Source organism: Leopardus geoffroyi, chromosome C1 (assembly GCF_018350155.1).
Source record: "Leopardus geoffroyi isolate Oge1 chromosome C1, O.geoffroyi_Oge1_pat1.0, whole genome shotgun sequence".
Classification (NCBI taxonomy): Eukaryota; Metazoa; Chordata; class Mammalia; order Carnivora; family Felidae; genus Leopardus; species Leopardus geoffroyi.
Window position 1 is genome coordinate 11,968,597 of NC_059328.1, and position 137,185 is coordinate 12,105,781.

General features: G+C 52.7%; 6 protein-coding genes and 1 long non-coding RNA gene across 15 annotated transcripts in view; 4 read left to right on the forward strand and 3 right to left on the reverse strand.

The window, feature by feature from the left end:
* The first annotated feature begins 1,241 nt into the window (after window positions 1-1,241).
* Window positions 1,242-28,137, forward strand: SZRD1 (SUZ RNA binding domain containing 1). 2 transcript variants are annotated; one of them, XM_045475800.1, is made up of 4 exons: window positions 1,242-1,338; window positions 21,177-21,226; window positions 22,986-23,240; window positions 24,928-28,137. In XM_045475800.1, exons 1-4 carry the CDS (start codon window positions 1,288-1,290, stop codon window positions 25,028-25,030), a joined length of 459 nt encoding a protein of 152 aa, XP_045331756.1. In that variant the 5' UTR covers window positions 1,242-1,287; the 3' UTR covers window positions 25,031-28,137. The 2 variants fall into 2 exon arrangements, with proteins under 2 accessions (XP_045331756.1, XP_045331757.1); XM_045475801.1 differs by having other exon boundaries at window positions 1,254-1,338; window positions 22,989-23,240.
* Window positions 28,138-28,736: 599 nt separating this feature from the next.
* SPATA21 (spermatogenesis associated 21) lies at window positions 28,737-54,300 on the reverse strand. Its single transcript, XM_045475795.1, has 11 exons — window positions 54,194-54,300; window positions 51,322-51,617; window positions 50,892-50,940; window positions 49,804-50,255; window positions 49,297-49,385; window positions 47,305-47,442; window positions 45,104-45,175; window positions 44,871-44,988; window positions 30,519-30,694; window positions 29,463-29,640; window positions 28,737-28,916 (listed from the first exon to the last, which is right to left on the reverse strand). Exons 1-11 carry the CDS (start codon window positions 54,224-54,226, stop codon window positions 28,859-28,861), a joined length of 1,659 nt encoding a protein of 552 aa, XP_045331751.1. The 5' UTR covers window positions 54,227-54,300; the 3' UTR covers window positions 28,737-28,858.
* Window positions 45,107-52,228, forward strand: LOC123597256. The gene is made up of 2 exons (XR_006712050.1): window positions 45,107-45,190; window positions 51,885-52,228. It is a non-coding gene; the product is annotated as an uncharacterized LOC123597256 (long non-coding RNA).
* On the reverse strand, window positions 54,278-59,515 carry LOC123599874 (spermatogenesis-associated protein 21-like; the record flags this gene model as incomplete). The annotated part of the gene is made up of 4 exons (XM_045482330.1): window positions 59,414-59,515; window positions 58,155-58,405; window positions 56,390-56,541; window positions 54,278-54,413 (listed from the first exon to the last, which is right to left on the reverse strand). Coding segments are annotated over exons 2-4 (417 nt in total), but the record flags the coding sequence as incomplete, so codon positions are not given.
* Window positions 59,516-67,068: 7,553 nt separating this feature from the next.
* On the forward strand, window positions 67,069-80,250 carry NECAP2 (NECAP endocytosis associated 2). Of its 4 annotated transcripts, none has more exons than XM_045475796.1 (8): window positions 67,076-67,224; window positions 69,802-69,902; window positions 72,159-72,263; window positions 72,350-72,431; window positions 73,324-73,432; window positions 75,422-75,599; window positions 78,210-78,297; window positions 79,044-80,250. In XM_045475796.1, the coding sequence occupies exons 1-8, from the start codon at window positions 67,133-67,135 to the stop codon at window positions 79,090-79,092; spliced, it is 804 nt and encodes a 267-aa protein (XP_045331752.1). In that variant the 5' UTR covers window positions 67,076-67,132; the 3' UTR covers window positions 79,093-80,250. The 4 variants fall into 4 exon arrangements, with proteins under 4 accessions (XP_045331754.1, XP_045331755.1, XP_045331752.1 ...); XM_045475797.1 differs by having other exon boundaries at window positions 78,213-78,297; XM_045475798.1 differs by lacking the exon at window positions 69,802-69,902 and having other exon boundaries at window positions 67,069-67,224; window positions 72,159-72,431.
* A 9,752-nt stretch (window positions 80,251-90,002) lies between these two features.
* On the forward strand, window positions 90,003-135,601 carry CROCC (ciliary rootlet coiled-coil, rootletin). Of its 4 annotated transcripts, none has more exons than XM_045475803.1 (37): window positions 90,003-90,267; window positions 90,862-91,003; window positions 92,208-92,362; window positions 96,815-97,000; window positions 97,097-97,180; window positions 97,289-97,350; window positions 97,449-97,614; window positions 98,233-98,339; window positions 102,654-102,890; window positions 103,591-103,687; window positions 104,354-104,437; window positions 104,875-105,108; window positions 105,850-106,049; window positions 107,931-108,113; window positions 109,439-109,583; window positions 110,225-110,371; window positions 110,794-111,024; window positions 112,202-112,395; window positions 112,679-112,806; window positions 113,933-114,102; window positions 115,883-116,062; window positions 116,814-116,948; window positions 117,268-117,411; window positions 117,832-118,070; window positions 118,784-118,943; window positions 120,452-120,619; window positions 122,032-122,404; window positions 128,461-128,630; window positions 128,748-128,868; window positions 129,173-129,336; window positions 130,974-131,189; window positions 131,845-132,069; window positions 132,419-132,568; window positions 132,884-133,084; window positions 133,284-133,415; window positions 134,188-134,367; window positions 135,074-135,601. In XM_045475803.1, the coding sequence occupies exons 1-37, from the start codon at window positions 90,208-90,210 to the stop codon at window positions 135,158-135,160; spliced, it is 6,057 nt and encodes a 2,018-aa protein (XP_045331759.1). In that variant the 5' UTR covers window positions 90,003-90,207; the 3' UTR covers window positions 135,161-135,601. The 4 variants fall into 4 exon arrangements, with proteins under 4 accessions (XP_045331759.1, XP_045331761.1, XP_045331758.1 ...); XM_045475805.1 differs by having other exon boundaries at window positions 134,188-134,259; XM_045475802.1 differs by having other exon boundaries at window positions 134,188-135,601.
* A 1,143-nt stretch (window positions 135,602-136,744) lies between these two features.
* MFAP2 (microfibril associated protein 2) overlaps window positions 136,745-137,185 on the reverse strand; it is a 5,978-nt gene continuing 5,537 nt past the window's right edge. For both annotated transcript variants that reach the window (XM_045475806.1, XM_045475807.1), the window contains exon 9: window positions 136,745-137,185. This exon is cut by the window's right edge and continues 76 nt beyond it. In XM_045475806.1, coding sequence (XP_045331762.1) covers window positions 137,158-137,185 — 28 coding nt within the window. In that variant the 3' untranslated portion in view covers window positions 136,745-137,157.

Sequence of the window (137,185 nt, forward strand, 5' to 3'; positions counted from 1 at the left end):
GTTCAAGCCCCCCCCCCCCGCCCCTCCTCCATCCACACTGTCTCTGTCTTTCTCAAAATAAGTAAATAGACTTTAAAAAAAAAGAATAAAAAATTCTCAACAGGAAGCTGTTACTTTAGAAAGATTAATGACATGCTAAAAACATGAGAAGAAACACATTCCAAGTTAGGTAATTTGATTACAAATAGCTAAATGCACCACTACCAAATGACAGGTTTTTAAAACTGGGGAGCCCATGGGAATATGACAGTGAGAATAAAAATACATGGTGTTTGCTTTTCCCCTTTTTTGTGTTTTGGGAAAGAAAGGATGATTAGAGAATCGCAGGGTTTTTTTAGGGAGGCAAGACACCCTCACAATGATAATAGCTAACCCTTGGAACTCTTACTATGGGTCAAGCACTGTCCAATGCTTCTCAGCATAGTAACTAGTTTAATTCTTACAATCTACCTTTGAAGCAGCTACTATTATTATCTTTTTTTTTTTTACAGTTGAGGAAACTGAAGCACAGAACCCACAAGTAACTTGCATAAGATCACACAAACTTGTTCAAGTTGGAAGTGTCCAAAGTTGAACTTTAAAGTTCAAAGTTTCTACTTCTGTACTGTAGAAAAATAAAGCAGGAATACCGTTTAGGAAGATGCATAAATAAATGTTTAAGGAAATGCTAATGTTTGTATCTGTCATTGAAGACTCAGGAGAACTTTTGTGGTTCTGGTTGGCCAGCTCAGATGCAGTATTATCAACTAAAACTACCGTTTTAGTTAACAGATGCTTGGAATATGCTTTATGTGAAGGAAAAACTGTAAGGATTTTCACCTTATCACATAGAAATAATAAAATGTGTTATGCATCAGATGCTTTTCATCCTCTATTGAGGCATAAAAATATTTTAAGAACTTTAAAAAAAATACGCCATCTGCAGTTCATGAAGATTACCAGTCACTTTAAAAAAAAAAAAAAAGGTTCTCAGTAATTGCCTGCCCTTAGAAAAGATGGTTCCAAAGAACACACTTTCCCTACTCAGGACGATGACTTCACGTGGACTCTCTCATTGAGAAGAGCTAACACGTTGCCCTTAAGAAAAATGGCAACCTTCTGGTTCCTCTGCCCTTTTCCAAGATGGCTTTCTCGATGCTCATGGGCGCTGGCCAGGCGCTTCTTCCGGGCTTGGCAAGGGGCGGGGTCCATTGAGTAAAGCCTTGCGTGCCGGCGCCCGCGACGGAGGCGCGCTTCAGGGCGCAGGCGCGGGGAGGGGGTGGGGGAGGAGGGAGAGCGGCGAGTAAGATGGAAGATGAGGAGGTCGCTGAGAGCTGGGAGGAGGCGGCAGACAGCGGGGTAAGGAGGAGCCGCCGCCGCGGGGCAGGGCCGGGCGGGACCTGGCGTGAGGGAAGCCTCCGGGGAGCGGGCCTGGGGATGGTTCTCCCCAAGGAAGGGCCCCACACGCCGGGCCGGGCGTGGAGGAGAGGCCCCCGGTCCTTGAGCGCCGTGAAGGCCTCTTAAAGGGGCCGCGTTCCATTTCTCCCTCCACTTTCGCCCGGTGCGCTTCCCTACATCCCCCCCGACGTGTGCGTCACCCGGGGCGCCCCACCCGCCTTCCAGGGCCTCTTTGCGTGGCCCCCGCGCCCGCTAGCTATTCCCGGGACTCTCTGGCCCTTCCTCTCCTGTCGCCGCCCACCCCCCCCCCCCGAGTCACCATTTTAAAGTTCATGTGCTCTGATGAGGAGCGACACACCGGGGAGGGGGGGGGGGTGCTGCGCTGACCGGGGCGGCGTGCCCGGCTCCGGAGAAGAGCAGCGGAGGGCAGGAGGGGAAATTGAGTCGTCTCTGGTCCCCTCCACTCTGTGCTAAAATCCCCCATTGCTTTGAGCCTTCCGCCACGGTGGGCGAGTCTGGGTTTTTTTTTCTCTTTCAGTTTTACTCTGAGAGCCCGTTGCAGGCGGGTTTCCCGGGGACCCCGCCAGAACAACGGAAAGCCCGGTGGGCAGCCCCTCTCCCCGGGGACCCACCCAGCGATCTGAGCCCGGGGCGAAGGTCTTGGAGAGTACTTGCCCGGGTCCGGGGGCGGGGGGGGGGGGGGGGGAGGGGGGAGGGGTGCGATTTGTAAAGTAGCCGCATTCCTGGGAGAGGAGGGGGGAAATGGACCCTTCGACTTTGCTTTTGGAGTTTTTGTTTGACTCTAGAAGCTGTAGGGAAATAGTTTATCCTAAGCTGAAACAGCCGGAGCCAATCCTGTTAGGTTTGTGATTAATTTGGGTCTTTTCAGAGTTTGTGGTTCAGTGGTGACCCTTGTGAAGATGCGGAGATAGCCTTTTGGCCTCCCGGCGTTCGTGTCTGTTCAGTGTTGGCTCAAGTGACCTCCACCTTCAAGGTTTATGTGTTGGGAGTGGGGCGCGGAGAGCTGAGTGTACTAGGGTAGAACGGGAGTTTTGTTTTTATTTATTTATTTATTTTCCCCCAAGCGCCTTTGAGGGTGCTCATCAGAGCTGGAAGAGGCGGAGAAATTGACCCGGCTGCAGAGGGTATCTCTGCGGGAATGTTGAAACTTGGCTTCGCTCGTAGTCTTTTCCCGTGGTTCAGCATTTCTTTCATGGTGTTTATGTTTTTCCGCTTAGCATAATTAAGAATTTGAAGGATTAGTTCGTTCAGATGGTATTTGATACAGTTCTTATGTGCTGACCATCTTTCTTGGATTTTGACTTGAGTAAGGAGAGCGATTGAAAGATTTTATAGAGAGCAACAGTTGTCGTCTGAGTGTTTATTCAGCAAACATTTTTTGAGTGTCTCTATGTGCTGGACAGTGTGTGTAGCAGTGACTTTGTGCTATAGAATGCAAAATTTCCGGGTACAGGCATTTATTACCTACCACTAATATGAGTGCAGCATTCAGACATGCTTCATGTACACTCTTCTGCAAAAAAAAAAAAAAAAAAAAAAAAAAAAAGCCTGGCCTGTAATTTGAATGTGGCTCAAATGATAAGTTTCTTGAGCATCTTGACATTTCTTTGTTTTTTCTGACCTGTTTACAAGAGACATGAGTTTTTCATGTTAGGAAAATAAAAACAAAAATCAATGCAGAAATTCAGAAAATCAATTCAGAAATCTGTGGATTACTTGTGTTTTTCAGAACAGATAAGGATCAGCTAGCCCAGTCCCACATTTTACAGCTGAATGAACCCCAGGGATGTAGGATTTAACTTAGATCTTTCTGATGTTTGTCCACTACGCTTTTGACTATATGTTAGTAAAACCCTTTAGAAGTGCCCGGTACAGAGACGGAACCCAAACCTTGCCTTGTTGACATAGGAGCAAAATGCAGGTTCCTTCTGTATCTTTCATGTAACTGAGCCACTGAAATAATCTGTAGTTATTGCCCTTTTATAACCAAGGAAACTGAAGTTTAGAGAATAACCTGTCTTGCTCAAGGTCGCACGGATAGTAAGTAGGGAGCTGGGTTTTGACACCAAAGCCTATCTGACTCCAAGGCAGAGTCCATTCTGTACCATTTTGCTGTCTCCCTTCCTGGGACCTGTGGAAGACTTGGGAGTTGGGCATTACCTTTATTTTTTCAGATGTTTGCTTTCGGCTTATATTTGAAGGCTTTCTTGAATTTGATTCCCTCTTTGAATTTCACAAACGGTTTTGGAAATGTGCACCTTTGAAGGAAGGGTGCCAGAGATGGGATGACGTGCTGTGTCCACGTCACTGGGAAACCAACTGATTGTACATGTCTTTCAGATGTAGCCAGTTGCATATGTAAAAGTTATCCTTTCTAACATTCAAGTGATCCTTTCTAACAACTGAAACTTGGTAATGAGTGTTACGCACTCATCCTTCCAAAAAAACAATCTGGATGGTGAGAAGACTAGTAAATGGGGGTTGACAAATTTTTTAAGTGAACACACAATCTTTATATAATCTGGAGGTAGTTCTGATCCTTCAAAATAGAGGCTTTTGGGTGATCCCTGCCCTCGGCACCACGAAAAAATTTTGATGTCATACTGGAGGTTTTGTTTTGTTTTTTAATGTTTATTTATTTTGAGAGAGACCGCACCTGCCTGTGTTGGGGGTGGAGGACAGGCAGAGAGAGAGAGAGAATCCCAGGCAGGCTCCTGCTATCATCACAGAGCCCACTGCAGGGCTCAATCTCATCGTGAGGTCATGACCTGAGCCAAAATCAAGAGTCAGATGCTTAACCGACTGAACCACCTAGGTGCCCCTGGAATTTCTTACGTGTCAGTACATCTGAGATAGTTTTTTTCTTGCTTATTTTCAAAATACTCAATATTGAGTCCTATTGTGTCATTCTGGGGAAGACTCCAAATTGAGAAATACTCCAAATCTTCTGTAAATTGGCTGCCTTTTGCTGTTAGTTAATGTGGTGAACACCGACCTGATATAGAACTATTCCTTTCCTCTTTCCTCCCAAAGAGTCACATTGCCAATCAAAGGACAATTCAAGGAATATAACTTACATCCCACTAAGGAAATGCTTCTTTAAAAATATACTGCCTTTGGGAGAAATGAAAATGTAAATTGAGTTAATTTTGATTCAAACTCTAAATTCTGTCCTTTGTTTTAAGCACATTTCAAGGGACAAATAGAGCATTTTGTAATTGGAAGACATCTTTGTGCGCCAAAAAAAAAAAAAAAAAAATCAGATCAACAGTTTGCTCAGTTTCTGACAGTTTGAAGCTTTATATATTCACATGTTTAGGGGGAAAAAAAAACAAACAAAAAAAGGCATAACCTTGTCTATCTTGTTGGTAATGGGCTAACCTGATCCTAGGGGAAGACAGATGGTACATAAATGGAATTGGACTGGTAGCTATAATGCTTTGGCAGCCTCTCTGATTTCTTTGCATCTCAAAGTTGCCTTTTGTCCTTTGCCAAAGGCAAGTCATGTAACTAATTGGAAGAAAATGTATCTTAAGTTAAAGGACGACTAGTCCGTCTTCTGGACTAAGAATTCAAATTTATGTTTACTTTCTACCCTCACTGAACCTCTAAACATTACCCCATCAGCAATGCTGGTTGCCATATAAGTCTATAAGAAAGTGTCAGTAAACTCCAAATACCTACTGTGTATCAGGCACTGGGCACAGGCCAGTGGAGGAGTCAGATGGGTAAAGCAGCGCTTTTCTTTAGAAGAGGCATAGATGGGGTACGATAGCTGGGATCAGAGACAGTCTTGTAGAAAGAAGGTGATGTTTCAGACTACTTGAATTAAGCCGTAGAAAGTCTGGGAGGGGTGGGTAGAGTGTAGGGCCAATGTGGATGTGTATAAGCAGCAAGAGAAGAATGTGCCGCATTGGGAGAGCTACAAATACTTCCTTCTGGCTGTGGGGTAAGGGTTTGGCAGGGCTGAATGGAAAGAGACGAGGCCAGAGAGGTATGCAGGGGCCAGATGGGGAAGGGCCTCGTTGTATTTGGTTCTGGGGAGCTTGGACTTTGTCCTTGCAGCACAAGAGAGCTTTGAAGGCTTAATTTTTTTTTTTAAAGCAGAGTAGTGGCATATTTGTTTATTTACTTATTTTGAGACAGAGCTTGCGTGTGAGCACTCGCATGGGGGAGGGGTAAAGACAGAGGGGGAGAGAGAATCCCAATCAGGCCCCATGCAGTCAGCACAGAGGCTAACATGGGGCTTGATCCCACGAACCAGAAGATCATGACTTGAGCCCAAGTCAACAGTCGGATGTTTAACCAACTGAGCCATCCAGGCATCCCTGGCATAGATTTTAATTGAAGAGATAAGAACTTTGATTTACTTCTTGTGTGTGTGTGTGCACGCGTGCATGTGCACGCTAAAAGGTGATTTTATTAAAGCTTGGGGACAGGACCCATGGGCAGAAAGAGCTGCCTGATTTACTTTGTATTCTTTAGAGAAGAGGCCATTCTCCCTCCTGGAGCATGGCTTGCACCTTACTTTGGGGTCCTTAGCGCTTCCTGTAACTGCTGTCATTATGGAATATTTACCATAGCTGTGGGTAGTGGGCAGATAACAGTTATTTCAGGGCTACCTGGTGCTGATTTATTTGTCCTTAGAGTAAAGAAGCCATTTAAGATTTGTGGTATTAGAAAGTACAAATCCATGTGTCCCATGCCTGTGAAGGAGCCATTTCTTTCTTTTTTTTTTTTTTTAATTTTTTTTTTTTTTAACGTTTATTTATTTTTGAGACAGAGACAGACAGAGCATGAACGGGGGAGGGTCAGAGAGAGAGGGAGACACAGAATCTGAAACAGGCTACCGGCTCTGAGCGGTCAGCACAGAGCCTGACGTGGGGCTCAAACTCACGGACTGCAAGATCATGACCTGAGCCGAAGTCGGCCGCCCAACCGACTGAGCCACCCAGGCGCCCCTGAAAGAGCCATTTCTAAGCTGTTCCAGTTCTTTCTGGGAAGATTGGGTCTTAAGGATTGTGATATGCTCAGAGCAGCCTTCTATAAAGCATTTGGCCGGTTGAGACATGATCATGCTGAGCAGTCTGTCCTTGTGATTCTGGAAACAGGTCTGTTTCATTATGGTTTCAAAGAAACCGTCATGCGCTTTTTACTAGTAACCCCTGTGCTCCTTTCATTGAGGCTGCTTGGGGGGCCTGTTCCCAGCATGCTCTAGGTGTTTGAGACAGCTGCCATGGTTGCTGTGGGCTGGAGATGCAGTCACAGGCCTACTTGCTTTAACTTCTACAATAGGAGAGAACTTAGTGTATCTCTGTAAAGCTTTTGGTAAATCCCTGCAAGAGAAAAGGCACTGTTGTCTAGATCTGATGACTCAGATGTATTCTCGGGGCTACATCTTTCTTTCCAGTTTCCACCTTTATACTGCAGTGGCTTCCCCACAGGTAATGTCCATTTCTGGCTGTATCAGGTAGAAGCCTTCACCAAGGAGTGGGGTGTTCTTTCCTGCACACTTGCCCGACAGGAATAGAAATTATTTTCTGTCAGGACAGTTACTGACTTGGTTTCCTAGGAGAAGACTGAGTTTAGCTACTTGCGTGTGTGGCCAAAATACAGAATGAAGTGTGTGTGTGTGTGTGTGTGTGTGTGTGTGTGTGTGTGTGTGAAGTAGTAACCATAGAGATTTCTCTTGCTTAAGGGTTTTTAACTGGTAGCCTCTACCAAGCATCCTTCTCTGTAACGTTCAGCTCCATGCAGGATGTTTGATGGGAAGACAGAGGTGAAAACCCACCACCGCAGAAATTAGCAACAAATCCTGACCTCAGTCTTTATGTAGATAAAAAATCTTATCCTTGAGGTTAAAACATTTCAAGATGTCCCTCCCAGTAAGTCATCCCCTCCCTGCACCCAAAACCCTTTCCCTTATAAAATGAACACAGGAAATTACAGTCATTCCTTCCTAAAAGGAATAATATGTACGGTTGAAATTGCATTCTTCAGGGTTGTGATCCTTAGACTGTTCGAACTCGAGTCTGGAGAGGTCAAGGTTGTCCTCACTCTCCCTGGACCTTGAGAGCCAGATTCCCAGCCCTTATGCTCTGGCATTTGGCATATTCTTGGCCCAATACGAGCATTTGTGACCCTCCAGCTCTCAGTGCTGTTTTTGCCACCCCGTTGCACATCTCACTGGTGAGTGGGCTCTGCCCGTAAGCCCACACAGACTCCCAAATCCCGCTGGCCCCTTTTGGAAGGACTTCTTAGATAGCGTCTTAAGGGCTCACTACAAGCTTTGCGGAACGCATTTTCACATTCATTATTCCAGTCAGTCTCCGTGACCTGGTGATGCGTAGGTGTTTTTATTCCTAGTGTCCGGGAGAGGAAGTCACTTGGTCGGTCTCAGCTCAGCTACTGGCATCCTGAGCCCACACTCTTAGGGACCTTTTTGGACTGTTTGTTTACCTTTGCTTTTCAGCAGATAATTAACCAGTTAACTGCTTTAGGATGTTTAGTTGCTAGTTCCTTTGAAGTATTGTTATTTGTTTCACCTGGGATTGACCTTCTGCCTCTGTAGTCTGATGATGAGTTGATAAATTTCTTGTCTCTGAGAAACTTGAATTTGGTTCCCAAGAGCCAAAAGGACACAGTTGCTGTCAGTTGTTTTAAATTTAAAACAAAACAAAACAAAACTTTTTTAACTTTAATTTTATTTTTAAAGATTTATTTATTTTTGAGAGAGTGCAAGCGGGCAAGGGGCAGAAAGAAGGGGTGGGACAGGAGATCCAAAGCAGGCTGTGTGTCGACAGCATCGAGCCCAATGCGGGGCTTGAACCCACAAGCCACGACATCGTGACCTGAGCTGAAGTCAGACGCTCAGCCGACTGAGCCACCCAGGTGCCCCTAAAATTCTGAGTAGCCTCCACACCCAATGTGGGTCTCAAACTCCTGACCCCAAGATTAAGAGGCTCATGCTCCACTGACTGAGCCAGGCTGGCACCCCTGCTGTCGATGTAACACTAAAAACAGTGACTGCAAATGACATGCTTGTTGAAATCTTGATCATAATTGGGAAATAACATCTGGCCAAGTGAAAAGAGATGATATCAATATCTTTTGCTCAGATCTCTTGAGAAGATTTAACCACTCTGCTTGCTATCTTAAGGATCCCTGTATCTGTGGTTGCAGACTGGCGGCTCTTGGGTATTCAGCCTATGTACTTTTGCGGGGTGCACGCTTCGTTTATATATTGAATTTGAATGCTTTTCCCTGGGCCTTGGTTGTTCTCCTGTCCTCTGTAGTCCCCACCTTATGTATTGTGCGACCTGTTGTGATCCTTCCTGCTTACTTTATTGGCTCGACCTGGAGGCATTGTGTTTGCTGCCCCTGCTTAGTGCCATGATTCTAAGTAGCCTTTGATGACAGGGCCCTTGAGCCTTTGGATGAAACTTCCTGGTGGTGTAGGGAGGAGGTAAGAATGACTTTGTTCCATCCCCCAGTGTCCAAATGCATTGTATTTCCTCCTGGGAGAGGAGCCTTGCTGTCTTTATAAAAGGAGGAAAGAGCAGGTCACTTCTGCCAGTTAGTGACCCATTTCCTCCATCCATGGCAGTAACAGAAGTCTGAAGGCTAGGCTGACTCTTGAGGTGCCAGGTCTGGTTTTGGGCAGATCACTGCCTACCTTTCTCTCAACTTCCTTTTCCTCTTTTGTCACCTGGGGCTAATAAAATCCCCCTTGCCTGGCAGTGAGGGTTAAATGGAGCACACAGGCGGATGTTGGAGTAGCGAGTACGGTGGTCGTGAACGTGAGGGCATTCCCCAGCCACTCCAGTAGAGTCTCTGCCTGGTTAGAGTGGCAGGTTCCTAAGACTGGCTGAGAGGTCTCTTTCTTGCTCCCCCTGGGAACTAATACACAGTTTTCTTTGAATTGTAAGGGAAAGGCAATAACAAGCGTAGAGAAAGGGGAGCCCCGTTAGATTCTACCCATTATTTTATTCCAGGGACAGGGCTCGCCACCTACTCCCCCTCCTGCCCGTTCTGCGCTTTTAAGCTAAAGGGTTGTATGGATTCCCTCCCCCATGGAGACTCTTTGAAGAGGCACTGGAAGCAGAAGAAACAGTGTCTCAAGATTGCAGTTCTCAGTTTCTGAGGCCCTCCATCCTGGGATACGTCTATATCACCAGACTCCTTCTGTACTGAAGAATTGTTTCCTTTAGGGGACTTCTTCGCAGACTTAAGGTCTGGACTTTGTTGTGGTCTGCCACTGCTGTAGCCCTTCCTTAGAACCGAGCAGGCAGGGTGGTATTCCCTGTCTGCCTTTATCCTACCTTCGTAGTTCCTGTGGCCACCCGCTAGCCACTCCTGAACGTTTTTGCTTCCTCCTCTTGAGGTTTAGGATTCAGTTTTGTCACTTACAAGTCGAGTGGCCTTAGGCAAGTCATTTAACCACTGAGCATGCAGCACGGCTGTTGTATGTCCCATGGATTATGGTGAGGGTGAGGTGGTGAAGGGAGGGCCAGAGACTTCCTTACACACACCTGCAGCAGGTGCTTGGAGTGTGCAGCCACCACCACTGCTGCTGACAAATGCGTGTGACAGCCTCAGCTCTTACTGGGAACACAGGTAGTGTTGCTGTGTTCAGACCCAGATAGACCCAGTTCAGATTCTGGCTCCCCTCCGTACTGTTGTGGAACCATGGTCAAAGTACATAACCTCTCAGAATTGGTTTCTAAATCGTTTGTAAAATGCGGCTATCTTTCTCTCTCTTTTAATGTTTTTAAACAAATTTTTTTTAACATTTTACTTATTTTTGAGAGAGAACAAGTGGGGGAGGGGCAGAGAGAGAGGGAGACACAGGATCTGAAGCAGGCTCCAGTCTCTGAGCTGTCAGCACAGAGCCTGACGTGGGGCTCGAACTCACCGTGAGATCATGACCTGAAGTCGGACACTTAACCGACTGAGCCACCCAGGCACCCCTCTTTTAATGTTTACTTTTGAAAGAGGGGGTGCAAGCAAGGGAGGGGAAGAGAGAGGGGGACAGATGATCCAAAGCAGGCTCCAAGCTGAGACCACAGAGCCTGATGCGGGGCTCGAACTCACTAACCGCAAGATCATGACCTGAGCTGAAACCAGACGCTTAACTGACTACTGAGCCACCCAGGCATCCCAAAATGGGGCTGTATCTCTAGAATCCCTGCCTCACAGGATGGTTCATAATTCATGTGTTGGGTACTGTTTTAGGAGCTATGGACAACTGTAGTGAAAGAACTTTCTTCTCCTAAAACTTGCTTTCTAGTGGAGAAAAATGGACAGTAAACAATAATGTTTTATATACGCACCCAATGAAGAAAAACTAGAGAGAGAAAGAACGTAGAAAATGACTGGCAGAGGTGCCATTGTGTGTGGGGAGTGCAGGGGCAGGAAGGTCAAAGAAGGCCTCAGTAAAGATAGGCAGAGAGACCTGAAGGGAGTGAGAAAACAAGTGTGCAGAAGCTGGTGGAAATGCATTCCGGGTAGAGGGAACGGCAAGTGCAAAGGTCCTGAGGCTGGAGCATGCTTGTTTTATTTGGGGAACAGCGTGGCCCAGAGGTAGCAGGGAGCTGGATCCCGTAGAGGCTAGTAGGCTGTGGTGGGTATTACCTTGAAATAGGAAGTCATGTGAGGGTTTTGAGCAGAGGCTGACTTGGTTTTCAAAAGGATTATTCATTCTGGTTGTTACGTGTAAAATAAACTGTAAGGGCAAGAGTGGGAACACAGACTGAAGATGCCATTTCAGCTGTCCTTTCGAGGGCTGTGGTAATTTGGACCAGGGAGGTCACAGTAGCAAAAGCGTTGAGAAAATTTGGGATCTGTTTTGCAAGTAGAACCAACGTGGGGGATGGAAGAGACATCAGAGCTGCCAGAAGACTGGGATTTCTGAAGCGGGGTGAGGAGAGGGAGTGTGGGAGGAGCAGGCTTGGGCGAGCGAATGAAGTCAAGAGTTTGGTTTGGGGCCTGGGGAGTTTAGGTCCCTTCTGAAATCAGAGTGGGGGTGGTGAGTTGGCAGCCGTACACCCACTGATGTGTGGAAGGCCGTGGAACCAGATGACATCGCCAAATCAGCCAGCGGAGTCACAGGAGGGGAGGTGCAGACTCTCCAACCTCGGGGGCCTGGAGAGGAAGAGGAGCCTGTCCTGTACAGGGGACGTTAACTGTGGGCATGAGAGGAGCTACCAGGGAGCTGGGAGGGGACTGGCAGGCTGGGATGGACAGTACTTTGAGGAGGGAGCAACGAGCAGTGTTGGACGCTGCTGAGAGGCTGAGTGAAGTGAAGGTGTGGAATTGACCGTTGAGGTCATTGGTGACTCCGGCGGCAAGTTTCAGCGGGACGGGGGGCGTGTAGAGAGCAAAATTGATGAAGTTGTGAGTGTCACTTAGAGCAGGGCGTGGGCTGAACGTTGGGCACTGGGCGAGTGCTGGTTGCTGGCACACCAAAATGACAGGACCCGTCACAGTAGGATATGCACATGAGTAAACGGCATGCCCCTTGCCTCTTGGGTCCCTAAGGTGCTCATTTGCTAGTTGCTGAATTTTTTTTTTTAAACGTTTATTCATTTTTGAGAGACAGACAGAGCATGAGCAGGGAAGGGACAGAGAGGGAGACACAGAATCCGAAGCAGGCTCCAGGCTCTGAGCTGTCAGCACAGAGCGCGACGCGGGACTCGAACTCAAAAACTGCGAGATCCTGACCTGAGCTGAAGTCGGACGCTCAATGGACTGAGCCACCCAGGCGCCCCAGCTAGTTGCTGAAATATTAAATGTATAACAGATACATCTTATTGTAAGACTGTATCTCAAGCAGTGTTGTCTAAGCGAAGTACCATGTTAGCCACGCGTGTGATTTAAAACTTCCCCAAAGCCACATTTAAAAAGTATAAGGAAACAGGTGGAATGGATTTTAATATTTTTTTAAGTTTTATTTATTTAAGTAATCTCTATACACCCAGCATAGGTCTTGAACTCACAATCCTGAGATCCAGAGTCACATGCTCTACCAACTAAGTCAGCCAGGCACTCTGGCTCAAATTCAGTAATTTGAATATTTAAATTTAAAAAATTTTAATGTTTATTTTATTTCTGAGAGAGAGAGAGACCGAGCACGAGCAGGGGAGGGGCAGAGAGAGAGGGAGGCACAGAGCCCAACCTGGTGCTGCAAGTTCATGACCTGAAGTTGGACACTCAACCACCTGAGCCACCCAGGCGCCCCTGAATATTTTAAATGGAATGCAGCATACCCCAAATAGTATCACGGTCAGCACATAACCAATATTGAAAATATGTTAATTAGCTGTTTTACACTTTTTTTTTTTTTTTGTCATAAGTCTGGGACGTCTGCTGTGCATTCGGCATTTACAGCACATCTCAGTTGAGACTGACCACGTGGGAAGTGCTCACCAGCCACGTGTGGCAGTGGCCACTGGACCGGGTGGCGTGGCTGGAAAATGTGCCCAAAGGATTTCCTCTTCCTGGGCAGGTGCAGAGAGCTCCTGAAAGCCTTGAGAACTTGGGAAGGAAAGTGGGAAGTGGCTTCCCTTCCAAGCAAGTGAGAATTGTTTTGTCTCTGCAGCATATCCTCCCCACCCCCCCAAGCCCTTCATGGTTTTCTGGAGCCCCTGGTTTCTTCAAATTTGTACCTTGCTGGTCCTGGAAAGTGTAGCTGGCTTTCTGCAGCAGCTTTTCAAGTTGCATGGATACCACCTAATAAAGACCTTTGCTGAATGTAGCTCAAGTAATATCCAATGGATTTCAGTTGAAGTTATCTCTTATTTGGGGTCCCTTTTTTTCCCCATTTTCCTTTCCCTCTATTCATGTTTTCATCCTCCTTCTCCCCAGTGTTTCTATGCCTCTCTCTTTTTCTTGAAAGTCTGTTCTTTAGGTCTCTGCCATTTTCTCTGACTCCTAACAGGTTCACCACCTCCCCATTTCTCTTTCCACAATGCTGTCTTGTACAGCTACCACAGCGACTGTGGTTCCCTACCAGTCTTCTCCCTCCTGGCTGGGCTCTCCTCTTCAGCAGAGGTTGCCTTATCTCTGGGCATCCAGCATCTGGCACGTCTCCTACCTTACAGTCAATTTGCCACAAAATGCTTGCCTCCAACTTTTTTCTTTCTCTTTTTCTTTTCTTTTTCTTTTTTTTTTTGTCACAGTGAAGCAAAAGGACAATGGCTTTTGAGATACATTAACAAAGTGTAGACTTCCTTAGGGAGGGAATTTTAAAACTATCCTGTGCCCCCACAGTGACCCATTTAACGTGGAATGTTTTCCTTGCTGTGGGAGTAGCAGAGAAGGGAGGAGTGTTCTGTGTTCCTTCAAACAGACTAACCTGTCTGTATTAAAAAAGGGCAACTGAGGGGCGCCTGGGTGGTGCAGTCGGTTAAGCGTCCGACTTCAGCCAGGTCACGATCTCGCGGTCCGTGAGTTCGAGCCCCACGTCAGGCTCTAGGCTGATGGCTCAGAGCCTGGAGCCTGTTTCGGATTCTGTGTCTCCCTCTCTTTCTGCCCCTCCCCCGTTCATGCTCTGTCTCTCTCTGTCCCAAAAATAAATAAACGTTGAAAAAAAAAAAAAAGGGAGCAACTGATGAAGTCATGGCCCGGATGTCTTGTCTTTCAACTTCTGAACTCTGCCTTTTTCAAGATTTTACTTTCTTTTCTCAAGATTTTCCTTTTGAGTAATCTCTGCACCCAACTTGAGGCTCAAACCCACAACCCCAAGATAAGAGTCGCATGCCCCACTGGCTGAGCCAACCAGCAAAAAGCTTTTTTTTTTTTTTTTTTTTTTGACTTAATCAATCATGTTTGCCCAGGAGTTGAGTTAGTGTTTTGAACCTGACTATGTTCCTGAATGAAACATCACTGTAGAATCAAACCTGGAGTGGTAAGACATTGGGGGCTTCTCTCCCTGGGTTAGCCAGGGTCAGTAGATGCAGCACTGTCCACTGCCACAGCACTGACGTAGAGAAACAAGGCAGGGGCTGAAACAGAGAGTTAACAGAGTTGGTGTGAAGGTGGTTTGGAAAAGTGTGTGGATCGCACGCCTGGACTTGAAATGGCCAGCGGTGTGCTCCAAAAGTACACCCCGTTTTATCTGATAGTGTTAAACCAGATTTTGCTGTCTGTAACTGTGAATTCTTGTGCTTCCCTCCTAAGTGAAATTGAGGCTCTCCCAGGAATAGGCAGAATCCCATCCAGATGCATGATCTGGGAGACACAGGTGCCCTGCTGGGGACACAGAAGGCCCTGTAGCCAGGGGAGTGGGTGCTGAGGTCCTGCCCAAGACTTCCGGAGACCAGGCCCAGCCTGGCACTGTCGTCCGTGCTGGGAGTTCAGGGCCACACATGTTGGAACGAGGCCTGCCTTCTTCCCAGCATCTTCTCTGCGTTTTGCTGAAACGGTGTCATTATGTTCGTCAGGATCTGTCAGGCTCCAGTTCTGAGAGAAACCCTGTACCCAGGGCTCAGTCTCTTCTTAGATTTCCCCCAGTGTCTGTGGACGTGTGCTCCCCAATGTGGGATAGCGGGACACGACCAGACAAGCCTGTGGGACACAGTGGTTCCCAGAGAGCCTGAGGAGAAAATCAGAAAATGTCATCTTCTGAAATGGAAACTGACAAAGAGAAGCAAATCATCTGAGAAAAGTCACTTAAATAGTAACTTCGGGTGATAAAAAGAGGGTATGTCCTCACTCAGGGCCAGGAACCTCCATTTAATACAAGGTTTCTTGAATTCTTAGAAGTGGTGTTCGTCGCACTGGTGAGCAGGGATTCTGGTTATCAGAGGAGGGGTGCGGTAGAGGAGCAGGATAATCAGCGTCTTTGGCACTGAGTTGGGGGGAGGCTGGGAGTGGACAGCAGCAGGTCAGGCACCAGAAAGGGCGGGACACAGTGTAGCAGAGGATTTGGGTTTGTTTGCTGTCTATTGTGAGTTTGGCTAGTTTGTTTTCATTTATTTTGGGGAGAGTGTGCGCTCAAGCGGGGGAGGGGCAGAGAGGGGTGCAGAGGATCCAAAGCGGGCTCTGCACTGAAAGCAGTGAGCCTGATGTGGGGTTCAGACCCAAAAACCATGAGATCATGGCCTGAGCCAAAGTTGGATACTTAGCTGACTGAGCCATCCAGGTGCCTGGAGAGAGAGAGAATCTTAAGCACAGAGCCCGTTGTGGAGCTAGATCTCATGACCCTGGGATCATGACCTGAGCAAAAATCAACAGTCAGACGCTCAACCCACTGAGCCACCCAAGCACCTCAAGTTTGGCTAGTTTGAATCAGTCCCCCAGGGCTTCATCCATCACCCCTAGGTAAACTGATAAAGTCTGTTTCTTGAATATTCAGGTCTGAGAGTATGGCTGTGATGATGATGAACTTGAACTTGCTGTAATTTGCCCCAAGGCCCAGAGTAGCCTGTTTATTTCTCTCCTTTGCCTTTCTTCCACTTCGCTCCCCTTCTCACCTTTCTTTTTTTTCCTTTCTCATTCCCCTCTTAGTGCCACAGCAGTGAATCTGTCATTGTAACCTGCCTCCCCTTGCACATTCATCCCTATCCTCGTGTCTCCTTTGTTCCTTTTGAAAGAGGTGGCTGCGTAACAGATTAGGCTGAGGTGTCCCTTCTCTGCTCTTCCCTTCATATGCCTCTGTTCCCCAGCTTTCTGGGGGTGAGGGGGCTCACAAGTGTAAGCGTTCCAAGGTTAAGGGCATCAGCAGCCATTGAGGCTGTGCTTTTTCCCTCAGGTGAGTCGAATTTGCAGGTGTTGTGTCTGATTCATTCACCTGTGGCCGTGGCCTCTCCTTTGCCTCCCACAAAGGACCAGTGCTGTCCACAACTACCTTGCTCCCCACTGTGGTTCTTCACGACCTCCTGCCTCCACTCCTTTCCTTCTGGTTTTGCTTGTTCTCTCGGACCAAGAAGGGTTTACCTCATTTTTGTAGAGATGTAGCCCCACAGGGCAAGTGATACCTGTGTTTAGTAATAGCAAACCATTTTTGTTTTTTGTTTGTTTTTTTACATTTATTTATTTTGAGAGAGGGAGAGAGAATCCCAAGCAAGTTCCATGCTGCCAGCACAGAGTCCGGCGCAGGGCTCAATCCCACAAACCGTGAGATCGTGACCTCATGGTCATGAGCCGAGATCAAGAGTCAGGCACTTAACCGACTGAGCCATCCAGGTGCCCCTGCAACAGCAGACCTTTTGCTTAGGATTTTGACCCAAAGAGGAGACCCCTTACCACCCCCCCTCCACCCCCCGCCCCACAATCAGAACACAGCACATTGTCTTCTGGAGTCTACTCCGTGCTACTTGGCAAAAAATAGCCAGGAAAAGTCATGGGAAATCAAGCTTTTCTTAGCACCTTACCTCTGATATGCTTATGCTCTAACACTTGCCTTGTGTCCTGGTGACCCCTCATGGCTCCGAGAAGTCATAGAGTGATGAGCTTATGTATGGGTTTCTTTCACTACCTGTGGAGGTTGAGCCTCTAACACAGAAGCCTTGACTTTGGGCCAGAGTTCTGTTCATCCTCATGAAAAAAGAAGGTGCCCTTAGGTGATAAGGTTTCTTTTTTTTTTTTTTTTAATTTTTTTTTTCAACGTTTATTTATTTTTGGGACAGAGAGAGACAGAGCATGAACGGGGGAGGGGCAGAGAGAGAGGGAGACACAGAATCGGAAACAGGCTCCAGGCTCCGAGCCATCAGCCCAGAGCCTGACGCGGGGCTCGAACTCACGGACCGCGAGATCGTGACCTGGCTGAAGTCGGACGCTTAACCGACTGCGCCACCCAGGCGCCCCGGTGATAAGGTTTCTTGTTGGGTCCACATCCAGATGCTTCCTCACACAGCATCCTGGGGCCTTTGAATTCCACTGGGCTGTTGCATCTTTGGAGAAGACAAGCATTCTCCTTGCAGCGCACCCGGTAGGAAAGTTTTGGCTTGGTGCAGCTCTTCAGAGCACGAGACTGAGAGCAGATCCCTTGCAAGGCCTTGTCCAAAAAGAGAATGGACTGACTCATGATACCTGGATGGACTCCAGAGGGAGTCGCAGTGCCCTCTCCGTTTGCGGGCAGGGCACTCCCTCTTAGCGGGGCCAGCTCTGGGCACACTGGTGTCCAGCTGGCCATCTGGACGTAGTCAGGATCAGCTTTCTACCGAAGCTGTTGGAATTTATATCCCATTCTCTAATCCGATGGAAGAATTCGTCCTCAGCTCTGATAAGCCATCCTGCCTGATGTGATGGAGCTTGAAGGGAGTGTTAGTTATTGGAGTGCCGGAGAGCAGTGTGGAATTCAGGGGAGATGAGGAAGAGAAGACCAGCATCCAATGGCTTTGCCATCTCCAGGGATTCAAGCACTTGTGGGGTTGTAGCAGCATCAGGCAGGGCCCCAAAAGGCCTTAGGTGTTGGGCTGCCTCTACAATTTACTGCTTTGTGACGTTGAGTATGTTAACTTAACCTCCCTGAGCCACATCACCTTCATCTGACAGAACAGGATAAAAGCTCTTTTGTCCATCAAACCAGGGATGTGTGACCGGAAATGAGTGTTTAGGGGAAGTGTCTTGACAATCCTAAAGTATTATATTGACATAGGTCATTATTTCTAAATTTTTTTTAATGTTTTTATTTATTTTTGAGATAGAGACGGAGCACGAGCAGGGGAGGGGCAGAGAGAGAGGGAGACACAGACTCCGAAGCAGGCTCCAGGCTCCGAGCTGTCCGCACAGAGCCCCAGGCGGGGCTCGAACTCACAAATAGTGAGATCATGACCTGAGCCGAAGTCGGATGCCCAACCGACTGAGCCAACCAGGCGCCCCAGACGTAGGTCATTATTTGTAAAGCCAGTAGCTTATATTATATGCCAGGGATGCTGGTTACATTCTAATTTGGGGACAGAGGCCCATTTACTCATACATGGTCCATACATAATGCCCTCTTGAAGGGCTTTTCTCTACCCAGGCTCCATTTGCTGGGCATGGGCAGATTCTGTCTTCCCAGAGGCCGTACGGAAAAAAAGGAAGCAGTTTGTTTTCCTGAGAGTCTCCTGGATGGGACCTCTCAGATTCAACTAAAGTAATGTGTATTCATTTTACCACAGTTAAAAAAAAAAAAAAAAAAAAAAAAAAAAGACTCCTGTGTTAGGCTTCTTTGCCTATATGCCTTACTTGGCCCTCATCATAATATGAAAGTGAGAGTTCATGTAATAAAGTTTAAAAATGTAGAGCTTTCCCATGAAAATCTTGCGTTTGGTCTTGCTCTGGCCCTGTAAGCCAAGGCTCTGCTGCCTGGACTGTGGAGGCATTTGGTTCTGACCTTGTCTGAAGGCCTCTAAATCCCACAGATGTTAAACCTTGCATTTATGATGGAGACACTTGAGTAGGAAGTGTCATTTTCAGATTGGAGCAAAATGATAACACTGTGGAGTTTTAAAACTGTGAGTTACTTGAAGAAGGCCTTGAAAAGGCCTTAAATGGTAATAGACATCAGACTAATGTGAGACATAGTATCTACTCAGGTTATAACACTGGTATTCATTAAAAAAAAAAAAAAATTAGAACAATTAATTCTGACACAGACTATGCTGTGGGCATGGATTCTCTTTGCGTGTCTGTTAGTTCACAGGAAACATCCAGGCCGTTCTCCCAATCTCCGTGTCCCTTTTCCATTCAGTCATTAGAGTTGTTGAGTGCCAGCCTGGGTTCTAAGCTTGAGTGAGTTTTCCATCTAGTGGCTTCCTAGCCCCTCCAGGGAGTTGAGGGGATCCTCAGAATGCAGTCCGTTGTGCTTGCCTTAATACATTTGGGGTATGTCATAAAAACAAAACATATAAACACAGCTCAGCACCTATCAGAATGAACGTCAGTGTCAAACTGGATTGAAATCTGGCTTTGTATGGTTAGTCCAGCTTCACAGTGTTTATAAGAAGGAGACAAAAGTAAGCGTGGAAAGATGAGAAGGAAAATAGGGAAACGTTCCAGGGAATACTAACCAAAAGAAAACTTGGCATGGCTTTATTAATATTAAATAATGGATTTTTTTAAATTTATCTTTTAATTTTATTTTTAATTTTTTAAAATTTACATCCAAATTAGTTAGCATATAGTGCAACTATGATTTCAGGAGTAGATTGATTCCTTAGTGCCCCTTACCCATTTAGCCCATCCCCCCTCCCGTAACCCTCAGTTTGTTCTCCGTGTTTATGAGTTTAAATAATACATTTTAAAGCAAAGAAGATCATTTCATAATAACAAATGGGACAAGTTACTAGAAGATAATCTTTGATTTTTTTTTCTGGAGTCGATACATGTAGCAAATCAGCAAGAATTTAGAAGTTCTGAACATTATAGTTAACTAGCTTGAACCGTACCCATCAACTGTAGAATATAGCCCTTTTCAGGACATGGGGAACATTCCTGAAAACTGGCTACGCACTGGGCCCTGGGGTGGATCTCAGTGCATTTCAGAGACTTGACTGGCAGTTAAGGCATTGATTCTTAACATTTTGCAAGTTAACAACAACTTTGAAAATCCTGGATACCCTATAAGTCAAGATTCTCAACCTCAGCACTACTGACATTTGGGGCTAGGCAGTTTTTTGCTGTGGGAGCTGTTCTGTGCATTGTACCATTTTAGCAGCATAGCATCCTGGACTCTACCTACTGGGTGCCAGTAGCACGTCCCCTCTAGTATTGGGGGTGGGGGGGATGCGTCTCCAGACATTGCTAAATTGTCTTGTGGTGGGCAGAACCACCCCTGGTTGAGAACCACTCTGATAATAAGTCTTTTTTTCAGAGAGAGAACCTAATTGTTTCATACGGTTTTTTCCTTCTTCAGTAGCTGACTGGTGCTGTCCTCACTGAGGACAGCTGAGTGGGATGTTTGTAAGAAAAAGCAGTGGGACAGCCAAGGGGCCTGAAGGTTTGGTGCTTGCTCTGTGCACAGCTCCCCTGTCCAGTGTACAGACCCTTGTGCATGAAGGCGTGGAGGCATCAGAGTTCCTGGCCCTGAGGGCTCACTGCTGTCCAGTGTCCCAGATGTGAGACTTCTGTTTTGTTCTGGGCCTTTGGCTAGGTGCTAGTCACAGAGTTCAAGTCCATACGGGGGGGTGGGGGGTTGGGGGGGAAGGCTATACATTTGTGATACACGTGATTATGAAGGAATGTAGAAGAGGGAGAGCTTATGTCTGAGAAGCAGGTGATTAACTGTACGGGACCAGAGAAGACTTTACCAAGGAGAGGCAGACATCAGGCTGGGTGTCGCAGGAGAAATGGAAGTTGGCAAAGGGAAGGTAGATCAGCGTACGGGGTTCTGGGGGTTAGTAACAGCTCAGTTTCACAGTGATGTAAAACAGGAATAGAAGATAAAGGAAGGTGTGGGTGAGGCGTGCTTAGGAACTTGGACTTGATCTGACAAGCGGTCTAGGGGGTTTTAATGGGGAAACAACCAGATTTGTGTTTACAAAGTTGATTTGAGTGGCTCTGTGAAGGACAGATTGGAGGCTAGGAGACTAGTTGGAAGTTATACAAAGAACCCAGCTGCATGATGAGGTCTACAACTATCATCGTGGCCATGGGGATGGAGGGAGATGAACCCTCAGGGAGTCAGTTCCCGAGCCCCAGAATCTAGTAAAGGGAGGTCTGCATCCGTTACCTCAAAGGAAATAGTAATGTCCCTGGTCAGAGGACACCATCCTTAGCTCTGAAAATAAAGACATAAGTTTTTATCTAAGAGAGATTTTTTTCCACTTTTTATATACATTTTTTTCCTCTAGGAAATAGACAGACGGTTGGAAAAAAAACTGAAGATCACACAAAAGGAGAGGTAAGGCTGCTGTCTGGTCTGAGGGCTCATGCTCTGCCGTGTGAGAGCTGGGCAGTCAGTGGTATTGTCCAGGTGGCCATTAGGTTTAGCAGGGCAGGCTCCCGGGCAGGCTTCTGAGCGTGTCCCTCAAGGACATGGTGGTTTGAGGCTTTGAGAGTAAGGCTGGAGTGTCGCATCTGCCTTCTGACTTCGTGGGTACCCTGTGTGAGGTGGTCTGGTAGAAAGTGGGGAGGTGGTGAGTCAGAAAACTTAGGTTTTAGGCCTGGCTGTGTTTCAGTTGCTCTGAGGTTTGGGACAAGTTGTTTTGCCCTCTGGACACCAGTTTCTTTCTCTGTGACATAACGAGATTGGGCAGATGATTTCTCTGGGCCCTCTGTGACGTGGTGGCTAAGGGCATTGTGGGGGTATTCTGGAAGAAAAGATGCTCAGAAATTCTCGAAGACTTTTTAAGGATACCCCACCCCCACCCCCACCCCCCGACAGGGGAGAAGGTGGGTTTCAGAGCAGGTGAAATTGACCTCAGCAGTCTGACTTTGGGCTTAGGTAACCTGTTGGCTTCCCACAGGGACTAGCGACAGGGAGGAGGAGGAGAGGACCTCTCTGGACTTACCATTCCACAGGGGACGCCGGGGTGTCCTGCCTGCCTGCTAGTTTCCTGGCTTCTTGCCTCTTTGATCAGATTGCTGGCTCCTTGTCTGTCTGCTCGTCTCAGCAGCTGCACTGAAGTCTGGTTACAGTCCCCTTGCCACACTGTTCCTGTCCCCCCCGGGACCTCCCTTGGCGGCAGCTGAGTTCACCAGCCCCTTCCCCTCCTGACAACCGTGGCTCTGAAAACAGGCCCCCTGCAGGCTGTTTGGTTCTGAAGAGAAGCTAGTTGGCTGCTCTGGGGAGGGTCTTTGTGGCTACTGAGAGGTGGTCACTCCTGCCCGGATCCCTTTTTTCTCTTGTGGCTTTCGTTTCTTTCCCTCTCCTGTGTTGTTTTCCACCTCTCCTTGTGGACTCGTTGCCTGATGTGCACACCCAACAGCCTTGGACGGTGCTTCTCCTCTGAGCAATGTCAAGCACTGTCTCTGGGATCGTCCTTCACCCCAGCCCCGCCGCGTCCAGGATACCAGAGAGCCCGGGTGAGGGAGGTGTCTCTGCTCAGAACCTCTTCTGGAGAGATGACCCAGTTGTCTGGTGTAGCTGGTCTCTGGGAGGCACAGGTCACTTACCAGAAGGCTGAGGCAGTTCGGCAAATCCTATCCTGATGCCAGGCAGGGACGGTGGAGTGGGCTCCTTTGTAGTGTTTGACTGGTGTGGGCACATGTGGAAGGCTGTGGCTGGAGCAAACACTTTGCTGACCCCTAAGCTAAGGGCTCCTGCTACGCCAGCCTGTTACACTCTGCTCTGTGTGTAGGGAAGTCGGGATTTTAACTGACATCATTGGATTCTGGGCACGAAATGTTTTGCCACAGGGGCAAACAGTGGTTGGTGCGACTGTGAACCCGGGTGTAGAAGTCCCAGAATGAGATGGTGCTCCCGCCCCATTTGCCTGGGGTGAGGTCTGAGGAGCAGGCCTGAGGACGACGTGAGCTTGTGGCAAGGTTGCTCTTTTGAGACACCCAGGAGTGAGAGTTCTGCTGTCTGGTCTGAGGCCAGAGAACAACGGATAGAATTAGGAGGAGGGAGGGGAAGGTGATGGGGGTGGTTGAGGGACATGGATGGGGCCTCCGAAGTCAGGGGTAGGACTTGTGAAGCTCTGTTTGCTCTTTGTCAGCAGGAAATCCAAATCTCCTCCCAAAGTGCCCATTGTGATTCAGGACGATAGCCTTCCCACGGGGCCCCCTCCACAGATCCGCATCCTCAAGAGGCCCACCAGCAACGGTGTGGTCAGCAGCCCCAACTCCACCAGCAGGCCAGCCCTTCCTGTCAAGTCCCTAGCACAGCGGGAGGCAGAGTACGCCGAGGCCCGGAAGCGGATCCTGGGCAGTGCCAGCCCCGAGGAGGAACAGGAAAAACCCATCCTCGACAGGTGAGTGTAGCTGGCAGGGCTGACCATCGACCACTCTGCCCGACCACCTTACAGGGGAGAAGGGGGGGCGGCCTGGCTGCATGTGGAGGAATGAGAAGCAGGCAGAATCGGGGCTGGAACCAGGGCGGCTCCAGCTGCCGGCCCTGGCCTGGTGGGCAAGTTCAGTGTCTGCTGCGTTGGCTCAGGACCGCAAGCTTTGAGGCTGTGGTTTGCTGGCGGGCTGCCTCTGCAGGCACCGGGGGGCGGTGTGGCATGGAGGTTAAAGGCATGGACTTTGGGTCAGAATCTGCCATTTCCTTCCACTTAGGGCTGCCTGACCTCTCTGTCCCCTCATAGCCTAACGTATGGGGGAAATGGGATGACACAGTACCTGCCCCGTCAACTCGTTGTACAAGTAAATGAGCGTGGCATTCTGAGAACCTCACCTCGCACAGTGGATGGCGCCCCGTGAAGTGCTTAGATGTTATCTTCTGGGTCTCAGAATAGCTCTTTGTAATGTTTTATGGATTTTCTGAATCCTTTTTCGTCCCTGGCACTTTTTTCTTTGCAGTCCTAGAGGTTGCATTATGTAAACGTGTCACCTCTTGCTAAAGCTAAAGCAGTATTTGTTAAAATAGCCTCTTTCTTGGGGCGCCTGGGTGGCTCAGTCGTTTGGGCGTCCAACTTCGGCTCAGGTCACGATCTCGCGGTCCGTGAGTTCGAGCCCCACGTCGGGCTCTGTGCTGACTGCTCAGAGCCTGGAGCCTGTTTCAGATTCTGTGTCTCCCTCTCTCTCTGACCCTCCCCCGTTCACGCTCTGTCTCTCTCTGTCTCGAAAATAAATAAACGTTAAAAAAATTTTTTTTTAAATAGCCTCTTTCCGACTTTGGGAGGCCTCCTCGGGCTAGCTGTTCTGGGGCTTGCACCTTCTTCCCATCCCTCCATTAGTTTGATAGACTTTTCTTCTCTAAGCCTTCACTTGGCAGAGTAGAAAAAGTCTGTTCCCTTTTAGTCTTCTGTGTCAATAGGAGTCAACCATTAACCTCATAATTTGGAGAGAAGCAAGAGGGCAGCAGTGGCTGATGCTGGATCCCTCTGCTGAGCTCTTGCTTTGGGGGCTTCACCTTTGCTTGATACTCTGACAAGTCTGTGCCACACGATTCTGTGGGGGCTGAGCTGCCTGAGGTCACTGGCTCTGGACAAGATGGGCCCTTGAGCGCTCCCCTTGCCCTCTAGATTCGGGGAAGAAGCGCTGTTAGCACTCAGGGTGAATGGAGACCACCTGCCCCACCTACCCACGGGGGCTTCCCAGCTTGGAACAAGGCCCCCTGAGTCCACATGTCAGAGACGCGAGGTCAGGGAGCCAGAGTTGGCTGATAGCCACTTTGGCCTCTGCCCCAGCTGCAGTTTTAAGATTTGGTTTTAAGATTTGGGGACGTCTTTGGAGCGCCTGGGTGGCTCAGCCGGTTAAGCGTCCGACTTCAGCTCAAGTCATGATCTCGCAGTTCGTGGGTTCGAACCCCACGTCGGGCTCTGTGCTGACTGCTCAGAGCCTGGGGTCTGCTTTGGATTCTGTGTCTCCCTCTCTCTCTGCCCCTCCCCGTTCATGCTCTGTCTCAATAATAAACGTTAAAGTTAAAAAGAAAAAAGATTTGGGGACCTCTTCGATGTCCTTTTTCAGGCCTCCCTCTGATCTTCTTCCCTCCAGGCCAACCAGGATCTCCCAACCCGAGGACAGCAGGCAGCCCAATAATGTGATCAGACAGCCTTTGGGTCCAGATGGGTCACAAGGCTTCAAACAACGCAGATAAATGCGTGCAGGAAAGGATGCTGCCGCTGCCGCCGTCACCGCCTCTTGGGTCGTCCGCCACGGGTCGCACTGCCGTGGCAGACAGCTGGACTTGAGCAGAGGGAACGACCTGACTTACTTGCACTGTGATCCCCTTTGCTCCGCCCACTGTGACCTTGAACCCCATGCACTGTGACCTCCCTCCTTCCTCCCCCTTCCCACTGTGATTGGCACGTCTATAAGGGCTGTCCCAAGTCAATGGAAAGGGAAAGGGTGGGGGTTAGGGGAGGGTTGGGGGGACCCGCAAAGGACTCAGTAGAGAGTCAGACAGTGCCACTTGGCCGCTTGGGGTAAAGCCAGTGCCAGCAATAACAGTTTATCATGCTCATTAATTTTGGGATTTCAAAACACAGATGAGAACTCCCGCCACCCACCCCCAAGTGCATGTCTATCATCACTTAAAAGCAAGTTCCATTTGAAAATATCCTTTCTTTTTTTTTTTTTTTTTCTCCTTCCTATTTTTTGTTTGTTTATACAAATCTCTGATTTGCAAGAAAAAGTGCATGGGAGGGGTTTTAGCAGTTTAATGAATTTTTAATTGAGAAAGGGTAGTTTGGTAGTCTACTTAAAAATGTTTCTGGGAAATTCACTAGAAACATTAACCAATAGGTTTTTGGTGAGCTTAGCTTCTGTATTCCTACTGCCGCCCAGAAAAGGGGCAGGGCTCTGCAGCCCCCAGGACAGATGAGCACCCCATGCCTATACCTCCCTCCCCCAGCTGAGTCCCAGGGGCATCTTGGCCCTATCTGAGACTGGGCTAGCTCTACAGGCTCAGAGAGCCTGGGGGAGGGTGCTAACCCCACCTCTAGTATTCTGGGAGTTAGGGAAAGTGAACAGACTTCCCCTTCCCATACCCCTCAGGGCGGTTCCCTGCCAGCCAGGCTTGCTCCTTCTAGAAGGGAGCAGGGACTGAGATGCACTCCGAGCTCAGAAGTAAGGGGTGTGAGACTTGCTCAGTGTTTGGCTGTTAGCACAAGGAGAGCCAGGAGAGAGTGGCTCCAGGACTTTGCGCCTCCTGCCTAGTGTGCTCGGAAGGTGGAGAGATCTTCCCACTCCGGAGGGTCTGTGAGCACCGTCTCTGCGGATGGCACCAGCTCAGTAACCGTTCCTGGTACATTTCCTTTGTGAAATCGCTACCTTGGGAGCAGACCATTCTGAATACATTTGGGAAAGGGCAAGCTGTGCATTGCAAAGATTGGTGATGACAGACTGGTTTCCCATAAACCCAGGCGACCCTTCACCCATTTTTCCGGAGCGGGGGCTTGGAATGAAGTCAGTTTCCCCCTCTGTCCCTGGAGCCTAGAGATTTGCTTTGGCCCTTTAAGGTGGAAGAGGCTAAGAGGGCACTGCCCAGAGCAGCTGTGTGTGTGTACAATCTGGGTCCTCTCAGGCTTTCTGGTCTCTTCCGTTGCACTGCGCCTTATCCCTCAGCCAGCCGGGTGGCCTCCCTGCTCAGTGGATGACTTTCGGAGTGGGCGGTATGACGTTTTGTGATTAGGGCAGCTTGTGGTGGCCGAGGTGGCAAGCACGGTTTTGCAGGCTCACTCCGCCTTTGGTTCACCTGGCTCTCAGCCCTGCCCTGTGGGAATGTAGGCCGGGCCCAGCAAGCCCACTGCACCTCCCCCTTAGGAAGGGCCGGCTGCCAGTCGAAGCAGCAGCTAGTCCATAGCACAGCCTTATAACCGTGAGAAGCCAGGAAATTGTCCGCGAGCAGAGCTGGAACAGAACTTCAGTCATGGAGAACCCACAGGGCGTTGGGTTGTGCCCACGGGCCGTTCTGAGGAGGGATTCCCTCCGGGAGTGGGCAAGGGAGAAAGTTGGCTGCTGTCTTTGTAGTTCCCCTGCCCTGACCGAGTTTCCTCGTTCTAGATGTATAGTGCCCGTCCCTCATGTAATAGTGGTTTCTGGCCCAAGATGAGACCGTCCTTTCAGTTGGAGACGGGCACAGAGGTAGGCCAGGTGGCACGGCCAGGAGTGTCGATGCGCAGCCGTCGGGACCACCTGTTCTTGCCCACCCCTCCCCTAGTGGGAGCCAATGGGAAGGCTGGCTGATGGGCGTCTGTGGATTGACGATGGAGTAGGGACGGGTGTTCCCACCTCCCTCTGGCCAAAGATGCGGCTCTGCCCGCTGTGTGCCTGCCACCAGCCACCAGCGGTTGTACCCTTGGCTTCCCAGATGGAGAGGTGGCAGGCAAGATTTTAAAAAGAAAGAAAAAAGTGAAAATGAACTGTATTGTGTTGGGGGGAGGCGGGAGGGGAGATGGGAGAATGGTTTGGATTTTGTGTGTGGGTTGTTTTTGTTTTTTTTGTTTTGTTTTTTTTGTTTTTGTTTTTTTGGTAGTCGTCTGTAACTTTCCTTAAGTGCTTTTTTTTTTTTAATTTTTTTTTTTTTTTTTTTTTTTTTTCTTTTTTAAAGTAAGCTGCAGGCTTTGGCTTGGAAAACCCCAGGGGGATGGGGGGCAGAAACCTGAGGCTGCTGCCCCTTTATCTGCCTTCATGGTACTGTCCCCTTCCCCCAGCTCCTCCCTGACCCCGTGAGCCAGGCCTCAGACCTTCCAGCTAACCGCTTCCCATGAGCCACTATTCTGACGTCAGCCTATAACCAAAGGAGCTGGGGGTCCGGGCCTGGTGACCAACCCTTCTCAGCCCACTCAATCAGGGTGCTCCCCACCTGCAGGCAGGAGGCAACACCCTATCTGCTACCATCAGCCCCTTCCAGAGCCCACTGCCCCGCCCTGCCCTGTCCAGCCCAGCCATACCCTGCTCTGCCCCATGTGGGGATGCTCTGCTCAGGGATGGGCCGGCAGGGCTGCCCCAGCCTCCCTGGTAAGCAGAGACTCTGGAAACCTCTGGGGTCCTGTTTTCTGGCCGTGTGATCCCAGGGGTGCACATGGGCCCCTTGGGTGTCTGAACAGAAGGGCATGGGAGGAAGGGCCGCACCCCTGCAGTCCTGCTCTGCTGGTCTAGCGGGCAGCTGCCTACCCCACCCCACCCCGCACCGCGGGCTCCTGAGTCGGCAGATTAAGCATTTTATAAATTGTATTTTAAATACATGTTTTAAACTTGTCAGAGCCTTGTCCTCATTTCAGTCCCTGGCCTCCTAACCTCTTGCTGTGCCTGCCTGTTTAACTGCTGGGGGAGCTGCCCCTGCTCAGTCCCAGGGAGGAGCTCACTCTTGGTTAGAGAAGTAGGCCTGGGGTGGCATGGGGGTTGGGGGGCAAAGACCCACACACCCTTAGGTTTCAAGAGAAGGGCCCCCATGGGTCCTGGGGCTCCGTTGGTGAGAGCATGGCTGAGACCCCCTCCTGCCCTTCTGCAGGGTCTGGCTGCCCCTTTCAGGGTCCAGAATCTTTCCCAGGTACTTCCCTTAGATTTACCGCTCCCCTCGAGCAAGAGGGGAGAGATGCTTCCTGTCCTCATGGGGATCCTAGTCCAAAAGGGGAGACACTCCTCTGCGGAGAGTCCCAGCTCTGTGCTTTGAGAGTGCGTAGGAGGTCAAGACTTTGCACCCTGGGCCCCTCTAGCAGGCGCCCTAACCCTGGGCAGGGTCGTGAGGTGTGTCTCGTTTCAGGGTGTCCCAAGCCTGGGGGAAGCCAGGGCCCTGCAGGCCAAGAGCCGAGTGGAGGGGTGAAAGCCTGGGGGCCTTCCCTGGCGCCAGACGCAGAGGCCGAGGTTCTCGGTGTTTATTGGCTTACCAGGCCACAAAAGCAAAACTCAGCAGCAGTACCTGCCTGACGACCTGTCCATCTGCAGGCCTTGGACAGCAGCTGCCCCGAGTAGACTCCGTAGGTCAGTGGGTTCGAGCTGGCACAGAGCTGAGCCACTTGCGGCTCTCTGAGTTGTGTTCCCTAGGGAGAGAGGCGAGAAGGGTGGGAGGAAACGAGCCATCCCCACGTGTCCCAGGGGAGAGGAGGCCTTCCCTGGGAAGCGATGGAGCCAAGCAGTCAGGCTCGGGGGCCTGATTGCAAGTCCAGACTTCTTTTACCCCCAAAGTGCCTGGAAGGGGACTGGTGGGGGAAGCTTCCCTCCACCCAGCAGTCCCTGTTGCCTACTGCTCTTAACACGGGAGTCGGACGCAGGCAAAGGACTTGAGAGCTAAACCCCCTGTGTGGGGAAGGCAGGCGGTGCCAGCCTAAGAGAAGGACAGCATGTGCCGCTGAGTCTGGGCACAGGAAGGCGTAAGTGCTGTGACAGGCACGATCGCCGTGGCACACAGTGTCCAAACAAAGGTTCGTTTCTTACTGCTTCCGTCCTTTCCCCCTTTTCCTCCCTAGAGCAGCAGTGTCCCAGGTATCCTCTCTTGGAAGGCTGGATTCCCCTCGGGTTAGGCCAGCGCCTCGTAAAGAAGGAGGTGGATGGGCCTGGGCTGGAGCCCCTGCCTTCTGGACACCCACCTGCTTCCTTGAGATCCTGACTGGAAGAAAAGGCTACGGATGTCGGGGCCCAGGCTGGTGGGGGTACACTGATCTAGCACGTAGTGGCTGCCCTGCTTCCGTCGGGCCATCTTCTTGTCCAGCCGCGGATAGAGCGGGATGCAGGGCACCTGGGCGTAGGGGCTCTGCAGATTGGCAGCTGGCAAGGGAGGAGGAGTCAGAAGAGGGGAACGCTCCAGAGCGCGCCCAACCTCGGGAGGCTGGCCCACCCAGCTGAAATCCCACCTTTGCCACATAATGAGCTGGGTGGGTTTGGGCAAATCGCTTAACCTCTCTGAGCCTCTGTGTAAGCTGGAGGTGACAGTGGTGCCCACCTCTCAGAGCTGATTAAAGGGGCAACACGCGCGGAGCACTCGGCTAAATCCTGAGCACGGTGTAAGGGCTAATAACGGCTTGCACAGGAGGACACGTCTTTGTGATGGGTCCCGGCGGTCCAGTCAGTACCCCGGAGAGACTCTGGAAAGCTCCTAGCCCATCACTTGGCACACAGTAGGGATCTAATCGGTGGCACCTGCGATTATGGGGAGGCAGCCTTGCCCAGTGAAAAGGGCACAGGTTTTGGAATCAGACCTGGGTACACACTGCCCTTTCTGACACACGCTAGTTGTGGGGCCTTGGGCAAGTTGCTTAAACTTCCGTCTCACTGTTCTCTTCTGTAAAACGGGGTGAACGTGATGGCGAGGGCTAAATTCTAGCCCGTGTGCGAAGTCCCAGCATGGGGAGTGACCCCAGTGGGTGTTCAGTAAATGGTGAGCTGGGATGGCCAGTCACCCTCCGTTCTGAGTTGAGGCTCTTGGGACCAACATGTGCTCAGGGTTAAGGCCTGGGGGAAGAGCGCAGGGGGCCCCTGTCAGAGAGCTAGAGGTGGAGGAGCGATTTGCAGCCCCTTGACTGCCGCCCACAGGTAGGCCCAACGTGGGCAACCGTGTCGCGCAGCAACGAGGTGTGGCCGCGGGGGCCCGGGGAGAGGCCAGGCGGGCAGGAATGCGGAGAACTCACCATGCCCAAGGCCCTCACCGTAGTTCTGCTGCTTCAGCCGGCTCAGGATCCTGAGGACCCTTCGTTCCGGGACTTCCAAGGTGTCTGCTTGCTGGGGGTTGCAGGGAAGCTTCTTCCGGGACCGCAGCCGGCCTATGGCCGACTGCATCTCTCGGGCCTTACAGGTGCCTTCCTTCAGCTTCTTCTGGTAATAGCTGGGGAGGCAGTGTCCGCCCCGCTCAGCCTGGCTGCGTTTAGTTCCCCCTCCTCCCCACTCATTCTTTCTGAGCCCCTGGTCTGTCTGGCCAGCTCTGGGACAGGGACACAAGCCCAGGAGTTGGCAGACCTGGGTTTTAGTCCCAGCTCTGCCATTGACTTCTCATGACTGTGGGCAAGTCACTGCCTTGCTGTGGGTTCCAGTCACCCCTCAAGGGAAGTGGTTACCTCTACCCTGTCACTGCAAGTCACTTGACTTCTCTGGGCTTCAGGTTTCCCCTGGGTAAAACGGGTCAGTTTTCATGTTATAGGATTAAATAACCAGACCCATCAAGTATTCAAGAAAATTGGCCCATGGAAAGAGCTTTGGTAAATGTTACTATGATGTCTGTCGCTGGTATTTTTGCTTCGATGTACACGTGCTCTGCAAGGCAGCTGTGCGGTTAACCTGCTCATCTTCCGGATCTGAGTTTTATTTGAGTTTTATTTTCTTGACTCATTGCTACTTGCCTACCCTCTAGACCGCAGCACCTTTCATCCATTCAGTAAATATTCAGTGGGTGTTTACCGCATGCCGGCTGCTCATCTAAGTGCTTGGGGAAAGCAGCAAGAGATCTCCATACAGGCCCCTGCCTCCTAGTCTCTCTCAGCCCCTCTCTCACTCCAGCCACTGCTGCAGTGACCATTTCCACGTGGATTTTCAGCAGCTTTGCCCAGGGACAGTCTGACATGGCCTCACCTCAGAAGCCTCTTACCTGGAGCTTCTCTGACACATAAGCAACCCAGAAGTCCAGGGGAATTAAACCACTGTGGGGTCTACCCTTGACCAAAGGAGCTAGCAGCTGAGGGATACAGGTTTCTTTTTGTTCTCCTGACAGAATTCTGAGCCACCATTCAGTCTCCTCAGAAGATCCTGGGGGTGGTTGACTCACTAACACACGCTTGCATCGTTCTGTTCACATTCCTTCTGTCACTCCTCCCTGGATTCACTTTCTAAAATCAACCACCTAGGCACACACCTAGTGGGAGAGTCGGACCGTGAACAAATCAATACGATACCATGTCAGTAGTGGTGGGTGTTCTGAGAGCGAGTAAAGCTGGGTAGTAGGGTAGTGATGAGGGTCTATTTTTGCTTGCAGTGCTCGGTGCAAGTCTCAGAGGCAGTGGTGTTTGAGCAGAATGAGGGGAGGGAGAAAGTCAGATGGATATCTCTGGAGAAACAGTCTTTCAGGCAGACAGAATGGCATGTGGGAAGGCCATGAGGTGAGAAAGAGCACAGTGGGCTCTAGGAATGGCAGGGAAGCCAGAGGGGCTAGAGCCTGCTGTGTGAAAAAGAGGGGGCGACGTGTGCAGCAAGATGGCAGGGCCAGTCCACCCAGGGCTTTGAGGCAGTGGTGAGGGGTGGGCATGCTACTTGGTGTTGGGAAACCCTAAGGCTTAAGCTGCTGGTGCTGCTAGGGCCTCTGCTGATCTCTGGAGCCTGGAATTTGGGGTTTTAATGAGCTTCACACACAGAACATAGAAATTGAATACCAGAGCCCTCACGTGAAAGTTGGATCTGGACCCCTCTGTAAAACGAGGATCTGAAAAGGCAACGTGTTGAGTGAAAAGATGAACCAGAAAATAACCTCACCCCACAGAGGCCAAAAGGACATGATCAAAGTGTGTGCAACTTTCTCGGTCACAATTTTAAAGGAAATTGCTTGCTCTCCACTTCCTGTCTCCCTTTTCCAAGGACTTGAATTAAGATGTGTTGCTGGTAAATTGGCTTAGGATTGACCTAGGGAATGGTGGAACAATAAGTTAGAAAGGAGCTATATGTTGTGCCCTGGGCAGCCTTGTCTTCCTGCCTGCTTCTCCTGGACTGTCAATATAAGAGAGAAATAAACTATCTTGTTTGAACTATAGTGCATTGGGGTCTATTCCTGAACTAATATGCCAATCTACAATCCTATACCCAGCTAAACTGCTCAGTATGTGTGATTATAAACCCTTTTGCAGACACATAAAATCTTAAAAATTCTGCATCCCATGCATTCTTTTTCAAGAAGCTACTGGAGGACATACCCTTCCAAAATGAGGGCATAAACCAAAAACAGAAAAAGAATATATACATACAGAAAACAGGCAATCCAACACAGAAGAGAAGCAAAGGTAAAGGAAGATGGTGAAGGGAGATCCCACATTCGTACTGCAACTGCCATAAAGGACAAGTGTAGATTAGATCACTATAGCTTAAAAGAATAGGACCATTTCGAGGGCTGGCATTACTGCACCAGTTATTGAATCACTGCCTTTTTTTTTTTTTTTTTTTTATTAAAAAAAAAATTTTTTTTTTCAACGTTTATTTATTTTTGGGACAGAGAGAGACAGAGCATGAACGGGGGAGGGGCAGAGAGAGAGGGAGACACAGAATCCGAAACAGGCTCCAGGCTCTGAGCCATCAGCCCAGAGCCTGACGCGGGGCTCGAACTCACGGACCATGAGATCGTGACCTGGCTGAAGTCGGACGCTTAACCGACTGCGCCACCCAGGCGCCCCGAATCACTGCCTTTCTAACCCAAAAAAGTTACTAGGGAAACATCTCCCATTATTATTATTTTTTTAAGTTCATTTATTTTGAGAAATAGTGCAAGAGAGTGCACGTGGGAGAGGGGCAGAGAAAGAGGGAGAGAGAGACAGACAGAATCCCAACACAGTGTTCGAACCCATGAACTATGAGATGATGATGTGAGCCAAAATCAGAAGCTTAACCGACGGAGCCACCCAGATGCCCCTCCTATTATTTTTTAATCAAACCAAACAAACCAAGAAAGATTAAGCAAACCGAGAAAAAGTAAGACAATGTAATCTAACAAACAGAATCCTAATCAGAGGAAAGGAAGAATACCTAGGATGACAACAGACTCCCGGGATGACAACTCTGCAACAGGCCTGAAAAGAATCCAAAAATAAGAAGAATGGAATTATTTAGAACATGCCTCCAAGAAAATGAAACCCTAAGAAGGCACAGAAATTATTAATGAGTACAAAACAAACATCAAGGCAATTGTCAACTTCAGGAGCTAAAAAGATAAGGAAGTGAAATCATAGTATAATAAAAAAAAAACTCAGCTATTAAAAAATTGCATAACCATAATAATAGAACCCTCCCCCCAAATGATTGACTCAAAAATTATATTAGAATGGGTAGAGGAGGGGCGCCTGGGTGGCGCAGTCGGTTGAGCGTCCGACTTCAGCCAGGTCACGATCTCGCGGTCCGTGAGTTCGAGCCCCGCGTCGGGCTCTGGGCTGATGGCTCGGAGCCTGGAGCCTGTTTCTGATTCTGTGTCTCCCTCTCTCTCTGCCCCTCCCCCGTTCATGCTCTGTCTCTCTCTGTCCCAAAAATAAATAAACATTGAAAAAAAAAATTTTAAAAAAAGAATGGGTAGAGGAGAGTTTAGGGGATAGTCGTATCAGACAGCTAAATCCATACATTAATAGGAAATCAATTGATACGAGTCTAAAAATCACTAACTAAAATATTGTAGTACAAGCATATTATTTAGAAGTAAGGAGTCAAAAAGTATTTGCCTTGATAAGGGAGACTTCAGGGAGTGGGAAGCATGGTGAAGAGTGGTGTGGGGAAATACAAGTGTTTATTATGAAGCTTTTTGGACTGTTTGGCTTTTTAAACAATGTACACATTAGTTTTTAAGAATTAACTCAAAGGATAAAGAAAGTTCTGTCAGTTGAATACTAACCAAAGGAAGTTGCTATAGCCATATTAATATTTAAAAAACTAGGCCTTAAGATTAAAAAAAAAATCACTAGAGACACAAATGATTACCATAGAATATGATAAAATGTTCAGTTCATCAGGAAATACAAAATTCCAAACATGAAATATAAAGTAAAACCGGATAGAACTACAAGGAGAAGTAGACAATCTCGTATCACAGGAGTGATAATAGATACTCAGCTCTGCCAGTGTGTCACATCAAGGAATCCATAGACTATCTGTAGATGAATGGATGTGGCTGTGTTCTGATAAAAGTTTAACTATAAAAACAGCGAGCTGTATGTGACCTGCGGACAATAGTCTGACGATCTCTGTCAGCTGTAGACTTTCCCTAAAACTAAAATCCACAGGCAGAAGAGTTTGGAAGTTGAGTCTACCAAGTCAGAAGGTTTAGGTAACACCTAGGCTTTTCACAAATATGCCATAACAAAGAAAAAAAAAAAAACAAAACCCAAGGCTACATAAATTCAGAGTGATCAGCCAGTAATTGAACTGCCTACAAAAACAAAAAATTAACACTCATCAAGGGAAGAGGTTGGTCTCTAAACACAACAGAATCCAGTCTCTAAATCATATCATCTAAAATGTCCAGGACACAGAACAAAATTATCAGACATGCAAAGAAACAGGAAAATGTGGTCCATAGTAAGGGCCATAAAAATAAACTCATGGGAAGCAACCTTGAGGTAGCCCAGATGTTGGATTTAGTAGACGGTGGCTTTAAAGGAGCTATTAAATGGGAATGTAAGCTGGTGCAGCCACTCTGGAAAACAGTATGGAGGTTCCTCAAAAAACTAAAAATAGAACTGCCCTACGACCCAGCAATGGCACTAGTAGGCATTTATCCATGGGATACAGATGTGCTGTTTTGAAGGGACACATGCACCCCCATGTTTATAGCAGCACTATCGACAATAGCCAAAGTATGGAAGGAGCCCAAATGTCCATCGATGGATGAATGGGTAAAGAAGGTGTGGTATATATGTATATATATATATATACACACACACACACACACACACACACACACACACACACAATGAGTATTACTTGGCAATCAGAAAGAATGAAATCTTGCCATTTACAACTATGTGGATGGAACTGGAGGGTATTATGCTAAGTGACATTAGTCAGAGAAAGACAGATATCCTATGACCACTCAGATGAGGACTTTAAGAGACAAAACAGATTAACATAGGGAAGGGAAACAAAAATAATATAAAAACAGGGCAGGTGGGCGCCTGGGTGGCTCCGTCGGTTAAGTGTCCGACTTCAGCTCAGGTCATGATCTTACAGTTCGTGAGTTCGAGCCCCACATCCGGCTCTGTGCTGACAGCTCAGAGCCTGGAGCCCGCTTCAGATTCTGTGTCTCCCTCTCTCTCTGCCCCTCCCCTGCTCATGCTCTGTCTCTCTCTGTCTCAAAAGTAAATAAAAACATTTTTAAAAATTAAAAAAAAAACAGGGAGGGGGACAAAGCATGGGAGACTCATAAATATGGAGAACAAATAGAGGGTTACTGGAGGGGGTGTGGGAGGGGGGATAGGCTGAATGGGTAAGGGGCATTAAGGAATCTACTCTGGAAATGATTGTTGCACTATATGCTAACTAATTTGGATGTAAATTTTAAAAACATTATATTAAAAAAATAACAAAATAGGGCGCCTGGGTCACGTAGTCGGTTAAGCGTCCGACTTCAGCCAGGTCACGATCTCGCGGTCCGTGAGTTCGAGCCCCGCGTCAGGCTCTGGGCTGATGGCTCAGAGCCTGGAGCCTATTTCCGATTCTGTGTCTCCCTCTCTCTCTGCCCCTCCCCCGTTCATGCTCTGTCTCTCTCTGTCCCAAAAATAAATAAACGTTGAAAAAAAAAAATTAAAAAAAAAATAACAAAATAACAAAATAAAGGAGCTATTAAAAATATATTGAAATAATTGAAGGAAAATGTGATCTTAATGAATAGAGAAACAGAAACTACAGACCTGAAACAAACGGAAATTCTAGAACTGAAAGGTATAATAACTGAAGTGAAAAAGTCACTGAATGGGCTTCACAGGAGATTGGAGATAGCAGAAAAACAGAAAAAAGAATTCGTAAGCTTGAAGACAGATCAATAGAAATCATCCAATCTGAAAAACAGGAAAAAAAATTGAAAACAAATGAACAGAATTATGTTTCTGGCCATAATGAAACAACTCGTACTGAACTTGTCCTTCAAGTAAATTACTAGATACGTGAACCAACTACGTGAAATTCTTGTCAGATATTGAACAGGCAGCACAAGACTATAATCCCTGAGAGAAGAGAAACCGATGAGGTGATCTCTCTAGAACTTTGCCTGGAGGTATTTCCTGGACTGCAGTGAGGGAAGGGTATCCCAAGCAGAACAGTAGATTCACTGAGGTAAGAGGACAGACATCGTAGCTGGGGAAGATGGGAGGCCCCTGGGATTAGTGTATCAGAACATCATAGAGGGGAGCCAGGCAAAGAAAGAGTTGCCGAAATATGCATGGGGTACTCTTAAGTCTTTGGTTGCGTCCTGAGCAGTACACACGTAGCGTGAACTTTTACGAAGCCAGACAAAGAACAAAAAACAGGGAGGAGAGTTTACCTAGGACTGAAAGACACACGAGTTTCAAACGGCCAGAGCAGAAAGACTTTGGTGAACACCTGTGGAATTAGCGGACGTCTTAGATGGCTCCTTTTAAGTAATTGGGACTAAATCAACCCTAGAGTAGAGACTATTCTGGATCTTCCCTTACAAAGTTTTAAAACCTTAAAAGAGGCGCGCCTGGCTGGCTCAGTCAGTACAGCCTGTGACTCTTGATCTCAGGTTGTGAGTCTACACTGGGGGTAGAGTTTACTAAAATAAAATAAAATAAGATAAAATAAAATAAATAAAATAAGATAAAATAAAATAAGATAAGATAAAATAAATAAATAAAATAAAATAAAATAAAAAATAAGATAAGATAAAATAAATAAAATAAAATAAGATAAAATAAAATAAAATAAAATAAGATTAAATTAAATTAAAATAAGATAAGATAAAATAAGATAAAATAAAATAAAATAAAATAAGATAAAATTAAATTAAATTAATAAAATAAAATAAAATTAAAATTAAATATAAAATAAAACAATACCTTGAAAGAAAGAAGACTATCCTCAATAACTTAACCACCTGCCCCCCAGTTCAACACTTTAAAGAACAAAATCCAGGGGTACCTGGGTGGCTCTGCGTTGACAGTGAGAAGCCTACTTGGGATCCTCCCTCTCTCTTTCTGTCCCTCCCCTGTGCTTTCTCTCGCTCTCTCTCAAAATAAATAAATAAACTTTAAAACAAAAAGATGAAAATCCAGACATTCAATAAAGGAAATGCCCCAATATCCAGCATCTCATTAAAAATAGCAGACATGAGGGGCGCCTGGGTGGCTCAGTCAGTTAAGCGGCCGACTTCAGCTCAGGTCACGATTTCGCGGTCCGTGAGTTCTAGCCCTGCGTCGGGCTCTGTGCTGACGGCTCAGAGCCTGGAGCCTGTTTCAGATTCTGTGTCTCCCTCTCTCTGACCCTCCTCTGTTCATGCTCTGTCTCTCTCTGTCTCAAAAATAAATAAACATTAAAAAAAATTAAAAAATAAATAAATAAATTAATTAATTAAAATAGCAGACATGAGAAGAAGCAGGAAAACGACCAGTAAAAAAGGAAAAAGAAGTTTATATAAACAGACCCAGAAAGGAGAAAGATGATGGAATTAGCAGAAGAGGACCTTAAATGAGCTATCATAAATATGGTCAAGGATTTAAAGGAAATATGAACATGAGAGAAATAAAACCATGGAATAGAACTAAATGAAATATGTAAACATGAAACTGCAAAAGCCGAAATGAAAAATTCACCAGATGTGCTTAAGAGCAGATGAGACTCAGCAAAAGAAAATATCAGCAAATGAGCATTTAGCAGTAGAAACTATTCAAAGTGAAGCACACAGAGAAAATTATCAAAATGATCAGAGCCTCAGTGACCTAGGAAACAATTTTTCTTAATGCTTTTTTATTTACTTGAGAGAGAGAGAGAGAGAGAGAGGATCGTAAGCAGGCTCTATGCTCAGTGTAGATCCCAATGTTGGGCTCAATCCCACAACCCTGAGATTGTGACCTGAGCCCAAATCAAGAGTTGGACACTCAACCAACTGAGCCACCCAGGCACCCAGGAAACAATTTTAAGTGCTATGGAATTGGAATCCCAGAAGGAGTAGACAGGGGGGCATATAAAAATAATATTTAAAGAAAAATGTACATTTTACATCTAACATATTACATTTAACAAATAAATTTGATAAAAACTAGAAACTATAAATCCAGGAAGCTCAACGAACCCAAAGTAGGATGAATACCAACAACTGACCTATAGTCTCAGGACTGATAGAATGAGCCAGTGAAATATGGGGACGGCGTGCTTAGATTTCTTCTTTCCTGTTTGTTACAATCTGGTTTTCTCCCCCTTTTACAGATATCTTACTTCACAACTTCTAACTTGAATTCCTCCCCCTAGCCACTAACTAAGATTAAAAAAAAAAAAAATTTTTTTTTAATCTTTATTTTATTTTTGAGAGAGAGACAGTGTGAGCAGGGGAGGAGCAGAGAGAGATGGAGATACAGAATCCGAAGCAGGCTCCAGGCCCTGAGCCTGTCAGCACAGAGCCCGACGCGGTGCTCGAACCCACAAACCGTGAGATCATGACCTGAGCCGAAGTCGGACGCTCAACCGACTGAGCCACCCAGGTGCCCCTAAGATTTTAATATATGAAGTTTACAGGGGGAGAAAAAAAAAAGGAAGCTTACAGGAAAGTTTCTGGTTGGGGGGAATGAAGGAGTTGAGGGCACATGCCATTGCAAAACAGGCCAGTTCGGCATATGGTTATTTTAGTTCAAAGCACTTGAAAAACAGCAGATACAAGAAGAACATTCAGATCTTTTTTTTCTCTCTCTCTCTTTCTAAAAGCAGGTGATAAAATTCCCACGTGACAGGTGCCCTCTCTGTACCAGGAGGAAGAAACATTCTTATCACAAGAGATGAGGGGCCTTGACTAAGAGGACTCCATAACAGAGCTTGTTAAAATAATTCTTCTCTTTCTTCGGTCGCCTCTATCGTTGCTTTGCTTCCGCACAATCACTAGTCCCTGTTCAACCTAGGATGTAAACACTCGGGGCCGAGTCTTTCCTTTGGTTCTCCATTTTTCTCATGAGGGCACCCATGTACATATAAAGAAGAGTCGTATGCTTTTCTCTTGTTCATCTATCTTTTTTTTTAAGTTTTATTTATTTAAGTACTCTCTATACCCAACGTGGGGCTCAAACTCACGACCCCGAGATCAGGAGTCACATGCTCTTCCGACTGAGCCAGCTCTAGGCTCCCACTCCTGTTCATCTATCTTCTGTCAGTCCCAGTTGGAAACTCTTAAGACAGTAAGGGAAGGGGCTCCTGGGCAGCTCAATCGGTCGAGCGTCTGACTTCAGCTCAGGTCACCATCTCACAGTTCTGCATCAGGCTTTGCACTGTTGATGCAGGGCCTGCTTGGGGGTCTCCTCTCTCTCTCTCTCTCTCTCTTCTGATCCTTCCCCGCTCATGCTCCCTCTCTCTCTCTCAAAAAAAAAAAAAAAAAAAAAAAAAAAGACAGTAATGAAAAACTTTTCCTCCCATAGGCATTAAATGCCATTTTTACTTGAAAGAAAGACAAACTATGGTTATTGAGCCTTTGGTATTGGGCAGACATTTCTCTAAAAGTGGATGAAGTTACCCCATCGCTTCAAGGAAAACTGACAGCATTTGTTGCCTGTGATAGAATTAAAGCTTTCAAGAAAAAAGTTAGAATTTGGGGAAACTTAAATCCATTAATATGGGCATATGCATGTTCTTATACAAAATAGTTTATTTATAGCAGTGAAAATGAAATCAACTATAGCCACACACAACACTTCTAATACTTAAAGACTTTTCTGATGTTAGTGATAATAGTGTATATTATATATGTACTGATTATATTTGTACTATATATATTAGTGTCTATTATATATGTACTGAATATAATATCAACATTTGGAAGATACATAGTATTTCCAAATAACCAGTGCATGTCAGGAAAACATTCATGGGAGAAGAGCCATTCGAACTATAAGACAGACCAGTAGACTTTTATTTAAAGAGTACAGGGGTGCCTGGCTGGCTCAGTTGGTAGAGTGAGTGGCTCTTGATCTCAGGATCATGAGTTCAAGCCCCATGTTGCATGTAGAGATTGCTTAAATAATTAAACTCAAATAATATCAAATAAAATAGTAAAGTTCATTGATAGGGTTTCAGATTTCACATTGCAATCGCAGAAGCGTCTACCACTTGTCAAGTCTGGTGTCATATCAAAAAAAATATCCACATGATATGTAGATATGAAATGAAAAGGCTATTAACATCCTCCCTCTTACAGTTACATATCTGAGTTCTTCATATACTTCAACTAAAGCAAATTGCAGGGGCACCTGGGTGGTTCAGTCGATGAAGCGTCAGACTTTGGCTCAGGTCATGATCTGATGTTCATGAGTTCGAGCTGCGCATCGGGCCCACTTTGGATCCTTGGTCCCCCCCACCCACCCCCGCCTTTCTGCCCCTGTCCTGCTTGCTCTTTCTTTCTTAAAAGCAAATAAACATGTTTTAAAAAGTAATATATTACAATAGATTGAATGCAGAGCAGATAGGAGAATCCAGCTGTCTTCTATGCCAGACTCTGAAGAGATTTGCAATATTGTATAACAATGCTATTCTTGGGGCGCCTGGGTGGCGCAGTCGGTTAAGCGTCCGACTTCAGCCAGGTCACGATCTCGCGGTCCGGGAGTTCGAGCCCCGCGTCGGGCTCTGGGCTGATGGCTCAGAGCCTGGAGCCTGTTTCCGATTCTGTGTCTCCCTCTCTCTCTGCCCCTCCCCCGTTCATGCTCTGTTTCTCTCTGTCCCCAAAAAAATAAATAAACGTTGAAAAAAAAATTAAAAAAAAAAAAAAAAAACAATGCTATTCTTCTCATTAACTTTTTTTTTTTTGGAAAATATAGTTATTTTTTATTAATTTTTTTAAATTTTAGGTAGGTTCCACACCCAACATGGGGCTTGAACTCCCAACCCTGAGATAAAGAGTCAAATACTCTACCGACTGAGCAACGAGGTGCCCCTAAAATGTTTTCTGATGTTAACATGTAATGGGGTTATTAGTGTTAAATAAGTTAATAAGTATTGAAGTTTTTTCCCTCAGTTTTAAGTTCAAATGTAGAAAATATTGATGGAGGGGTTCCTTGGGGTCCCCAATAATTTTTAAGAGTGTAAAGGGAGGTTGACTAAAAAGTTTGAAAACCTCTGCTCGGGAAAAACTCTTGCCCATGTGTCCCAGGAGACATATACAAGAATATTCACACTGTTTCTATCATAGCTGGAAACCGAACATAGTCCTAATGCCTATCAGCAGGACGAATAAATATATTGTGATATAGTCATACATAATAGTATGTAGCAGTGAAAATAATAAACAATCAGGCGCCTGGGTGGCTCATTTGGTTGAGCGTCTGACTTCAGCTCAGGTCATGATCTCATGGTTCGTGAGTTCAAGTCCTGCATTGAGCTGGCTGCTATCAGCATAAAGCCGTCTTCAGATCCTCTGTCCCCCCTCCTTGCCCCTCTCTCGCTCAAGCTCCCTCAAATATAAATATAAACATTAAAAAAAGAAAGAAAGAAAATGATCAATGATCAATAGTTATACACAAGAACATGGATGCATCACAAGAAGATAACGTAGAGGAGAAAAAACAAGTAACAACTTACTACAGTATGAGTCTACTCATATAAAGTTCAAAAATATGAAAAGCCAAACAATAAAGTATTCAGGAACACAAACAAGCGTGAGTAAAGATCAGAAAGCACCACTGCATACCTACCAGAAAGAAGACCGACTACCAAATTTATACAAGGTGTGGGGCAACTGGAACCCTCATATTGTCGGTTGGATTGTAAAATGGTACCGCCACTTGGAAAAAAGTGTGGTGATTTCTCAGAAGTAACGTACAAACCCCTACAATTCCCTTCTGCATGTTCCCCCAAGAGAAACCAAAAATACGTGTCCACAAAAAGACTTGTACAAAAATGTTAATGGCAGCTTTATTCATTATAACCCCATGCTGGAAACAGCTCAGAAATCCATCCATACGGGGCGCCTGGGTGGCTCAGTCGGTTAAGCGTCCAGCTTCAGCTCAGGTCATGATCTGGAAGTTTGCGGGTTCGAGCCCCACATCAGGCTCTGGGCTGACTGACAGCTCAGAGCCTGGAGTCTGCTTCGAATTCTGTGTCTCCCTCTCTCTCGCTGCCCCTCCCCACTCATTCTTTCTCTCTCTCTCTCTCTCTCTCTCTCTCTCTCTCTCAAAAATAAATAAAAACATTTTAAAAATTAAAAAAAGAAAAGGGTTGGGGGGCACCTGGGTGGCTCAGCATCCTGATTTCACATCTTGTGAGTTTGAGCCTCGGGTTGGGCTCTGTGCTGACAGCCTGGAGCCTACTTTGGATTCTGTGTCTCCGTGTCTCTCTGCCCCTCCCCTGCTCACGCTCTGCCTCTCTCTCTCTCTCTCTCAAAAATAAACATTTAAAAATAAATCAATAAATAAAATTAAAATAAAATAAAATAAAATAAAATAAAATAAAATAAAATAAAATAACAAAACAAAGAAATCCATCCGTAAAAGAATGGATGAACCAACTATGGTAGACTCGTGAATGGGACACACTCAGCATTAAAAAGGGGTGAACACTGACACCCACAACGACATGGACAAATCGCAAAAGCGCTGTGCTGAGTTCAAGAAGCCACACTACGACTGCAAACCGTATGTCTCCACTGATGCAAAGTTGCCTACAGGCAAAACCAATCTGTGATGGAAAACAAACCAGAAGAGCGATGGCCTGCGCAGGGGTGGGTTCAGAGGGCGACTGGGAGGGGTCAGGAGGGCCCTTTCCGGAATGATGGTAAAGTTCTGTATAACTTGAGAGGGGTTCAGGTTGCCCGGATGTGGGCGTTTGCCAAGACCCAGATCCTGACGATCTGTGTGCTTCACTGAATGTAAATTATACCGCAAGAAGGGATTTAAAAAAAAAAAAAAACAACAACAAACCTCTAGAGAAATATTGATCTTCAGTTATTGATATGTTTGCCGAAGTATTTAGAGGAAAATGACCCTAATTTATTTTGAAATGAATAAAAAAACCCAATGTGGATGGGTGACTAGAGGGCTGAGTCGACAGCAGATAAAACGAGTATGGCGGACGGGCAGTGTTGGGATCTAGGTGGTGGGTATGTAAACATTCGTGTGAAATTCTCTCCAATTGCTGCATATTTGAAATTTTCGATAAACAAAGGGAAAAAAAACCAAGCAGTGAGAACTTAAGAACAGAAAGCAAGGGAGTAAGGATTCGTTCTTGTTTGGGGAGAGAGTGCTTTGTGATTAGGGCAGGGCCCACAGGGCTCTGAGGTTATTGGACAGGATCTATTTTTAAACTGGGGACATGGACACATGGGAATTTGTTTCATTGGTTTTAAAATTATACATGTATGTTCTTCAGAGTTATATATATTTAGAGTACTTTACAGGGGCTGGGGGGATAAAGACCTTTTTTATCTTTGGGGTTGCTAAGCTGGAACAGCCTGCTATCATTCCCCCTCCTCTGGCCCCATGTGGACAAGACCTGGTCTCAGCGACAGGGACAAGCCCCTGTGGGGAGACAGAGAGACCAGCTGGGGCATTCTGCTGTCACGTTTAGCTTTTAGCCCTTGAGTGTCGATGTTGCGTTTGTATGTAGCCATACCTTCCTGAGACGAACCACTAACCACCCACCAGCCCGCTCTGGAAACGAACCACTAACCACCCACCAGCCCACTCTGGAAACGTGGGGAGGCCTCCATCTCTAGGGTTCTCTGGCCCCAGGCAGCCTCCATTACATTCCTTTTCTGAGATCGCGACGCTGATAGAGCAAGAAAGAATTTTGCTGCTTGCTGCTGAGGTTGTTAAACTAGGAGGGTGTGAGTATGGGACTGCCAGTTGCCATCCTTCCCACTGTGAGAAGAGCCTAGCTGAGCTTGGAGCCAGTGTACAGAGATGAGTAGGAGGGACCGAGCCTTAATGGTATCATCCGGTCTCCTGGATCCAGCCATTCCTGAGACATGATCAGTTATGTGAGCCAACATATTCCCCTTTTGCTTCAACCAGTCTTATTTGGGTGTCTTTCACTTGCGACCAGGAACCCTAACTATCAGCTGTCAAAATACGAGGTGCCATTTCTGGGTCTGCGACCCTCCACCCCCAGCCACCAGCCCCACTCACTCGGTGATCTCCTCTAAGGCTGCCTCGGGTAGGGCCAGCATCTCCACCATCAGGGACAGGATCTCAAAGAGCAGAGTGTGGGGGTTGGGGGGAGCCGTGTCCGTCAGGGCGCTCTGTTCTGGGGACATGGGATGATGTCTGTCGTTACCATCTGGCAGCTCCGGAGACCCACCCTCCACCGGCCTCCAGGCCCCTCCCCGAACTCTCGCTGCTCTGGGCTCATCCCTGCTCACCCACGGAGGAGAAGAAACGCCCGCTGTCTGTCATCACAGCCAAGAAGTCCTTGAAGCCTACACGGCCATCTCCTGTGGAGGCCAGAGGTACAACAGTGGGCGGGTCCCAGGCATTGCAGCCCAGGCATGCTTACTGGCATTTACTCAATGGGTCTGATGATAAAACACGTATACGGCACATACTGAACACATATATCACATGTATTCAATGCACATATCTGTGGAGCAGACAGGAAAGTGGAAGGCGAAAATTAAAATCTCCTGCGTGGGAAGCTCCCAGAACTTGGGTCCTAGAGATAGCAGCCTGGATTCACATCCCCAGTCCACCACTTGCTATCTGTGCAGCCTTCGCAAAGTCTCTCAACCCCCCCAAGCCTTAGTTTTCTCATCTGTAGTCATCCCTGTATCATGGATGATCACGCGAGGCAAAGTGTTTAGAACAGGGCCATGCATCTCTTACGAGCTCAGTAAATGTCAGTGACTGTTATTATTACCACGTGCCAGTCACTGCATGAAAATTATGCACCCACAAGAGTCCCACCTCGGCCTTCAAGGCCCAGTTACCTGTCTCCGGCCTCACCTGGTGCCAAGAGCCTCCGGCACGAGCCTGTTCTCCCACGGGGGGCCACGTTCCCTGTTCTGGGCCTTTGCACATGCTGCTTCCTCTTCCCGAATCATCTCTACCGTCCTCCAACTCTCTCACTTAGTAAGCATCCTACGTGTGCTTCTGCCTGACTAAAACCTGACCGAGTCAGCTGCCCCATTAACCACTCTCATAAATTTAGTGGAGGTTCTGGAAGGCAGGGACTGGGTCTGTGTTGTTCTGCGCTGTATGCCCAGGACTTAAGACAGGTAGGTCTTGGGGGTGCCTGGCTGGCTCAAGTTGGAGGAACGTGAGGCTTAGTCTTAAGGTTGTGAGTTCAAGCCCCACGTTGGGTGTAGAGATTACATAAATGAATAAAACTTAAAAAAAAAAAAAAAAAAGAAAAAAGACAGGTAGGTCTTAGCAGATGTTCTCTGAACTACTAGATGAATGAATGGTCTCTAATCCTGAAAACCACCCTCTGGAGGTGCTTAATACTCTTATCCCCATGTCACAGATAAAGCCTGAGGCACGGAGAGTAGAAAGCAGTTGCCAGAGGGTCACATAGGGGCCGAGCTGGGGTCAATTCCTGGCTTATGTGTGTGGATTTGCCCTTGTACAGTGATGGTGGAAACACAGGAGGCCAGGTAGTGGCCAGGACCCCAGGACGCTTACAGCTTCACTGCTCCCCATGTCGTGCATCTAGCCAATCAAACCACGTGCGATTCCCCTGACCCCCCCCCCCCCCCGCCCATTCCTCTTCCCTTTGTCTACGTTATTTCCACCACCAGGAATGCCCTTCTTCCTTTTCTCCCCACCTAACCCCTGTCGAATCTTTCACAATTTGCCTCAGGCATCACCTCCTCCAGGAAGCCTTCCTCCCTGATCCCTTCCTCCAAGCCACCTTAAGTACTTCTTCCTTTGATGACTCCTACTTCTGTGTCCCTGTCTAGGTGAGCACCTCAAGGGCAGGTCTCATGGGTCTTACACATCCCTTTATTCTCAGTGCCCAGCACGGGAATGGGCACACAGTGAGCATTTAATAAATATTTGGTGGACGAATAGTACCAGCAGGCTAACGTCTCCTGGACGCGTCCTGTGCACCAGGCCTTGTGCTCAATGCTGTGCCTGGATCGTCTCATTTGCTTTTCAGTAGCCTGGTGAGATGGGTACTGCTATCAGACCCATTTTACAGAAACAGGCGTGGTGAGCTTGTTCAAGGTCACACAGCTGGTCAAAGGAGCCACCAAGTCACAGGAGAATGTCCTGTGAAGCACACGTGAGGGCCTAAAAGGGAGGAGTCTGAGGAATCACCTACGTCCTGGGGTCAGAAGGTAGGTCGCGGTCATCTCTGGGTCCCCAGGGCCTCGCACTGAGTGGGTGCTCAGAGAGCAGTAACCGTGGGGGCCGGGACCAGCTACATAACTTGTGGGCCCCAGTGCAAAATGAAAACGCAGGGTGGGGCCCCTCACTCAAAAATTACGAAGAGTTTCCAGACCGTGACAGCAGACCATTAAACTGCGCGCAGGGCCCTTTGAGCGCGGGGCCCTGTGCGACCATGAAGGTCCCACGTGGCTGGTCCTGCCTGGGACTGAGAATGACGCCTCCCCCCACTCACCATCGACATCAGCACTCATCAGGGCGTCCTCTACCTGGGCCGGTGTCAGGGAGATGCCCACAAGCAACAGGATGTTCTCCAGGCTCTGGGCGTCCACCTCGCCATGGCCATTGAAGACCTCAAAGTAGCTGCGGAAGGCTGGTGCGGGGGGGGGGGGGGGGGGGGGACGCCGCGGGGTCACGTGAGGCAGGGACATTGCTTGTTGCTACCATTCATCCCACCCCATCCAACCACCCTCCTGCCCCGGCATCCTTTAACACCATGGCTGGGAGGAGGGGCAAAGGTCACTAAAAGGACGACAGTGGAAGGCATAGTCCCACTCACGCACTCTACTCACTCTACTCTCTATTACAAGGTCAGGCCAAGGGTTCAGCTGGAGCACCAAATGCTAACCTCCTTAGCGATCTTCATTTTGTACCAGGAGGGCACACGCCCTATTGAGGGCACCCCTGCTATGTGCCAGGCACTGTGCTGGGCTCTTTACGGCCATGTTCTCATATTAAATTCTGACGACCACCTCTAAGAGTCGAATGCGTGTTCCTTTTGTAAAGATAGGGAAACTGAGGCTTAGAGATTAGCCGGGCAGGTCTTTCTGACTCTTTGGCTTTGGTGCTGTGTGGTCAATTATCTGCACGGATGTGGCTTCTAGGATAGCTTGTCTGGACCGGAGCAGAGGGCTGGAAGCACACTGAGAAAATTCCAGAGCAGTACCAACTGATACCAAAGCCACGGCCTGGTCATAACGTGAGAGTGCCTGGCTTCTCAGCCCTCGCGTTACAGCAAAATGCAGGGAGAGTCAACAGACCTAGAGAGACAGCTGGTTCCACCAGTTGACAATTAGCCGCGTTGCCCTCATGGGCTGAATTGCATCCCACCCAGATTCTTCTGTTGCAGCCCTAGTCCCCACTACCTTAGCATGTGACTGCATTAGAGACAGGGCCTTTAAAGAGGTGGTTAAGTTAAATTAAAAAAAATTTTTTTTTACTTTAATGTTTGTTTATTTTTGAGGGAGAGAGAGACAGAGTGTGAACAGGGGAGGGGCAGAGAGAGAGGGAGACACAGAATTAAGAGCAGGCTCCAGGTTCTGAGCTGTCAGCACGGAGCCCGACGCGGGGCTCGAACCCACGAACTGTGAGATCATGACCTGAGCCGAAGTCAGACGCCCAACGACTGAGCCACCGAGGTGCCCCTTTAAATTTTTTGTTTGTTCGTTTTGTTTTAGATAGAGCGCGCGCCAGCAGGGGAGAGGGGTAGAAGGAGAGAGAGAGAGAATATCTTAAGCAGACTTTGAAGTTGTCAGCACAGAGCCCGACGTGGGGCTTGAACTCCCAAGAGTGAGTTCACATGACCTGAGTCAAAGTCAGACGCTTAACCGACTGAGCCACTCAGGTGCCCCTGGAGGCGGTTAAGTTAAAATGTGACAGTCGCATGGGTCCTGATCCAATCTGACGAGTGTCCTTACAAGGAAAGGAAATGTGGGAAGAGACACCAGGGATGCGTGTGCACGGAGGGAGGACCACACGAGGACACAAGGAGAGGCGGCCGCCTGCAAGCCAAGGAGAGAGGCCTCAGAACACCTTGATCTTGGACTTCTAACCTTGAGAGCTGTGAGAAAATAAATGCTCAGCCACACAGTTTGGGATACTCTGTTGTGGCGGCCCAAGCAAACTATACAATTGCCGTGGGTGAGTCGTTGTACTTCTCTGAGCCTCGATGTTCCTATCTGTGAGATGGACAGAACAGTGCCTCTTCTGAGAGCAGTTGTGTTAACTCAGTGCCTGGCACATGATAGACTCTGAAGTCTGGCGCATAGAACAGACCCCAGGAAGGGGTCACGGGGAGCCAGAGAGCACTTTCAGGGAAGCTAGAAGGGGCCACGGCCGGCCACGGCTGATGGAGAGGGTCACAGACTTGGGAGACGAGAGAGGGTGGAAGGAGGACAGCCGCGTGCCCTCCTGGGGCTGGGGTGGGGTGCGACGGGGCTGCCCTCACCTTCCTCCTGCTTCAGGGTGAGGTGCTCCTCCGACCTCTCCTCCCGGGTCTGAGACAGCCTGAGGAGGCCGCGCTCCTCCAGCTCCTGCCTGCAGAGGACGGACCGGGGCAGGGGCACATGTCCAGCCACCCACCCTGGCCCGGAGCCTCCCCCAGGAAGCTAGGGGAGGGTGAGGGGAAGGGGGGACAAGGGAGGGCACCGGGAAGATGCTTGGGAAGTCAAGAGAGTCTCTCAGAGTGACCCCCGGTGAGGAGGAGGCAGGGGTGAGGGGCCATGAGGGGAAGGGACACACTGTGGGAGGGTTAGGAAGGGAAAAGCTGTCAGAGATGGGGGGGACAAAAGACCTAGGTGTGGGGGAGGGAGGGGACCAGAAGTGAGGAGAAACGGAGAGAGGACACCCGAGCAGGAACAGGTGCAGTGACAGGGACGAGAGTCTGGAAGGGAGGTGCCGGGGACACCGGGACACGGGCTGTGACCTTGGGCGCCCTTTGCGGGGTGGCTCCTACCGTGCCTTGGAGCTGCTCAGGCTCCTGTCTCCGCTCGGGTGCAGGAGTTCTGTCCTTCTCCAGCCCGCGTCCAGGGTGGGGGGCAGCAGGGCCACCACGGGCCCTGGGACTGGGGTGCCCCCAGGGGCGGGGATTGACCCGGGGGCTGGCAACCGGGCCCAGGATGGGGCCATCACAGGGGCCGGCGCGGGGGTCTGAGGCAGGGTCAGAAGCAGGCTGGGGGCTGAGCTGGGCACAGGGGTCAGGGTCCTGGGGGACTTCCGGTTTGGCAGGGCCCGGGCCTTGGCCGTCGCCCTCCGATGTGTGGCCTCCACCTCTTCCACCTCCAGCAAGCACTTCATGAAGCCTTGCCGAAGGTTCCCGAGGTTCTGGGCCCCTGCGGCCACCGTGGGCGCCTGAGGCTGCTTCTGCGCGGGATCCAGGTCCCTCCTGTCTCCAGTGTCCCTCATCTCCTGGGGACAGGACACGGGAAGGGACCCGGGAGGCCTCCCGCCAGCCAGACTGTCCCACCCGAGCTTCTCCTGCCACTCGCGCTCCGGGGCCTGGTCTGCCTCTTTCATCCAGAACTGCCCGGGACGACGCATGCGAGGCGCCTAATAAATGCCCACTCATTCGTCCGGCAAATCCAGCCACCTCCTGCGTCTGTCCCTCCCAATACAGGGATGGGCCGTCCCCAGTCCACCTCCAGCCCCCAGGCCATGCCGCACAGACTCCTGGGCCCTTTCTCCCAGATGAGACACAGGGCTTGCCTCACACCCTGTCCCTGAGGGTGTGGGCTCTGCTTCTTCCGTCATTATCTTCCTAAAAAAAAATCTCCCCCCTGATCAACCCCTCCAGCTACCAGCCTGGGGCTCTGCTCCTCTTTCCAAGCTCCAGAGTACAACGGCATCCTCTGACCCTCCCCGCCCCCCCCCCCCCCCCGCCAAAGACGCACACACATGCCTACGTGCAAACACACGCGCATGCGTGTGCCTCCACGTACACACTCACACTCACGCCTTCCCCAGCTGGACTCCAAATACCACAGCCCCTCCTTCCTCTTCCTGCCCACCTGTGCCCTCCCCACCCCCCACTCTGGGTCTACTTACTGGTGGAGGAACAGGCCCTGGTGTTGGCTGGGTCTCCACCCCCTCGACCCTAAACAAGGGAGAGACCCCGGGATGGCAGAGGGGCTCCGCTCAAGACTTGTCCTTTGCGCCGACCGTCCCTCCACCCCCAGGACACTCAGATGATCCCTGCATCCCTCCGGCCTTCTAATCTCAGAGGGGCCCCTCATTCCCTCACCTCCCCACGTGAGGACAAGGCCCTTAAAACACAGGTTTGCAGCACAAAGAATTCTGGTGTCAGAGCTATCATACAGATGGGGAAACTGAGGCCCAGAGGGGCGTGACTTGCCCGAGGTCCTACATCAGGTCAGCAGGAGTCAGGACTAGAATTCACCTCACCGGTAACTTCCCAGAAGCATGTCCTTGTTGGGCCAGGGAGTGGGGTAGGGGATGGCATCAGGGGATGGCTTACCCTCCTTTTGGGGGGTCAGGTCCTGGCGTGGATGGTGGGAAGGAGTTGGCCGTCTTTTCCTCCAGAGTTGCCAGGGGCATTCGGGGCCCTGCCCCCTGAGAACTGTCCTCATGTCCCCCTGGGCCAGGCTCTGGCAGAGCCCCCTGTGGCCTGATACATGGGGTGTCCACCTCCTCGGCGGGCTTGTCTCCCAGTTGCTGCCCACGGCTGTCCGAGGTGCAGGAAGCCTTCACCGGCTGTACTATGTCTTCCCCATTAGCTGCCTGGTGACCTGGGGGAGGCCGCCACTCTGGGTCCTGCCAAGGACAAGGATACCAAAATGAGGAGTCCCATCCTGGCTCCCAGGTGAATTCCACAGTCACCTGGAGACCAGTTATCACAGGCTTAGTCTCATCCAGGCACTGCAAGTGTCCTCTTACTGCGTGCTCCCAGCACCCCTAGAAAGCAGCACAGATTCTCGTGTTCAGGGATGAAACGCTGAGGCCCGTAGGAGTCATGGCCCACCCGAAGTCATAGGCGTAGAAGGGGAACTTGGAGGACGTGAGGCAGTTCCCTTTAAATAGGGTTTCCCAAGGAGGGTTCAGAGTACAAGAATCCCTAAAAAAGGAGTTTTACGTCAACGGATACAGGACTTATTATAAAGTGACTTATGATCAACACAGTGTGATACCGGAATGAGGACAGAGAGATAAATGGAACAAAGAGAGTCCAGAAATAGGTTTCCACATGCATGTTCAACTGGTTTGCAACGAAGGTACAAACCCAGTGTGGAAAGGAGTCTTCAGTAAACGGCGCTGGAATGGATGGATGGCCACACGCAAAAAACTGAACCGCCATCTAACACGCGCGCACGCGCAAGGATTAACTCAAGACGGATCCTAAAATGTAAATGTTAAGCCTGACATGATAAAATTCTTGAAGAAAACATAGGAGAACTTCAGATGTGACCTTGGGTTAAGCAAAGATGTCTAAGAAACAACACCAAAAAATCAAGCCCTAGCGAAAATATTGATACATTCGGCCTTATCAGAATTCAGAACTTCTGTTCTTTGAAAGTCACTGGTAAGAGAATGGAAAAGACAAGACACAGACTGGGGGAAAGACATTCGCCAATCACATATCTGATAAAGGACTTGTGTTCAGAATGTATAAGAACTCTCCAAACTCAATCACAAGAAAAGAATCTGATTTTTTTTTAAAGGCAGTAAGTGAAAGGACAGTGCACAAAATGGAAGGAAAAAAGTGTGTAAATCGTTTGTGTCATAAGAGTTTAGTATCCACCATATATAAAGAACTCCTACAACTCAACAATAAGATGACTAGTCCGATGAAAACAACGGGCAAAGCATTTGAATAGACATTTCTCCAAAGAAGATCTACGGATGGCCTAGAAGCGCATTTGCAAATGGTCAGCATCGTTAGTCATTAGGAACATGCAAACCCAGGCCACCATGAGAGTCCACGAGGCACCTATCAGAACACTTAAAATTAAAGACCGGCCCTACCAAGTTTTGGGGAGGATGCGGGGCGGCTGGAATTTCAGTACGTCTGGAGGGGATGTAAAATGGCACCACCACTTTGGACAAGACTTTGGCAGGTTCTTAATAAGCTCAACATACGCCTACCGTATGATCCATTCTACTCCTAGCGATTTCTTTGCTCAAGAGAAATGAAAGCCTTTGTTCACGCGGACACGAAACGTTCGGAGAAGTTTTATTTGTCATAGTCAAAAAGGGAGAACAAACCCAATGTCCGTCGGTAGGTGAAGGGATGAAGACAGGGAGGCAGGGGCCTACAACGGAATATCGCTCAGTAACAAAAAGAATGAAGTATTCATACTTCAACAGCATGGCTGAACCCCAACATCATCAGGCCAGGTGAAAGAAGACGGATGAAAACAATGTATACGGCACGCTTCCGTTTATGTAAAATTCGAGGAAGTACAAACAAACCCATAGAGACAAAGAAACAGACCAGGGGTGGCCTGGGGATGGGGTGGCGGAGGGGCAGAAAGGACTACAAAGGGCCTGGGGAAATTTTAGTGTGGGGGAGGGGAGGTGACAGATAAGGTTTGCTTTCTTGATTGTGATGCTGGCTTCATGTGTACCAAAACATCAAGTTGTACAGTTGGAGTATGTGCGAGCGTGTGTCCATTATACCTCACTGAAGCTTTAAGGAAATAATCTTAAAATGAAAATAAGTGAAAAGGTGTTTTGTAGTCAAATGAGTTCGAAAAAGGCACCACGCTCTAGCCATCTCCTGTGAGGTCCCCCAAAAGCTCGGCCGCTAAGAAGCAGCTTCTAGGATATCCTAGCGTGAAGAAAACTTTGTCTGAGCTTTTTTTTTTTTTTTAATTTTTTTTTTTCAATGTTTATTTATTTTTGGGACAGAGAGAGACAGAGCATGAACAGGGGAGGGTCAGAGAGAGAGGGAGACACAGAATCGGAAACAGGCTCCAGGCTCTGAGCCATCAGCCCAGAGCCCGACGCGGGGCTCGAACTCACGGACCGCGAGATCGTGACCTGGCTGAAGTCGGACGCTTAACCGACTGCGCCACCCAGGCGCCCCTGTCTGAGCTTTTTAAATCCAACATGCGCCCGTTCTTATCCTACACGTAACCCCCAAGTCCTCCCTGCCTCCATCACCCCTTGACATACTGTGGGGCCACTCCGGAAACAGGTTGTAAACGTTTGCCGTGGGCGATCAAGAATATCCAGAATATCCCAGTGACCTACACAGACTGGGCACTCGACATCGCCAGGGCACAGAGAGGAGCAGACACGAAATGAGGGGGGGGGGCCCGGGAGGCTCCTTGGTCTCCCCCAGAGAGCAGCCATTCTGTGCCCTCCTGTCACATCTCCGTGGACATTACCTGGTGGCTCTCGGGGGCCTGACCCTCCACCATCCCTGGGTTCTGATGTCTCCCCCGTTGGTCCTCGGTCTCCTTCCCTGAGCCCTGTTGCTGCTGCCCTTCCTGTGCCGTGGGGACCCTGGAAGGCAGCACCCCCAGCTCACTTCCTGGCTTGGCCTGATCACGGCCTCCTTGCCGCAATCCGGGCCCTTGCTGGGGTGCCAGGGTTGACTGCTTCTTCCTGGGGAGAACGACAAAGCGACACCTCAGCTCCTGGGTTGGGCCATCGTTTTATATTCTTAGACTCCTTTGTATTTCCCAGAGCGCCCGTGCAGGACTAGGCACACCATAGGTGCATACTTAATGCTGGAGAGAATGAATGGAGGACTGACATGAATTCCCCAAATCCCAGATACTATGATCTCAATGTTTCGGGGCGTTAGGATTTTATTATTGTTGTTGTTCAGAATAAAAAGAAACATCAGGGGTGCCTGGCTGGCTCGGCCGGTGGAGCATGTGACTCTTGATCTCAGGGTTGTGAGTTTGAGCCCCACCTTCGGTGTAGCGGTTACTTAAAAAATAAAAGAATCTTAAAAAAAAAAAAAAAAAAAGAAAGAAAGAAAAGAAAAAAAGAAAAATCAGAGAGAAGAGAGATTGAGGGGCTTGAAGGCTTGAGCCTAGGCTCATAAAGCTGAAGGAGACAGCTCAGGGTTGTCACTTTCATGTTCTGGAGTATTTCCCCAGGCTTCTTCCTATGGATGTAACATGTGTATTTCTCATGGGGATTTAGTTCATTACCATCTTCAAACAATTGCCTAGTTTTACACAGTTACGATTATGTCGTGTGTACAGCTTTGCCATCTTTTTTCAATGATCGTTTTAACCTAATTTTTTCCGTGCCAAAACATCTCTCATACACATGCCTTTTAAGTGGAAGTAGAAAATTCCATATTCGATAAATAAGCATATTCGACTTTACCATTCCTCTGTAGTGGGTATTTAGGGCATACTGGCATTTCCAGCATTTTTAGCATTTAAAATGACGTGGCAGAGGAAAAAAAACTTGCGTAAAACTTTGCCCGCGTCGCAATTATTTCCTCAGGGTGTATTTCTAGCCATGGATGAAGGTAAAGGTATTTTTAAGGCCGTTGAAACAAATGGCCAAGTTGTTGAACAGATGTGTTGAAATGGTTTCTATTTCTACCGGTTCCCATCTGGGCGGAGGGGGGCTCCGACCTAGCTTTGCTTCATTTCCCTAACTTTCCATGTAGAAGAGATTATTCAGAGGCTTTTGGTTATAAGCAAATTAAAACGATATGCTGACTAGTCTGAACTATTCCTATTTCTCAAATCTTTCCCTTTTTGCTTCTGTCTGTTTCTCTTTCACTTTCCTCTTTTGAAAAAGATTACACTCTGGGGCTCCTGACTGGCTCAGTCGGTGGAGCATGGGACTCTTGATCTCAGGGTTCTGAGTTTGAGCCCCACGTTGGGTGTAGAGATGACTTAAAAATAAAATCTTTAAAATATAAGAGTCTCATACTCTGGTTTCTTTTCAGATCGTATAAATCTTTTGCCTTTTAAAATAGGAGTCTTGGGGCACCTGGGTGGCTCAGTCGGTTGAGCGACGGACTTCGGCTCAGGTCATGATCTCACGGTCCGTGAGTTCGAGCCCCGCGTCGGGCTCTGTGCTGACAGCTCAGAGCCTGGAGCCTGCTTCAGATTCTGTGTCTCCCTCTCTCTCTGACTGCCCCCCCCTCCCCATTCATGCTCTGTCTCTGTCTCAAAAATAAACATTAAAAAAAATTTTTTTTAAATATGAGTCTTACTGTAGACAACGTAAAAATACAATATTTAGAAAATAGTAACAAGAATGCCATGTAAATGTGTGTTTCTGAGTCTCAGCCTCTCTTTTGTTCAGTCTTCCATTAATTCAGTGAACACATGTTTATTGAGCATCTACTAAGTGCCAGGCACAGTCCCAGGCATGAGGGGTTTGAAGCAGAGCAGGACACATAAAAGAAGCTCGTGGTCCAGTGCGTCTAGAAGCCAGTGCAGATGGAAGGTTCGGGAGCGATGACGTAGCAGGATTTGTGCCCCCCCGTGAGAGAGAAGATTAAGGGCGTATTTGCCTTAGGCTGGGAGTCTTGCCTCGTCCCTGTCCCCCAGGTGGCTCACAGAGTTCTCTCCCGGACCTTCTTTAAGAAGTCCCCAGCTCACCCCGGTTCTGGCGGCTGCCTCTGCTGCTGGGTCCTGAGCTCCCGAGGCCCTTCCTCTGAGGCTGCGCTGTGTTCTGGTCCCTTCTCTGGCCCCCCTGGGGCTGATGAGGGCTGCTTCCCACTGCCCATCCCTGCAGCATCTGGAAACGCAACCTGGAACAGAGATGCCCATGCGCTAGCCCAAGGGTTGGCCACAAGTACCCATTCTGGAGGGCTCCTCCCTCTCCTTGGACATCGTCCAGGCCTCAGGGACAGGGACATCCTGTGCTGACTGCGGAAGGCAGGCGGAAGGCGCTGCAGAGAGGTGAGGAGGAGGAGGAGGAGGAAGAGGAGGAGGAGGAGGAGGAGAAGGGAGAGGTGCGGGAGAGCGGGAGGGGGAAGGGGAGGGGGAGGAGACAGGGAGCTGGAGAGAGTGGCTAGCCGTAAGACCTGGCCCAAGCCAGCAGCACTAAGGGCTCTAGCAGAAACCTACAATCCGAGGTAGCACCTGAGCCAAGGGAACCCCCTGAGGACAGCCTGACGGAGCCCCCTGGGGGACATCACGACCCTCAGAAGATCCAAGAGAGGCTTCCACAATTTCTGCTACTTCAGAGGTCAGGCTCTGGAACCGGATCTCGATGCCCATCTTGGTCTATCCGTCCCTGGCTGAGCCAGTGACTGGAGCCAGCTCCGACCCTCACCTGAGGCAGCAAACTCCAGACGACCCGCCTCAATCACTTGAGGACAGTTGTTCTAATGCAAGGTCGGGCCAACACTGAGGACACCTACGCTCGGGGAGGCAGGGTCTGTGCCCCAGGCAGTGGGGCTCAAAGGGGTGCCATGGCCTGCCCAAGGTCCTATGGCTGGTGACATAACCGGACTGAAACCCATGACTTTGTTTGTTGAAAAAAAAAATGAGGGGTAGAGGTGAAGGAAGCCCTGAACGCTTGCCCCAGCCTCCTTCTAAGACCGGCCCCCCTACCTTCAGGCGCTCTCCCTGCCCCCGAGGGAAGCCGTGATTTATAACAGAAGCTACAGGGAGAGGGTAACACTTTACCCAAGGGAATGTTGACTTTTTTTTTTTTTTATGGTGACATTTTTGGCTCTGGGGAAACCAGATGGGAAGGAGGGCTTTGCTTTCTCTGTGCTCTTCAGTTCATGCCCCTTGGCACCTAAAAGAATGGCTGGAAAGAGGCTGAGGGGTATGATGGAGGCTTAGGATGCAGGCTGAGGGCTGGGGAGGGTCGTGCTGGAAGGCTTGAGCAACTGTCAGGGGACTGGAGGGTCTAAAGGGGGCTGGGGGCACACAGCAGAGTAAACAGGAATTCTGGTTTTGCTCACCCAGCATCTATTCCGGTAAGAGAAGCCAGTGGCGTCAAGCGAGTACCACCTCTGGCTTCATTATACCAAGAGATCCAGGCCACTCTGCTCTGCCACGGTGACTAATTCAGGGATGAGCATGTGACCACGATCTGGGCCAGTCGCAGTGATACCAGAGACTTCCTTCAACTACTGCAGAGAGGCTCTCTTCCTGTTGGGGACGCTATGCCAGAGGACGTAAGATGAGAAGATTTTAACCCGAAGTGGCCAGGGCAATCCTTGCCACCTTTCAGGAAGGGCCTGCCTGGGAGCGTCACACTGGAAGGCAGAGCCAACAGACACTCATGTAGCACCTTGATCCAGCCATACCTGAAGCACACCCATAGATTTGTCATCTACCCAAGCTGACGTAGGGAAAGGTGCCGGCTGGGAATAGCAGGGTCAGAACATGAGGTGCAGGGCCCTACCTGGCTGATTTCTGATATGGTAGGCTCAACCCCAGGCCTCTTGCTGGTGGTGCTCATGCCAGGACTTGGCTGGGCTCCTGGAGCCTTGATCCTTCCCTCCGTGTGCATCTGGGCGTTTCCGTTGTCCATTGTGCCACAGCCAGTGAGGGTGCCAAGTGAGGGGCATCAGTTGCTGTGGTCCCACAGGAGAAATCCAATCAAAGTTCCACCAAGGTCATTACCTAAGCACTCTTCAGCAGCCCACCTGGAACCTGTGATACAGAGAGCCTGGCTCAAGGGAATAGTCAGGGCCCGGCCCACCCCGGAGAGGGATGCAGCAGAAACAGAGAGCTAGCCACACATTCATCCTGATTCTCACAGTAACTCCGAGGAGCAAAGTCACGGGCCCGGGGTCCAATGCCAACTAGGCCACAGAGCAGGAATTAAACCGTGGCCTGTCGGATCCCCAAACACACGCACTTTCTCCTACCCCGGCATTTCCTAATGGGTGCTCTTTGGTCCTAATATTGGTCCCATGAGGTACACCACACACACAAAAAGAGTTCTGAGGCCAAATGCATTTGGAAAGTGCTGAGTTAAAATAGAATAGGCTCTGGGGCCCCTGGGTGGCTCAGTCGGTTAAGGGTCCGACTTCGGCTCAGGTCACGATCTCGCGGTTCGTGAGTTCGAGCCCCGCGTCAGGCTCTGGGCTGACGGCTCAGAGCCTGGAGCCTGCTTCGGATTCTGTCTCCCTCTCTCTCTGCCCCTCCCCTGCTCACGCTCTGTCTCTCTCTCTCTCTGTCTCTCAATAATAAATAAACGTTAAAATTTTTTTAAAAAATAGAATAGTCTCTGTGCTGCGGAACTTCTCAGAGCCTTCAATGTGCATGTTAAATATACATTTTAAAGAGTGCCCCAGAATGTCACGGCTGTTGCTGCTATAGATGAAAACTCCAAGTTCTTCTTGGGGTTAAGGAACAAACGCTGAGAACATCTGTCTCGGGAACCCCAAGGTCTCCAATAGCAACATGTAGTTCGCCAAAGCACCCTCCACCCTGCCCCGGACACATCCCTTTCTAAAGCCTTTCTTGGTGTCTCTCCTGCCTCTCCCACCCAACCTCTTATTAGGCTGTTTCACCACCCCCTACTCAAACATGTTTCAACCTGAGCAGCCCTCCCACACTCCTAATCCCACAGACCCCCAGCCTCTGTGCCCACATCCCACTTCTCTGTCTCCCCAACAACCCCCACCCTCCCACCACCATTCTTCAACCTCCCACCTCTTCTCCAAGCTTCTAGCCACCTCAGCCACCTCCAGCGTCTGGATTCCTCTGGGGTAACATTAACACTATTTCTATGGGTGCATCACAGACCCCTTTATACTGTTGACGATTTCTAGGGGTAAATCCCACCCCCCCAGTGCGACCCTGGAACCTTGAAGATCTTGATGGTGCTTTCACTTTAAACCAGGGCAGGCCAGCCAACAGACACAGGAATCTTCTATTTGCTGCGGGCGTTTGCAGGCGGTGCTCTCCTAAGGGCTCTGTGGGGGCACTGGGTTCAGCCCTGAGGCTCAGAGGAGCCCCGTGTCTCGTCCAGCGCAACTCAGCTAGTCTGCACAAGATCTGGATTCAGACCCAGGCCTGTGCGGCTCCTGGGACCGCGTGTCTCACCGTCTTATCTCGCATCCAAAGAAGCTCAAGCCACTTACTCGTCTACCTACGGAACCAACAGCTGTTTAACAGACACCTGCCCAAGCTGGGCACGGCACCAGGTCCTGACGATGCGCTGGCTGATCTGAAGTCTCTCGCAGCGTACGGGGAGCACAGAGCAGGTGCTCCCAACAGCCACGACCCCCAATCCCCACTCCCTCCTCCTTTCCTCCCACCCCTACCTACACCCCGATCCTTCCTGCAGCTAGGCCTGCGCCCCTACAATGCAGACGAGACCTCCATCCCGTGGGGCGCCCGCCCCAGGCGCAGCGCCCGTCTCCCCAAGGGTCTAGTCTCTCGCTTGGCACAGGGAGGTCAGCGCTGTGACCAAATCCCTCCCTCTGCCCTGGAAGTTCCTTGCTCCTCCCAGTCTCTCTCCCATGAGGGCCCCCTCCACGTCCCCCTTTCCTCCGGGCATTCCCGCCCCAGGGGTGGATGACCCATCCGGAGGACCGCCCTTCCAGACCCCTCGAACACGCCCCCCATTGTCCCCTGTCTCCACCTCAGAATCCTCAGGCCCCGGTATTCCACAAGCTGGAATTTTGAGGGGGCAGAGGCTCCAGAGGGGATCCAGCCCCCTCTCCGCCCCCACCTGGGACTTACAAACCCTGTGAGAGTCTGAACGAGGGGATGCCCCCAACCCTAGTAGAAGGGCATGGAATCTGAGGACAGAATTGAGGCAGGTGGGTGGCACATACAGACGACCATGGACGATGTCCTTTCCGAGCACTTGTACCTTCTGGTTTTGTCCACGGCTTTGTGGCGATTTCATTCACATCCCATACAATTCTCCCACTTATTAATTAATTAATTAATTAATTAGTTTTAAAATTATTTATTTATTTTATTTTTGAGAAAGAGAGAGAGGGAAAGCTGGGAAGGGGCAGAGAGAGAGAGAGAGAGAGAGAGAGAGAATCCCAAGCACTCTCACCACACACCCCGACACAGGGCTTGATCCCACAACTGTGAGATCATGACCTGACCCAGTATTGAGTCACATGCTCAGCTGACTGAGCCCCCCAGGTGCCCCCCAGTTCTCGCATTTAAAGTGTGCCATTCAAGGGTGCCTGGGGGGCTCAGTCGGTTCACCGTCCGACTCTTGATTTCGGCGCAGGTCATGGTCTCCCAGTTCATGAGTTCAAGCCCCACATCGGGCTCTCTGCTGACAGGGCAGAGCCTGCCTGGGATTCTCTCTCTCCCTCTCTGTCTCAAAATAAATAAGTGAACTTAAAAAAAAATAAAGTGTACAACTCAGGGGCTTGCAATATATTCACCGAATTGTTTGACGATCACCCCAATATTAGAACAACTTTATCACCCTAAAAAGGAACTCCACACCCCTTCACCATCACCTCAATTCTCACACCCCACCCCAGTCCTAGGCAACCACTAATCTGTCTGCCTTGCACATATGCCTGTTCTGGACATTTCATATAAATGGACTCATACGATACCTAGTCCCTGGCGATTGGCTTCTTCCACTTGGCAAAATGTTGTCAAGGTTCATTGCCTTTTGTGGCCAACATAATATATTTTGTACATCCACTTACCAATTAATGGACATTGGTGTGTTTCTACTTCTGGGATATTATGAGGAATGCTGCTGTAAACATTCGTGTACAAATTTTTGTGCAAATACATGTTTTCATTTCTCTTGAGTATACAGCTAGGAAAGTAATCGCTGGGTTATAGGCTAACTCTATGTTTAGTTTCTTGGGTAATTGCCAGATGGCTTCCAAGGGGAAGGCATCATTTTACATTCCCAACTGCAGTGTAGGAGGGTTCCAACTCTTCTGTATCCTGACGAACACTTGTTATTATCTGCCTTTTTGAGTTCTAGCCATCCTAGTGGGTGTGGGTATGAGGTGGAATCTTACTGTGGTTTTGGCTTGTGTTTCCCAGTTGGCTGATAAGGTGGAGCACCTTTCTTTCTTTCCATTTACCTATTTACTTTTTTAAAGGATTTTTTGTTGGAGACAGAGAGAGAGAGAGAGAGAGAGAGAGAGAGAGAGAGACAGAGCGCGTGAGCAGGGCAGGGGCAGAAAGGGAGGGAGACACAGAATCTAAAGCAGGCTCCAGGCTCTGAGCTGTCAGCACAGAGCCCAATGGGGTCTTGAACTCAACAAACTGTGAGATCATGACCCGAGCTGAAGTTGGACACTTAACTAAATGAGCCACCCAGGTGCCCCTAAAAGATTTTATTTTTAAGTAATCTCTAGGCTCAATGAGGGGCTCAAACTCACAGCCTGAGATCAAGAGTCGCATGTTTTTCCGACTGAGCCAGCCAGGTGCCACATAGTGGAGCATCTTTCCATGTGCTTATTGGCTATTCATGTATCTTCTTGGGGAAAATGTCCACTAGAGTCCATTATTCATGCATAAATTGGATTATTTGTCTTTTTACTATTGAATGGTAAGGGTTCTTTATATATTCTAGATATAAGTCCCTTGTCAGATATATAATTTGCAAGATTATTCTCCCATGATGTGCATTGTATTTTCACTTGTCCTTTGTAGCACAAAAGTTTTAAATTTTATTTAAGTCTTATTTATCTATTTTTTCTTTTTTAAAAATTTTATGTATTTATTTTGAGAGAGAGAGAGAGAGAGAGCGCAGGGTAGAAGGGCAGAGGGAGAGAGGGAGAGAATCCCAAGCAGACTCTATGCTCAGAGCAGGGCCCAATGAAGGGCTTGATTGCTGGACCATGGGATCGAACCACATGAGCTGAAGTCAAGAGTCAGACGCTTAACCAACTGAGCCATCTAGGCGTCCCTGTCGATTTTTTATTTTGTTGCTTGTGCTTTTAGTGTCCTTTCTAAGAATCCAGTAGGTTCTTTTTTGATTAGGACATAAATGCAAGGTCATGAAGATTTAGGTCTATGTTTTCTCTTAAAAGTTGTGTAGTTTTAGCTCTTACACTTAGGCCTAAGACCTATTTTTAATTCCTTTTGTATATCGTGTGAGGTAGGGATCGAACGTCTGCATGTGGGTACCTCAGCACCATTTGTGGGAAAGACTACTGTTTCCCTATTGAATTGTTTTGGCACACTTCTAGAAAGTCAACTGACTATAAATGTGAGGGGTTATTTCTGGATTCTCAGTTCTACTCCACTGATCTGTGCATGCATCCTTATTTCGGTACTATACTGTCTTGATTACTGTAGCTTTGTAGTAAGTCTTGGAACCGGGAAGTGTGAGTTCTCCAACTTTGTTCTTTTTCAAGATTGCGTTGTTACTGAGTGCCCTTTTATAAGTGGTTTCCCCATCTGAGAAATGGGGGAAATTCCTCTGAGAAATGTCTGTGATGGGAGAAAGATACAGCAGAGAAAGATGGTAAGTGACAGGAGGCCACCAAGGACACCTATCCACATTAAACCCTCACCCTGGCCCGGGACCTACCAGAAAGCAGCTGAGTGAATGAACAAGATTTTGTTTCCCTGTTCACTTCCTCATGCTTGGGATGGGCTCTATCTGGGCTTATATATACTCTGCTTGTTGGGTTGAATTGAATGTCTGGTAAATAATGTAATTAACCCGGGAGTTGATGATAGGCCCAATTACCCTCTGCAGCAGAGGTGTTGGAAGGCATTTCAGGAACGTCCAGCTATGAGGCTGGGATTTGAGAATAAGGCAAAAGGGACAGTTGGACTTCCTCCAACCCGAGGACAATGTAGTTGCCCTGGGCTTGTCACTGGTTCAGTGGCCTCCATCACACAATGGAGAGAACAATCCTCACCCTGCCCACCTCACAGAGATTGTTATGTCCATGTAACATCTTCCGGAGAGCCTTCCCTGACTTCCCAAGGCTGAGTTGGGTCTCTCTGCTCTTGGCGCCCATAGCCCCTGCGAATTCCTCCATCATAGCCCTTCCCACTGTGCACTGTAAATAACTCCTTTTCTCTCTGTCTCCTCTGGTCTGTGAGCTCCACGAAGACAGGAGCTGGGTTGGCTTCATCTCTGTGGCCCCAGCAGCCAGCACCCGCCATAGGGTAGCTGCTCAATTCCCATCTTTGTTAGACCGAACTGAACTGAACGTGCTCTGAACACATGATAGGGCCTGGCTTTCCCCGGCATGGGTGATGCTTCCCTTCGGGGTTCATGAGAGGAAAGCTTCCTACCTGTCGCGGCCACATGGTGAGGCCACACAGCCACCGTGGGCTGCCTTCAAGCTGCTTGGCTTCCAGAGGGGAAGTGATGGAGCTCAGTGCTGATTACAGACACTACCCTGAAGTTCAGCTCTTGAGACCTGGTCCTAGATGCTCTCCCAGCTGGAAGTCCTGTAACCCAATGAGTCTGGGTGCTTTACTCCTTGGATACCCAATTCTCCCCTGTGTTGTTCAGTACATATTGATGCAAGGAGTCAGAGTGTGAAAGAGAAAACACAGTGGCCCATCCCCAAATTGCCACTTGGTTTTGGGAGGTAGCCAACTGAACACACACACACACATTTACTCACCCATTCGCTGAGCACCTACTCTGTGCCAGAACGTGTGCTGCTGAATACCGGGTCCACAGGTGACAGGGACAGGATCCTTCAAGAGGCTCACAGCCTGGTGGCAGAGCAGTCATATAAACCGAATGGTGAGAATGTGAAGGGGTAAGATCGTCAGTGTGGGAGTGCACCCTCCCTGCCCCTCTTCATATCTCTCCCCTCCACCTTTGAAGGGAGTTCTGTCTTTGCCACTCCAGGACTTAAGGGAAATGAGAGACGGGATCAAAGAAGCGGGAGGAAGAAATCTCATTTTCTGGGTCGTTTCTCAATTTCTTCTTTGTCGTGGAGAATCAGGGTAATGAGCAAAGTTGAAATTAGAGGGTAAATCAATTCACATAAAGAGAAAATAACTTCACACCCCCCCAGGATGGCTGTGATCAAAGAAAGTGGAAAGTATTGGTAAGGATGGGGGAAAATCGGAACCCTTGTTCATTGCTGGTAGGAACATAAAATGGTGTAGCCGCTATGGAAAACAGTTCAGTGGTTCCAGAGAAAGCTCAACATAAAATTACCATATGGCCCAGCAAATCCACCTCCAGATATATATACTCAAGAGAATTGAAAACAAGGGCTCAAACAAATCAGCATCATTCACAGTAGCCAAACGGTGGAAACAACCCAAATGTCCATCAACAAATAAATGGATACACAAACTGTGAAATATGCACACCATGGAGTATCATTCAGCCATCAACAGGAATGAAATTCTCATAGATGCTGGGACAGGAAGGAACCTTGAAAACATTATGCTGAGAAATAAAGCAAGCACAAAGGCCTGATAACTGTATGATTCCACTTATATGAGGTACCTAGAATGGGCAAATTCACAGAGACAAAAAGTAGAATAGAGGCCACCAGGGGTTGGGGGGAGCGGAGAAATGGGGTGTTATTGCTTAAGGGGTACAGAGTTTCTGTTTGGGATGATGAAAAAGGTGCTGGAAATAGTGGTGATAGCTCTATGCAATACCGTGTATGTACTTAATTCCACTGGATTGCACTCTTAAAGACGGTCAGCATGGTAAAGTTCATGTTATGTATATTTTGCCACAATACGAAAGGTTTTTGTTGTTTTTTAATTTATTGCTGGAGAGAGAGAGAGAGTGCGAGAGCATAGGGGAGGGACAGTGAGAAAGGGAGACAGAGAATCCCAAGTAGGCTGGGTGTCGTCGGCACAGAGTCCCACGCGGGGCTCGAACCCAGGAACCGTGAGACCATGACCTGAGCTGAAATCAAGAGTCGGAGGCTCACCGAGTGAGCCACCCAGGCGTCCCTAAAAAAGATCTTTTAAGAGGTTAGATTAATTCTATGATAAAGTACTTGTAAAAGGAGAGAGAGGGAGGAGAGGGGAGTTGGGGGTGGAGCAAAGCTTTGGTGGAGCAAAGCTCTCCGCATAGGACCTGGCAGGTTGTAAGCACTTACTAAATAATTGTGGAAGAAATGAGAAAATGGTACAGGAGAAGGCGTTTGGAGAATTTGACTATGGTGGGACAATATGTATCCCCGGAACATTCTATGAGAAATTCGAACTAGGACTGGGGTTCTTTTTTTTTTTAACGTTTTTATTTATTTTTGAGACAGAGAGAGACCCAGCATGAACAGGGGAGGGTCAGAGAGAGAGGGAGACACAGAATCGGAAACAGGCTCCAGGCTCTGAGCCGTCAGCACAGAGCCCGACGCGGGCTCGAACTCACGGACCGCGAGATCATGACCTGAGCCGAAGTCGGACGCCCAACCGACTGAGCCACCCAGGAGCCCCTCTTTTTTTTTTTTTTTTTATGTTTATTTATTTATTTTGAGAAAGACAGAGAGAGGGAGCAAGTGGGGGAGGGGCAGAGAGAGAGAGGGAGAGAGAGAATCCTACTGTCAGTGCAGAGCCCTACCTGGGGCTAGATCCCAGGAACCGTGAGATCACGACTTGAGCCGAAATCAAGAGTCGGAGCCTTAACCCGCCAAGCTACCCAGACACCCCTTTTTATTTTTATTTAAAAAAAATTTTTTTAACGTTTATTTATTTTTGAGACAGAGAGAGACAGAGCATGAACGGGGGAGGGGCAGAGAGAGAGGGAGACACAGAATCGGAAACAGGCTCCAGGCTCTGAGCCATCAGCCCAGAGCCCGACGCGGGGCTCGAACTCACGGACCGCGAGATCGTGACCTGAGCTGAAGTCGGACGCTTAACCGACTGAGCCACCCAGGCACCCCTGGACACCCCTTTTTAAGGAGGGATTGTTTTTTAATTAGTTATGTTAGTAAACTTCGCTCTTTGTGGAGTCTACGCCACACTGGGCCTCGGGCATGTGGTGGGTTAGAATACGGGTGGAGGGGTCAGGGCATCCCAAGCATCTCTCAAGGAGAAGTAGCCTCCGGGAATCATCTGGAGTCAGGAGAAGGAAGGACACGCAGGAAGAGCAGAGGGAAGAGAGAGGCTTCAGGGTGAACTGTGTAGGTAGATCCAGCCTGGAATCTCAGCCAGCTGGGCCCAGGTGTCAGATGGGGATGCCCCACAACCGGAGAGCAGGTTGCAGCTGGGTCTGTACCCAAGTTGTCTCGGCTGCCCGTTCGGCCTTGCGGGAGTGGGAAGCCCCCCGCCAAGGCTCTTGGACCTCCTCGCTTCGGCTCTAGAATCCTTCGGCCGCACGTCTGGAGCCAGAGCGGCCAGCAGAGGGCGCGCGGGAGACTAACGGGCGGAGGACCGCAAGCCGCCGCTCTAGCCTGACCCGGGCCATAGAGTCGTGCCGCTTCCGGCCCCGCTGCTGGGAAGGAGGCGGAAGTCCGGCGGGTTCCGGGCGTCGCGATGGAGGAGGGCGAGTACGAGTCGGTGCTGTGTGTCAAGCCGGAGGTCCACGTCTACCGCATCCCGCCGCGAGCCACCAACCGTGGTTACAGGTGACCGCTCGCCGCCGGCCCGGGCTAACCCCGACTTAACCCCTTCCCCGCCGGCCGACACGCCCACTGGGAAGCCGAGGACGGCCCCGGCGGGTGTAGGGGAGAGGCGGGAGGTAATGCCGCGGCTTCTCCCAGCTCGAGGCCAGAGCAGCAAGAGGGACCCAGACTTTGGGCCGTCTCAGTCCCAAGCACGGGGCTCCCGGCGCGCGGAAGGCGTTAAAGCCGTGTCTAGCCTGTGGGCTGCCGGGTACCCTAAAAGCGGCTGGGAGTGGGGGTTTCACAAGACCTTTTCTTTCAGCGCCAACTGGCCTTGGAGGGAACCTTGAAAAGCCTGAAGGGGGAGGGGTCCTATCGCAGGCGGAAATCCCCAGGGGAAGGAAGGGAGCCGAGAACCGGCCAAAGTGACCCGTCCGAGCCGGAAGCGGAGGGCCAAAGCCCGGGGACCCCTCCATGCCCAGCCCCCTTCTCACGAACCTCAGACCCTGTCACAGCCTGTGGCGGTTGGGAGGAGCCCATCCGCGCGTCTCCGGTGATACACAGGTGCTTGTAGCGTCAGGAAGGGAACGCAGGACAGTGGGGGGTTGGAAGGAGACTTCCTTTCAAGGCATCCTTTTTTTGTACTGTTCGCATTTTGTTACCATGTTGGGGTGCGTTGCCTGTGAAAAGAAGCAGAAGAAAAGATGTACCTGTTACAGACCGCCTGATCTGTGGTTATTTTGTGCCACTGGGTTGGGGGTGGGGTCGCTCTTGAAGGCCGTGTTTGTCTAAGTTGTTGGGAGATACAGGATTGGCCTGCACCGCGAGAACGGTGGCCCATCCGCATCTCTGGCCTCTTGTTACTCTCCAGTTGTGTTAATGCGGACTCGTAGCTGATTTTCTAGAGAACAGATTCTTTTCTTGAACACCTATTACATCCGTGATGTAACTTAAAGAGTATGAAAGCAACAATAGGAACGATGACAAAAACATTCACTTTCTGTCATCGGACTGGAGGTGGGACACCAAACCGGGGATGGTCATCGACTGCGATCCCTTTAAGTAGGATGGGCTTTGTCCCTCCTGGTCCCCCAGAGAGTGAGTCTCCCAAGTGTCGGGGCTGGCTGGTGTGGCGTAGAGGAAACTGGCAGTCCCTGCATTTCACCCTCAGAGCTCTGCTGGGCTTGAATCTAAGGCCTGTGTTGCCCCATTAAGAGGAACCGAAACTGAGTCCGCTGACTTGTGAATTGAGAGTCTGCATTTGTGTGGCCAGAAAACAACCTGGGTGCACGTTATGGTGTCGCTCAAAGGCCTGACTTCTTCTGCTCAGGGACTTCCAAGAAAAGCCTCTTGGAAACACCCAAGGTTCTTGGTATTTGGGGGTTTTACTAAACTGCTTCTTAGAAATAAAATGTGCAGTTACTGCCTTAAAAGTCCCCCAAGAAGGTCCATGATGTCCTGTGGTTCTTTCTGCCTAGGACACCTTTGAGATTGTATTTCTTGAACACCCATCCCCTTTTCTCACACGGATGGTTGCTCTCCTTTTCTCTTTCTCCTAATCATCGCTCCCTCTTTGCCTTTCTTTGAAGATCGTCTCAGTGGTCCCAAATGGTCACTCTGGCCTGTGCAGCCTGGCAGCGTCTTAAACGGCAGACCCAGTAGCTACTTCCTTTACAGAAAGAAAACTGGAGGGACGCCTGGGTGGCTCAGTCGGTTAAGCGCCTGCCTTCAGCTCAGGTCATGATCTCACAGTTCAGTTCGAGTCCCGCATCCCGATCTCTGCTGTCTGCGCGGAACCCACTTCAGACCCCCGTCCCCTTCTCTCTCTGCCCCTCCCCTGCTGGCTTTCTCTCTCTCTCTCTCCCTCTCTCCCTCTCCCCCCCCCCCAAAAAAAAAATAAATAAACACTTAAAAAAAAAAAAAAAAGAAAGAAAATTGCAAAGTCCTACTTCAGAGAAGTTCTCTGTAGTCTAGAATTGGGGTGGGCAAAGTGCGACTCACTGTGTTTCCGAATGTCTCACAAGCTGAGAATGGTTTTTACGTTTTTAAATAGTTGGAGAACATTTAAAGAAAAAAATATTTCTTAATTGAAAATTATATGAGGGGCGCCTGGGTGGCTCAGTCGGTTAAGCGTCCGACTTCAGCTCAGGTCCTGATCTCGCGGTTTGTGAGTTCGATCCCTGCGTCGGGCTCTGCGCTGACAGCTCGGAGCCTGGAGCCTGCGTCGGATTCTGTGTCTCCCTTGCTCTCTGCCCCTCCCCTGCACATGCTCTGTTTCTCTCTCTCTCAAAAATAAACATTAAAAAAATAAAAAAAAAAAATTATACGAGATTCAAATCTTTAGTGTCCCTAAAGCTGCACTGAAATACAGTCGCAGCAGAAAACAGTTAAAATACTTAAAGCACCAACATGCTCACGTAGCATCTATGACTGCTTTCACGCTACCACGGCGGCGTGAGTAGTTGTGACAAAGATTGTATGGCCCTTTTCAACCTCTGGTCTAGAGCAAGCAGCCTGGGTGCCCTTTCCATTCCTGTCCCCAGCACTGGAGTGAGGGAGCAGGAGCCTCTAGCAGAGGCTCAATGGTTTTTGTCCCCTTAGGGCCGCGGAGTGGCAGCTGGACCAGCCATCATGGAGTGGCCGGCTGCGGATCACTGCAAAAGGGCAGGTGGCCTACATCAAGCTGGAGGACAGGACCTCAGGTAAAGGCAAGGGAGGCCCTCCTGGGGCTGAGATGCCTCACCTCCTACTCTGTCAAGGGAGAGGCAGCCCGGCCCAGGCCGGTCCACTCACGGGTCATGGGAACGGATCCTGGAAATCGAAGGACCGACTGTACCTTTAAACTGTCTCCATCCCCCCTGCCCCAGCCTTTAATTGCAGAAACCACTGTCTCCAGGTGTAAAAGGGAGTACCTGTCAAGCACCTGTTTTTCCTTAAGAAAATACTAATTTGGGAGCCCAAGGAGAGGAGAACTGCAGGTTGGTCCCAAGGAGGAAGCCCCAGAGTTTGCCTTGAAGATGAGCTGGGGGAAGACACACAGCCCTTGGCGGCTGAGCTCTCTGCTGCTTACTCAGGAATTCTGTTTATCGACTAAATGGTAGCTCCCCAGACTGACCACGCCTATTAACCGAAAGAGCTGGAAAGTGTCCTGCTCAGCTCTTTTCTGGTGAAAGGACGAGCCAAGCTGGGCTGTGTCGGGGTCAGCTGGCAGATGTTACCTTAGGGGAAATCTGGAAGTCCTGTGCCCCTAGCGGCTCTGGGTGAGCTGTGGGGGGCATTGTGGCCTGAAATAGTCCCAGCCCCCAGGGCAGGGATCGGGCACAGCGCCTGCTCGGTCGTGTGCCAGAACATTCGGTCATTTATTTTTCTAACATATAGAGATTGTTCTTTGTGGGGAGGACAAAGTGTAAAGAGTCATAGGCAAAATGGGCTGCCTCTTTCAGAACTGTGTCACTTGTGTCTGAGCTCTGAGACCTTGCATGAGCCATGTGGCCTCTAGTGCCTCGGCCTCCTTTTTGAAATGGGGGTCACCTTAGCTTCTGTTTTCACAAGGCTGTTGGAAATGTGAAGTGAGCACATACGTAGCCAATTGCTTTGTGAACTGCAAGGTGATCCAAAGCGTCGATTTGCTCTGGAGCGTGGAGTTGACGGGTATTGGCGGCAGAGGAGGTTGAGAAGACAGCTGCCATGGCTAGGCCAGAGAACCCTGGCTGTGCAGCGTGCTGGGGTGTCCCGGGTGACCTCCCAAGGGATGGCAACACCTGTTTTCTGGGAGCCTTGGGAGCTGACTTCCGGGTGACCGCTGAGTGTAACAGCGACTGCGTAGAGCTGAGCCTCACCTGTAGGAGCCACCCCAGCATGCTCTTGGCTTGGGGTCGCGCCCACTGGGTCCTGGTTGTCTCTCATTCTGCAGTCATTTGGGGCCAGGGTTTCTCGGCCTCCGTGCTAGTGACATTTAGGCCACGTGAGTGTTGTGGGCTGTTAAGTCAAATTTAAGGTATTTAGCAACATCCCTGGCCTCTGTCTACTAGATGCCAATGGCACCGCCCCCCCCCACCCCCCGCCCCAAGTTGTGAACACCACAAATGACTGCACACATTGCCACGTCTCCCCTGGGGGAAAGGTGAGCAAAATCACCCCTGGTTGAGAATCGCTGCTCTCGGCTGAAGGCACCCAGCTGAGTTCCAGATGCCAGGGACCCAACTAAGGGGTCAGAGAAATTATCAAGAAGTTGCAGACTTCAGGGACACTGATTTCGGTTCACTTCAGCCTTGATGGCAGTCACCTCTGAACCAGCAGTCAGTTGTAAATCCTGGGTCGAGTACTGAACCTGTGAACGGAGGTCGGCACCTGTGGAGATGACGCAGGTCCAGAATGTCCCCAAAGGTGTGTGCTGTGCTGGGGCCTGGAGAGCCAGAGGGACAGGGGACGCATTTCACCAGGGCTCCTTTTAAGACCAGTGGCCCTTTTGTCCTGGCTGCTTCAGATCCTTCCGTGAGTGCCCAAACCCTCTTTCCTCTGGGTCCACCAGCCCGTCTGCAGTCCTGCCTCAGAAAGCTTGTGCTCTACCTGGGGGCTTGCCTGCTCCCAGGCCCTCGAGTGCAGACAAGTAACGTTACAGGTGAGGCGGGTAGGCTCTAGCCCGCTCCCGCGAGAATGGGCTTTAGGTTTTAAGAGAAGCCAGAAACCTGGATTATTTTACATGTAATTTGATTTTGAAAAGTTTGGCAGTTAAGTTAAAAATGTTAAACCTGGGCCGTGTCTGACCTCTAAGCCCCCTCTGACTTAAACCTTTCCTTACTTATGTTTCTTGTGTCTGCCGGTCCCGTTAGAATAGATTGGATTTGAACTCGAGAGTAAGGTTTGCCTACCTGCCTTTTAGGGAAAAGGGCCCAGTGGTGGGATAGAAATGTCAGGCTGGAAGGGGGCTCGAGGCTCACCCTCCCTTGTGTTTCCAGGGGAGCTCTTTGCTCAGGCCCCGGTGGATCAGTTTCCTGGCACGGCCGTGGAGAGCGTGACGGATTCCAGCAGGTACTTCGTTATCCGCATCGAAGATGGAAACGGTGCGTGCGGGACTTGGTACTTCCTCCCACTGAGAAAGGTTTCCTCTGCCTCTGGCAAGTGGGATTAATCCTGCGTTGTCCCTCAGGGCGCCGGGCGTTTATTGGAATTGGCTTCGGGGACCGCGGCGACGCCTTTGACTTCAATGTCGCGTTGCAGGACCATTTCAAGTGAGTGGTTGCAGGACACATGTGCTCACGCCTCCTCCCTTCTTTCCTGGACAGAATGGTCCCCCAGCTTAGGATACCTAGGTGGTTGTGTGGGATTCGTCTCCTGGTGGCTCCTCGGGGGAACTCGCTGCTCCTGTGGGGCAGGCTGCCTTCTCTGCCTTCGAGCCGTCTCCTTTTCCCAGGGTCAGCCGGCCCAGACTCTGGGATGCCATTCCTCTTCCCATACCAGGCACCAGAGGTGCCAGAGTCCGTGCGAGGCTCACGTGGCCTTGCTGAGCCAGTTCCCCCAGGTACGATAAGTGGCGAGATCCTCGGCCACCTACCAGATGTCCTGGGAGTCCTTTCTAAAGCTAGAAGACGGGACAGGAAGGACTGTGCCCCTGCCACCTGCAGGCCCCCACCTCTGGCTGCTGGCACGTTGGAAAGAGTGCCGCCACTCACGTGGGCACCCCCGGCACTTCCCTGACGTGTCCCTGGGTGGCTGCTGGATGGGTATCAGATGGCGGGTGGGGGACCTTGGTGTTGCTCTCTACCGCCTGGGCATTTGTCTTGTCTCACCACTTACCTTAAGAGTCGTTGGGCGCGGGGTGTGGATACAGTCTTAGTTCTCACGCCAAGTGCTGGGGAGGAAAGGGCCAGGTTCTCAGATTTCCTAAAGACAGGTGTCAGGACCGCCTTGTACATAAATGAACTCACTGAATTTTCATAGCAGTCATTAAGACACACCGCATCGTCATCCCATTTTGCTGATGAGGTAACGGATGTGCGCGCGGCTGCTTATGTGACAAGAGTCAGGATTTGAATTCAGGTCCAAGGAGCAAGCCCACGTGTGCTCTTTCTAAGCAGGGCACCTGGTCTCATTGTCACGCTTTTCTTCCTGTTCTCTCCCCAGGTGGGTGAAACAGCAGTGTGAATTTGCGAAACAAGCCCAGAACCCCGACCTGGGCCCCAAGTTGGACCTAGGCTTCAAAGAGGGCCAGACCATCAAGCTCAACATCGCGGTGAGTCCCACCCTCACTTGGCTTTGTTGGCAGGCACCCAAGCCCGGCCCAGAGCCCACCCCTCTTTTCCCATAATTCAGTTGAGCCGATACTTGTTGAGCAGCTGCCTTGTGCCAGGTACTGGGCCGTGGGTGAGCGAGAGGGCTCAGCTGTCGTGGAGCTCAAAGTTCAACGGAGATGGACGAGACGAACAGCGATCACAACCTGGCAGGGGAGGGGATGTGCTCAGTGCCATGAGCTCCTAGAGGAGGGGCACGCAGCCTAGAGCTTGGGGAAGCCAGGAAGGCTTTTTGGAAGAAGCCAGAGCCTTCTGCTCTGGGCAGAAGGGCGTTGAGGCGGATGCCGGGAGTCATGGGCAGCTCCTGCCAGTGGCGGTGTCCTGACACCCCGTGTCTTCATCCTAAGCTGCCCGGCATCTGGGGGTGTCCCCTTGTTAGCTCCTGTTGAGAATGGGAAAAGGTAGTGCTGGGCTGGGTGGCCAAGGCTTGGTCCTCACCCGGCTACGGGGGGGGGGGGGGGGGTGTTGGAGTGATTTGGGGGAACCAAGGACCAGATGGAAATGTTTTTTGAAGAAACTTTGTAACCCTAAAATAATGCTCTTCCTTTTTACTTACACTGTCTCTTTCTCCTCTTTTCTGCTTCATGATGGTGATGATTTGGGACCCTTGAAGTTGGCCAGCTGGCCCTTAAGAGAAAATACCGGTCATGTCCAGTGGACTGGTTGGGATGTGATTCCTCTCTTGCTGGGAGGGGACTAGCATTTAATGAGCATCAGCTGTGTGCCAGGTAGTGTTCTTAGGCACTTACATGACTCCAACATTCTCCCATTTTACAGACGAGGAAGTTGAGGCTTAGCGAGATTAAGGAAGTTGCCCAGGTCATAGAGCTGCAAATAACCAGCACAGCTGGACTCCCAGCGAGGGCTGTGAGGCTTCTGACTTCAGGGCTACGGTTTTAGCATTGGATTAAGCTGCTGCTCCCCTTATAAGGTGGGGACTGTGTCTTCATCCTTGTAACTAGCACTGGTTGCTGGCTCACGTTGGGACTCAGGTTTTGGGGATTTTTTCAGGTCTTACTGAAGTATGATACGCACACAGAAAAGCACACACGTTATAAATGTAGAAGGCGGTGAATTTTTGAAAACCAAACGTGCCCACCCAAACTAGCCCCAGATCAAGAAGCAGAGATTATCAGCACTCCGGAAGCCCCTCCCCTGCTCCCGTCCTGTCCTGACGTTGGACGCCCTAGATTTTGTTTGTGCCTTTTATGAATGAATCTCCGCTTTGTGCTCTTGTGTGTGTAACCCCTTGATCCAGTGTAGCATTTGCGAGAGCCTCCGTTCGGTGCACGTAACTTGTCTGTTGTCACTGTGGTGGCGTATTTCGTGATGAGAACGCGCCCCGGTGTTACCGTTCAACTGACGATGCACACTGGAGTGCTTGCCAGTTCGGAGCTTTCACAAATGGTGCGGCTGTGAACGTCCAAGTGCACGTGAGAACGCATTTCTGGGAGGTCTGTTTCCAGGAGGGGAATTGCGGGGTCATCCGTTGGCGTGCTCAGCTTTATAGATTCTTTGAAGCTGTCTTTCCAAGGAGTTTTCCCAGTTTATGCTTCCACCAGCAGTGTGGGAATGTTCTGGTTGTTCCCTATCCTTGTTGGTACTTGACAGCCTACATTTTAGCCGTTCTGGTGGGCGTGGACTGGCACAGCACTAGTTTTCATTTGTGGTGTTGATTTGTCTTTCTCTGATGATTAATGAAGCCAGTGCTGAGTCTTGAAATGAAATGTATTTGGGAATAGCTCCAGAATTGTGCCGTATTGAGTACTGTTCGTAACAGTGAGAGTGCTGGGCAGCTCTTGACCGTCTTGTGGTTATACAGACATTTGGGGCTTGGGGGCCGCCGTGGCCCTCCCTGTGGGGTTTTCCAGTGGGAGTGGGAGTGGGACCCCAGCAGAGCTGACTGGCTTGCATTCCTCTCCTCTCTTTAGAACATGAAGAAGAAGGAAGGAGCGGCTGGGACTCCCCGAGCCCGGCCCGCCAGCACAGGGGGCTTGAGCCTGCTTCCTCCGCCTCCAGGGGGCAAAACCTCCACCCTGATCCCCCCTCCTGGGGAGCAGCTGTCTGCGGGGGGGTCCCTCGGCCAGACAGCAGTTGCTCCCAGTTCAGGTCAGTGCTCCGGAGTGCTTGTTGCTGAACCTGCCCTGTGGGTTCCTCTCCCCACCCCCGGTGGCTGGGGCCCCGTGGCGTGTTCCCTCCTGCATTCACACTGGTCCATCATCCGGTACCTGTATGTGACAGACTAGAAGGTGATGCTGCCCAGACTGGGTAAGGGCTTCCTCTGTTCTCTGATGCCCGCCACTAACCCCCTCGGTGCCTCTGTCTACCCCTGATGGGGCAGGGACTGAAACTTGTTCATGGCTGTGAAATCACCCACACGTGCGTTCTTGGCTCTCAGAGGCTGCTCAGTGTTTGTCGAGTGGGTGGGTGATGGAGACATGGTCTGCTCATGTCGACTACTCATATCTAGTAGGAGAGAGGAGTCATGGACGCGAAGACCAAATGTATGGGTCCACATACTACCAGCCAGCATGGTGTGGGGAGGCTTCACGCAAAAGGTGGAATTGAACTGGGCCTTTAAGGAAAGAAATTGGGGCAGGCGATGATGCTTGGCATCGCAGAGAGAGACAAGAGTGTGAATGGGGCTCAGGTTTTTGTTTTTTTTTTTTTTTTTAATTAATTAATTTTGAGAGAGAGTACACGTGAGAGAATAGGGAAGGGGCAGGGAGAGGGGGAGAGAGAATCCTAAGCAGGTTCCACATGTCAACACAGAGCCCAACACAGGGCTCCATCCCACGAACCGTGAGATCATGACCTGAGCTGAAATCAAGAGTCAGACACTCAAGGGACTGAACCACCCAGGTGCGCCGAGGCTCAGAGTTTTAAACATCTGGTGTATTTAAGGTTATGGATGTAGCATAAGTCTGCCAAGGTGAGTGGTGGGAAATAAAATTGGGGATTTAGTTTGGAGCACGCTCCTTGTAAGGCCCTCGGGGTGCTGGGAAACTGAGAGGTAACTCCCCCAGCACGGCTTTTGGAGACCCTGGGATTCCAGAGGTTCGTGCCTATTACCAGCCGCTGATAATGCCGGGAGCTAGCCCATTTCCTTGGCCTCCCCACCCTACCTGCCCAGCCTAGCTGGATGCTCCTGGCCTTCCCCAGGCTGGGTGATTGTCACCAGCCCACTTTCTCCATGCAGATCTCACCAGGTTCTGGCAGGGGGCAGGACCTAGGCAGGAGTCCTGCTTTCCTTCTCTCTTAGGGGTGTGGACATTGGCTTCCCTGTCTGGAGGTCGGGCTTCCAACCTCAGCCCTGTGGGGGATTCCCAGCCCAGGAGTGGGCAGGAGTAGCAGTCAGTGAGCCCCTGCCCCGACACCTGGAACTATCCTTTTAGCACCATATAGGACCACCTACCTTGGCATCACCAGGGACAGGGGCAGGAACGTCTATGTTCTTAGCGTTGTGTGCTCGCTGAGGTCTGAGAGCCAGTCTTAGGCCTTTCCTCAGTTGCTGGTGCGTTTTTAACAGCTGATACAGAATATGTATATGTGCCAAGCGGTGTTTCAGGTCCTGGGGATACTCCAAGGACAGCTGCTGCTCTCAAGGGCTGTGCTCTAATGTGCCAGACTGGCAAGTAGCATGTCTCCAGATGAAATGGTGTCAGCACCCCACCCCCACCCCGGGTGGCTTAGTTGGTTAAGTGTCTTGAGCTCAGCTCAGGTCTTGATCCCAGGGTCATGAGTTCAAGCCCTGAGTTGGGCTCCATGCTGGGTGTGGTGGAGCCTACTTAACAAAACAAAACACAGACCAGTTCTGTGAAGTCAGCACTGTTGTTGTCTCCGTTTGAGAGATAAGGGAACTGAGACCTGAGGAATGTGCAGGAAGTCACACGGTTGGTCCTGGCCTATCTTCCCCCAGGGACTGTGATGGGGTTTGAAAGATAGTGCACTTTAAAGCACTGCTTAAGCACTTGGCGAGCTGTAAACTAAACACTTGAAGGCCCTGGTTTTATCTGATCTCCCAGCCCAGAGCAGATGAGACGTAGCAAATTGGTGGGAAGGCAGAGGGTAGCAGGCTCAGGGCCTTTGGAAGGGGCGGTTGGCCCTGGGAGAGGTGCCAGAAACGCACAGAAACAGCCCCTGCGGCCCCATTGTGCCCCCTCCCTGGATGAAAAGGTACACACGGATAGCAGCTTCTGTGGCTTCTTCTAGAAGGCTCTCCCCAAACCCTAACCTGTTTGGGTCCCAGCACTTGCCACTTGTCCGGAGCATAACTTTTTCATTCGGTTGATCCAGACACTGGACTGAGGGCTTTACATGAAGACGGGCTTGCATCTTTGGTGGGCATTCTCCACTCAAGAAGCCAGGGCAGGAGATGGTAAATTTTAAACAGATGGCCAACGTCAGCCGTTGGAAACAAGGTCAGCTTCAGGTAGGGATGATAGGTGAGGTGTGATTCCTCCTCACTGGCACCCTCCCCTCCACCTCGTACGTGGCTTTCCACTCTTCTCCAGGAGCCCTCAAGGCCTCGTGAGCTGATGTTGGAAATGTGGCAGCTCGCTGGGTCTGGTTGCCCCGGAGCAGGTCTCCGTGTGTCTTTCTCAGGCACCTGGAGTCATGAGGCTGATTTCTCAGGGTCACTGAGACCACCCAAAAGAGCGATCCCTGACGTGTGTCTCCTTTTCTTTCCTCCCTGCCCATCGGATGTGGGGACATCAGTAGGAGGTGCCACCATGGCCTGGCCACAACCCAAGCCTGCCACCGCCGCCACCGCCGACATCTGGGGAGACTTTACCAAATCCACAGGGTGAGGAGGGTCACATTTTTGTGGTGGGACTGGGGCCGGGGCTGCTTCTCGAGAAACCTGGGATCGGCCCAGGTGCTTTTGTTGTGGTGTTCGGAGCAGCAGCTCTCGCTCGGAGATTCTCAGGCCGGGCAGAGGGCAGAGCCCCCAGTGCCTCCTTTGGGTGGCACACTTCTCTCCGTGAAGGCTTTTTGCTGCCTTCTACTGCTGGGCGACCCGGGGCTACCCTTTGCAACTCTCTCCAGTCTCGTCCTCACTAGGAGCTCCCCCTTCCTCCTCCGCTCCCGTCCTCATGGGACCTCCGAGGCAAGGTCTCTTGCCTTCTTCGCCTCGATAAAATTTCAAGCCTTGCCTTGGAGTCGAGGTGAAGAGATGCTCCAAACTTAAATGTATTCTGCCGACGTTATACGGGCTGCAGGACAGGACTCGGCACGTGCTTTCTGTAAAGGACCAGGTGGCAAGTAGTATAGACTCTGCAGACCTTATGGTCTCAGTTTTGCTTTTGTAGCTCAAGAGCAGCCATGGATGATGTGTCCGTGAATGTGCGTGGCTGTGCAGCCGTGACCTTTTATTTACAGAAACAGAGGACTAGATTTGGTCCCTGGGCTGTAGTTTGCTGACCCTTGCTCTAGAACATTCGGGGACCAGCTTCCTGGAGCTCTTTCTGCCCAGAGAGAAGCCACATTTTATCGACTTTATATTTTCAAACATCTCAACTCTCCCACCCCTCCCTCTTTTTCCTTTTACAGGTCGACTTCCAGCCAGACTCAACCAGGCACAGGCTGGGTCCAGTTCTGATCTGAGTGCACCCCTCTTCCTCGTACAACTTCTGGAAAGGAGCCGCCTCACCTGGGCCAAAGGAAGGAGGACGGAGCTCTCCGCGGCCAGCCTCTGTCTGGAGCATGACCCTCTCCTCCTCGTCTTGACGTTCTTAACAGACTGGCATGTCTGCAGTGAATTGGCACCTGTCACACTTCCCTGGGACTCAGGTCTGCCACCAGAACGCAGGAGGAGAAAAACTCCGGCATCCCCGTCTCTGTTCTCTTGACGTGAGAGACTCCGTGACTGCTGCTTCCATCACAGTGACCCGTATTAAACACAAGCCCCCAAAGCAAAAGAAGGGGTTGAGTGTGCTGCCTGGACTCAGATCGGCCCTTCTCAGTGGTTACAAGCGTCACATGACCAGCGTCCAGAAGGAGGGCTTTGTGCACTCCCTTTGGCTGGAGCCACTTCATTCCAGGTGCCTTCAGAGGGGGGATTCCTTCCTGATTACTGGCGGGTTTATAGGCTGCAGCTTGAACAGATAATCAGGAGGGGAATCAGGAGTATTAATCAGCTTTTAAAACCTTTTTTAAGATTTGCTTTGCTAACGTGCTGATCCGCACTAACGTGCCCTTGCAAAAGGGACTGCTCCTGCAAAAGGCCCCGGCAGGGGCCTCTGATAGCATTCCACGGCGTCGGCCGCAGGAACCGCGCTGAGCTTCAGAAAACAGTGTTCGTCCTGGCCAAGTGGCCTGGTTGCCGGGTCCTCCGGGCCCGGTAGGCAGTGCGGGGCTGAGGCAGGCTTCGCTGGAAGCCAGGCGGAAGAGTGAGCAGGAACGTTGGAGCTGTTCTTACGGAGGTGGGGGTTTGGCCTTCCTGTCCGCCGCCAGGTGGTTTCTGAAGTGCCTTGTCTGCAGACAACCTCTTAACTTTCTTTTCTCCTTCAGAGACTGTACATGACAGATAGAAGGGAGTTCTGCGTGAACTGGAAGTCTAGGGTTGCCTGTAGTACCGGTCTGTAAGAAATGATTTTATCTGAGCACACCTCTAAATTTGCTTTTATCGACATACTTTACCTCTTAATCGAAAGATCTGTTTTTTGGAGGGTCAAGACGATGAGATGAAAAAGGTGTTGGCCTTTTTGTGGGACCAGATTCCCTAAGATAAAGAAATAAATATTTTTGCGTCTGTCAACGTATGTCAAAGATGAACAGGTTTTCGGCAGCACGGCCACCAAACCATCCGGGATGCCACAGCTAGACTCACAGCCACCTCTCACCACTGGTCACGTGTCCAGATCAAAGTCTGATGTCAAGGTGTCAGATTAGCCACAATGAGAGAATTCGATCCTCTTGCCCTAAGGAAACCAGTAACTCTTCTCCTGTGTGCCTAGAAAGGCACAGTCTTTTTGCCATTCTGGGACGTTTGGGCTCCTTGCCTTATAATGTGGGAGGGGGGCCCTGCCTCCCACCGAGACCTCACCGTGGAAGCATCTCCCGAGATGGTAAGGGTGTACGGGCACGCAGAGGCCAAAAAGAAAAGGCCACGGCACTTCCCATGCCTGAGGGTTTGGTAGGAAAGCTGCAGACTTTGTTGTTGTTGATGGAAAGAAACAGCTACTCTGGCTAATAAACCAGGTAAGGGGGGGACATAGAAAATTAGAATTGAGGGTCCTGTGCCCTTTGAGTAAGGAATTCGCATCAAAGGAATCTCAGACCTTTGGGTCTCTCTTACGTCCCATCTGTTTTCTTCCGAAGCATCTGGTGGCTGGAAGGGAGGAAGCTTACACTTGAAAGAACCCTTGAGTTGGAAGTACCTCCCCTTGGAGGTGGGCGCTTGGGTTCTGGAGGTGGGTCTTGGCTTTGGAGCTAGTCTCTCTCGTGGTTAGGTGTGTGACCACGGGCTCTTTCCTTACCCAGGTGTCACTCAGAGAAGACACAGAAGCATTAGGAGGCTCCCATCTCATAGTTTGGCTTTAACGACCTTTGCCGAGAATCAGATAACTTACCCGGAGCCATTACTCATAACTGGTGGCGAGGCCACTGGCGAAGCAGCCATCAAGGATCTAACCTGAAAAACACCTTGACGGATCTGTGGCGGGTAGGGGTGGGGCGAGAAACAGTTTGGTGTTCTCCCATCACCTACTGGAATCCTGGCTGGAGAAAACCTGCTATGGGGCCAGGGTCCCCAGGAAAACCCCCAATACTAAACCAGGCATCTCTTCAATTAGACGCCTGACCAGGGCTTCCAAATTGGTTGGGGGTGGGGAACGTCAGGCCTGGGCTCTACTCTGCGGAGCTGGGGGATCCGAATGCTCGGACCCACAAAGGTGGCCCCCACGATTACCCCCACCAGGCGTGCACACCTCGCGTAATCCCCTCCTTTGACGTAGGCCAGACCCATTTCTTCCAAGCAATACAATAAGGCAAAGGTGACGAGATGTTGCTTCCGTGCTTAAGTCACAGAACATGACAACATCTGACTTGGCTGAGATCCCCTCTCACTGGCTTTAGAGAAGCAAGTGGCCACGTGTGTGCTGCCCTCGTCAGAGGGTCGAAGACGCAAGGAACTGAGGGCAGCCCCTGGCTGGCAGCTAACAGGAGACCAGAGCTCCTGGCCCGACAAGTCTGCAAGAAACAGAGCGCTTGCCCAACTACGTGAGCTAGGGATCTAGTCCTTCCCCAGTTGGTCATTTAGATGAGCCCCAGCCCTGGCCAAACCTTGACTGCAGAGGACCCGGTGAAGCTGGGCTCAGACTCTGGACCCAGAGCAACTGAGCCAGTAAATGTTTTAAGCTGTTAAATTTGTGGTAATCCTATTGATGCAGCAATAGAGAACTAATCTAAGAAGTGAGCAAAGTGTGTTTGAAGTGGGAGTCCCGGGGGCGCCTGGGTGGCTCCGACTTCGGCTCAGGTCATGATCTCACGGGTCCTGAGTTCAAGCCCTGCATCAGGCTCTGTGCTGACAGCTCAGAGCCTGGAGTCTGCTTCAGATACTGTGTCTCTCTCTCTGCCCCTCCCCTGCTTGTGCTCACGCGCTCTCTGTCTCTCTCTCTCTCTCTCAAAAATAAACATTAAAATAACACACCTTAAAAAGATACCCAGTGGATCCAATTAATCAGAACGCCTGTCCTCTACGCCTCCTGGTTAATGTGGTTTTGCTGACGGTGGTCAGAGTCCAACCCAGCCTAGCACCGGGATTTGGCAGGCATTTGGCCCTAGCAACCCTGGGGTGGTAATTCCAGTCAGTCACTTGTTTTTCAGTTACCTGAATTGCAGATTTAGAGCCCTCTGCAGTGAGCAGGTGAGGCCCTGGCACAATTCCCTTCTGGTGGCTGGTCTTGGGGTCACTGGGCTGAGCATCTAGGTATAGGGCCAGGAGAGTGGGCAGCAGCTCTGGGGATTCAAATGACCACGGGCCGGGCTGAACTGAGCAGAGTCCCTGGTTCAGCACAGAAGGGGACCCGGCCTCTTCACAGAGAGGGGAGTCAGAGGCCTCCTGCGGAGGCCGGGGTAAGTATGTGATTGCCCGCAGCAGGCTCCTCTGGGCTCGGGGGGTAAGAGGGTCAGGAGAGAGTCGCTGTGTTTGCTGTCCCTCCCAAAGTCTCACATGAGGTAGCGTGGTATAGGGGAAAGAACATGAGATTGAAAGGCACTGAACTCCCTGGTGCGTATTCTTGGGCAAGTGACTGTACCTCTCTGAGCGTCCCGTGTCTTTATCTGTAAAATAGAAACAACCCTAGGACCTGCTTTGCAACCTAGATCCTGTTCAGAGGGGACCGAGGATGAAGTGAGAGAATCTAAGAGGAAGCAGGCAGCACAGTGTGGTATGCAGCCAGTGTAGGCTGCCTCCGGGGTGCAGGTACTGGTAACCAAGGGAGGCCTGGTGGAGGCAACGGGCAGGTTGGCTGGAGGGAGGGGCAGCGATGGGGGCCTGAACCCAGACCCTGGTGCTTGAGCAGCACTCTGGACGGAGGGCTCTGCAGGGACGGGATCGGGAGTGGACTGGTGAGTCCATGAGCCTGTCAGGGCCTGGTGGGAACCCAGCAAGTCTGGGGAGTCCAGACAGGGTGACAGAGATCTGTACCATCCTGGGGCACCTGGGGCCAGCTGTGCTTACTGGCGGAGGTCAGCCACCCCTTCTTGGGAAATTGTGCCCTTCTCCCAATTTTGCAGCTCCTCCTCCCCTTCCCCAGACTCTACGGATTGACCCAAACCTTTCTTGACCAATAGCTCTCAGCCTTGGCCCAGGTTATGGCCTTTTCCCACCCCCCACCCCCCCACCCCAGTTTTCATTTATTTTGGAGATGGGGGAGAGGCAGAGAGCGAGAATCCCAAGCAGGCTCCACACTGTCAGCATAGAGCCTGTCATGGGGTTCGAACTCATGAACCATGAGATCATGACCTGAGCCTTAATCAAGAATCAGATGCTTAACTGACTGAAATGCCCAGGCACCCCAGGCTGCAGCCTTGCCTGTGCCACCCCAGGTTGGCAGAGCCTGAAGGCCACGTTCGCAGCCTCAAGTGTGGGTTCTCAGATGTAAAACCCAGGCTCTTCTTCGACAAAGATGAAACTCCCATTCACCCCTTCCTACCCATCTATACCCAGCCATAGGCCTTCTTTTCTTTCTGGGTATTTTCTATTTCCCAAATATAAAATTAAACATGCTTTTTCAGACAAAGCACGCCCCCCTCGCAGCCCTAGAGATTCAGACCTGCTTCCTCCTTTGAAAATGGATGCTTTGATTCAGTGCTTTGGAGAACAGAGGGAGGTTGAGGCCCAGTGGGCGGACAGAATCTAACTTCTTGTTACGATAGAAATGACCTATCACTGTTTACTTTCCAAAGCATGACTTCCTCAGCACCTGGCTGGCTCAGTCCATGGAGGGAGCATGCGACTGTTGATCCTGGGTTTGTCTGCTCGGCCCCACGTTGGGTATAGACATTACTTTTTTAAAAAGGGGGTGGGGAGCGCCTGGGTGGCTCAGTCCTTTGAGCATCTGACTTCGGCTCAGGCCAGGATCTCATGGTTTGTGTGTGTGACCCTGCCTTGTGCTCTGTGCTGACAGTGAGGAGCCTGGAGCCTGCTCCACGGCCTGGGTCTCCTGCTCTCCCTGCCTCTCCTCCACTCATGCTCTGTCTCTCTCTCAAAAATAAACATGAAAAAAAATTTTTTAGGGGCGCCTGCGTGGCTCAGTGGGTTAAGCGTCTGACTTCAGCTCAGATCATGATCTCCAAGTCCGTGGGTTCGAGCCCTGCGTCAGGCTGTGTGCTGACAGCTCGGAGCCTGGAACCTGCTTCGGATTCTGTGTCTCCCTCTCTGTCCCTCCCCTGCTCACACTCTGTCTCTGTCTCTCTCTCTCAAAAATAAACACACACACAAAAATTTTTTTTAATGTTTTAAAGAAAAAGGGCATCTATCTATCTATTATCTCTCTATAAAAAACATAGTTTCCTCTATGGGCTGATCCCTATCCCATTTGGGAAAGGCATATGATTTTGTGAGAAGTGAGTGGCAGATGGGTTTCCACCATTTCACAGATGAACAAACTGAGGCCAGAATGTCTCAGGCACGATTAGCAAGACAATCAGAAAAATGTTCTCCTGCCTGTGGAGTCAGCGAAGCCTCCGTACAATTACCGGGGGCTCCAAGGTGCGGGCGGGCAGGGCAGGGCAGGGAATGCCCCCTCAGTCTGGTGGGCCGATGGGCGGAGGCCAGAGCTTAGGAGTTTTAGACCTTTAAGTCGTGGCCAGTGAACACAAGCGAGACCGCGGCGGACTCCGCAGCTGGGAGTGGGCTCCGATTCCGCTCTGCCACCTTGCAGCTTCGCGGTCCCGTTACGCAAAAGGAGCCAATAATCCCCTCTGGCCGGGTCGTCAGGAACAGTCAATGCGACTGTTTTGGAAAAGCCCTCATGCCAGTACCCGCCACCGGCAAGCGCTCAACAGACCGAGCGCGCGGCACCCTTTGTGCCGCCGCCGCGCCCGGGCCCAGGGACGCGCCTTCCTCCGCGGCCCCGGCGGGAACGCGGGCGGGGCGGGCGCTGACGCCGTTCCCGCCCCCGGAACCGCCCCCGGGCCTGCCCTGGCCCCGCCCCGCCCGGCCCGTTCAGCGGCGGCGGTGGCGGTGGCGGCGCGCGAAGGTAGGAGGCCGCGGGCGCGCGCTGCGGCGGGCGGAGGCCGCGAGGCTGAGGTGGCGGCGCGCGCGGGCGGGAAGGCGGGCGCGCGCCAGGGGGCGGGCCGGAGCCGGCGTCCCCGGGCCCTGGGGAAACCCCGCGCCCTCGCCGCGTTCCCGCACCCCCCGGCAGTGCACGCGCCCTGTCTGTCCCCGGCTCCAAGCCCTGCCGGGTCTCTAGGGGCCAGGGGCCGGGCGCGGCGGCGGCGGCGGCCTGCGGGGCTCGGCGTTCTGAGGCCCCGAGGGGCGCCCCCGTCCCGGGTCCCGTCGTTCCGCCGGCCGGGCCGCCGCGGGAGGCCCTTCCCGACCGTCGCCACTAACAGCAGCTCCCGGGCTGCGGCTTCCTGTGGGCCCAGCAGCGTCCCTGCCTTCCTCGCGCGGGAGGGCGTTTCACCCTCGCTGCGATCGGCAAAACGCAAAGTAGCCCCATTTTACCGATAAGGAAACCGAGGCCCGGAGCGGTCAATAGGGTTGCCCACGATGGCACAGCCTGTGCAGGGATTTGGGCCCTCCTTGGGTTTCTCAACATGGGGCCTGGGGTTGGCGTATTCCCAACGGGTTCGCTCCGGATTTTAATGCAAACCCGAGAGGCCAGCTCCCTCTGGGGCTGGGACGTGTCTGGGAGCTAGGGACACCGTGGGGGAGGGCCCATGAGGGTAGCTTTCTGTTTTCATCCGAGATTTGCTATTTTCCTTAGCTGAGCTCACAGCAGGTGCTTAATAAATAAACAAGTCCTGTGTTAGCAGCAGACCCGAGGCTGTATAGCCAGGCTGGTGGGCTCCTTAGTCAGAAGCAGGGTTCAGGAAAGACCTCAGGAGTCGGAACCCCTGGATCTTGAGGGTTTGCCTGCCTTCGCTCAGGGAGAGGACTCCCCCAGGCTTTCTCTCAAGCCCTTGGACACTAGGCACCCTTCCCACTCAGTCCCATGTTGGGGACACTGTCGGGTTTTTACCCTGAGCTCCAGGGACACAGCAGGTGCTGGATATGTGTTCCCTGGGGTCCGCCTGGAATTCCAGTCTGTGGGTGACATCATATGGCCAGGACTTGCCCTATGTGACCCCCCCACCAAAGTTCAGGGGAACTGTTTCTTTTTCAATTTTTTTCATTTAGTAACCTGTATTATTGTTTCTTTGCGTGCATGCATGCATGCATGCATGCATTCATTCATTCAACAGCTGTTCATGGAGCTCAGGGCCTTAGGCACTGCGGAGGTAGCAGTGAACAAGGCCGGCTTGATCCCTGTCCTTGGAGGAGATAGACCACATACATGTTAGAGAAAATGGTGAATGACTACCGGCAGGGACCACTTTAGCTTCGTGTCAGGATTAGCCCTTTCAGAAGGTGATATTTTTGAGGGAAGATCTGGCTGACAAGCAGTAGCCAGTCATGTAAAAGAGGGATTGCAGGCAGGGAAAATGGCAGGTGCAACGGTCCTGAGGTGGGAGCATGCCTGATACGTATGGCTGAGACTCAAGAAAGCCAGCGTGGCTGGAGTGGAATGAGCAGGGGCAAGAGAGAAGGGGATGATGAGGTGGGAGAAGTGGACCAGGGCCCAGATCGGGTAAGCCTCGTATGCTGTGGCAGGACCTTGAATTTTGTTATTTAATTTTGAGTGTGATAGGAAGCCGTGTGTGTGTGTTGGGGGAGGGGTGGGATTGAACAGAAGAGGGCTGTGGTCTCTACTGTGTGAGAATAGGCTGGAATTGGGGCGCCTGGGGGGCTCGATCGGCTGAGCATCCGACTCTTGATTTCGGCTCAGGTCATGATCTCTCGGTTTGTGAGTTCCAGCCCTGCATTGGGCTCTATGCTGATGGTTGGGAGCCTGCTTGAGATTCTCTTTCTCTTCCTCTCTCTCTCCCCTGCTCTCTTGTGCTCGCTCTCGCTCTCTCTCTCAAAAAATAAATAAATAAACTTAAAAAAAAAAAAAGAATAGACTGGAATTGAGGGACGAGAGGAGAGGCAGGGAGACCCAGTGCAGGCAAAAGATGGCAGGCAAAAAGGTGGCAGTGGCTTATGTGACACACGTCAGAGACCTAGGCTGGTGGCTTGCACATAGTACGTGCTACGTAACGGTAGCCATTGCTGTTATTGTTCAAAACTTTGGAACCAGGCCTGCCTGGGTCTCACATGTGGCTTCAGCTGTTCCCACTGGGTAACTTTGAGCAAGGTGTTTAACTTCGCTGAGCCTTAGTCTTGTCATGGCATGCTGCCGTGTACCAGGCAACAAGGTTCTAGACTGGGTCCTGGGACGAGCCAATAATATCAGTGGTGGTAATGATAACGCTAATAAGACCCAACACTATCCACTACTTAACAGCGTGTGTCATTAGGGTAATACTAGCTGACGTGACAGCAAAACTCTGAAATCTCAGAGGCTTAACAGGAGTTTATTTCTCATTCGTGAAAAGTCCTGTTGGGTGTTTGGCTTTCCCCGTGGTGTTTGGCTTTCTCCGTGGTGACCCACAGACCCAGACCCTTCCAGCATGTGGCTCTGGCATCCCCTAGGGCCTCAGCACGATTGCCTTCCCGTTGGTGGACAAGGAAGGAGACAAGCATTTCCTCATGAGAGATATTTCATGGGCCAGGTCTGCGTTCTTTTTATCTTAATTCTCCTGGCCGGAATGTGATCACATGGCCGTAGCTGACTGCAAGGGAGTCCCATTTCCGGAGAAGAATCGGAAATACGTTTTGCTCAACACACGGAAGCGTCTGCCACACCGTATCCAAGCGCACAGCTAAGCGTGGATCACCTCACTGAAGCCTCATGATAGAAGCAGGTGCCATTATCACCCCATTTTACAGATAAGGAAACTGAGGCTCAGAGAGGCAAAGTCACTGCTCAGCTCGCACAGCTGGCGGGGAGGCATAGCCCAGATTGGAGTTGGATGCCGAAGCTATAACATCCAGACTTTTCCTATGAGGAATTCATTGTTTTGAGAATTGGAAGCAGTGGACATTGGAGAACGACACGTACACACAGGATTTAGATGTGATTTCTTGGGATCTAGAGAACCCAGTCAGACTCTAGGGGGAGAACTCTGGGCAGAGGCAACCTCCAGTGCCCAGGGTTCTGGCATCCTGTTCCCTTCTCCTTATCCCTTAGGGCACCGGCTAGGGAGAAGGCACAGAATAATTCCCTCCAGTTCATCAAGCACACCTGGGGCCCCCTCTCTGCCAAGCCGGGCAAGCAGGGGCAGAGATCCTGGCCTAGGGGTGTCTGTGGCCGGCCCCCTGCTCTGGTTCTGGGTGTGCAGCCTCTGGAGGGGATTTCTGGAGGGTGTCTGGAGGTGGGAAAACGGGAGTCTCAGAGTTTGGTAGCGACAGCTCTCCGCCCCTGGCCAAGTTCACTTTTGCCTAAATTTGGCCTTGGTTGCCACAGCAACTCGGTGGCACTTATCTTTCGGCCTGGCGTGCCCTGTTTCCTGGTTTTCCATTTGCAGAACAGATCTCCTAGTTGAGGGCGAGGGGTCCAGCCCGACTGATGTGCATTTCTGCAGTACCTTGCTGCATTCGTGGGTCTGACCTAGACACAGGGGTAGAGTCTTCAAGGGAAAACGCCTGGCCTTTGGGCACTTATTGGGAGGCTGCCTGGGCCAAGTGGCATGAGCTTTGGGGCTTCCCACTTCCCTGTGGCGGGTCACTCTGAACAGGTAAGAGCCCTAAGTTCTCTAAGCCTTGGTTTTCTCATCGGGGAAATGGGTTGAGTTGAGGATTGAATGAGATAATGCGAATATGACTCCTGTGGGACATGGCGTGTAGAGCAGAGGGCACCCTGAGGCGGAGGGGAGGGGCCCATAGGTAGCAGGAGTGATGCTCATGCAAACAGGACGCCCCACTGCCATCTCCTTGCTGGCTATGTGCCCGATGTGGTTCTAACCTCCTTATACTTTTCAACCCACCCGATCCTCAGTGACTCTGCGTAGTAGGTCTTTCAGTCCCGTTTTAGAGATGAGGAAACTGAGGTTCAGAGAGGTACCTTGTCCAAGGTCATAGTGCCAACGAGGGGCAGAGCTGGGACTCCCATGTGACCCCAGATCTGCCGCTCGGTCCGGAGTTTCGGGCCTAACTGCAGCAGGCAGCTTCCTTGCCACAGGGCAGGGACCGTGGGAGGTGGTGGGTGGACCTCTGGCCGTGGGGTACAGGGACTGTACATTTGGGATTTTCAAAGGAATGAAATCGATATTTATCAAATGCTTAGTATGAGCCGGAGTCACACACTCTTTGTGCACACCCCAGTTTTTTTGTTTAAATTCCCAGACAACTCCATGAGATCGATGCTGATATTATCTGCATCTTACGAGAGGACAGTGAGGCTCAGAGAGGCAAAGTTCCTTTCCCAGAGGCACACAGTTTGTGTGGGGGGGGGGGGGGGGGGGGAGAGGGGAATGGAGGCAAAGGGGTGTGGGCGATTCCACAGCCTGCGATCTTTGCCCGGAACCCGATGTGGGAAAACGTCATCCCAGCACCCTTTGAATACATTCTTAGCAAGTCACGTGACCCCCATCTGGGTCAGCAAAGGAGGTCTCAAAAGACTAGCCTTTCCCGCCTCCTGATGCTGACCCCGCCCCCTATGCTTGGAGGGCTCTAGGACCCAGCAGCTGGGAGGGTGGACTGTGTGTGTGTGTGTGTGTGTGTGTGTGTGTGTGTGTGTGTGTGTTGGGGGGGGTCCCCTCATCTTCAGGTCCCTCCTCCTCCCTCTCTCCAGCCTTTCCCTTTCTCCCCCACCTCTTCCCTCTTTCCTCCCCTCCCCCTCTTCATCCCTCCCCTTTCTTCTCTTCCCTCCCCTCTTCTCCTTTCCCAGCCCCTCCCCCTCCCTCACCCCTCCCACCTCGGTGGTCACATGGGGGGCACCGCCGGATTTAAGCCTAATCTGCCCTGTGCTCAGCACAGCGGTCTGGCTGTGGGGTGGGAGAGCTGAGCTAGTCTCTGGGGCCCTGGAGAAGGGCCTGGAGGGGGGTGCCCACAGCTTCCCCCTCCATGAGCTTGGGGCTGGAGGAATCGGTGGAGGCCCAGCTGGCACTGGAGACGGTTATCCAGGTGGGTCCTGAGGACTGTGCCCACCCTGTCCGGGGCAGGGGAGCATGGGTCTAGCAGGAATGGATGAGTGGTAGGTACATCTTGGGGTCATGGGGTGGGAGGGGTGGGTGGGAGGGTGCACGGGGGGCCCCAGCTTGCAACTCCCAGCCGGACTGGGGGTACAGAGGTGCTCAGAGCAAAACTGCTTTGGCCCCCTTATCCCAGGGAAAAGGGGACCCCTGCTCCCAGATTTAAGGGTTGAGGTGACATCTGCTAGCACGGTGGAATCCTCTGGGATTGGAGGGTTGGAGCTGGACTGGAATCCCCAGCCCTGTGCTGCCCCGATGGGTTTTGTGAGTGAGCCATGTGGTTTGGTTCGATTCTCTGGCCCTCCATGGGGCCTCCTTCCCGGCGCAGGAGGCACTGAAGCGTGCCCTCCCATGGGGCGTTTTTTCCGTTGTAGCTCCCAGGCTTCCCTCCGCATGGGGGCTTCCTGAGGGTCTCACGGGCCCCCACATCTTGGACAGCAGGACTTTGTTCCTCTCCCATCCAGGCCAGGGAGACCAGGGCCCCCGGTCCCCTTCACACTCTCTCTCTCCCCCCCCCCCCCCACAGACCCTGGAGAGCAGCGTCCTGAGGGCAGGCCGGGAGAAGGGCCTGAGCGAGCAGGACCCTGCCCAGGACTCTCAGCTCGCCTGCCTACCTGTCCGCATCAGGGAGATCATCACCCGCAACCTCTCCCAGCCTGAGAACCAAGGTGCCCCTCTTCATTCGCCCCCACAGACACTGCCTGCACCTCACCCCTTCCTTCTCACATCCCCCTCTTTCACGGCCGTAATGACAGGAATGACCGCAGCTTCCATTTCTCAAATACTCACTGTGAGGCGGGCACAACCCTGTGATGGAGGGACCCATTTTACAGATGGGGAAACGGAGGCTCAGAGGTATAGTTTGCCCAGAGTCGTTCTCCATGTGACGCTGCGAGACAGTGGGGATGAGCACCCCCACCCGCAGCCCCCAGCAGAGACTTAGACCCAAACACCACGTTCTCTCCCAGGGAAGGTGTGAGCTTGCCTGAACCCCAGATTACAGGGGGAGGGCAGCTCAGTTTAGCTCAGGGCTCTGCAGAAGTCCCAGGGATGGTCCTGTCCATTCCCCAGCAGGGCAGAGAGGCTGATGGGCCCCTGTTCCTCCTGCTGGGTGCCGTCCACAACCTCCTGTGTGGTTTGAGAGTCTGGGGAGGGCACACTCAGTTACAGCTGGCGTGTGGGCAGCTCTCCTTGGTGGTGATTCTGGGGCCCCGCCACAGTCCTTGTCCAACCTCTTTGGGACGACCAGGGGTGTTGGGGCCCCTGGGAGCCCCAGGCAAGGAGAGACTTAGAGAACCCTCACCTCAGGCTGAAAGAGCCTGGAGACCTGGGACGTGTGTCCAGTTCTCCTGGGATGGAAGGGGAGCCCACAGGGCGGGGGGACACTTTGACTTCTCCCTTTTTCCCCCTCTTCCTCTTCCTCCTCCTCCTCCCAACGTGACCTATACTATCTGAAGCCCTGGCTTCAGAGGTTACATGAAGCCCTTCCCTTAAGTGAGGTCTTCCTGGTCTCCTGTTTACCAATTCCACCCAGGTTACAGATCAGCAAAACTGAGGCCCAGAGAAGAGTAATACTTGGAGAAAGAAGGAGCTAGAATTGCTGAACGGAGCCTCCCTCCAGCACATTCTGGGCCCGCTGGGGCCACCCTTCGGCGGTGTCTGGGTCCGCTCTGAGTCTAGCCCTAGGCCTGTCTCTTTGCCCACCTTCCTGTTCTTATCTCTGTTTGCATGCTCTGGTGCTGACCTCCTCTCTCAGGGGCCCAGTCCCTCTTCCTGCCTCCAGTGATGTTTGTAGAACACCTATCGTGGGAGGGTGTCCTCCTGGACCCGGGGGGGAAGGAAGCCAACCATGTGCCTGCTGTCCCTCTCCAGCCCCGCTGCCGGCCGCGGAGATGGCATCAGTGCTGTCGCTGCAAGAGGAAAACCAGCTGCTGCAGCAGGAACTGTCCCGCGTGGAGGACCTGCTGGCCCAGAGCCGGGCGGAGCGTGACGAGCTGGCCATCAAGTACAACGCGGTCAGCGAGAGGGTGGGTGCTGCCTGGGGGCCGAGAGCTGGGCCACCGTGCTCCCCTGATGCGAGGGCAGGGAGACAGCCAGGCCAGGCCTGTGCCCCGGGCCGAAGGTGGGCCTGGGGTCCGGCTGGGCCGGATGTGGATTGTGGCCCTGCCGACGCGAGTGGCCTCAAGAAAATCACTGTGCTCTCCCAGTTTGTTTTCTGTCTTGGGGAGGCTAGTATGATGTGGGCTTGAGAGTACCTGTCACCAGGGGTGACACCGGGGGTGGGAGCACAGAGAGTAAGACCCCTAGAGACCCCTGCCACCCCTCGAGTGTCTGGACGTCTCTCTGTGCTCCCATGGGTGGGGCTCTTGGGGCCCACCCAGCGGCGGCTGAACACGGAGGCAGGCAGGTGGAGGGGGCCCAGGCAGCATTCTGCAGGCCTTCTGGGGCCACCACAGACTTGCTGCCACCCCCCGTGGGACTGAGGACCAGCAAAGGAAGGAAAGAGAATCCAGGCTTGCCTCCAAGTCCAGACAGGATTTGCATTCCCCAGGCTTGTGCTGCAAGCTTGTGGGGCTCCCGGGGCAGGAGGTCGCTGTGGGCCAGGGCCGGGGGCACTGTCTCCTTTGGGCCCCCAGTCTTGTGAGAGGTGACGCTAGGGAGTTGATGGCTGCAAGTTCGGGAGAGAGTTGCATGGGGGAAGGAGTGTCTAGATGGGAGATGTGTGGGTCGTAATAACAGTCATAATCGTAGCTACTGGTTATTGAGTGCTTACTGTGTGCCAGGCACTTACTGGGTGCTTTACGTTTGATGCACCAAGCTTGGGACCATGATGATGCTCGTGTAGCAGAGGAACTAACAGGCTCCAAGAGGGAGAGCACCGTGCTTGGGGTCCCACAGCCGGTGAAGGCTAGGTCTCTCTACCCCCAGCCCCAGATGTGCATTGCAGGTTTGTTTTCTGGGTGTAGGAAGAGACGACTGGGCTGGGAGTTCCAGGGGGCAGTTGGAAAGCTGGAAGGACCTCGGACATGACCCCCTGGATGTAACAAAGAGACTGGAGCCCAGAGACTGAGGCTGGCCCAGAACGCCCTGTGCGGGAGGCAGAGCCAGGTTAGCCGAGGACCCCTGGGCTGGGCCTGTCCACGCGGGGGCATGCATACTCCTTTTGGGAAGAGGGATATGTGTTCATGCCTGTGGTTGTGAGGTCCGCCAGTGTCCTGGTATTTGCTTGCCTGGACAGGCTCCCGACGTGTTGGGACATGCAGAGGAACAGGGTGGGGGGCCCGTAGTGGCCCCAGCTCCGGGGACAGTGTAGAGCTACTTTTCCCAGAGTTTTCGGGAGGTGTGGTGGGTGAGCTGGCCCGAATCCCACATTGTTGGTGGTGACGGGGCCTTGAGCCAGCCCTCTTCCAATTTAGCCCTCTCATCTTTTGGCCACTGGCACGATGCCAGGTCCCCGGGGGCTGTCTCTTAAATGCCAACTTCTGACTCATAGTGTGGCTAGCACGGCACCCTAAGCGGGCAGGGGCAGAAAAGGAGAGGTGGGGGGGGGGGTGGCAGGCTTCTTTTCTGCTAACACATGTTGCTGAGGCTGGGCTGCAGCAGGTCAGAGGCTGGGGTGTGTGTGTGGCAGGGGGGGCTGTATTCGTCTAGAAGATTCCCTCGTGGCTGGGGAGGCCCCTGAATAGCAATAGTAGAGGGGGCCTGGTGTTTCACTTTTGTCTGTCTGATGGTGTGAGCGAGGCCCCCACCTGCAGGCAGGGTTTGGGTGCGAATGACCTCAAAGCCTGTCCTGGGGGGGTGGGCTCACAGAGAACATGAGAGCCTGAAGATCACTTTATTACAGATGGGGAAATAGGCCCAGAGCAGGGGCACGATAGGCCCAAGGTCAGTGGTGGAGTTGGGTTGAGACCCCTGGTCCAGGGCTCTGTAGTCCTGTGGCACTCTGTCCCTGCTGCCCACTTGTGCCCAGGGTACCGGTGGTGGGGCCTGCCCCGGTGGCCATAAGTGTTACATGCGGGCTGCTTTGGAAGCTGGTCGGTGAGGTTGTTCACTCTTTTAAACCCCGCAGCATCCCTGGGAAAAAGAAGTGGAGGCAAGGTCGAGGTCTGTGTCCTGTTGACACATGGAGAGAAACTGAGGCAGAGGCTCCCAGTGGCCACCTCCCAGGTTCCAAGGAGGACCTCACGGTCCCTATGGAGGCCCCCTCCATCTTCCTGTCCCTGTGGAGCAGGTGTTGGGCGAGGCAGCTGCGAATGGGAAGGAAGCCATGGCCACATCTCCTGGGCTCCACAGGACAGACCCCCTGGGCTCCCCCAGTGTCCATGGCAACCTGGACAGAGTGAATGAATGGTGGGGAGTTGGGCAGGGGTTGCTAGGGGAGACAGTAAACTTCTTTCATCCTCAGCGTGGTGACTGCCTCTTTCCCTTTTGAATTACAAGTAAAATTGAAAGGCTGTTTTGTGAGGGGTAAAGTTTGTGGAAAGGGGTGAGGTGTGGCCGGGAGTGGCCCTGGTCTGGCTGTGAGCCCTGGGGAAGCGGGCGGAGCACCCAGCCACGGCCTGAACCCCTCCACGTCACAGCAGCAAACAGCCCCCGTGTGCAAAACGCACAGAGCACAGGCCGCGATCGGACCCCACACAAGACACATCACACGGAAACACGAGTCCCCCACAGTGATACGCGCTCAGCTTCGTCGGATTCGTCGCCGGACACAGCATAAGTCACACCGACAGCCCCCGGTTCACAGCACGTACCACCCAGACGCACAGCCACACGGACGAGACGCGCCATCCTGCGGACAACACGACACGTGGTCTCACATCTCACGGACACACACGGCCAGACAAAGGCGTGCGTACCGGCACGTGGCCTAGAGTCGCTGATCCACGTGCCCCAGACACACGTGGAGCCCAGACACGTGCCCCAGACCCCCCCCACGTGCATGTTTTAGGCCTGCGTGCAGACATAAAAAAACATACGAACACACGGGCACCCCCGTGCTTGCACCGCAACAGACACCTGTGACCACAGAGGCCTCCTCGCGGAGGTCCCCATAAAGGCCTGGACACAGAGATACACGGGGTCCCTTATGGAGACAAATGCCAAAACACACCCAGCCGCCGCCAGATACACATAGCATCTCACTGCGCTGAGATGTAAACAGTCTGCCGGTCACCTGCCTTAGGTAGGCTCCAGGCAGACCCTGGTCACGGGCCTGCAGCCTGCCTTCCAGGCAGAAGCCCCCAAGAAGTCCCCACCAGCTTCTCTTTATGGGTGGCACCCCAGTGGCCACTGTCGCCCTGCCCTAGCACAGTGGTCCGTGGCTGAGTGGCCCCTGGGTGTCCTGGGTGTGAGTATAGGCCCGGAGGGCTAGCCTGGTCTGGGCCTGTTATTTAGCCAGGGCAAATAACCCTGGAAACTTTGGAACCCACGCGAATGCCGGGCCTGGGCTAGCAGCCCAGGCAGTGGGGAGGTGGATGGTGAGTGTGGGCCTGGGCTGGGCTGTCTTCCCCTTGATTCTCCCTGACGAGTGTCACTCTTCTCTCAGTGCTGCTCACCCTCAACTGCCCATTCCCTCTTCCCTTCCCCAAAAGCTTGAGGAGGCTGATGGGCCTCCCGGGGCCAGCAGGTGCCTAAGGGGTTAGGAGGCTCAGCCAGAGTGGGGCACCGCCTGTGCTCACGGGCTCTGACAAAGAAGGGGCTGCCAGCTGCCTGGGGGTGGAGCAGGGTGCTGACGGCAGCTTCCCGCAAGGTGGGAGGTGGGGGTAACTTGGGGCTGAGATGAGACGGTATTAATAAGCGTGCCTTATGTTAGAGAGTTTGTGCCTCTTACAGAGAGAGCACTGCGTGCGTGTCGGGGTGGGGGTAGGGGTGGGGTGGGGACTTCACCTCTGTCACCCTGGGGATGTTTGAGACCGCCCCTGTCCTTATGTGTGTGCCTGTCTCTAAGCTCAGATACTCACGTGTATATTTTTGCTTCTGCTTGAATGCATTCACATTTGCTCATGCGATTAATTCATGATCTCCACAAACATGCCACTGCCACTCCTCTGGGTCTAAGATACGACGGGGAACAGAAATCTAGGTTTTCCTGAGCACGCTTTGGGTGGTGGTGGGGAGACACAGGCATGGAGCTAATAATCAACCGCCGCGGGTTAGGTGTTTGGCGGAGAGGATCACTGTGCACGGTGCGTGGAGGCTGTAATGTTTATCTCCGGGTGCAACTTTGTGTTTTGCGTGCAAATGTTCCTGGGCCCACCTGCATGTGTCCATCCACGCCTTGCCTGTGTGTCGATGCATGTTCAGCCTGTGTCCATGCACAGCGGCATTACCCTGTGCACGCGCGCATCACATCCCGGGCTTGCCCATCTATGCCTGCAAGGCATTGTGGGTCTGGGCCCAGCCTGGCACCCTCTGCAGAGCTCTGGGCCTGCTTTCCCGAGAGGCCTGCGCCTCTCACCCAGGCACCTTCCCTGCAGCTGGAGCAGGCTGTGCGGCTGGAGTCTGGGGAGCCAGAAACGCAGGAGCCCACGGGGCTGGTCCGGCAGAGCGTGGAGCTGCGGAGGCAGCTGCAGGAGGAGCAGGCCTCCTACCGGCGCAAGCTGCAGGCCTACCAGGAAGGCCAGCAGCGGCAGGCCCAGCTTGTGCAGCGGCTGCAGGCCAAGGTCAGGGCTACCCATTCCTGCTCCTGTCCCCCGTGTGCTCGCTTTGCCCTGTCCCCAGCCCCTGGGGGCTAACCTTCCACTCCCACCCATCCGCAGACCCTGCAGTACAAGAAGAAGTGCTCGGAGCTGGAGCAACAGCTTCTAGAGAGATCTACAGAGCTGGAGCGGCAGCGGCTGAGGGTGGGTGCCGGCGTCGGGGGGGGGGGGGGGGGGAGGCCGGGGGGGCGGGGCGCGAGGCGGTCCCTTCCCTCTACTTGCCCAGGCTGATGCCCCACTTCTCCCACCCAGGACACAGAGCACAGCCATGACCTGGAAAGCGCCCTCATCCGCCTAGAGGAGGAGCAGCAGAGGTGGGGTGTGGTAGGGAGGGAGGCTAGCTGGTGGGGCTGGCCTCTCCTGCCATGTGCCCACCGGTCCCTTTCATGCCCCCCCCCCACCCCCCACCCAGGAGTTCCAGCCTGGCCCAGGTGAACTCCATGCTCCGAGAGCAGCTGGACCAGGCGAACTCGGCCAACCAGGCTCTGAGTGAGGACATCCGCAAGGTGACTTCTGACTGGACACGCAGCCGTAAGGAGCTGGAGCAGCGGGAGGCGGCGTGGAGGCGTGAAGAGGAGGTGGGCACGGGGCTCCTGGGAGGCCACTGGGGCCGAGGGGCCCCAGGCTGGCCGGCGGGGAAGGGCCACCGTAGAGTGGTGAGGACTAAGGAGCCGAGGGGAGAGGGAGAGAGAGAGAGAGGGGACGGCCTGCTGGCCCATGAGCCTTTTAGGAGAGGTAAACAGTTTGTCGTTGTAATAGCTGGCCTTGCTTAGCCTACACGACATGCCTGGCATGCATTTTCTCTTCTGTTCCTCCTAATAACTGTGTGTGGTAGGTGCTGTCATCCTCATTTTAAAGAGAAGTTAAGTCATCCGCCCACGGTCATGCAGCTGGCAGCTGGGATGCAAACCTAGGTCTAGCTCCAGCACTTTCTGCCTTTTGCGCTGCTGCCTCGTGCAGCCGCAGCCCGTGGAGGCGTTGCAACCCGTTCCCTGTGCGAGAGGGAGGCTTGAGAGCCTGAGCGGTGCGCGCAGGCCGGGCGCGGGCCCGGGGGAAGACCCCACTTCCCGGACCGACGACCGGGTCTCCCGCGATGGTTGGAGTTGGGGGAGGAGGCGGAGCTGGGGAGGGGGCGGGGCCGGGGCGGGGCCGGGAGGAGGCGGGGCCGGCCCTCACTCAGCCCGCCTTCCCTCCAGTCCTTCAACACCTACATCAGCAACGAGCACAGCCGCCTGCTCCTCCTCTGGAGGCAGGTTGTGGGGCTCCGTCGGCTGGTCAGCGAGGTGAAGATGTCCACCGAGAGGTGAGGCCCGGCTGGCGGAGGGGCGGCCTGGGGAGACGCTGCAGCCGCTGGAGACAGCCCCGCTTTTTAAATTGAATTCAACTCCGCAGTTGAACTTTAGTCCAACCTAACGCACCAACTGTGTGCCAGGCCCTGTAGAGATGCAGAGACAACTAGTAATAGTTAATTCCTACCACCGTCATGGCAGTCAGCAGGTACTAGGTGTTTACTCTGAGCTAGGCTCTTTGGCTGTTTCGTGTCTTCTGATATGGACAGGGTCCCAGGAGGTAGGAGCTGTGATACTGCCCACTTCACAGATGAGGGCACTGAGGCTCAGAGAGGTAGAGTGGCCTCCCCAAGGTCACACAGCAGTAAGTAAGTGGCCTAGTCAGGATTTACAGCTCCTGCTTTTAATCTGCTAGAATGTGCAGCTTCTGCCACAGGACCTCGCAAGCTCTAGTGATGAAAAGATATAGACCCCCCAAATTCTAGACCGAGGAAGTGAGTGGTGAGTGAACAGAACAGAGAGACTATCCCAGATGCTCAGAAGGATGGGAGGGTTGGGGAGGTCAGAGAAACACTTCATAGACGAGGTGGAATGGGCACTGACCTCAAGGGCTGGGTAGGATTTTAACCGCCAGAGACAGGGGCACTCCAAGCAGAAGAAAGAGCGTGAGCAAAGGCTCGGAGGCAGGAGGAAATGGCAGCCAGTGGGTCTGGAACAAAAGGCAGGGGAAGGGAGGTCAGGTTGGGAGAGCCTCAAAAGCCCACGTCAGCAGGGGAGCTCCGTCCTGCTTGATCTTTGAGCAAGTGAGGTGGCAGGGAGAGCTGAGACAGGCAGAGTAGTTCCTTTCTTTTTTCGCGTTACAATTTTATTTAATTATTTATTTGATGATCTTTTGTTAAAGCTTCTTTTTTTTAAATTTGTTTTTTTATTTAAAAAATGTTTTTAATGTTTATTTATTTTTGAGAGAGAGACAGACAGAGCATGAGCAGGGGAGGGGCAGAGAGAGAGAGGGAGACACAGAATCTGAAGCAGGCTCCAGGCTCTGAGTTGTCAACACAGAGCCCGACGTGGGGCTCGAACCCACAAACTGCAAGATCATGATCTGAGCCAAAGTCGGACGCTTAACCAGCTGAGCCACCCAGGCACCCCAGATGATCTTTTTTTTTTTAAGTCATCAGGTATTCAGTGTCCAAATTTCTAATTGGTTCATCAGTGTCACAGATGGTTTTGCTTCACTTTTTGTGTTTATAATTTGTTTGAATCAGGACCCGTCATAGATGCTCACCAAATGTGATTGGCTGACTTGCCTCTTAAGTCTTTTCATTTATTTGTTTAGGAAACTGGGGCAGTTGTCCTGAGTGATTCCCATAGTCTGGATTCTGAGGTGGTGTTTAACACCTTTGTCCCCTGTATTCCTTGTAAATTGGATGTTGGATCTAAGCCTTGATCAGATTCAGGTTCAGGTTTTTGTTTTTTTGTTTTTTTTTTTTAAACAAGACTTCTTCCTAAGTGCTGTGTGCTCTTCTATTAGGAAACCCCAAATGCCTGGGTGCCTCTCTTTGTGTACATTGGAAGCCCTTGATGCTCAGTGCCAAGACTCAGACACTTATCAGGGGTCACCAAATCATGAATGTCCCATTCTGTCACTTCTTTGTGTATTAACTGGAATTCTTCTATGAGGCACTTCCTCTCCTTACTGTTAGGCACCTAGTGATATAGTTGATTCAGGAAAGGAAAAGATTTAGCCTATTTGATATATTAAAAAAAATATGTGTGTGTATATAATATATATAATATATATAACACGTATTGTTTATAAATAATATATATAATATATATTATATATAATATATATTGTATGTATAATATATATAACATATATGTAATATATATATATTTTTTAAGTAAGCTCTTTGCCCAACGTGGGATTTGAACTCAGGACACCAAGATCAAGAGTTGCATGTTCTACAGACTAGGCCAGCCAGTTGCCCCAAATATGTATTATTTTTAATTAGCATTTAAAAATTTAATTATTTTACTTTTGAATAACTTACATATTCACAAAATTCAAATTTCAAAAGGGTGTACAGTGAAAAGTCTCCCTCGCCTTTCTGGCCCAGATGCTTCCCTCCCAGTTTCCTACATGACCTGCCAGCCTTATTTTATACAAGAAATACAGCAGATCTCTCTCTCTCTCTCTCTTTTCTGCCCCCCTCCTTGTTCTATACTTTTGGTAGAATTTTGTCTTTGAGTTCTTGAAGATACTTTCTTCACCTAATAGTTATAACTTCAAGGTCGCTCCCTCTTAAGCTCTGAATAGCTGATGCATTTTTCTTGGTTACGGAATATTCCATGGAATGGATATGCCAGATTTATTTAATAGTAGCCCTCTTTCTTTTTTTTATGGCTAAGATTTTTAGTGTACTTACTTTCAATTGTTTTCTATCTAACATTGCTTACCTAGAAGTGATCAATTTTGTTGTGGACCTCTTTAATTAATTAATTAATTTTAATTTGCAGCCACGTTAGTTAGCATATAGTACAATAATGATTTCAGGAGTAGATTCCAGCGATTCATCCCCTACGTATAATACTCGGTGCTCATCCCAACAAGTGTCCTCCTTGTCCGTTTAGCCCATCCCCCAACCCACAACCCCTTCAGCAACCCTCAATTTGTTCCCTGTATTTAAGAATCTCATGTTTTGTCCCCCTCCTTTTATATTATTATTATATATATTATATAATTATTATATAATTATATGACATTATTATATTATATAATAATCTTATATTATTATGTATTATATAATTATTATACATTATGTCCTCCCTTTTATATTATTCTTTCTTCCCTTATGTTCATCTGCTTTATACCTTAAAGTCCTCATATGAGTGAAGTCATATGATATTTGTCTTTCTCTGACTAATTTCACTTAGCATAATGCCCTCCAGTTCCATCCACGTAGTTGCAAGTGGCAAGATTTTATTCTTTTTGATTGCTGAGTAATACTCCATTGTATGTATATCCCACATCGTCTTTATCCATTCATCCATCGATGAACATTTGGGCCCTTTCCATACTTTGGCTATTGTTGATAGTGCTGCTATAAACATGGGGGTGCATGTGTCCCTTCGAAACAGCACACCTGTATCCCGTAGATAAATGCCTAGTAGTGCAATTGCTGGGTCGTAGGGTAGTTCTATTTTTAAGTTATGTTTTTACTTTACACAAAGCAATATATATTTTTTAAAATTTATTTTTGAGAGAGAGAAAGACAGCATGAGCAGGGGAGGGGCAGAGAGAGAGGGAGACAGAATCCAAAGCAGGCTCCAGGCTCTGAGCTGTCAGCACAGAGCCCCATGCAGGGCTCGAACCCATGAGCTGCGAGATCATGACCTGAGCCAAAGTCAGATGCTTAACTGACTGAGCCACCCAGGTGCCCCACAATATTTTTTTTTAAGTTATTTATTTTGGGAGGGAGAGATCACAAGTCGGGGAGGGACAGAGAGAGAGAGAGAGAGGGAGTGAGAATCCCAAGCACTGTCAGTGCAGAGCCTGATGCGGGGCTCGAACCCACAAACCACGAGATCATGACCTGACCTGGTCAGATGCTTAACTGACTGAGCCACCCAATAGTGGCCCTCTTTTGATGCACATGTAGATTGTCACCAGTATTTCTTACATGAGCAGTACTGCAGTGGATCACTTTATTTATTTATTTATTTATTTTATTTTTTTTTTTTCAACGTTTATTTATTTTGGGGACAGAGAGAGACAGAGCATGAACGGGGGAGGGGCAGAGAGAGAGGGAGACACAGAATCGGAAACAGGCTCCAGGCTCTGAGCCATCAGCCCAGAGCCCGACGCGGGGCTCGAACTCACGGACCGCGAGATCGTGACCTGGCTGAAGTCGGACGCTTAACCGACTGCGCCACCCAGGCGCCCCTGCAGTGGATCACTTTATACACAGGTCACTTCCCTTGCATTGGGCCATATCTGTAGGATAAATTCTTAGGAGTGTAGTCGGTGGGTCAAAGAACCTGCCCATTGATACTTTTCAGAGTGCTTCCTAATTGCCCTGCGCTGTGGTTACACCCACTTACCCCCCTGCCAGCAGTGTAGGCACAGCCTGTTTCTCCATAGCCTCACCTACACTGTGTGTTATGGGACTTTTTTTTTTTTTGCCCATCCAATAGTGGCATCCCACTGTTAACATCCTGGGATAGTTTTAGTTTATACTATAGTTAAATTAAACTAGTAAACTATCCTGGGATGGTTTTAATTTATACCCCGCCATCCCATCCCCCTTCTGTGCTCTCTCCACCAGGGACCTGCTGCAGCTGGGAGGGGAGCTGGCCCGGACCTCAAGGGCCATCCAGGAGGCGGACCTGGGGCTGAGCGCAGGCCTGCGGCTGGCTGAGAGCCGGGCAGAGGCGGCCCTGGAGAAGCAGACACTGCTACAGGCCCAGCTGGAGGAGCAGCTGCGGGACAAGGTGCTCCAGGAGAAGGACCTGGCCCAGCTGCAGGTGCAGAGCAACCTGGACAAGGCCAACCTCAGTGCCAGGTGCGTGCCTGGGAGGCACCACGTGAGGCAGGCTTCCCTGCGGAGTGTGCGTCTGGGGGTGCAGGGAAGAGCGAGTGTTTGTTCACCGGGGCTGGGCCTTTCCCCTGTGTGAGCTCAGCCAGTCTCCCCAGGCACCCCATTTGGCAGAGGGGGAGACTGAGGTTCAGGGGGCTCTTGTCCAGGGCACATTATGAGCAGTTTAACCACTGAGGCTAGAACTTATGCTCCTAGCTCTTGAGATCTAGATGAGTCCCAGAGATAAAGTGAGTGGCAACTTCATTCTCCATTTGTTTGTTTATTTATTATTTATTTATATTTTTGAGAGAGAGGGAGAGAGAGAAGCGGGGCTCATATTCACCCAAAGCAGGGTTCATGCTTCCCTGAAGCTGGGCTCGAGCTTACCCAAAGCCGGGCACGAGCTCACCCGATGTGGGACTCGAACTCATGAACTGTGGGATCATGACCTGGGCCAAAGTCAGACGCCTAAAGACTGAGCCACCTAGGTGCCCTCATTCTCCTTTCATAGATGGGCAATCTGAAGTCCAGAGAGAAGTGACTTGCTCAAGGTCACACAGTTATGGAGGTGGAACCGAGGGTCCCCCCTGAAGGTTTGGGAAAGCATGAAGGACACATTGCTGGTGGGTGTGAGGAGAGGCTGGGATGGGTCTTGCATTCACCTCTGTCACTGCTCTTCTCCCAGAGTGACAGAGCTGGCCCTGACAGTGGAGCGCCTTCAGAACCAGAATCTGGAGAAGGATCGGGTCAACAAGGCCCTTACTGAGAAGCTTGAGGCCCTGGTGAGATGCACCTGACCCTGAGATGTGGCAGGGTGGGATCGGGAGGCCGACCAGACCCACAGATGAGGGCCATGTTTGCTAGGGCCATCCCTAGCATTCCATTCCGATTTGGTTTCAACCCCCCCCCCCCAATTAATTGAGCACCTAGTGTGTGCCAGGCTTAGTGGTAAGTCATCCACCTCCTTTATCCCATTTCATTCTTTCAGCAACCTTGTGGCATGATCCCCATTACACAGATGAGGAAACTGAGGCCTAAGGAGAGATACTATCTAGAGTCTCAGAGCCAATAAGCTGGGGCATGAAAAGATGCTTGTGCCCTGCTAACACAGGGCTCCTTCTCTAGGAACTGAGCTGCCTCCCCACCAGAGGGACACCCTTCAAGGGTATTGCCTGGGTTGGTCATCCTTCTGTGTGGGGCCTGGCCTGGGTCCTATGTCCGGCTCTCCTCCAATAGGCTGTGTGACCTATATAGTGACACTGCACTTCTCCAGGCCTGGTCTGTGCATTGAGGGCACGGGGGATGCCATGGGGTCTACCAAGCGTCTGGCCTCTGAGCATGGCCTTAGAGGCCACCTGATGGGTGGGGAGCCAGGGAGGAAGAATAAGGTGGAGATCAGACTAGGGCAGAGACCCTGACCATCCCTTGTCTCCCCCACACCACTCCAGGAATCCCTGCGGCTCCAGGAGCAGGCGGCCCTGGAGACAGAGGACGGAGAGGGGCTGCAGCAGACCCTGAGAGACCTGGCACAGGTGGGAGGTGGGAAGGAGCCCTGGGCAGGGAGGGGCCGGGCAGTCTGGGGCCACCACGTCCTCTGGTGGCCTTGCGCTGAATCGCAAGCGGCTGGGGGCCCTGGGGACCCATGCTGCTGTTGGACACCCCTGCCAGCTGAGCCTGGCCTCTACCCCGAGGGGAGCCCCAGTCTGAGATGGGGAGGCGCTGCAAATTCCAGGCCCATCTGGGAGAATCGCCCAATGTCGTCTCGGCAATACACGGGAGAATAGCCGGCGTGCAGAGGCCTGTGAGCCAGGGCGGGTGGAATCGGGAGGACCTGTAAGGAAGGGAGCTTAGAATGTGCGGCGGAGCGCGGAAGCCGGACACGGGGCGCCCGCCACCCCACTGCGTCGCCCGGGCTTCTTGGTCCAACTAACCCGCGGCCCCCTCCTCACTGGCCTGCCCCCCCCCCCAGGCCGTCCTGTCGGACATGGAGAGCGGTGTCCAGCTAAGCGGCTCTGAGCGCACGGGGGACGCGTCGGACGGCAGCCTGCGGGGGCTCTCGGGCCCCCGGACCCCCTCCCCGCCGCGACGCTCCTCGCCCGGCCGCGGCCGATCCCCGCGCCGAGGCCCATCCCCGGCCTGCTCCGACTCCTCCACGCTCGCCCTGATCCACTCGGCCCTGCACAAGCGCCAGCTGCAGGTCCAGGTAGGCGGGGCACCAGCGCCCTGGGGCGGAGCCAGAGTCCCGGGGGCCAGGCTTGGGGCATCTGGGGCGGAGCCAGCATTGTGGGGGTGGAGCTAAGGAGGGGGCGGGGGAGGGAGGAGCCTGGGCTGGGCCTGAGCATTTTGGGTGGAGCCAAAACCCAGAGTTAGAGCTACCGAGTCAGGTCCCATGGAGGTGGGTGAGAGCTCTGGGGCAGATCTGAGCCCAGAGTGGGAGGTGCTTGGGCAGCTGGGGGCGGAGCCTGGGGCAGAGCTAGAGTCCTGGTACCGAAATTAGAGAAGAGGTTCCGGGACAGGCAGAGCCAGGACCCTGGGAAAAGGCCTGGGGGGAGGAGCCAGTCTAGGATGAGAGGAACCGGGGGAGCTAGGGGCAAGGAGGAGTCTGGGGGAGAGTCAGAACCAGAATGCAAAGGGGAGGAGCCTGGGAGCCCTGGGATAGTCAGAACCGGGAAGAGGTCGGAATGTGCTTGGTGGTTTGCCTGGAGCTTACTTAGGTCAGTGTGTCTGAGAAAATGGCGGTCAGAGCCCAGGCAGAGCACTCGGAAGGGGGGTGGGGGCACAGTGAACGGGAGCGGAAACCTAGTCTGGAGGGCTTAGCCCCACTCTCCTGCCTCAGGCTTAGGCCACAGAGTAGGCTGGGTGTGTTCCTGGAATGAGCGGAGAGTAGGGGGCGCTCCGGGAGCTTCCTAGGGCTCCCCCAGACTCAATGGTTCCCATGTCACAGGACATGCGTGGGCGCTATGAGGCCAGCCAGGACCTCCTGGGCACCCTGCGGAAGCAGCTTAGTGACAGCGAGGGTGAGCGCCGCAGCCTAGAGGAACAGCTGCAGCGTCTTCAGGACAAGACCAACGGGGCCACTCAGGCTCATGAGGATGCCCAGCGTGAGGCCCAGCGTCTGCGGGGCACCATTGACCTTCTGAACAGGTGCCTGAGAGGTCAGAGGTGGGGGCCTGGATCTAATGCCAGCCCGAGCCTGTAAGCATGTGGATTGCACTTACATGGTCATAACTGGCCATATGTCTGTTAAAATTCAAATTAATTGAGGGCATCTGGGTGGCTCAGTCCATTAAATGTCTGACCCTGATTTCGGCTCAGGTCATAATCTCACAGTTTGTGAGTTCGAGCCCTGTGTCAGGTTCTGCGCTGACAGCACAGAACCTGCTTGAGATTCTCTGTCTCCCTCTCTTTCTGCCCCTCCCCTACTCCCTCTCTTATCTCTTTCTCTCTCTCAAAAATAAATAAATACTAAAAAAATTAAATTAGTTAAACATTTTAAAAAGTAAAAGTTCAGTCCCTCAGTTGTCCTTGACACATTTTAAAAGCTCAGTAGCCACAAATGGCTACAGAACGTTTCTATCATCCCAGAGAGTTCTAATGACAGTGCCATTTAGACTCTGTCATTGGAGGTCTTTGAGACAAGAAATTATCCACTCTTAGCTGTCTGGTTATTTTTGTTGTTGTTGTTGTTTGCTGTTTCTCCTCAGTGTAACTGCAGAATTAAAAGTTTGAAAAAGGAAGGGGAGGGGTGCCTGGGTGGCTCAGTCTGTTGAGCATCTGACTTCGGCTCAGGTCATGATCTCAGGGTGCATGAGTTCGAGCTCTACGTTGGTCTCTGTGCTGACAGCTCAGAGCCTGGGGCCTGCTTGGGATTCTGTGTCTCCCTCTCTCTCTGCCCTCCCCAGCTCGTGCTCTATCTCTTATTCTCTCTCTCTCCCAAAAATAAACAAACATTAAAAATTAAAAAAAAAAAGAAAGAAAAAGAAACAAGAAGGGGAAATAAGAAGGCAGGACCTTCTCACAGCCTCACCTGCCTGTCCTAACCTCTGTTAGGGAGCACTGACTCTGCTCCCGTTGTGTTTCCTGGCAGTGACGTAGATAAGGCTTCTAGTACACCTGCCATGTGCCAGGCTCATTGCCAAGCGCTTTGGGCAGATTATTTAAATTAGTCTTCCCATCAAACTCCCGCAGGTTGGAGCTGGGCTATCCCGAGGTTGAAAGACTTGTCCCAGCTGACGCAGCAGTGTGGTTGGGGGTAGGAATTGGAACTCAGGTCCATCTGAGAGCAAAACCCGGGCTCCCCATGCCTTGGAAGGAAGGCCTTATACGTGGCTGTGTTCACGGTGAACTCCTCATCTTGCATTCTGCTATTTTTATGTCATATATCATGTTATATGGTTTTTCCCACCCACTGCGGCCTTCATGTCTGGTATACTTACCGGTTGCCCCTTCAAGTGAAGAGGCGGGCGGTGGAGGCTATGCCAGCGATCAGCCCTAAGCTGATGCCCAAGCTAAGAACCCCGGCTGGCTCGGAAGGAGGGGTGACATCCCCTGCTCTGTTGCTGTGACCACTGGCACTGGGGCAAGAGGCAACACTCTGTGAACCTCCAGAGTTCCCAGTTGCAGTCCCCTCCCTCCCTCGCTGGCCACCGAGTGCAACTGGGCATACCCAGCTCTAGTGGGCCTTCCAGAACTGAGGGGCATTTCCTGGTCATACAGACTGGCCCGTGTGTCCCGAGAGCCTAGCGTGGCCTGGTGGGGTTGCTGGGGGCCATGCCAGTGCCTCCATCCGTTCCCTTGGGTGGGCTGGGGGGGGGGAGAAGGAAAGCTGGGTGTCCTCTGACGGGAAGAGTCCGCTCCAGGGAGATGCGGATGAAGTGAGTCGTGCTGGGGCGGGGTCGGGGAAGGCTTCCTGGAGGCAGGCGCCTCAGAGGTCAGAGGACGGGGCTCACGGGAGGACAGCAGCACGGCCCTCTTGGCCGGGGAGAGCCGCCCCAGCAGCGCCTTCAGCTCTCCCTCCTCCTCCAGGGAGAAGGACAGCCTGGCCCGCAGCCTGCAGGCGGCCCAGCAGCAGGCCGAGGAGCTAGGGCAGGAGCGAGAGAAGCTGCAGGCGGCTCAGGAGGAGCTGCGGCGCCAGCGGGACCGGCTGGAGGAAGAGCGGGAGGACACGGCGCGGGACAGCGAGCGGACTCGCAGGGAGCTCGAGCGCAGGTGAGCGGCTTCTGGCCTCCCCTGCCCAGAACGGACCTTGGGAGTCCCGACGGTCCTCCCTGGGGGCCGGAGAGGACCGGCGGTGTCCCAGACGTCCTACTGTCTGGGCACCTCTTTGTGGCACCTCTCTGAGGAAGGGTCTTCTCACCAGCCCCGTTTCGGGAAACTGAGGCTCAGGGAGATACAGTCACTTACCTGGGATCAGAGGACTGCTATGAGGCAGGAGTGTGGACGGTGACAACAACGATAACTAAAATAGCAGTAGTAACACTAATATTATTGTTTAGGGGCGCCTGAGTGGCTCAGTCCGACTTCAGCTCAGGTCATGATCTCGAGGTTTGTGAGTTCGAGTCCCACGTCGGGCTCTGTGCTGACAGCTCAGAGCCTGGAGCCTGCTTCGGGTTCTGTGTCTCCCTCTCTGTCTGCCCCTGCCCTGCTCCCACGCTCTCTCTCTCTCTCTCTCTCAATAATAAACATAAAAAAATTAATATCATTGTTTAAATTGAAAGAGTAATCTAATATTACCGAGTATTAGACACCATTTTAAGCACTGAGGTTCTCTCTCTCCCCCCCCTTTTTTTTTAACGTGTATTTATTTTTCAGAGAAAGAGAGCAGGGGAGGGACAGAGAGAGAGGATCCCAAGCAGGCTCTGTGCTGTTAGCGCAGGACCCGACGCAGGGCTCGAACTCACGACCCGTGGGATCACGACCTGAATCAAAGTCAGCCGCTCACCCGACTGAGCCTCCCCGGCACCCCTACACTGAGGTTCTCGTGTTCAGCCCTCATGGCAACTCTGCTGTAGGAGCTCTCATCCCCATTTTGTGGATGGTGAAACTGAGGCATAGAAGGGCCATGTAATTTGACCTAGGTCATCACACGGCTAGTTAGTAAAGAGCCGGGCTTTGAACCCAAGCGTTCTGCCTTCAGAGTTAACCTCTTGGCCACTGCACTGCCTCCTCCTCTGAGGCATCAGTACCAGTGGTGTTTAGTACATTGTGGTAGAGAATATTGTTCTTGCTTCTGCAGACTGTTGGGGAGATATGTCAGGCACTGTTTTAAGCATTTCGTGTTCAGTAGATCACATATCCTTATAACAACTTCATGAGGCAGCTGTTACCCCATTTTGCAGATGTGAAAACTGAGGCCCAGAGTCCCAGAGTCCCAGAGCCAAAAGTGGTGGGCTTGGCTGCCCTTGTGAGTGAGGCTCTGGCCTCCAGGGCTCCCGTCTCAGGCCTGGTCCCTGGCCTGCGCCAGCGCCGTCTGGCTGCGGGAGACTCTGAGCAGGGAGGTGACGTGGGGCACCCGCCCACCCTGTGTCCCACAGCCACAGACAGCTAGAGCAGCTGGAAATGAAGCGCTCAGGGCTGGCGAAGGAGCTGGTGGAGGTGAGGGAGGCGCTGAGCTGTGCCACGCTGCAGAGGGACATGCTACAGGCTGAGAAGGCCGAGGTGGCTGAGGCGCTGACCAAGGTGGGTCCCCGAGGCCCCAGGCCTTCTCCCTCTGGCCACACACTGCCCCCTGTTTCAGGCTGGCCTCTGACCCTGTGCACAGGCTGTTCCCGGCCCCCCAGACCACAGGCTGTCCTCGGACCCCAGTCATAAGTGAACGGACCTCTATTAGTGGTCATGTCCTTGCTTTTCCAGATGCGTCTGGGGCAGTGCTGTTCAGGCCATCCCATCCCACCTCTGGACACAAGTCCTGGGTCTGTGAGAGCTGGGGACACAGTCCTTGGCGGGTGCCTGCCCCACCCCTGTACTCTGGGTCTTGAGCAGTGTCCCCTTAGACCCCGCTCTGTGGGACCCTCTGACCCCCGCCCTGCCCTACAAGAGCTGGGGTTCCCTTGGCTCCCGCACAGCTCTGCTGTGTGTGGCTTCTTTTGAGTAACTTCATAGGCAGCCGGCCTGTAGTGATTGTTTTCTGTCTCATGTTCTGTTTTCCCTCGCCCCCCACCCCGTCTCTGAGGGTGTTTCTCCCCACCCTCCCACCTCCATGCCTCCACCCTCTCCCATCTCTGTGCCTCTGCACGTCGTTTCCTGCCTCTCCCCGCCTCTCCCCTCTCTCCATCTCTCCCATCCGGCTGTCTCTGGCCACCCTCGCCCCCACCCCGCAGGCTGAGGCCGGCCGCGTGGAGCTCGAACTCTCAATGACCAAGCTGAGGGTCGAAGAGGCCTCTCTGCGGGACTCCTTGTCCAAGCTGAGCGCCCTCAACGAGAGCCTCGCCCAGGACAAGCTGGGTCTGAACCGCCTCGTCGCCCAGGTATGCCGTGTGCCCGCACTCAGAAGCCCTACTCACTGAGGTGCCCCAGGCCCAGCCTCGGCCCCCGCCCCTCACCCTCGCTGCATATCTCCCTGTACACCTCTGGCCCTGTACCTGTCGGGACAGGTCCTGGTCCTGTCCTGTGCCTGGTCCATCTGTGCCTGTCCTGGTCACTGCCTCTCTTTCTGTGTCTGTTCTGACTCTGTCTGTGTCTTCTCTCTCGCGGTCTGAGAGAAAAGAAGCTCCGTGGCCCCTCCTCCCTGCTGCCTCCTCCTCAGTGTCCCCACACCCCTTCCCCCGGGGAGCCGCCCCTGGGCTGGCTATGATGGGTGGGTGGAGAGGACGGGGCGTCCGCGGGCCTTCCGCTGGTGGAGGGGCTGAGCTGACCCTCCGGCTGGTTCGCTTGCACCTGGCTGCCGCAGCTGGAAGAGGAAAAGGCGGTCCTGCTGGGCCGGCAACGGCAGGTGGAGCAGGAGGCCTGCTTGGCACGGGAGGCGCAGGAACGGCTGGAGCACCTACGGTTGGAGCAGGAGGTGGAACAGCAGGGCCTGGAGGGCTCCCTGCGGGTGGCCGAGCAGGCCCGGGAGGCCCTGGAGCACCAGCTCCCCACGTTGCGCCAGGAGCGCTGCCGGCTGCAGGAGCAGCTGGCCCAGGTGGGTGTGGGGTGGGGGGGATGGGAGCAAGGAGGGGGAAGGGGTTTCAGCCTCCCAGCCTCCTGCCTCCTGGGATCCAGGGGATCCCCATCCAGGGGATAGCTCCTGGGCCTAGGAGCGTGATTCTGGGTTTAAGTCCAGCCCTCCCTTTGCTAGCTGGGAGCCGTGGGCAAGCTCCGCAACCGCCCGATGCCTCAGTTGACCCCTCTGTCACGTGGGGCTAATGGTTCTTACCGCAAAGCGTTGTTCTGAACAGCACAGTCGCGGAGGCACTTGGTAGACGGATCGCCACCCAGTAAAAATTCATGATACGATACCAGATAGAGAAGTTTTGAATTGGCACCTTAGACTTTTGGGGACCCAGCGGGAAGGCACCTTAGGATTTCAGGGATCCAGGGGCCTTGATATAGTGCCTGTCCTGGAGAGCCCAGGTTCCTGGGAGGGACCTCTAGGCGATGGGCTACGGGGCACAGGACACAGGGCTCCAGGGCTCCGCTCTGTTTTGTGTATTCAGCTCCTCTGGAAATTTTCAGGCACAGAAAGCATTCTGGCACTCCCCACACTGAGTGAGGACACTTATTATTTTTTTATTTGAGGAGGAGAATGGGGGAGAGGGGCAGAGGGAGAGAGGGAGAATCTCAGGCAGGCCTCATGCTCAGTGCGGAACCTGACGTGGGGCTCAATTCTATGAACGTGAGATCATGACCTGAGCTGAAGTCAGGATGCTTAACCGACTGAGCCCCCCAGGCGCCCCTGTATTTATTTGTTTTGAGAGACAGAGAGAGAGAGAGAGAACGAGAGAAAATGAGTGGGGAGGGGCAGGGAGAGAGGGAGAGACAGAATCCCAAGCAGGCTCTGTGCTGTGAGCTCAGAGCCCAGGGCGGGGCTCGATCTCACAAACCGTGAGATCATGACCTGAGCCAAAATTAAGAGTCGGACGCTTAACGACGCACTGAGCCACCCAGGCGCCCCCTGACGCTTATTTTGTATGCGTGTACATCGTAGGTCCAGAGAACGCTGTGATTTGTCCAAGTACACACAGCACACACAGCCTGAGGTTGAATCCAGGTCTCCCGCCTGCCAGGCCAGGCCTGGGTCGGGCTCAGGGTCGGGGTGCTGCCTGACGAGAAGCCGGGGAGTTTGGGGAGTGGTACTCATGGTGCCTGGGTCGGGCCAGCTCTCCCGGCAGCTGAGCGGGCGCGAGCAGGAGCTGGAACAGGCACAGAGGGAGACGCAGCGGCAGGTGGAGGCGCTGGAGCGGGCAGCCCGGGAGAAGGAGGCTCTGGCCAAAGAGCGGGCCGGCCTGGCGGTGCAGCTGGCCGCAGCTGAGCGAGAAAGCCGGACCCTGTCGGAGGAGGCCACACGCTTGCGGTAAGGCCTTAGGCTCTGCCCAGCCCACCCTGGGCAGGCGGTGGGATGGGGGGGAGGGGGGGTCTGCCTGGGCCCGCCCTGGCATTGGCCCATGGGGGCAGTTACTTAGGAGCCAGGCTTGCCAACACGTTCTAGCTAGGGCCCAGCCTTCCCCCAGGGAGCGTGGGCCTGGCTGAGCAGGTAGGCTGGCACCTGGCCCACGGCCGGCCACGCCCTGGGAGCCACAGTTTCCTGGGGCCCAGGAGGCTGAGTCCCAAGGCCTCAGGGATTGTATGTGCCGCAGCCTGGAGAAGGAAGCCCTGGAGAGTAGCCTGTTCGAGGTGCAGCGGCAGTTCGCGCAGCTCGAGGCCCGCCGGGAGCAGCTGGAAGCCGACGGGCAGGCCCTGCTGCTGGCCAAGGAGACCCTGACTGGTATGCGGGGCCCGAATCGGGGGTAGGGAACTCCAGGCTCCAGCCCGGTCTATATAACCCATCGGGTTCTGGGGGCTCTGGAGGTTGGGAGCACGGGCCCTGGAGTCTGGCTGACCTGAGTTCCGATTCTGCTTTTGCTACTTAGATCTGAGCTCTCTCGAGCAAGCCTCTTCCCTCTCTGGGCCGAAGGTTCCTCATTGGCAGTTAGAGGTGATAATGCTCCTCCTCTACAGCTGTTGCCAGGATGAGGCGAGAAAAGTGTGTGAAGGCCTTGGCCCAGGGCCTGGTTCAGCCAGCGGTGGCTGTTTGTCCTCGTCAGGGCACTTAGGTCTGAGTTCTCTGCAGAGCCACGGACTCTCGGCCCCCCACCCGCAGCCCCTCTTCCCTCCGCGTTCCCCACCCAGTGTCTCAACTCAGGGGTTCCTCTTACTCAACGAGCATTTACCAGGCATCTACTTGGGCCGTAAAAATTAATTTTGCTGTCCACATCTACCTGAGCCAGACAGAACTAGGAAGGGGCATGCTGACAGAGTCTCTGGTGGGCTTCCAACCCAGGAGATGGTTTTTAGATTGTTCCCAGTGGGGTATGACTTCCCCATGGTCACCTCCATTAGTGCTGACAGCCCAGCAAGTATGTTTATAGCAATCAGTCATTAAAGGAGATGCCTGACGGAAAGCCGTGCAGCTTTGGAAAATTACCTGACTTCCCTGAGCCTCCATGTCCTCATCTGTAGATTGGGCGTGAGACAAGCCACGTAGGTGTGTTACGAAGGTGTGGTGAGAATATATCTCTCAGCCAGGAGTTTGACCCCTTGTAAGCATTCAGTCAATAATGGGGGCTGTTATATTTTTGCTAACCTCCCCATTTAGGGGAGGGAGGGCTTCCTCATGTCGTTTCATTTCTTTGATGCCATTCGCAGTCGACAGGGAGGGAGACAGGGCCAATGGACTCATGTGGCAGATGGGGAAACTGAGGCCCAGAGAGAGCAGGGAGCTTCTCCAAGGGAACTCAGCCTAGATCCCAGGGGGACCCTCGATCATCTGGGAACTGCCCACGTGGCTCATCAGGTTTGAGTCTGCTGGCCCATGGGGAGGTTCTGACCCAAGGCTGTCCCTTCCTGTGCAGGGGAGCTGGTGGGCCTACGGCAACAGATGACAACTACAGAGGAGAAGGTGGCTCTGGACAAGGAGCTGATGGCCCAGAAGCTGGTGCAGGCTGAGCGGGAGGCCCAGGCCTCTCTGCGGGAGCAGCGGGCCGCCCATGAGGAGGACTTGCAACGACTCCAGCGAGAGAAGGTTCTGGCAGCTGGTTGGGGCAGGCGGGGCTCTGAACCGGTGTCTCCTCTGTGACCTCAGGCAACTCACCCTTCTCACTCTGCATCAGTCTCCAAATCTGTGAAACAGAACCTCATGCCTGTCCCAGGGGCCCTGAGGGCACCTGTGAGGATCCACTGGGGATGCCTTATCAAACATGCAGATTCCCAGGCCCCAAATCTGGTTCAGCCCTGGTGATCCTGATGCAGGGCGTCCACAGCCACATTTGGGAAACGCTGATCTAATGTATAGTAGGAAAGCACTTTTTTTTTTTAAGCTTATTTATTTATTTTGAGAGAGAGAGTGAGAGCGCGTGTGCAAGTGGGGGAGGGGCAGAGAGAGAGAAGAGAGAAGATCTCAAGCAGGCTCTGCACCATCAGTGCAGAACCTGATGCGGAGCTCGAACTCACTCACAAACCAACCTTGAGATCATGACCTGAGCTGATGTCAGACGCTTAACGCTTAACAAACACTTTCATTTGCTAAGAAGTCTGTTTGCATACGAAAGACCACTCTGGGACCTGAGCACTTAGGCAAAGAGCCTGGTCACCAGAAGACCAAACAGAGCTATCTAAGAGCACTGGTTCTAGAGTTTCTTTGCCTGGGTTTGGACCTGATCTTGGTCATACATTGGTTAGGTTGCCTACGGCCTCAGTGCCCGTAACGATGGGGATAATGATAGTATAGAGTATTGTGAAGGTGAGGTGAGATAATCCATAAAAAGGGTTTGGAATAATGATTGGCACTTCATAAGTGCTCCATAAACGCTGATTGTTATTACTATGGCTCTAAGATACTGTCCAGAGCCCCGTGTTGGACAGGGCTGCGTCTCTCAGCAGTTCAGGCTGTTGCTTTATGACTCCAGGGGCCACCACATCGCGCCTAGAGTCAGTCGTCTTAAATTTGGGTGGATAGTATTTCCCTTCTCCAGCAGGGGGCAGCAAAGATTTGAAGAAGGGGCACCTGGGCCTACTTCTCGCAAGGTTGCTAGGGCCTACTGCTGGGGCCAAGTACCCGCCTGGGACCACCAGGGGGCCGTTCTTTCTTTGCCTGTGGGTTCTACCTACTCACCCATCCACCCAGTCCCCAGGGCGCCAGACTCCTGTGTCCTCTCTGACTCCTCCTGTGCCTTCTGGCTTGGCCTCTTAACATCACCGAATCTGTTCTCTTCTGTCGGGCTGCTCTGCCATCCCTAGACCCCCTTTGCTCCCCACAGCCCACCCCGCCCCTCACTACCTCAGCCCTGATCCCTGTCCCTCTTCCACAGCTTCCAAACCGCCCCTCGATCCAGCTCATCCCTAGCTTGCCCCGACTCTTCTCAGAATCAGCCCACCCCTCTCTACAGCCCACAGGGCCTGGTCTGGCCTGGCCGCTGCCCATGGCTCTGATGCATGTCCCCCTCGTAGTTCAAGCTCCAGTGACCTTAGATACAGTGTGTCGGGTTTTCTCTTTCCTCCGGGCCCGGGGCTGGACTCTGGGTTTGGGATTCTGTTTCTCTCTTGACCTGACGGACTGCGGCTCATCTGTTCTTTGGGAAGTGTTCTCTGGCCCCCGGGCCAGGCTCCTGCCGCTCCCTGGGGCGCACACAGCCCCGGCGTGACCCCGTCACAGCCCTTACCATTCACCCCACCTTGTAGTTGCCTGGTGGCCTGCCCTGCCGCTCAGGTTCTGGGCTACAAGTGGCTCTTGCTGGCCTGAGGTCGGTGAGGGGCCGCCTGAGTCCAGCCTTGTGGGTCACACGTGCCTGGGTCCTGGCCCGCAGGAGGCAGCGTGGCGGGAGCTGGAGGCCGAGCGGGCCCAGCTGCAGGGTCAGATGCACCGGGAGCGAGAGGAGCTGTTGGCACGGCTGGAGGCAGAGAAGGAAGAGCTGAGCGAGGAGATCGCCGCCCTGCAGCAGGAGCGTGACGAGGGCCTCCTCCTGGCCGAGAGCGAGAAGCAGCAGGTTCGTGAGCCCCGGGGTGGCCTCCGCTGCTGCCCCAGGGGCCCCTGTTCTCCCGGGGCTGGTCCCTGTTCAGCCGCTCAGCAGCTGGGAGCTAGGAGTCCCTCTCTGGGTCTCAGTTCCCTCACCTGCAGGATGGGGGGACTCCAGGGGTGTGTGTGAAGCATTGCTGAGACCACGTTCAGTGAGCCGTGCCTGGGAACTCCCGGAGCGGCTGTCACATTCGTGGCACTGTGAGCACTGGGTCCCAGAAAGCTGACCCACAGCCTGCCATCCCTTCTGCCACTCCAGGCTGGCCATGGTGTCCCCGGGGTTGCCTTCTGAGCAGTCCCTGCGTTGCCCACGTGTAGCAGCTGAACCCTCCTCAAAAGACCTAACTCCTGACTTTCCCATACCGTAAAGGAGACAGGCCTGTCCTTACTGGCCGTGTCACTCTGAGCAAGCCACTCTGCCTCTTTGAGTCCGTTTCCTCATCTGTAAAAGGGGAATAATGAAGGGCCAGGATTACCGTGGGAAGTTGGCAGGATTTCTAAGTTGTGTCCACGTCCAGACTTGCTGTTATGGCGGTTGTGCCCTTTTCGGGGGCTACGGAGGGGCTGAGTCCGCACCGCTGCCCCGGGTCCACCTGTGGTGACCCAGACAAGGCACCGAGCCCCCAGGGGGCACATTTCCCAGGGCAGGGTAGGGGAAGGGCCCAAGCGTGCCCCCATGAGCAGCCGAGCCCCCAAGCCCTTTGCTCCCCGCCTCTGCCCAGGCCCTGTCCCTGAAGGAGTCCGAGAAGACGGCGCTGTCGGAGAAGCTGATGGGTACACAGCACAGCCTGGCCGCCGTCTCCCTGGATTTGGAGCGGCACAAGAGAGACGCCCAGAGCCGGCAGGAGCAGGACCGGGTAGGGCAGGCCAGGCAGGTGGGCCTCCATCCGAGCCAGGAGGCACGACCCTGCTTGGAGGGGCCTCCTCTCCCAGGCTGCGGGGGGAGCTTCAGCCCCTCCGTGGGGTCCCCCATGAAAGGGAGGTGGCACAGCTCTGCCCGGTGAATCCTAGTCTGAGGGAGAGAGCGGCTGTGGGCACAGCACTCACTGGGCATCAAGGGATCAGCAGACGGTGTGGCAGGCCCGCGGGAAGGGCCGCGTTTGGAGCCGACCCTCCTGGAAACAGCCGGGGGAGGGGGACGGGGACACCAAGTCTGAGGAGTCCTGTCTGTCCTAGAGCACTGTGAACGCGCTGACGTCCGAGCTGCGGGACCTACGGGCCCAGCTTGAGGAGGCTGCCGCAGCCCATGCCCAGGAGGCCAAGAGGCTACAAGAACAGGCCCGAAACCTGGACAGGCAGCGGGAGTCCTCCGTGCGCGAGGTGAGCCGTTCCGGGCAGCATACCCTAAATGCCGCGGGGGGCCTGGCCCACTAGGGGCCCAGAAGAGTGTGTAAGGTTTGTCCCTGCATTTGAGAACGAGCGAACAGCCAATGTAGAAAGGAGGCGGTAAGCCTTTATTAAGCGCTCGTTGTATCTGTCTGGGACTCGGCACTGGTGGGGTCCCTGCCCTCTTGGTGTCCCTCCATAGAAAGATCCTGGTGGATGATTATTTCAGGCCCAAACACCACTAACTCCAGCACGCTCTGCCCCCGAATCAGAACTCACACCTGTGGTCTGAGTCGCTGCAGAGCCGCGGGGCAGGTGCCTGTGGCCGGGGATACAGGTGCGGGCTGGCTTCTGCCAAGTGCCGGCTCCGGCAGGGCCCGTACCCTGTCCCGTGACAACCTGCCACCCTCGCAGGCAGAGGAGCTTCGGACGCAGCTGCGCCTGCTGGAGGACGCCCGTGACGGGTTGCGGCGGGAGCTGTTGGAGGCCCAGCGCAAGGTGCGCGACAGTCAGGATGGCCGTGAGGCCCAGCGCCAGGAGGCCAGCGAGCTGCGGCGCAGCCTGGGTGAGGGTGTCAAGGAGCGTGAGGCCCTGCGGCGTTCCAACGAGGAGCTGCGGGCGGCCGTGAAGAAGGCTGAGAGCGAACGGATCAGGTGGGGCAACGTGGGGGCGGGGGCCAGCTCGGTCCTTTACCGAGCCCATCCTTCACCCTGAATCACGTCCCTGGAAGCTAACTTCACCCCCAGGGTTCTGGGGAAATCACACAGATGGGGAGTCTGTGCCCTTGAACCATAGCTGGCCACGTGGGTGGTTTTAGGCAATTTTCCCATCTGAAAGAAGGGGAAAGGTAGCGGCTGACCCCACCTGCTGGTGTCACCCTGGAGACTAGCCCCAACCCTGGAGTCACCTGTTGGCCTCTTGCAGCCTCGGGCCTGGCCCCCGGCCCTACAGGGCTTAGCTCAGGAGGGGCCACGTGGGCAAGTAACACTTGGGGCACCTCTAGGCCAAGAGCCAGTCCGACCAACTCCAGGGATTAGGGGGACAGACTTTTTTTTTTTTTTAAGTTTATTTATTTATTTTGAGAGACAGAGCAAGCGGAGGAGGGGCAGAGAGAGGGGGAGAGAGAGAATCCAAGCAGGCGCCTCACTGTCAGCGCAGAGCCTGACGCGGGGCTTGAACTCATGAACCACGAGATCGTGACCCGAGCTGAAATCAGGAAGAGTCTACACTTCACCCACTGAGCCACCCAGGCCCCCAAGGAGAACAGGCTTCTGTGTAGATCCCCACCCTGCACTCTTCCCGGGACCCGTGGCTGCCGCTGACCTCTGCCCTCTGCCCTCTGCCTTCCCCCCCGCCCCCACTCCAGCTTGAAGCTTGCCAACGAGGACAGGGAGCAGAAGCTGGTGCTCCTCACGGAGGCACGGGTGGCCGCGGGCAGGGAGGCCGAGGAGCTGCGGGCCGGACTGCAGGAGGTGGAGCGCTCGCGGCTGGAGGCCCGCCGGGAACTGCAGGAGCTCCGGCGGCAGGTACCCGCCCCGGGCCCTTGCCGCGTGCTGCCTCTTGTCCAAATCTCAGAGGAATCCATGAGCAACAAAAGGTGTAGGCCCCGTGAGATGGATCGGGAGCTGGCGAACACTCGTAAAGAGGCCGGCAGTAACTATTTCCAGCTCTACGGGCCATACGGTCTCTGTCGCGGTTACTCAACTCTGCCAGCAGGGCGAGAAAGCAGCCCGACACAGTACGTACATGTGCGGGCGCGTGTTCCATGAACACTTTGTTGATGGGCCCCGAAATTCGATTTTATATCATTTTTCGCGTGTAAGACGTAATATTCCTAGAGTTAAAAAAATTTATTTTTTTAACGTTTATTTATTTTTGAGACAACGCGAGAGACAGAGTGCAAGCAGCGGAGGGGCAGACAGAGGGAGACACAGAACCCGAGGGGGGCTCCAGGCCCTGAGCTGTCAGCCCAGAGCCTGACGCGGGGCTCGAACTCCCGAGCCGTGAGATCATGACCTGAGCCGAAGTCGGACGCTTAACCGACTGAGCCACTCAGGCGCCCCTGTTCTTGGATTTTGTTTCCACCATTTCAAAATGAACCATGTCCAACTATTTACAAACATGTAAAAACCGTCCTTGGCTCAGGCTTTCCCAGAAGACTTACAGAACAGGCAAGAGCCCCATTTGGCTCCTAGGCTCTACCTCGTCCAGAGATATCACAGCGTGACTACCAAACTCTCTTCATCTCCCACCAAGGCCCCCCCTTTACCGCTTCGGGCTCCTTCCTGTTGGGTTGAAGTCTTGGGAAGCCACAGGAGTGTCTGAAAGGAAGTCACATTTATGTGCCAGGCTCTTGCTGGGTGTTGTGCATGCAGCCCCCTCACTCTTAGTGGCATGGGGTAGATGGGCCTTACCCCCCACCTGCTCCTGTGGGGAAATGGGGGCTTAGAACATACCTTTGTATCCCGCTCATCTGAGATTAAATCCCAGTCTGCTGCTTGTGGGCTGTGTGGCTTTGAGCAAGTCACTTCTCCTCTCTAGGCTCCATTATCTATTGAGTAAGGATAATGTCAGTACCTGCCCTATAGACAGTTGTGTGAGACCAAATGAGTTCGTACAATCGAAACGCTTAGAACAGATGTGGACACGTGGTAAGCACTCCGTAGGTCAGGCATCACTGTAGAGGAAGGTGACCAGGAGGCCTGTGGTTCCTGCCCTGCAGAATTCCTTTTCTGATGCGGGTCCACCACGCCCCAAGATAAGTAGTTGCGATTAGGCAATAAATGGAGGTGATTGGTGTCCAGGAGCCTGGCATGGCTGGAGCTCGGTGAAGTTATCTGGAGCAGGTCCCCAGTGGATTCGAGGTGGTGTTCAATGTCTGTGTCCCTGGAGCAGTGGGTCCTGAGTGCTCCCTGTTTCTGGACAGGACAAGGTATAGGGGCAGAGTTGAACAGGCCCTCGCCACCCTGGGCTAGAAGGGGCTGTGGATGCCGAGAATGGATGCTGGGTCCTACCTGTCTGCTCTCTCTCACAGATGAAGGTGCTGGACGGTGAGAACACCAGGCTGGGCCGGGAGCTGGTGGAGCTGCAGGGCCGCCTGGCCCTGGGCGAGCGGGCAGAAAAGGAGGGCCGGCGGGAGGCCCTGGGCCTCCGACAGAAGCTGCTGAAGGGCGAGGCCAGCCTGGAGGCCATTCGGCAGGAGGTAACTCGGGTGTGGATGGGGAGGGTCTTAGGAGGCAGTTGGGGGGTGCCCTGGGTTTCCTCCCCCCCGTCAAGAAGCGGGTGGGGACTCCAATGCTGGAGTCATTCTGAGACATCACTCCCGAGGACTCGTTCCTGTCCTCCGCTCCTTGAGATTCTTCTCCAGGTATAATAGTAATAACAGCTGCAGGAACGGTGTAGCAGGGGTGAGGGGGGTAGGGGGAGCTCTGTAGACATAACCTTGTTTGATTCTCTCAGCAGCCTAGTGAGGCAGGCTCTCTTACCCCATTTTTCACAGAGAACCAGACACTTAGGCTCAGAGAGGTCAAGGGGTCTACTCAAGATCACACAGCCACCCAGGTCTGTCTGACTCCCAAGCCTATACTCTTTCCATTCCGCTTTTCTGGCTGTTGTCACTTTAGTGCATCTACTGTGTGACCTTGACTAAATCACTTAACCTCTCTGTGGTTCAGAGCACTGATGGGCTGGGGGCCCTAGCATAAGTCCTGGCATCCAGGGGCTCTGTGAATGGTGGTTTCTAGTGAAACTGATGGCTGTGAGTGGTTGATTTATCCTCTAAACCAGAGGGGGGTGTGTGGGATCATGCACTCCATCAGAAAATAATTTTTTAGTACATGCCCCATTGTGTGATTTATTGATAAGTTATGTGCACTGAGAGAGAGTACAGCCTAATGGTTGGAAGAACAGCCACTGGAGGGGCGCCTGGGTGGCCCAGTTGGTTGAGCGTCCGACTTCAGCTCAGGTCATGATCTCACGGTTTGTGGGTTCAAGCCCCGCGTCAGGCTCTGGGCTGACAGCTCAGGGCCCGGAGCCTGCTTCGGATTCTGTGTCTCCCTCTCTCTCTGCCCCTCCCCTGCTCACACTCGCTCACACTCCGTCAATCTCTCTCTCAAAAAATAAACATTAAAAACATAAGAAAGAAGGAAGGAAGAAAGGAAAAAGAAAGAAAACAGCCATGGAGCTACTGTGCTTGGCTTTGAATCCTGGCTCCGAGCTTACTAGCAGTTTGGCCTTGGCACAGCTGCTCTGTGCCTCAGTTTCCTCCCTTGTAAAATGGAGATGATTCATGGTGGTAAAGTTTTTTTGGGAAAGTACTTAGTCCCTGGCACTGATAAGTCCTGTCCAGGGAAGTGTGGGCTGTTAGTTTATTACTAATAAATTGTATATATTACAAGGCATGTACACAGAACGAAGAGAAAAAAAGATTCTAGTAGTTAATTCCCACTTTCCCGTGGATATTCCTGCACAAACTGCCTGGGTGGAGACCACTAAAGAAGCAGGTGTTGTCCCAGCCACTTTTGGGTGGGTGGGCTCCAGACTGGGCCTGGGAGGCGGGGCGTCGGGTTGGGGGTGGCCTTGCTGACCCCCACCTCCCGGCGTTGCCCGACCCAGCTCCAGGGAGCCCAGAGGAAGCTGCAGGAACAAGAGGGCGAGTTCAGGGCCCGCGAGCGAGGCCTGCTGGCCTCCCTGGAGGAGGCACGCGGCGCCGAGAAGCTGCAGCTGGACCACGCCCGCAGCTTGGAGCTGAAGCTGGAGGCGGTGCGGGCCGAAGCCGCGGAGCTGGGGCTGCGGCTGAGCGCGGCCGAGGGCCGGGCGCAAGGCCTGGAGGCCGAGCTGGCCCGCGTGGAGGCGCAGCGGCGCGCAGCCGAGACCCAGCTGGGCGGCCTGCGCTCAGCTCTGCGTCGGGGCCTGGGCCTCGGGCGCACTCCCAGCCCGGCCCCGCTGCCCTCGCCGGGCTCGCCGGCCCGGGGCGCGCCCGCTGGAGGTGAGTGGAGCCACGAGGGAAAGGGCGGGGCGGTGGGCGGGCTTCACTGTGGCCACGCCCCCGATTAGGTCGGCTCCGCCTGAGAGCGGACTGCTGTCTGGGCCACGCCTCTCCTTTAACGGACCAGTCTCAATCCCGCCCCATATCACTTTCCTTCCCAACGGACCAGTCTCAATCCCGCCCCATATCACTTTCCTTCCCTTTGGGGAGTCTGCCCAGGCTCTTCCCCTTCGCTGATTTGTGTTCCTCTGCTTGCTTCATTTTAAAGGAGGTGCTGGTGCTTTTTTTTTTTTTTTTTTAAGTGTTTTTCAGAGAGAGAGAGAGCGCGCGCGCGCGCGCGCGCGCGCGAGTGGGGGAGGGGCAGAGAGAGAGGGAGACAGAATCCGAAGCAGGCTCCAGGCTTTGAGCTGTCAGCACAGAGCTGGACGCGGGGCTTGAACCCAGGAACCGTGAGATCATGACCTGAGCTGAAGTCCAACGCTCAACCGACTGAGCCATCCAGGCGCCCCTGATGGTGCTTGTTCTTAATGCCCCTGACTCCTCTGAGACTTTGAGGCTCTGTCCTCTATAACTGATCCTCACTCCCTCTCTCCATCAGCCTCCCACCCCTAGCTTGATACCCCTCCACACTAGACTTGTGACCCCAGCATCACAGCCAGACAGTTACCTACCCGGCCTAAAACCTCTTCGAGCAACTCCTTCAGAAATCGTTCCAGTCCCATTTGTTCCCAGGGCCCTGTGGATGACTCCGGGAAAGTCAGCGCTGTGCTATATAGCAGGGGTGAGCACACCTTTGGAGAGCATCCTTGTCTCAGCCTGACATGATTCTATCTTGACTCCTAGGGCCTAGAATAGAACCTCTGGAATCTTAGCACCGTGGGCAGTTCACTATGGGATGCTGAGTTGTTGCCTCTTCAATCCACAGATTGAACCCCTGGATCACATTCGATCAGTTATGCAATACTTATTAAGCGCTGGCTGGGTGCCCAAGACAGCTTCACTATGGGATGGAGCAGTAAACAAACTGACTGGCGTTTCTGCGCTTAGGGAGTTTCTAGTCTAGGGAGAGGAGCAGACCATAAATGTGACATAGAGATGAAATCGAGAATGTTCTGGGTGGTAGTAAGGGCTGGAGAATAGGTAAGGACAAATGCATTCAAGGACATTGCTGGTGAGAACGTAAAACAGCACAGCTGATGTGGAAACCAGTTTGGCAGTTCGTCAAAAAACTTAGAATTTGGCAGCCTGAGTGGCTCCGTCGGTTAAGCATCTGACTTCGGCTCAGGTCACGATCTCGCGGTTCATGAGTTCGAGCCCCATGTCGGGCTCTGTGCTGACGGCTCAGAGTCTGGAGCCTGCTGCGGATTTCGTGTCTCCCTCTCTCTCTGCCCCTCCCCTGCTCAGGCTCGGTCTCTCTCTGAAAAATAAACGGTTTAAAAAAAAAAAAACACAAAAAACCTTAGAAAAACACTTAGAATTACCATGTGCCCCAACCATTCTATCCCTAGATATAGGACCAAAAGAACTGAAAAAGGGGCCTTGAACAGATACGTGTGCACCAACCGTTCAGAGCATCATAAAAGGTGGAATCAACCAGTGTCCATCGACAGATGAGTAGATAAACAAAATGTGGCGTAGCCACACAGAGGGATATTATCCAGCCTTACAAAGCAATGCTATTCTGATCCGTGTTACAACATGGATGAGCCTCGACAATATTATGCTAAGTGAAAAGCCAGTCACAAAGGGACGCTTGCGGGAAATACCCAGAAGAGACACATGTATAGAGGTAGAAAGTAGATTAGAGGTCACTAGGGACTGGGGGGAGGGGAGGCTCGGGAGTTACTGCTTAGTGGGCACAGAGTTTCTGTTTGAGGCCGTACCTGTCAGTTTGCTGGGGCTGCAAAACAGAGTACCTTAAACTTCAGTTTGTGTCTCATTGTTCTGAAGGCCAGAGTCCCAGATTAAGGTGTCAGTGGGACCATGCTCCTTCTGAAGTCTCTAGGGAAGAATCTGTTCCAGGCCTCTCTCCTGGCTGCCTATAGTTCCTAGGCTTGTGGCAGCAGGACCCAAGCTTCACTTGGCCTTCTCGTGTGTGTATCCAAATTCCCCCTTTGTGTTAGGATACCAATAATACTGGATTAGGGGCTCACCATACTCAACTATGACCTCGTCTTTTTTCTTTTTTTTTTTTTTTAGAGAGAGAGAGAGCAGGGGAGGGGTAGGGAGAGAGGGAAAGAGAGAATTCCAGGCAGGCTCCACACTGTCAGTGCAAAGCCCAGTACGGGGCTAGAAGCCACAAACTGAGATCATGACCTGAGCTGAAACCAAGTGCTTAACTGACTGAGCCACCCAGGCATCCCCACTATGACCTCCTCTTAACTAATTACATCTCCAAGAAGCTTACTCCCAAATAAATTCACGTTCTGACGTGCCAGGGGTTGGAGCTTCAACTAATGAATTTTGGGGGGACATAGTTCAACCCAAAATAGGTATGATGGAAGATTTGGGAACAGATAGTGGTGATGGTCACATAACAATGTGAATATAACTGGTTAGAAAGGCCACATTGGGGCGCCTGGGTGGCTCAGTCGGTTAAGTGTCTGACTTCTGCTCAGGTCATGATCTTGCGGTTTGTGCGTTCGAGCCCCGCATCGGGCTCTGTGCTGATAGCTCGGAGCCTGGAGCCTGCTTCCGATTCTGTGTCTCCCTCTCTCTCTGCCCCTCCCCTGCTCACGCTCTGTCTCTCAATAATAAATAAACGTTAAAAAATTAAAAAAAAAAGGCCACCAAAACGGATGTAGAAAAAGCATTTGATAAAATTCAACATACAGTTATGATCCAAACTCTTGGAAAACTAGAAAAAGGTTTCCTTAACTGATAAACTAGTTCTCCAAAACCCTACAGCAAATATTACATTTGACTCCTGTATTTAATATTGTACTGGAAGTCTCAAAGGTCCTAGCCAGTACACTATGGTAAGAAACATAGAATTAATGTTTTAAGGTTCAGGAAGGGAGAAACAAAACTGCCACTATTTACAGATCACGTGATTTTTCTATGTAGAAAATACAGGAGGGGGCACCTGGGTGGCTCAGGCAGGTAAGCATCTGACTTCGGCTCTGGTTATGACCTCATGGTTTGTGAGTTCGAGCCCCGTGTCGGGCTCTGTGCTGACAGCTCAGAGCCTGGAGCCTTCTTTGGATTCTGTGTCACCCTCTCTCTCTGCCCCTCCCCTGCTCATGCTCTATCTCTCTCTCTCAAAAATAAAAAAACGTTAAAAAAATTTGTAAAAAAAAATACAGGAGAAGCTACAACAAATTGTTAGAACAAGTAAGAAGCTTTAGTAAGGTTGCTGGAAACAAGATCAACATACAAAAGTTAATTATATTTTATTATATCAACAGAAGCAGAACACGTTTGTTGTTTACTGCCAACAGCAGAATTGATAAAATAAAATTTATACTGGCACTAAGAAATCTCTCCCCCAAAGAAAACACCAGATCTAGATGACTTTACAGATAAGGTCTACTATCCAAGGAAAAAAATAATTCTTTTCAACGTTTATTTATTTTTGGGACAGAGAGAGACAGAGCATGAACGGGGGAGGGGCAGAGAGAGAGGGAGACACAGAATCGGAAACAGGCTCCAGGCTCTGAGCCATCAGCCCAGAGCCCGACGCGGGGCTCGAACTCACGGACCGCGAGATCGTGACCTGGCTGAAGTCGGACGCTTAACCGACTGCGCCACCCAGGCGCCCCAAAATAATTCTAATCTAATATGACTTTTACGGAGACAGCCATAAATGTTGTTGAGAGACGTTAAAAGAAACCTAAATAGGAGAAATGATTGTATGTATCAACAAATTCACTATTATAAAGATGTCAGTTCTTCCAGATTCATCCATAGATTGAATGGTATTTTGGCAAAATTCTTTGTGTGTGTGTGAAACTTGACAAGCCAATTCTAAAACATCTATGGAAAAACAAAGGCCAAGAAAGCCAACACACTCTTGAAGAAAAAGAACTAGATGGCTAGGGGTAGGGGCTTGCCTTGCCAAAGATAAAAGTTAATATAAAGTTTTAGTAATTCAGGTGCTGTGCCACTGAGACCAACACTGGCTGTGTGGTCAAGGACCAGACCTGCATGTCCAAAGAAACCTGATCTGTGTTGGAAGCTTGGTCTGTGATGGACTTTCCCAAAAGTCCCAAAAGTATTTGGATAATTGAGAATCCATACAGAAAAAATAAAAAAGAAAGAGACCCTTCCATCACCTTTTAGATAAACATCAATTTCAGTTAGATGAACTGCATTTTTTTTTAAGTTTTTTATTTATTTAGGTAATCTGTACACCCCTTGTGGGGCTTGAACTCACAACCCTAAGGTCAAGAGTCCCATGCTCTTCTGACTGAGCCAGCCAGGCACTCCTAAGTAGATTTGAAGATTAAATACAAAAGGCAAAACTGTAGCTTTTAAAAGACAACATAGGAAAATATCCTTACGGCTTTAGGATGGGAAAGGATTTCTTAAGACACACACACACACCCTGCTAACCATAATGTTACTAAATGTTATTTAATTAAAATTAAGAACCTGAAAAAAAGATGGCTGGGAAAGCATATTGTATGTTATATATATTATCACAGCAAAGAAATTTAAAAAAGAATTTTAAGAGAGAGAGACAGAGTGCAAGCAGGGGAGGGGCAGAGAGAGAGGGAGACACAGAATCCGAAGCAGGCTCCAGGCTCTGAGCTGTCAGCACCGAGCCCGATGCGGGGCTCGAACTCGCAAACCATGAGATCATGACCTGAGCCGAAGTTAGATGCTCAACCTACTGAGCCACCCAGGCGCCCCAGAAATTTTTAAAGATACAGCAAGGGCAGGGGTAGGGGTGTTTGTGTGGGCAATGGAGAGCCCCGGTGAGGAGGTGGTAGGTGGGGGAAGGATGGGTGGGAGAGGAGACTCTGAGGACAAGGGACAAGTGGAAGTAAGGGGCGAGGACAAGGGACGAGTGCCTGACTGGCAGTTCCCCTGTGAACACCGAGGGGACAGCAGGCACAGGGCAGTGAACAGGTACAGACGAGTGGGAGGTGAGGACAAAGGACACGCCTGAGTAATCCTTGCAGGCCACTCTGTGGTAGGGGCCCTTGGGGACAGTGGGTAGACATCCTGCTCCAGGTCCTGTGGCTGTTGACAGAGCCGTGGGGCAGCTTAGGTGTCACTTGCGAAGGCAGGAGGATGCTATGGGCAGGCTGACGCCCTGCCCTGTGGTTCCGATGCTGACCTCCAGGTGGCGCCCTGTCTCTGTGCGCCCCTCTGGCCTCTTCAAACAGACAGAGTTCATTTCTCTTTCTGGAAGTAGGGCTACCTGGTTCTAAATCCCATTGCGGGATCTTCCCAGCTTTGAGACCAAGCAGATCGCTTAACTGCTTTGAGCGCGTCCAGCCTGTGAAGGTTCTTACTCCTCAGAGAATTATCGTGAAGGTGGGATAGGCCGTCAGTGCCTGGCAGATAGGAAGCAGGGAGATGTTGAGGTGGTGGAACGACCACCCTTGGACTGGGCCCTGGGTGTGCAGCCCTCACAGTGCCCCTGGTCTTGGCGGGGAGGCAGACCTTGGAGCCTCATGACCCAGCCTGGGATCAGGGACACGTCTGGGGAGCAGATCTAATGGAATGGGCCAGGCAAAGAGAGGCCGTGGGGAGAGAAGGGAACAGCATGCACGAAGGCCCTGGTCCCGGAAGAGGGAATGTTCTAGAACTTGGGAGCCGAGGGTCATGTGGAAGGGACGGCTTGTAAAAGGTGAGAGGGCTGTGCTAGGGTGAGCAACGGGGCCTCTGCACGACGGCAGGGAAGTTGGGCTTACTCTGAGGGGCCTGGGACCAGGGAAGGGTTAAGCAAGAAGGTGAGGGCCAGCGTGCGGTGGGAAGCCCCTGCAAGCTGCTGGGTGCGGCTCGGGGTCGGGGGGAGGGGGGTGAGGTGTGCGAGCAGCCCGCAGGCACCACCCAGGCCCGAGAGGCTCGGGTTCCCGCAGCCCTAAGCATGCCGCCTCCCCCAGGAAGCGGCGAAGGGCTCAGCAGCCCCAGCCCCTTGGAACGCAGCCCTGGGTCCGAGCCACCATCCCCAGGACCTGCCACCTCCCCGGCATCCCCAGACCTGGACCCGGAGGCGGTACGGGGAGCCCTCCGGGAGTTCCTGCAGGAGCTGCGGAGTGCCCAGAGGCAGCGGGTGAGGCTGGGTGTGAGCCGCTGGGTAGGGAACCGGGTGGCTGAGGGCCCTGCGAGGGGCTGCAGGTGTCAGAACAGGGGTCTTCCCTTCCTCCCCCGCCCCACGTCGGGGTCGCAGGATGAGCTTCAGGCCCAGACCGGTGTCCTGAGTCGACAGCTGGCTGAGATGGAGGCTGAGAGGGACAGTGCCACCTCACGGGCGAGGCAGCTGCAGAAGGCTGTGGCCGACGGTGCGGAAGGTGAGTTTGACCCCCCCACCCCCGGCTCCCTGCTCTCTGTGCTCTTAGCCGCTGAGGTGGGACGTGTGGGATTGGCCTGAGCGGCTCCCCCGTCCCTGCCCTGCCCACCGTGACCTGAATGGGGGGCCGTCTCCTCTGGGGGTCCCTCCCTGGTCAGCTCCACTCCACGTGTGCAGACCGGCAGACCCTCAAGGACTCGGAGAGGCAGGCCCTGTGGCGGGCGGAGGGCAGGCCGGGCATCTGGTGGCCAGGTTCGGGTCTCGGGGTGCGCCCGGCCAGGCCTGACGGGGCTGGGGTGCTGCAGCCCGACGCCGCGTGGACGGGCGGCTGAGCGGGGCCCAGGCAGAGCTGGTGCTGCAGGAGGAGAATGTGCGGCGCAGCGAGCGGGAGCGCCGGGCCGCCCTGGACCAGGTGGCCGCCCTGGAGAGGAGCCTGCAGGCCACCGAGAGTGAGCTCCGGGCCAGCCAGGTAGACGGGAGCTGAGGGCCGGCGGGGGCAGGGGGGCGTCCGCCTGTGCTTGAATGGCTGTCTGGGAGTCCTACCGTGTGCGTCTCCGTTGCTGTCTGCCTGGGTTGCAGCACCCACTGAAGTGAGCCGCCTGTGACTCTGTCCGGAAGCACGTTCAGATTGCACCCGCTCGCTCCTCCTTGAGGTCACCAGGCTGCAGAAGAAAAGGCCTGGGCTTTTGAGCCTGACAGAAGAAAGTCTGTTCAAGTCCCGGCCGTGCTGTTTATTGCCTGCTTGGTCTCGTTTTCCTCCTGCGTAAAAGAGGGAGGCCAGCAGTCGTCTCCCAGAGACGATACACAAGTGCTCTTTTTTTTTTTTTTAAGTTTATTTGTTTTTGAGAGCGAGCACGAGCAGGGGAGGGGCAAAGAGAGAGGGAGAAAAAGAATCACAAGTGGGGTCCTCATTGTCAGCGCAGAGCCTGATGTGGGGCCTGATCCCTCAAACTGTGAGACCATGGCCTGAGCCGGAATCAAAAGTTGGATGCCGAACTGGCTGAGCCACCCAGGCGCCCTGTGAATGCGCTTAACATATGGTGTTCAGGGGACGTTGGTTTCCTTTGTCTCTGTATAGCCACATGAGTGGTGTTCTGGGGTTTTTATATGTGTTTGGGGGACATCTGTGTACACGTGTCGTGTGTGTGTGTGTGTGTGTGTGTGTGTGTGCGCACGCATGTGCGTGCGCCCGGGGCAGGACACCCTGGCCCTGGGGGCGACAGTCCAGGCCACCGAAGCCTTGAGCCCTTCTCATGCCAAAGGTCCCCTCACTCCTTCCCCCTTCCTCCCCGGCCCTCCATCGTTGCCCCCACAGCCCACCCCCTGTCTCTGGCTCCAGGTCAAGTTTGAGCTGGATTGTTATGTCTGTGGTTCCAGCTCTGGCCTCCGGCCCAGCCGCAGGGGCCGCAGGAGGAGGCCTGGAACAAAGCTGGGCAGGGGCCAGAGTGGGGCTGCCAGGCCCAGACATGGCAGAGTTGGGGCTCTGAGCACGGCGGCAGGGGGCCGGGCTTGGGGGGGGGGGATTCAGTCTGTCTTCCTGTCCTCTCCCTACTCCTCAAGCCTCTTTTTACTGTCTGACCCCATGTGGGGGAGGGAGGAACATCATGCCCTAAAACCAGGGGGTGCCCAAGGCTCCTACCTGACTCAGCTCAGATCACACAATGCAGCTTCTGGGCCTGGCTCTGGGGAGTGATGCAGCAGAACAGGGAAGCCCTAGAATCTGCCTTTTCACCCTCCCTTCCCACCCCGGGGCTCTGCGAACACTTTGTGGTACCCCTGGGCCCGTGCAGTCTCCCCACTGCACAGATGTGCGGTCGGGCCACAGAGCAGGAAGGGAGAATCCTGGATCACAGAGCCTGTTAGAAAGGCCGGATCAGCCAGATCCAGAAAGCGCTCTGGGATCCTCAGGCCAACCCATCCTGTGAACATGTGGGGAGGTGGAGGGCCTCGCAAGGGTCACAGGCTGGCCCCAGGTACACAGTGAGGGGTTGGGCCAGCCTCTTCAAGGCTGCTCCCCACTTTCTCCTGAGGGTCCTGACGGGGTGTGGGAGGCGCGGGGTCGGGGGTGGCTGGGCGGCTGGGGCCTGACCCCTCCCCCACCCGCAGGAGAAGATCAGCAAGATGAAGGCCAATGAGGTGAAGCTGGAGAGTGACAAGCGGCGTCTGAAGGAGGTGTTGGATGCCTCTGAGAGCCGCACCATCAAGCTTGAGCTGCAGCGGCGCTCACTCGAGGGGGAACTGCAGCGCAGCCGCCTGGGCCTCAGTGACCGTGAGGCCCTTGCCCAGGCCCTCCAGGATCGGGTGGACTCCCTGCAGAGACAGGTGGGTCCCCATTCCCCTTTGCGGGTTTCTCATCTGCATGCTCAGTGCCGGGTGCTTTACGGGGACTACGTAATACTCCCAACAACCCCGAGGCAAGCATCATCCTCATTTCGTGGACAGACAGACAGACAGAGAGGGGCTACCATCACCCAAGATCACATAGCTAATAAGAGACACAGCTGAAATTAGAATTTAGGACTCTTTGACACCAGAATCTTCATTCCTAGGAAACATGTGGGACAAGTTAGAGATATAGGTTTCACTCATGTCCCTTTTTTGCCTTGGCTGCCAGGAAGCTCAGCTCTAACTAGAACGTTCAGTTACTACGCTAGTCCTACAAGGGCACCCACCAAAGTCAAGAACACAGAACATTTCTGGATTGTGGTGGTTACCTTTTCTCCTCCCTGGCAGGGGAGGAGACCCTGGGGTCTGGGACATCCGGGTTTGTGGCACTCCGGGTGAGGGTAGTTAAAACCAGCAGTGGGGCGGAGCCTAGGCTGCAGTGGGCTGAGCCAGTGGGAGCGCATGGGAACAATGAGGGTCGATGATGAAGGCCTAGGCAGGGGTGGGAGGAGCTTGGCTTGGGTTCACCGTTCCTGCTGGAGGCCAGGGTGAGAGCAGAGCCACTTCACTGTCCTGTCTGCCCTCCTGCCAGGTGGCAGACAGTGAGGTGAAGGCGGGGACTCTGCAGCTGACAGTGGAGCGGCTGAACGGGGCCCTGGCCAAGATGGAAGAGAGCGAGGGGGCCTTGCGGGACAAGGCGCAGGGCCTGTCAGAAGCACTGGCCCAGAGTAGCGCCAACCTTACCAGCACCCAGGACAAGAATCTGCACCTGCAGAAGGCCCTGACCGCTTGTGAACATGACCGCCAAGTTCTCCAAGTACGGGGGTTCCAGGGCCTGGCTGGGGGTGGTCCCAGTGAGAGCCAACAAGGGCAGGCTTGGAGGGGCCCTTGGAGGACAGTCAGTTGGGAACCCTAGGGAGCCAGTCTATGAGCGCTTTGAGGTGGGTGGGCCCAGTAGGAGCATTGGCCAATAGGAAGGGGCTTGGGGTGGGCGGGGGCAATAAGAATACGCCTACTGGTATAGGCTTGAGGGACCCAGATACGGGGTCATGCAGGTCAGTGGGCCAGGCCTGCTGTCTGCCTCGCCCTCCAGATAAGATTTTGGGGCTGTTTTGCGGGTTGTAACCCTGACCCAGAGGTACAGAGTAGAGCCCCTGCCCCCCCAGGAACGGCTGGAGGCCGCTCGGCAGGCGTTATCGGAGGCCCGGAAGCAGAGCAGCTCCCTGAGTGAGCAGCTGCAGACGATGCGAGGCGAGCTGGCGGACCTGGAGGTGCAGCGGGCAGAGGCAGAGGGCCAGCTGCAACAGCTTCAGGAGGTGAGGGCCACGATGGGCCCCTTCTGTCCCCGGGACGCCGAGGCCCTCAGGATGCAGCGGGACCTTCCGTATCCCCACCTCATCCCGAACCCGGGCCCAGCCTCCCGTGAGGAAGCGTGGTTCATTCAGCCCGCGCCCCCATTACGCAGATGGAGAAGCTGAGGCTCAGAGAACAACGTGGCCTCAGGTGATAGTTCTCTGATGGGGGCCTCACCACCCCCCCCCTGCGGGGCCAAGGCTGGCCTCACCATCCCCAAGCTTCAGAGGCACACGCACCGAGGCCCGGAGGCATTAGGGGCCTGCCGGCTTCTGCAGGTGCTGCGGCAGCGACAGGAGGGGGAGGCAGCGGCCCTGCACGCGGTCCAGAAGCTGCAGGAGGAGCGGCGGCTGCTCCAGGAGCGCCTGGACGGCCTGCAGCGAGCCCTCGCTCAGCTGGAGGCCGAGAAGCGGGAGGTGGAGCGGTCAGCGCTGCGGCTGGAGAAGGACCGGGTGGCCCTCAAGAGGATGCTGGACAAGGTGGGCTGAGCCGCCGGCGCTGTCCCCCCACTTCCTCGGGGTCTTGGCCTTACGTCCCCAGGGCCGGGGCCTCAGGTGCCCTCCGGCCCCTGCTCCTGCTGCCTCTAACCTCACACCCCTCTCTGCGCCCCTCCCTCTTCACGGGAGCCCTCCCCCCTTCCCCCGGGCGCCTTAACGCCCTCCTCCTCTCCCGGCCTAGGTGGAGCGCGAGAAGCTTCGCAGCCATGAGGACACGGTGCGGCTGAGCGCCGAGAAGGGCCGCCTGGACCGCACGCTCACGGGGGCTGAGCTGGAGCTGGCTGAGGCCCAGAGGCAGATCCAGCTGCTGGAGGTCCAGCCCCTGGCCACCCCCTCTCTCCCTAGCCCTGGCCCCGGGCCCCACGTCTGCCCCAGGCCTGAGTGCCAGACCGTCCCAGGAGCTGCTGATGGCTCAGCAAGCCCAGGGTCCTCAACCTCCATAACCCACGAGCCCAGACTCTTGCGGGGCACAGCCCAGAGCAAGGTCCTAGAGGGAGGGCTCCTCCCCAGAGTGGAGAGGAGAGAGATGCCGGTTAGCGTGTGAGCCTGTGTGTTTGCGTGTTGTGGAACATGGAGGCGTGAGCGTGCGTGGGAGTGTTCTGCATGTAACGTGACTCGCGCACAGATGTGACAAGTCTGCGTGTCAGGAACGTGTTCCAGGTGTGTGTGTATCTTCCTGTACCGAAGTCTTCCTGTCCGAAGATGTAGGAGTATTGGAGCTTTGCTCGTAGGCACGCGTCCCTGTGACCAAGGGCTAAGTACTTCCGTGCTTGCTTTGGGGCCGGTACGAATGTGGGCGTGTCCACGTTTGACTACGTCTGCGCGTGTGTGCACGGTGTGCGCATGTGCATGCCTGTCAGCGGGGTCACTAGGTACCCTGACCCCGGATTCGCAGACCCGGGGGGCCAGGAACATGGGGGACAAACCAGGATCTCTTTTGCTCCCCCCGCCTGCACTGTCCTGAGGGGCCTTCTAGGCCCCCATTCCTGGGAGTGCCCGATACCCACACCCCCTACCCCCCCCCCCCCCCCCCCCCCGCCACACACACACAGGGCCACACCCCTGACTTGCCGCTCTTCCCGCAGGCCCAGGTGGTGGCACTGGAGCAGGACCAGAGCCCAGCCCGGCTGGAGGCCGCGGAGCAGCAGCAGCGGGAGGTAGAGCGGGAGGTGGAGCGACTGCGCAGTGCCCAGGTGCAGACAGAGCGCACCCTGGAGGCTCGGGAGCGGGCCCACCGGCAGCGCGTGCGCGGTTTGGAAGAGCAGGTGCTCAGGCCTGGCCGGGTTCTGGCCCAGGATAGTGCAGAAGCGCCCTCGGGGGGAGGGAGCGGGAGAGGGCTGGCTGTGACCTCGGGTGTGAGCAGTCGGCGGCACCTAGGACCCAAGTGGTCCAGGGGATCTGTGCTGGTCTCCGTCATGGCTGGACGCGGGCTCAAGTGATGTCGCTGGAACTCCGTCCCCGTGCTGTGGCTCTACTGTCCTCATTGTTGTCTCCTGGGTGGCACAGGTGGCCTCAGCAGCCCCAGCCTAGGTTATCCCGACAAGCTACCATCCCAGAGGAAAGAGGGGGCCTTTTTCCTTAGAGCAACAGCAGAAGTCCCAGGGATGACCCTTCCTGGCCTGCTTAGTCCCTGCCTTCCCAGCCATCCCTGACCTGACATGTGCAGGACAAGGCTGCTTGGGTAGGGCCAGGCCTGGGTCACAGGCACCCCTGGTGGGGCTGGTGCCAGGCCTGCCTAAGTGATGAGAGTGGGGACGGGTGGCTCCTCTGACAAGATGCCAAGGAGCAGTCAGCAGCTGCCACGTGGGTCGGGACGGAAGGGGTAGGAAGCACCCTGGTGTTTAATGAGACCCGTTTTTTCCTGAAGCGGGCAGGATTGGGTCCCTTCTGGGGTCCCAGCTGCAGCCACATGCCCCTTTCTCTGGCCTCAGGCTGGGGACCAGGCTGGCCCTACTTTCTCTTTCTTCCCAGGTGTCCACACTGAAGGGACAGTTGCAGCAGGAGCTCCGGAGGAGCTCAGCATCCTTCCCCCAAACCTCCGGCCCCCCAGGGGAATGAGCCCCTTCCTGGGTGGCCCCCTGGCCCAGAGCTCAGGGTAGGGAGGAGCCAGGTGGCCGTGCTGGACGCCAGGAACTCCGGTGGCAGCTTCTTAGCGGCATCCAGGGCCCCACCTCAGTCCAGTCCCCACCCCTGGGATGAGCATCCAGGTCACCTGAGTGTCTGAGCCAAAGCCAGGGGGTCGGGGAGACCCCCTTGCCCCTGGCTGGCCCTAGAGCATGGGCTCATGGGAAAGAGGAGGGGTGCCTGGGAGTCAGAGACCCAGACCCTCCCCTGGCTTCCCAGCGATCTCTCCGCCTTAGTTCAGAGTGTTTGTCAGGAAATTCCTCAGAGTCCCTGTATTTTTATACCTTTTTACAATGTTAACTGTTCAGAACTGTTGTTTTTTTGTAACAAAAGACCCCGTTTTCTAAAAATGGTGTGTACAGATGTGTCCCCTTACTTCAATGTGCTTTCCTCCACTCGAGAGATGGGTGGGGAGACACAGGGGGCCTGGGGCAGGGGTGCAGGGGTGCAGGGGGAGATGGAGTCTTTGGAAAGGCCCGTGGAACTTTCCGGCCTCACAGGATGCTGGCGTGGGGAGGTCTCCAGGGTCCCGCACCACCCATCCCATGTAACAGACGGGGCTGCTGAGGCCCAAACTGCACAGCCCGGCTCTTTCCAGCCACAGCGTTCTGGCCCCTTTCTCTGGCCCCTCGTTAGGACTGGGCCCACCCTCTGCACCGTGGCAGGCCTCTCAGGCAGTGTGCGGGTCTGGGAGTGAACGTGGGTCTTGCCCTGGCTCCGCTGAGTGAGCCTAGCAAAGCTGCGTGATCTCTCAGAGCCTTGGTTTGCTCATCTGTAAACTGGGAACGTGCCTCACAGGGTGGTTATGAGGAGGCACACGTGGCAGGTGCTCAGGGTCTCCGAGGAGAAAGTACTCGTCTCCGTGGAGTCTGATGGGGTCGGGTGGTGCCCCCTGCCCTGCCACTTCTAGCTGTGGCTCCTTGGTGGGTCACTTAATGCCTCTGGGCTTCCTGTCCGTAAGGTGGCGATATTACCTGTGCCTGCCACGTGGGCCTGTCTGGAAGGCAAACAGGACTGCGTGCTGATGGCTCACGTGGAGCCTGGGCCTCTATTTCTGCCCCCTCCGAACTCGCAGCCCTCCCCCCAAAGGCGGATCTCAGAGCCCACCTCCCATGACCTGCTTTATACCCTATAAACACCTCTGCGCCTCCACATGGGTGGCCTCCCATCTTGGCCTGCATGCCTCTGATGACAGGGGACTCACGCCCTCACTGAGCAGCCCAATGAGAAGGCTGTATCCCTGAACCTTCTATTTCCAATGCAGCCCTCTGCAGTGCCCCCCCGCCCCCAACGAGGACCTGGAGGGGACAGTGGTCATGATCCACCTTTTGTGGGGGGGGGGGGGGTCAGCTGAAGCTGGTGGGTGAGGAGGCAGGACTGGGACCGCAGAGGCAAGGCCACAGGTCACCTGAACGGTCCCTTCTCCCCAAGGGGCCAGGCAGCCTCTCAATGAGGACAGGCAGTGTCAGAGACACCTGGCCACCTGCTCTGTGCTCCCAACTGAGAAATGACTAAAGCTTTTGTAAAAACAATTTTAATTTTGTATAAAACAAAGGTGGTCTATGCCCGGGAGCTGTAGGAAGTCCAAGCAGACCGGCTGGGGTGAGGGGCACAGCCTACCTCAAAGGGGCTGGTGGGCAGGGGGACTGTCCTCGAGGGACTGAGAAGGCACATCAGAGGCCCAGGTCCCACCGAGAGGCCTGGGATGCCCCTCCTCTGGGGGCAAAAACTGGGCCGTGGGGAGCCCCCATTGTGCCCCAGGGGTGGCCACAGGCTGGGGGAGGGGCCTGAGACAAACCCCCAGGGCCACAGTCCACTAACTTTTTACAGGATAAAAGGAATGTCAGGCTGGGGAGAAAAGCACCAGGTGAGGCAGGGCCCGAGGGCCCTGGATCTGAGGAAGGCCCAGGGCTTGGGGTGCTGGCTCCGCCCTAGCAGCCCCCGCAGCTCCTCGCACAG

What these genes read in the sequence shown, in the direction of transcription:
- NECAP2 (XM_045475796.1), top strand. Translation starts at nt 67,133, where the DNA reads ATGGAGGAGGGCGAGTACGAGTCGGTGCTGTGTGTCAAGCCGGAGGTC. An exon ending in GCCACCAACCGTGGTTACAG is followed by an intron (nt 67,225 to 69,801) that starts GTGACCGCTCGC and finishes TTGTCCCCTTAG; the next exon opens with GGCCGCGGAGTGGCAGCTGG. An exon ending in GCTGGAGGACAGGACCTCAG is followed by an intron (nt 69,903 to 72,158) that starts GTAAAGGCAAGG and finishes TTGTGTTTCCAG; the next exon opens with GGGAGCTCTTTGCTCAGGCC.
- SPATA21 (XM_045475795.1), bottom strand. Translation starts at nt 54,226, where the DNA reads ATGGTGGAGGGTCAGGCCCCCGAGAGCCACCAG. An exon ending in AGGCCCCCGAGAGCCACCAG is followed by an intron (nt 51,618 to 54,193) that starts GTAATGTCCACG and finishes TGTCCTTGGCAG; the next exon opens with GACCCAGAGTGGCGGCCTCC. An exon ending in CAGGGCCTGTTCCTCCACCA is followed by an intron (nt 50,256 to 50,891) that starts GTAAGTAGACCC and finishes TCCTGTCCCCAG; the next exon opens with GAGATGAGGGACACTGGAGA.
- CROCC (XM_045475802.1), top strand. Translation starts at nt 90,208, where the DNA reads ATGAGCTTGGGGCTGGAGGAATCGGTGGAGGCCCAGCTGGCACTGGAG. An exon ending in CCGGGGCGCGCCCGCTGGAG is followed by an intron (nt 122,405 to 128,460) that starts GTGAGTGGAGCC and finishes CGCCTCCCCCAG; the next exon opens with GAAGCGGCGAAGGGCTCAGC. An exon ending in TGGACTCCCTGCAGAGACAG is followed by an intron (nt 131,190 to 131,844) that starts GTGGGTCCCCAT and finishes CCCTCCTGCCAG; the next exon opens with GTGGCAGACAGTGAGGTGAA.
- SZRD1 (XM_045475800.1), top strand. Translation starts at nt 1,288, where the DNA reads ATGGAAGATGAGGAGGTCGCTGAGAGCTGGGAGGAGGCGGCAGACAGC. An exon ending in AGGAGGCGGCAGACAGCGGG is followed by an intron (nt 1,339 to 21,176) that starts GTAAGGAGGAGC and finishes TTTTTCCTCTAG; the next exon opens with GAAATAGACAGACGGTTGGA. An exon ending in GAAAAACCCATCCTCGACAG is followed by an intron (nt 23,241 to 24,927) that starts GTGAGTGTAGCT and finishes TCTTCCCTCCAG; the next exon opens with GCCAACCAGGATCTCCCAAC.